Source organism: Trachypithecus francoisi, unplaced genomic scaffold (assembly GCF_009764315.1).
Source record: "Trachypithecus francoisi isolate TF-2019V2 unplaced genomic scaffold, Tfra_2.0 Lachesis_group0, whole genome shotgun sequence".
NCBI classification, from domain to species: domain Eukaryota; kingdom Metazoa; phylum Chordata; class Mammalia; order Primates; family Cercopithecidae; genus Trachypithecus; species Trachypithecus francoisi.
In genome coordinates this window covers 117,017,000-117,161,178 of record NW_022681453.1, presented here as the reverse complement: position 1 = coordinate 117,161,178, position 144,179 = coordinate 117,017,000, and the positions used below count along the sequence as shown (strand labels likewise).

The 144,179-nt window shown below is 42.6% G+C and overlaps 3 protein-coding genes and 1 pseudogene across 4 annotated transcripts; 2 read left to right on the top strand and 2 right to left on the bottom strand.

The window, feature by feature from the left end:
• The first annotated feature begins 1,694 nt into the window (after positions 1–1,694).
• Positions 1,695–2,558, top strand: LOC117083721 (40S ribosomal protein S3a-like). Its single transcript, XM_033211695.1, has one exon. It carries the CDS (start codon positions 1,716–1,718, stop codon positions 2,508–2,510), a length of 795 nt encoding a protein of 264 aa, XP_033067586.1. The 5' UTR covers positions 1,695–1,715; the 3' UTR covers positions 2,511–2,558.
• A 31,667-nt stretch (positions 2,559–34,225) lies between these two features.
• Positions 34,226–94,245, top strand: SLC7A14 (solute carrier family 7 member 14). Its single transcript, XM_033211694.1, has 7 exons — positions 34,226–34,681; positions 59,162–59,398; positions 61,369–61,586; positions 74,888–75,034; positions 77,770–77,978; positions 80,172–81,049; positions 93,692–94,245. The coding sequence occupies exons 1-7, from the start codon at positions 34,378–34,380 to the stop codon at positions 94,012–94,014; spliced, it is 2,316 nt and encodes a 771-aa protein (XP_033067585.1). The 5' UTR covers positions 34,226–34,377; the 3' UTR covers positions 94,015–94,245.
• Positions 63,164–64,849, bottom strand: LOC117083720 (annotated as a pseudogene).
• A 32,385-nt stretch (positions 94,246–126,630) lies between the features above and the next one.
• On the bottom strand, positions 126,631–141,996 carry CLDN11 (claudin 11). 2 transcript variants are annotated; one of them, XM_033211698.1, is made up of 3 exons: positions 141,545–141,996; positions 137,334–137,498; positions 126,631–128,188 (listed from the first exon to the last, which is right to left on the bottom strand). In XM_033211698.1, the coding sequence occupies exons 1-3, from the start codon at positions 141,768–141,770 to the stop codon at positions 127,956–127,958; spliced, it is 624 nt and encodes a 207-aa protein (XP_033067589.1). In that variant the 5' UTR covers positions 141,771–141,996; the 3' UTR covers positions 126,631–127,955. The 2 variants fall into 2 exon arrangements, with proteins under 2 accessions (XP_033067589.1, XP_033067590.1); XM_033211699.1 differs by lacking the exon at positions 141,545–141,996 and adding an exon at positions 139,506–139,617.
• Positions 141,997–144,179: the final 2,183 nt, after the last annotated feature.

The window sequence follows — 144,179 nt, the reverse complement described above, 5'->3', positions numbered from 1 at the left end:
AACATATTAAGTAATAATTTTGTGGGGAAAAAGTTTGGAAAGCCCTGTCTGGTATTGTAGGTTTTGTGAAGCAGATTTTCATGCAGTTGGATTCCTACATAAACCTCCCAACACAGCACTTGGCCAGGTGGTTACCCACATGAAAATCAACAGCTCACATTTCTTCAGTTAAGCAGGCCCACACACAAGGAAAACGATTGATATCAGGACTCAGCATTATTATAACAGGAAGGAATGACCACCTCTTCTGCTTAGGTGTAAGCAGAAGCTTAAACAAGCCATTTTTATACTATAATCTTACATTTGTAGCGAGCAAAAGAGCCCAGTCATGAAATCCAGCTTTGTAATTCTCCATTCAGAATAACATTGTAGGAAAAACATCTTGTTTCACTCTGTCATTTGACATTTTTCATATGAAGTAGGTGTGTTTTGTATTTGAATTTCAGCTGCACAGTCTTACTGCTGAGCTACTCACATCTATCATGGTAATCTGAAAATAAAACTGACTATTTTCCCAGATACCTTGGTGTACAAAGCACAGCAAGCCAGAAGTAGAATGGGGATTTTGAACTTGAGAAGTGTACACCTGAAAGGGAGTTTAAGTAGTTAACCCCTTCTACTCTGCCCTTTTATTTTCTAAACTGAAAATACCAAGGTTCAGAGCAGTCCTGCCTGAAACGGGCTGTTGCGGTGATCCATTGACTTTATTTGTTTGTTTATTTTATTTTTTGAAAGGAAGTCTCAGTCTGTCACCCAGGCTGCAGTGCAGTGGCATAATCTCAGCTCACTGCAACCTCCTCCTCCCATGTTCAAGCGATTCTCCTGTCTCAGCCTCCCGAATAGCTGGGATTACAGGTGTGCACCACCACACCTGGCTAATTTTTGCATTTTTAGTAGAGATGGGGTTTTGCCATGTTGGCCAGGCTGGTCTTGAACTCCTGACCTGAAGTGATCCACCCACCTCGGCCTCCCAAAGTGCTGGGATTACAAGAATGAGCCACCGTGCCCAGCCTCCATTGACTTTAACCAAAAGACATGGAAGTACTGGGATGTCCTAGGGAAATCTCAGTATCTCAGACAGACGTTTTGCCCCCAGTGTGTAGTGTAACCCAATTTCCCCTTTGATAATCAGGACCAATTGGCCTAAATACAGTAACTCCCTTTCTGCCTCTTTCCTTGCCTTTTAATTCGGAGGCATAAGTCTTGCTCAAGATCACTAAACTATTCAGTGGGAAACAGAACTAGAATTCAGGGTCCTTGCCTCTGAATAATAATAAACACTATTTACAAATGCTTACTATATACCCCACATCTTCCAAGCACATTCCAAAAAGCATCTCCTTTAATCCTTACAATAATACTTTTGGGGAAGATACTATTATTATCCCCATTTTACAAAAGGAAAAAAATGAAACCGAGATGTGGAGAGCTCAAGTAACAAGATCACACAGCTGGTCAGTGAAAGAGCTGGGATTTGAACCAAGGTTTGGATGCCAGGTCTCCACTCTTACACACTAGGTCATACTGCTTCCTTCCGGTCAGTCCACATCTTCCAATTCAATGATATTTTCATTTCATAAGCTAAAAGTAACTGAATATGAGATCCCTGAGGGCAGGAACATCTTCCCTTCTATCTCCTGCTCTGGCACAGCACCTGACACAGAATCAGTATTTATTAAGAGTTTTATGGCCATTTTGGCTCTCTGATCAGCACCATGGTGGTTGGCAAGAACAAGCGCCTTATGAAAGGCGGCAAAAAGGGAGCCAAGAAGAAAGTGGTTGATCCATTTTCTAAGAAAGATTGGTATGATGTGAAAGCACCTGCTATGTTCAATATAAGAAATATTGGAAAGACGCTCGTCACCAGGACCCAAGGAGCCAAAATTGCATCTGATGGTCTCAAGCGTCGTGTGTTTGAAGTGAGTCTTGCTGATTTGCAGAATGATGAAGTTGCATTTAGAAAATTCAAGCTGATTACTGAAGATGTTCAGGGCACAAACTGCCTGACTAACTTCCATGGCATGGATCTTACCCGTGACAACATGTGTTCCATGGTCAAAAAGTGGCAGACAATGATTGAAGCTCATGTTGATGTCAAGACTACCGATGGTTACTTGCTTCGTCTGTTCTGTGTTGGTTTTACTAAAAAACGCAACAAACAGATACGGAAGACCTCTTATGCTCAGCACCAACAGGTCCGCCAAATCCGGAAGAAGATGATGGAAATCATGACCCGAGAGGTGCAGACAAATGACTTAAAAGAAGTGGTCAATAAGTTGATTCCAGACAGCATTGGAAAAGACATAGAAAAGGCTTGCCAATCTATTTATCCTCTCCATGATGTCTTCATTAGAAAAGTAAAAATGCTGAAGAAGCCCAAGTTTGAATTGGGAAAGCTCATGGAGCTTCATGGTGAAGGCAGGAGTTCTGGAAAAGCCACTGGGGACGAGACGGGTACTAAAGTTGAACGAGCTGATGGATATGAACCACCAGTCCAAGAATCTGTTTAAAGTTCAGACTTCAATTGGTGTCAAATAAAAAGTGCTATTTGTGAAAAAAAAAAAAAAGAGTTTTATGAATGGAATTGAACGTCTCTAGGTAACAAAATTGGACAACTCCAACTTCCCACCTTGCTTTCTGGAGACCAGGCTCAGCTGGGCAACAGAACTGCCCATTGCTGTGAGGTTTCTGAAAAAAAAATGGGCTCCACATTCCAAAGGATGGCCTTACCAGTGGATCCCCGTAACAAATCCTGTTAGAAAGCCCTGGATGGCCTATACCCAATAAGAAGACCAACCAATTTATCCAAAAATAAATAAATCAACAAGGCAGGAAGCTACCACAGAATACACTCAGTAGGAGAACTGTGCTTCATAACCCACCTGGAAGCCATGGGAAAGAACTGACTCTGAGAACTCTGATCTGCCCTCTGACTGATTAGGACTGAGAAATGGGTGCAAGAGAAAGGAATTCTTTGAGGGGCCAAAAAAGCCTCATGAGCACCACATTTTTAAAGAGACTTCCATTCATTCATTTATTATTACTTTTGTTACAAACGTGATAAGAGTGGGGCAGAGCCTGGTGGGCCATGTATTAGTAAGAATAATGTAGATCTTGAAGTAATTCACATGAAAAAAAAAATGAAGTGGCTTCCTTCAGTGTGTCTATGTCTGTCTATGGTAGGCAAAAATCAATACCTAGTTCCTCTAGATTTTCTGAGGAATGCCTAAATAGGGCCTGTGTTGAGATTCTGCTAATAAAATACACACACAGAAAACAGGCTTTTACAGCAACTCAATGTTCTCTGTGCTGATGTTGAAAAAAAGTATTAGTGCCCTCCTCAAAGAATAACCCCGCATATCCAACATTTTTGTTGTCATCCAGGCCACATAAGGCCTAAGTGATTTACTGAGATATACCTTACAATAATAGCTGTGACTATTAAAACCCTACTATTACAAGGAGCCCTACATATATCATCCCATTTAGTCCTCCCACCAAATCTGCAAAGCAGACATGATTAATGGTATTTACAGAAGATCTGAAATTTAGAAAGGCTAAGGTACTTACCCAAGTTTGCACAGAGGAAATTAAAGCCAAAGCTAAAGCCAAAGACTTCCCACTTTGCCATATTGCCTCTGGACAGCGAGACCCCAGTCCTTATCCAGGCTGTAGGCCATTCTAAGCCCCACAGAAAATGAGTTCACAATATAAGAAATGGGCTGTGATCACAACTATTTACGAGTATCATATCTCAGATACATGTTAGCTAAGGTCTGAAAGTACAAAAAACATAGCATCTCTTTGCAAAAAGGTGATATAATTCAACATCTTCATTTTACTAAAGAAGAAACTAAAGCCCAGGGAGGTAAACCATACTTTAGCACAACCAACATTGTGATACACCCACTATGGGCAGAATTTTGTGCCAGTTTGCACATTTAGTAGGGGAGATAAAGAAACTATGCCAATTATTAAAGCAATGAGCAGAAGAGTTGTAAGGCACCATCTCCTTCTAGGAATCTCTTCTAAGCAAACATCAAAGATGTTGTCAGATTTATATGCAAACAAGTTCATTGTAGTATTATTTATAATAGCAAAAATTTGATAGAAAACTAAATGTCTAACAATACCAACATAGATAATTATATCAATTATGTCACTAAAGTCATGTGCTGTGTAATGACGTTTGAGTCAACAAACTGCATATACAACACCGTGGTCCCGTGAGATTATAATGCTATATTTTTACTATAACTTTTCTACATTTAGATACACAAATACCACTCCGTTCTCATTGCCTCCAGTATTCAGTACAGGCACATGCTGTACAGGTCTGTAGCCTAGGAGCAACAGGCAGTACCATGTAGCCTAGGTGTACAGTAGGCTGTGCCACCTGGGTTTGTGTGAGTACATTCTATGATGCTTGCACAATGATGAAATTGCCTAAGGAAGTCTTTCTCAAGCATAGCTCCATCATTAAATAATGCATGACTGGATATAGTGAAACACTGAACAACCATTCAGATCACATTTTATAAGAATATTTTAATCATCTGAACAAATGCTCTTAATATAATAAGTGAAAACAGCAGGATACAATATTGTATATACAGTTTGAACATAATTTCAGACCATTTTCAACCAAAATGTTAACAGTGGCCAATTCTAGGCAGTGGAATATGGTGATTATTATTTTCTTCTTCACGCTCCTTGTATTTTCCAAATTGCCCACAATGAGCTGTATAACTTTCATAATGAGCCAAACAAGCAATTTTTTTTTTTTTGAGACAAAGTCTCGCTCTGTCGCCCAGGCTGAAGTGCAGTGGTGTGATCTTGGCTCGCCGCAACCTCCGCTTCCCAGGTTCAAACAATTCTTCTGCCTCAGCCTCTCGAATAACTGGGATTACAGATGCGCACCACCATGACCGGCTAATTTTTTGTATTTTTAGTAGAGACAGGGTTTCACCATGCTGGCCAGGCTTGTCTCGAACTCCTGACCTCGTGATCCGTTCACCTCAGCTTCCCAAAGTGCTGGGATTACAAGTGTGAGCCACTACGCCCGTCCCACAAGCAATATTTTTTTTAAAGTGCTTGGCAACCTCTTCATAGATTACTTTCCACTGGCGCCATCTTCAAGTAAGGGACTGTAAGTAAGGAAAAATAGATGAGGGCAAATAACCTAAGGACATAAACTTCATTCTTTTTGCGTCAGGGCGTTCTTGAAGGCTCCCGAGCAAAGGGATAATAGCCACAGTTGGACTTTCGGAGGAACCTCTGCCGTGGGGCAGAGAATGGGGAGGAAGGGACTGAAAGCAGACGCCAATCAGGCTGTGACTGCAGTGGTCAGAGCAGCTGATGGCTCATGAAGGCTGCAGCAGGTGAATGCTGTGGAGAGAGAGAAAGGGACTGTGTCAGAGACATCACAAAGGCCTAATGCTGGCTGTTTGTGGAGATGAAGAAGAAGCCACCCAGCTGGGAAAAGGAAATGCTGAACGTCAGTTACAGTGCAATTTCGACATGGCCCCTGGGACTTTGTACTGAATAAATGAAACATAGGCATGGAAGACAAAATGTGAATTAATAAACCTCCTACAAGAACTATTTCTCCTTAGCTTAACAAGCCAGGAGCTGCCATCTGACTCATGGTTAATTTCATTCTGGTCATTCTGAATTGCATTACTGACATCATGGCTGTGCAGTGGAAGATGTAATAGAATCAATACCCTAATCACTCCTAGCCATGCCCAGCATGGTTCCCAGACAGAAAAGAAGAGCTGGCAAATGTCTCAACATTTATTGTTTTCCTCCTCTTCTTGCTCTTGCCCATTTTTTTTTCTTTTTTAGCTCTGCAATTTGCAGTTTTCCCTAACAGCTGACTATCAGAGTCACACCAAGGAGGTCTTAAAAATATGGAGAGAAACAAAGCTACTGGAAATATACACACTGATATATTCATAGTGCCATCTGTAGGCAGTGGAATTCATGGTGATGGGTATTGCTTCTTTCTATTTAGCCATGTTTCTCAAGACTTTTCCAATTAATGTGTATTAATTTTGGAAAGAGGAAAAAAGGTAATGTTAAAATGTCAAATCATGCAAACAAAAAAAAGAGTTTTTTTAACAGTGGCTGGGGCACCAGAGCTGCAATGGGAGCATTGGTGTTTATGGTTGACTCCAGTGCCAATGTTGGCAAGCAAGTTGTTTAAACATAGCAGCTGCAATTCAGACAAACCTATTCTCCCACCTGTTCTCATTTCAGAGGCCCCTGCACTATGACTCCTTTTAGGTCCTAGGGCTTCTTCATCTGTTCATAGCCTCAGCTCATCCTCTACCAGACATTTCCACCATCCTTGAACATCTCACATGGGATATTTGAGTTTTAAATTGCCTCTTTCCTTATGGACAAAAAAGTTTTGCCCCATTAAAGAATTCTTGCTATTTGGCAGGCTTTCTATTGTTGCAATGATGACGATGACGATGATGATGATGATGATGACGATGACGATGATGATGATGATGATGACAATGTTACTGTTTTGATCTGGGATTTTCCTTTACTCCCTAAAATTACACATACAGATTGCCTACCATCTCAGATAAGGGCATATGTAGCATATAAACAAATGGCAATACATCTCTATAAGCTGCAAGACTAATCAATGTCTCAGGAGAGCTAGAACAGTTAGTTTCCTAAGGTGTAAGAACATATGGCAATACTGAAGATTCGCTCTTTCAACCAAAATTTACTGACCTGAATGATACGCTAGGCACTGTGCTTGGGACTGAGGTAGAGCCAGGGATGCCAAGGTGAACAAGACAGGGCACTTACAGTCAGTGGCAGAAAGAGAATCCAGCTCTTGCATTTCAGAATGATAAATGCCAGAATGAAACTCCCCAAAAGGCACTTTGAGGAGCTCAAGGCAGGGCACAACTAGGTGAAGAGAAGAAGAGCAAGGCTTTCATAGGAGCTGATGCAGCTAGTTCCAAAAGATGAATGTGATTTTCAAAGAGCTGTAGGTATACCTGGTAGAGGGGCAGTGCATGTGGAGATCAATAATCTCACAGCCATAGGCTAGGTGGCATGCAGGAAAAGGATTTGGAAGGTGATCAAACTGATAAGTCATGTTGAGAAGTTTGAACTTCATATTACAGACCATAAAGAGTCATCGAAAGCTTTAAGCAAGGAATAACCTGGACAGATTCCTATTTTAACCATGTGGGACATGGGCTAGAAAAGGCAGAGAAGAAAATAGGCAAAAGGATGCAGAAGGTAACTTTAGAAAAGAAGCTCTCAATGGGATTGATATTGCCTCCTAAGCAATGTTCTAGAAATGTATGAGATGTCTTCACTATCAAAACAGTTGGGGGACACAGTGTCATTTAGTTGTCAGAGGCTAATAATGTTAGATGTACTGCAATGGGCAGCACAGTCACATATGAGGAAGAATTCACTTTCAAATATACTACCAGACAATCATACAGGTCAAAAACCTGTTAATAATGATCTCAGCAGCCCAGAACATAATTCCATTTTGCATATAAACATAAAGTACTATGTATAAATTTTATATGTGCTATAAAGATTGATATATAGATCAATGGAATAAAATTAAGAGTCCAGAAATACATCCTTACATTGTTGAGCAACTGATCTCAATGCCCAACAATGTGAGGGTGTATTTCTGGACTCTTAATTTTATTTTATTTTCAATTTTATTAAATTTATGAATGTAAGAGTGTATTTCTAGACTCTTATTTTTCCTGTTGAATTGTCTTGACACTAAGACACCAAATTGTTCTTGACACCAAGACAATTCAATAGGGAAAAGATCAGTATTTTCAACAAATGGTGCTGAGTCTACTAGGTACACACATGCAAAAGACTGAAGGTGGCCCGGGCGCGGTGGCTCATGCCTGTAATCCCAGCACTTTGGGAGGCAGAGGCAGGCGGATCATGAGGTCAGGAGATGGAGACCACGGTGAAATCCCGTCTCTACTGAAAACCCCGTCTCTACTAAAAATACAAAAAATTAGCCGGGCGCGGTGGCAGGTGCCTGTAGTCCCAGCTACTCGGGAGGCTGAGGCAAGAGAATGGCGTGAACCCGGGAGGCAAAGCTTGCAGTTAGCCGAGATTGCGCCACTGCCCTCCAGCCTAGGCGACAGAGCGAGACACTGTCTCAAAAAAAAAAAAAAAAAGAATGAAGGTGGACCCTTACCTCTTTCCTCAGTCGTTATTCAAAAATTAACTTAGAATGGATTAAAGACCAAAATGTAAGAGCTGAAACAATAAAATTCTTGGAAGAAAATATAGTCACAAATCTTTATAATTTTGGATTAGGCAATACATTTTTTAGATATGATATCAAAAGCATAAACAATAAAAGGGAAAATAGATAAATTAGACTACTTCAAAACCAAAAAACTTTTGCATTTCAAATGAAACCTTTAAGAAAGTGAAAAGGAAAAGCATAGAATGGTTTATATTGCAAAACATATATCTGAGAAGGATTTAGAATCCAGAATATATAAAGAATCTTATGACTCAACAATGAAAAGAGAAATAACCCATTTTTAATGGGCAAATTATTTGAATAGATATTTCTTCAAAGGTAGGTACAAATGGCTGATAAAGATGCTCAAGATCTTTAGTCATTAGGGAAATAAAAATAAAACCACAGTGAGATACAACTTCACACCCTTTAGGATAGTTGTAATTTTAAAAAGATGAACAATAACATGTATTGAGAAAGATGTAGAGAAATTGAAATCTTGATCCATTGCTGGTGGGAATGCAAAGTGGTGCTGCTGTCTAGGAACATAGGCCAGCAGTTCCTGAAAATGTTAAACACTGAGATGCCATATGATCCAGCAATTCAACTCCCAGTATGTATCCAAGAGACCTGAAAATGAATGTCCACACAAAAATCTGTACACAAATGCTGACAGCAACATTATTCATAATATCCAAAAAGTGGGAACAATCCAAATGGTATCAACTGAATACTATGAATGAGTGAACACAATATGGTGTAGCCATATAATGGCCTTTTATTCAGCCATAAAACAGAAATGGAGTTCTGATATGTGATACAACACGGATGAACTTTGACAACATTATGATAAGTGAAAGAAGCCAGATACAAAAGGCCACATATTGTGTTACTGAATTTATGTGAAATGTCCAAAATAAGAAAATCCATAAAGAAAGAAAGTAGATTAGTGATTGCCAGGAGTTGGCGAGGAGCAATGCTCATGGGTATGGGATTTTTGAGAGGGTAACTAAAATGTTCTAAAATTAAATCAGTGTGATAGTTTCACAATTCTGTGAATATACTGTATTTAAAAACACTTAAATATACACTTTAAAAGGATGAATTTTATAATATGTGGATTATACTTCACTTTTAAAAATTATATGTGCTGAATTTTTCAGAAAGGCAACCAATATACAAATCAAGGAAAGATGGTCGGCTGCAGTGGCTCACACCTGTAAATCCCAGCACTTTGTGAGGCCTAGGCAGGCAGATCTCCTGAGGTCAGGAGTTCGAGACCAGCCTGGCCAACATGATGAAACCCTGTCTCTACTAAAAATATAAAAATTATTCAGGCGTGGTGGCAGGCACCTGTAATCCCAGCTACTCAGGAGACCGAGGCAGGAGAATCGCTTGAACCTGGGAGGCGGCGGTTGCAGTGAGCCAAGATCCCACCATTGCACACAAGCCTGGGCAACAAAAGCGAAACTGTCTCAAAAAAAAAAAAAAAAAAAAAATCAAGCAAAGATGGCATTGGTTTAGTTTGGGAGTTTACAAGAGACATTTACCATTTCACAAAACCACTTCACTACAAACCCTGTCCAGTAGTATGTGAATCACCAACACCCACACTTCATGGTTTATGGCTATTGCAATTGCAGTGACTCTATGCATAGATGCAAGTTTGAGTATTTCATTATATCATTCTTGTGCATTTACAGTTTAAAGAGCATTTTTTACTATAAATTAATTGCCTTCTAGTTCTTCTTCATATTATAGGGTGTACTATATTGATTTTTCTTGAATAATGTTTGTGGGTTGGTTATACTATCTATGAACTTCATTTCAGCATAGAAATGGGCAGAATGCCCCCTCATATTTGTAATGAAATGTGTGCTATTAAAAAGGTGGCATTAAGGCTAATAGAACTGAGGAGGACTGCCCTATTTTCAGGTCAACCCTTCGTTACAAACACATGTCCAGTCACAACCATCATTTAATTATAGCTCAGGGTCTTCCTCTTTTCCCCCCTGCACATAAAATTACAAACAGGTAAAACCACAGCAGCCACAGTTTTTGGCATTTCCCTAGACTAAAGCCTTCACCCATCAGACCTCTGCCCCTGGAATTATAAAGATTTCCTTGGAAAGAGTTTAAATTGCTTTCCATCCTCGCTGTCATTCAGTTTCCCCATGCCTCCGTGGTTTGAGAGGTGATATTTAGCTGATTGATCTAGATACGTTTTCTCCCCTGCTTATATTAAAAAAGTAAAATGTGGAGGTGACCTGGGGAACCATTGTTTATTCTCAAAGGAGGCAATCTTCGTGTCACTGTTCAAGCAAAGTGCCTCTCCCCAGGGCATCGGGTAGCTCTAACTGTTAGCATTTTTAATTTCTGAGGTCATAAGTGTCACAGTGGGGACATTTAAACAAACTTCCTCAGCTTGGGCTGATATAAGAGCTATAGAGGAGCAGCCTGCATTGCAGAGAGGGAACTGGCCCACCATTCAAAAGGCTGGGCACGGTGGCTCACGCCTGTAATCCCAGCACTTTGGGAGGCAAAGGTGGGCGGATCACGAGGTCGGGAGATTGAGACCATCCTGGCCAACATCATGAAACCCTGTCTCTACACAAATACAAAATATTAGCCAGGTGTGGTGGCACACGCCTGTAGTCCCAGCTACTTGGGAGGCTGAGGAAAGGGAATTGCTTGAATCCGGGAAGCGGAGGTTGCAGTGAGCCAAGATCATGTCACTGCACTCCAGTCTGGTAACAGAGCAAGACTCTATCTCAAAAAAACAAAAAGGAGGCCAGTGTCCCAGTCTTGATTCAGTCTGTATTATTATTGAACTAGTCACTTTCTGTCTCTCCAAATCTCTCTTTTTGTGTCTGTAAGATGAGGATATTAATGCCTATATTTCCTGCCTTACAGATTCATGATAATCAAATGTGAAAATATTTATAGTGTTTTATGTCTATTCATTTCTATGTCCCGAGTGCCACCTACTTACCAGCAGATCCTGACTTGGTATCAGGGACACTACAGTGCCTACAACAGACACAGCTCTGCCTTCCTGGAACTCAGAGACTAAAAGAGACACAGACTCCAATGAATAATGACACAATTAATTAATTTATTACATAACATGCTCCAAAGGAAAAGTGCAGTGCTATAATAAAAGTTTATAGGGGTGACATAGGGTCTAAACTCATTCATAGATGAGAAGTGATGCTCAGAGTGAGACCTGAAGGTTTAGTCAGAGCAGCCTAACCAGGAATTGCAAAAATATGGTCTAATGGTTTTCTTTAAAATACCGATTCTTGAATCCCACTCCCAAAGATGTGGATTCAGAAGCTCCATTAAAGAGCCTGAGGAGGAGCTGCGTCTGTGCTTTTAGTTTGTTAAGTTTCCCAGGTGATTCTCATGTGCAGCCAGGCATGGGAACAACTGAGCTAGGCAAAGAGTGAGGAAGAACAAAACAGAAGCAGCTACTGTGAAGACCCAGAGGTGGGGTAGAGCCTTACTGCTAGATGCAAACCAACTGCAGCACAGGTAGAGGCATCTTCTGGAAGCTTCTTAGTAGACTCTTAGGCCCCATTCTAGACCTAAGGAGGCAGAAATTCACAAGATTCTCAGGTGGGTTTTCATTTATTTATTCAAGCCGTATGTTCCACTTCCAGTGATTTTTTTTTTTTTTTAAATGTCTGTTAAAATACCTAGAAGCACTGGGTAGGAGAATTGAAAGAACCTTGAAGGAAGAGTCCTGGCTTATCTGTTCTGGTATCCTTAGCTCCTAGCACATATAAGGCACTTGGTAAATACAGCTTAAATCAAAGTGCACAAACATACATTTTTATTTTGTGGGAGCTGCCAAATTCAGAGATTACTAAGATTGATGAAAAATTAATCCTTCTTCATATGGAAATGGGCAAAGACATATTCTACCGAAGAGTGGTGAAACTGGCACAATCTTTTGAGAGGGCAGTCTGGCAAAAGGCACTAGAACATAAAACATGCATGCCCATTAACTTGGTCACTCCCCTCTCCAAGGAGCTTAGCCTAAGGAATTATACAGACATGTCTGCAAAATATATGTCCACTGTAGCATTGCTTTTGAGAGAAAAATAATGAGAACAGCTTCAATTTCCATTAAAAGGCAATTAAACCATTGTTGTACATAAAATGAACAATCCTGCAGCTCTTTAAGATGACACAGATGACATTTACTCTCTTGGATATGTGACATCGCTGATACATTAAGTTTTAAAAAGGTCATAAAATAATATCTCAGTTTTGTAATATGTATTTCTTCCACCTCCTTCACCTCTTCCACCTTTGCTACCCCTGAGAGAGTAAGACCAAACTCTCTTCTTCCTCCTCCTCCTCAGACTACTCAACATGAAGACCATGAAGATGAAAATATTTATGATGATCCACTTCCACTGAATAGAAAATATATTTTCTATTTCTTATTATTTTCTTAAAAATTGCATTTTCTTTTCTCTAGCTTATTTTATTGTAAGAATACAGTGTACAATACATATGACATACAAAATATGTGTTGACCATTTATGGTATTGGTAAGACTTCTGGTCAACAGTAGGCTATTAGTAGTTACGTTTTTGGAGAGTCAAAAGTTACATGCAGATTTTAGGCTGCACAGGGGTCGGCACCCCTAACCCCAGTGTTGTTTAAGGGTCAATTGTGTTTACAATTGGCATATATTTTTTATTTATAGGAGATAAAAAATATTTTTATGTTCATAAAGGAAAACAAAACCCTCCACTTCAGGCAGTGGAAACTACTCTATTTGGCTTACAGAATCTGCAGGACACAGTGAAGAGAGTGATAAGGAAGAGGGAGGAAAAGGAGAAGAAGGAAGAGAAAGAGGGGAAGGGGGATGGTGTCTTGACAGTCTCACATCTCCATCCAGGTAGACCCAGCCCTGGCTGCACAATCACCTGGGAAGGCTTCTGATATCTCTGATGCCAGGTTCCCACTCAGACCAATTCAACATGAATCTCTTGGAAATGTGGCTGGACATTATTATTTTTAAAAGCTCCCTGGGTGATTCTAATGTGTATCAGGGCTGTGAGTCCTTGGAAACTGGCCTGACAGAACAAGGAGACCTGTCCATCATCTACCTGCATGTGATGTTGTTCATGATGCCACAGCTCTCACCAACAATACCAATTCAAGTGCACCCTGTAGGGAGAAAAAAAATAACTGGAGTTGTGAAAGACTGATCAAATCACCTTCTAAGGCAAGCCATCCATCAGTATGAAGGGCCTCCCCTCGATTGCTCTGAAAGTCGGAGCACAGGGAACCAGCATGGGTTGACACTGGGATGACTCCAGGAGGCAGCTTGGAGATCTGATTGTTTGGGAGCAGGAAGAACTTCCGTTTAAAAGTACAGTGCTAGGTTTCATATCTTGAAAAATTATAAAATTCCCTCATCTCTTTCTCCTTCTCTGTTCATACCACCATATAAACTTTTTCCTACTAAACAAGTCAGTGGAAATGGAAACACTACATCAAGGTTCTGGATTGTTTTAGTACCAACAGGTTGGCTGTACTAGTATAGGCCAATCACCATTGAGACCTACAAAGTCCAGGGTGTGTCACAGGGAAATTGGAAGCATCGAGGAGACCCCAACACAAATGCCCTTTCTCTGCATATTTTTCACTGTCCTAAAAAAGTCCCCCTCAGTCATTTCTCAACCTGCTTTCCAACAGACTCCTACTTTCCAGGTCACTGGAAATCCTGGTGTGCTCCTCTCCACCAGGTAACATTAGATTCTGTCTGCTTGTGTCTGAGAGCTGGGTGAGTCTTCATCTCCAAATGAGATGTGATCACCGTTTGTGATTAGATAGGCAGCCTGCTGGCTGACAAAGTAACAGAATTTCTTCTCTTCTAATGCCAAAAAGGATTGCCTGGTAGGCCAATATTTCAATTTGGTTTTTCTTGGTTAGATACAGTTCTGTTTTCTCTGTTCATGTTCAGTGGTTAAAGTAGGGTTTCCTGCTCAGGTAAGTCCTAGGTCATTAAAGGGCAGCAGAGGAAGGCAACTCCATAAAATGTTAACAGTTGTTGGGAGGCTGCTGGCCACAAGGCACTGTGCTCAGCTTGTTATGAGTTAACATAAAGTTGATGTATTCAAAAAACTGTGCTTAGGAAAAAGTGACAGTCTCCCAAACCATAAATAATTATATATCTTTTCTTTAATAAGAATATCAGCTAATGTGAACCTAATTGAAAAGTTTTCTTGGCAGGAGAAGACTTAAAATTAAATAGCAAAGATGGAGGTGGCTATAACTTTAAGACTTTCAGCCAAAGGCACTTTTGTTTACATGGCATGCGTTTTGTTACCAGTGATGGGAGAACTGGGGTAGGGTGGAGGGAAAGATAATCAGGAAGAAAGAGACAGCAAAGAGTAGTTTGGGATAAGCTCTTAAGGATGTTAAGAATGAGTACACACTTGATGCCAAGTTAAGCTGTTCCAATTTGGCCAATTAAACTCTACAGGGACAGCCCACATCACCCACACATGTAGCATGATGTTCGTCACCAAGCACTGTTCTCCTGTTACTACATTAATAATAGAGGAAGGGAAAAAGACTCTGGATAAGGGTGAAGGAGGAAAGATAGGCTTTCGGATCCTATTTGGAAAGAGATGAAGAGCCAAGAGCAGATTGCAGAGGGGTTGGGGGAGGCGTTCACTGCTGGTGACCAGAGCACATGGCCATGGAAGCTGGCATCCTGGCTCTTCCCATGCTAGCTTCAGAGACTTGGATAAATTCCCCAGCTAGCCTGACACCCAATGTCCTCTTCTGTAAATGATAACACACCTTTCTGGTGTTGTTTCTAAAATTTATTAAGCGCAGACTCTGCAGCTATGCTGTACAGTATAATAACCACTGACCACATGTTAACTATTTAAATTCCAATTAATTAAAATTAATTTTAAATTTAAAATTCAGCTCTTCAGTTGCACTAGCCACATTTCAAGTGTTCAATAGCCACATGTAGCTAGTGGCCACTGTATTAGACAGCACAGAAAATATTTTCATCATCACAGAAAGTCTACTGGACAGTGCTGCCCTACAGTCCAGTCTCTAAAGCTGTTCTGAATGGAGTCACATGCCAGCTCTAACAGCAGCTGTGTCACTTTTAACAAATGTCTTAACTGCTCTGTGTCTCAGTTTCCTCATCTTTACTTTGGGAGTGGTTAAAAATAGTGTTTCTCTCACAGGGTTGTTGTTAGACTATACAGACAGCTCTAACTTAAGATGGTTCTACTTAATGACGTTTCCACTTTTATGGTGCAGATGTGATACATGTTCAATAGAAACCATACTTCTCCCACAATGCTGGGAAGTGACTGTGAGCCACAGCTCCCAGTCAGTCACGTATTTTCAACTTGGGATATTTTAAACTTATGATGGGTTTATCAGGTACCTTATCATAAGTCAAGAACTGCATGTAAATCAGTTAAAACCATGGCTAGTACATAGAAAGCATCATATAAGTGACACTGTTATTTAGGTGAGGATTATCTAGACTTGTTTAAGCACTATAATTTGCATCTCAGATATATAGCCATTTAATCTCCATTTTTAGCCTCCCAAAAAGAGGCTCTTCTCTTCTGTGTGTGTGTCTGTGTGTGTGTGTGTATTTTACCTTTACCTTTTTTCTGCTTGTAACAGAATGACACCCAGGGTTCAGAATAATGAGGCTGTTTCAGTCCTGTAATGTGTCTCGAGAGAAATTCACCCCTTTTTATTTGGAGATTTCTCACTAAGTGAATAGAATGGGGACCCTGGCCAGACCCAAACCACGGGCAGGGAGGATTTACCAACTCTCGCCTATGACAGGCAATACAAATTAAGCACGCTCAATACTAGACTCTGAATGTGGAGGCTTATTTATTAAAATACTCTTCAGATGTCAAAATAGAAAATGCAGGGCCAGGCGTGGTGGCTCACGCCTGTAATCCCAACACTTTGTGGGGCCGAGGTGGGTGGATCGCAAGGTCAGGAGTTCGAGACCAGCCTGGCCAACGTAGTGAAATCCCGTCTCTACTAAAAATACAAAAATTACCCTGGCATGGTGGCACATGCCTGTAGTCCCAGCTACTTGGGAGGCTGAGGCAAGAGAATCGCTTGAACCCAGGAGACAGAGGCTGTGGTAAGCCGAGATCACGCCACTGCACTCCAGCCTGGGCAACAGAGTGAGACTCCATCTCAAAAAGAAAAGAAAGAAAATGCAGTTTGGCCCATCCCGTTTCCCAACCCTCTTGGTCCTGGAGAGATTGTGGTTTTTTGTTTTGTTTTGTTTTTTGTTTTTGATTTTGTTTTTTTTCTTTTGAGATGGAGTTTCACTCTTGTTGCCCAGGGTGGAGAGCAATGGTGCGATCTCGGCTCACTGCAACCTCTGGGGTTCAAGCAATTCTCCTGCCTCAGCCTCCCAAGTAGCTGAGATTTCAGGCATGCACCACCATGCCCAGATAATTTTGTGTTTTTAGTAGAGATGGAGTTTCTCCATGTTGGTCAGGCTGGTCTCAAATTCCCAACCTCAGGTGATCTGCACACCTCAGCCTCCCAAAGTGCTGGGATTACAGGTGTGAGCTGCGCCCGGTGGAGACTGTGCTTCTTAAAGACAGAGGGGCCATGACCTCATGGATGTCTTTAATGCAGAGCATAGTAAAATGGGCTCTCCTTGGGCTGATTCGAGACACCAGGCATCTTGGCCCTCTCTTCTGGAGGAGGTGTAAAACAATGGCAGCAGGTCCAGCAGACTGGCTTGGCACAGGGATTTTATGTCATCAACCTGAGCTTCAGATCTCAGAGAGAGAGACTGTCTCAGACAGATCAATCCCACACATGACTCAAAGAGCAAAGATGACCCAACAGTTCAGATAGACCTGAAAGTTTATAAACCATCTAGCCCTCTGCCTTGAGGAATATTTTTATTCTTGTTCAAGTTTGTCGAGCAGAGTTTCCCATTTCTTTTTCAGGTCGAGCCTCTTTTTTTTCCCTTCTAAATCACTTTTTCAGTAAAGACATTCCAGGCATCATGGCAAACTGGTTTCTTGATGATGACTCACACTGTCCTCCGCATACTCACATCCAAATATCACTCTGTGATTTCATCTAGTAGTAGAAACCATGTTAAGGACTGAAAATGTAGCATCATTAAAAATCTTCTAAAGGACATGTCCATCTGAAGATCTTCTAAAATCTTCTTATATTGTACTAAAGAAGAAAAAATCAGAATAGCTTATTCCTAAAAGAATGATATGAAGTCACCGTCAACCTTGCATGTGGACATGCACACACAACCCACGGCTTTCACTGCCGTGAGACAAAATCCAAATCTTTTTGAGGAGGACTTGAACAACACTGCTGAGTGCTTCAGATGGGCCAAGTGAGAGAGATGAAGGCTTGAAATATGTTCATTGGATTTAGCAGAATGGAAGCTGTTGATGACCTCAGCAAAAGGAGTTGTAGTGGCAAGGGACATGCAAGAGGCAGAATGGGGTAGGCCAATGGTTGACAAGCTGAGAGAGAGTGGACACAGTCCGGGAGAAAGTAGCTATAGTGTGGCCTGGTGCTGGTGGGTGCTTTTACTTGCTAGTTTTGGGAGATGGACCTGTTAAGGATAATTAGAATTCTTAGGACAGTCCATGAAATTAACACAATTAGTTGCCTCTGGGAGAGTCGATGAGAGAAGAAAGAAAACCAAGCTATTAGAAACCAACGTCACGAAACTGAGGTCTTTGCTTCAGGGGCAGATTCCATCTTTCCAGTAAGGATGTTGGCTCCAGCCTTGTGTAGCAACTGGGAGAATCCTGTCTTTTGGCTCATGGTGACTGGATTCTGCTGTTTTAAAGCTGATTCTGTAACCAAATAAGAGCTTTCCCTAGGCCTAAAAAATTGTATCTCCAAAATGAAAAGAAAGCCGATGATAATGTAGGCAAATCTAATTCAGTGGTACAGACCCTAAAACAGTTCACCATAATGGAGATGCATAGAAACATAACCACAAAATCCGAGGATATTTCTGCATGGTCAGGAACAGGAGCATGCATGTTATTCCAGGAGCTTCTGTGTTTTGTTTGGGGTTTTAGTTATGTAATTCTTTTCTGATTTTAAAGGAATAGATCCTGACCACAGAAAAGGTAAAAATATTAGGTTGGTGCAAGAGTAATTGTGGTTTTTTGCAATTTTAATTGCAATTAGTCTTGCACCAACCTAATAGATATCATTCCTAATCCCACCACTCATAGATGCCCCATTTTAAACATTTTACCATACTGCCTTTAGAAGAGAATAAAATTAAATCATATTTTTTATTGCTGTAGTTGTTTTACTTTATCCTGAGTAATTTCTCATGTAATTACACATTATTTTTTCAGAGACAGGGTCTTGCTCTTTCACCCAGGCTTGAGTAAAGTGCTGTAAAGCACAGCTCACTGCAGCCTCAAACTCCTGGGCTCAAGCAATCATCCTGTCTCAGCCTTCTAAGTACCTAGGACTACAGTTGTGTCACCATGCCACCTTATTTTTTTATTTTGATAGAGATGGGATCTTGCTATGCTGCCCAGGCTGGTCTTGAACTCCTGGCCTCAAGTGATCCTCCCACCTTGGCTTCCCAAAGTGCTGGGATTACAGGCAGGAACCACTGCACCAGGCCAATAAGTATTCTTTTTAAACAATATTTTAGCAGTTGCTTAACGTTTTATTCTTTGAGTGCCTCATAATCCATTTAACTGTGTCACCGTATTGAGAAATGTAGGTTGTCTCCAACTTTTACCACTGTGAGTAATATTGCAATTAATGCCCTTGAAATAAATCTTTTTCTGCACCTGATTATTTCCACATGATGTAGTTACTTTCCAAAAACATTTATATCAGTTTATATTCCCACTATCACTGTGTGGATGTATCCTTTTCTTTGACATCCCATTAGCAATGAGTATTTTTATTTTTTTAATCTTTGCCATGTCCATAAGTGAAAATACCTCCTTTTCTTGGCATTTCCTTGAATATTAGTGATAATGGATATATTTTTACATATTATTGAATATTTATATTTGCATAAACAATTGTTCCTTACTTTGCTCTAGGAGGAATACATTCAAACTTAAGAGCTTGCAGTCTGGGAAAATTTTAACTAAACAGTTCAGAAGCAAGCACTCATCAGTTGAATAGCTTGTAGGCTGGATATTCATTTAAAAAGTCACCAAACAACATCTGGCATTCTTTTGTGAGCAAGAGCTGTTAGCACTGAAAGATGTTCTCCTAGCTTTCAGATTTCCTGATGGAAAAACATGATGATAGGAAAGGAACCTGCCTCGGAGAAGAATTCTCTGGACCATGGATCCAAAATGTACCCTGAGGGCCTGTGCAGCACCATCCTCAAAGGAGACACCAGAAGCTAGAAATGATCAGTGAACTCCTGGGCAATGCAAATCTCTATTTTTCCAAAAACGTTTTAAATTCCCAGACTGTCAAAAGTCTCAACTAATTTCCTGCCAGATGAAAAAAAAAGAAGCAAACTAAAAATTAAAAATATACCTTTTATGTTGCATCCTCTATGATTTATGAGGTTTTCACTGCTCTGATTGAGTAAAAGACTGAGGTCTTCAAGGAGCTACATGGAACTTCTATATCAATAAGTATAGCTCTAAACCTAACTAAATTTTAATATTTTAATATTATGGTAGTCCTCCCTTATTCTCAATTTTGCTTTCCATGGTTTCAATTACGCATGGTCATCTGAGGTCCAAAAATATAAGATGGAAAATTCCAGAAACAAACAACTCATAAGTTTTAAATTGCATGCTGTTCTGAGTAGCATAATGAAATCTCACACCATCCCACTCTGTCCCACCCAGGACATGAATCATTCCTTTGTCCAAGGTATCCACATTCTGTACCTCCCCCCACCCCACCACTTAGTCACTTGGTGGCCATCTCAGTTATCAGATCGACTGTACATTGTATCACATGGCTTGTGTTCAAGTCATCCTTATTTTACTTAATACTGGCCCCAAAGTACAATAGTAGTGGTGCTAGAATACTGTTATAGTTATCCTATTTTAATATTAGTTATTGTTGTTAATCTCTTACAGTGCCTAATCTATTAATTAAACTTTATCACAGGTATGTACATATAGGAAAAAACCCAGTATATATAAGATTGAGTACTATATGCAGTTTCAAGCATCTACTGGGGAGGTCTTATAATGTAGCCCCTGCAGATAAGGGGAAAATACTATATGATATTGTAGATTTTAAATTTGTGTTTCCCTTAACTTAATGAGTATAAAAGGGTTTTTTAAATAGAGATAATTTATATGTAATTAGATACAAAATTCCTACCTTCAAGGAGTTTGCAGTCTAGAGGGAAGAGACAGACATGAAAATATCAACAAATAAATGCCAAATCAAGATAAATTACTCAAAACTAAATGAATAAGTAAATAAGTGAATAGATGGATATATAGATGATAAACAGATATAGATAGATAGATGACTGATAGATACACAGATAGATACATAGGTAGATAATGAGGAAAAGAGTACAAGAGACCACAGAGAAGCCAGGGCCACTTTTAGCTCAGGTGGTCCGGGAGGACCTCTCTCTGCAGATACGACATGTCAGCTGAGACTGGAAGCATGAAGAGTAAGTCATACAAAGACTTGGGGCAAGAGATTCCAGATAGAGGAAACAAGTACAAAGGCTCTGAGACAACAGAGAGCTTGATGTATTGGAGAGGATGTGGAGAAATAGGAACACTTTTACACTGTTGGTGGGATTGTAAACTAGTTCAACCATTATGGAAAACAGTATGGCGATTCCTCAAGGATCTAGAACTAGATGTACCATATGACCCAGCCATCCCACTACTGGGTATATACCCAAAGGATTATAAATTACTCTACTACAAAGACACATGCACACGTTTGTTTATTGCGGCACTATTCACAATAGCAAAGACTTGGAATCAACCAAATGTCCATCTGTGACAGACTGGATTAAGAAAATGTGGCACATATACACCATGGAATACTATGCAGCCATCAAAAAGGATGAGTTTGCGTCCTTTGTAGGGACATGGATGCAGCTGGAAACCATCATTCTTAGCAAACTATCACAAGAAGAGAAAACCAAACACCGCATGTTCTCACTCATAGGTGGGAACTGAACAATGAGATCACTTGGACTCGGGAAGGGGAACATCACACACTGGGGCCTATCATGGGGAGGGGGGAGGAGGGAGGGATTGCATTGGGGAGTTATACATGATATAAACGTCATGCACATGTACCCTAGAACTTAAAGTATAATAAAAAAAAAAAAAAAAAAAAAAAAAAACGGAAAGGAAGTCAGTGTGGCTGAACCAAGAAAGAGGGTGGTAGGAGATGAACTCAGAGATGAAGTAGACATCAGATTATGTAGGGCCCTGGAGGACATTCTAAAGACCTTAGATTTCATTTCATTTGCGATACAAAACCATTGGAGAGCTTTAAGAAGAGATCCTAGCTCTCAAGTGATTAACAATCTACACAAGGCAATTGACGAATACATGTTGAGTTGAGGGTCCGAATACATGTTGAGTTGAGGGTCCTGTAGGAAATCAGAGAAGAGGAGGCTCAAGTGGTTAACACATATTTAATGAGAGATGGGTTATAAGCTGAGTCCAAAAGGAACATGGAAACGTGAATAGCTTCAGAGAAAAAGGTGAGGAAAACAGAAAGAAGAGCTAAGAAGTGGGAATCATTATAGTCAGTGGGGAGACCTCCCTGTATCACATTGGATGGTCACTCACTTCGTGTCTATCTCACAGGCCAGCCTGAGAGCTCCTGGAGGACAGGGGCTATCTTTTTCTTCTTTTTGCCTCTACATTTTGCACACACAGTGCAGACATTAACTAGGTGCTCCATATTTATAGAAATTTACTGCAGATGGTGTGTATTGAGAGCAGTAAAGCCAAGAGTAGAGTGAGGCTGGGTGTGTTGGAGTCAGGCTTTGTTGAGAATTGAAAATTTGTGGAGCATGTATAATAACCTATATCGACAAAAATAAAGTTATATTTGTCCATTTATTGTTATATCACATGAAATGGCAGTTCTTGACATTTTGAAGGGTCTAGTTGGAATCATCGGACTTAAACTGCAGACTCTTTTAATAATAGAAATTTCCTTTGGGTGCAATGAAATAAATCTCAAAGAAACAGGTGGCCAGCCCCCACAAGAGCAAAATCTAAAGTACAAGAGAAGGCTGGCTGTGGGTTAAGATACAGAGAACAGAGAAAACAAGAGTAATTTCAAATATAAGCTCCAAACCCAGAGGCACAAAGCCAGTCATCCAAATCACAGTTATTGACTTGGGAGGAAGGATCTCAGATGGACAACTCTGTTTAGCATATCCAGAGTGAGTAGCTGCAGGGATGCATCCACTTAAAGACTTTCCTGCACAACCCTGGGGAGGCCAATTTGTTAATATTAATGTGAACAAGTTCATTTAGGAGACTCCTGCTAGAACTGGGCTTCTCCAGATCAGGATGAGGAAATTCCTATTGAAGCCAAATCTCTAGGAAGACTTTCAAGATTAGGTCATCTTTCTTCCCTCAGATCCTGCAAGGAAAAAATATGTTTAGAAGGATCATATAAACAACTAGGCAAATGCCTAATTCTCCTCTGGAGATTATCCCAAGCCTGGGATAACATTATATGGAGAAAATATAGGCTGTTGCATTCACCTTCTTAAATATGGAGCAGTACAGAAAGCACTGGCTTGGAGGTCAGGACACCTGCCATCACTTGGGTGTGGCCTCATATAAGCCATTTCAGTGCTCAGACTCTGAAGCTGCTCCTCTGAAAGCAGCTGAGAGAATGACTCTACCATGAGTATTCTTGACAGAAAATAGGTATATGTAGTTCGGGTTAAGTTTTTATTTAATTAGGGACAGAATTTTTCCAAAAGCATATAAATGCTCAGCTGAGTGTTTTCAGGAAAAGAGAGATGAGAGAGGTGGCAGTTTGCCATAGAGTACAGAAATATGAAGAGAGATATGTCTAAGATAAGAGTGGTTCTTAGAAGATGGAATAATGCTCACCAGAGATGTCCATGTTCTAATCTTCAGAATTCGTGACGATGACAAAGGGAGACTCTGCAGATGTGATTAAGTTAAGAATCTCGAGATGAGGAGATTATCCCGGATTAGAGAGTAGATTTGATATAATTACAAGGATCCTTAGAAGAGGGAAGCAGGGGATCAGAGAGGAGAGAAGATACTATGTTGCTGGTTATGAAGAAGGAAAGAACCATAAGTCAAGGAATGCAGGTGACCTCTACATTCTAGAAGCTGGAAAAGGCAAGGAAATAGATTGTCCTCTGGGACTTCCAGCAGGTACACAGCCCTGCAGACTCAGAGCTGTAAAATATCAAATCTGTTGTTTTCGGTCACTAAATTTGTAGCCATTTGTTACATCAGCCAGAGGAACCTAATATAGGAGGGAATTCTGTGAGAAATGTAATAGCATTTCTCTATTTTGCCAGAAAGGCTTCCATTTCCTTCAGTGTCTTAGGAGTCCAGTTAGTGTTCTGTCTTGGGTGTAAGGACATGCTGAGATGGGCATCCAGCCAGAGTGGGTGCAGATTGTCTTCTGGGGGCTCAGATTACGCATGGCATGAAGGTGCCAGGCTGGATGATCTCAATACAAATATTATACGATCTCATCATTTCAGAATGGCCTCTACAATCACATTAGGGATGAGGAGACCTAATGAGGAGAATTTTTGTGCACATTAGGGATGAGGAGAATTTTTGTGCAAAAAGCCACCTTCTGCATCTCTCATGAGTATACTTTGAGTGTTGCATTAAAAAGTCCTTATTAACATTTTCTAAATGAGAAAATAGAAACCTTAGCAAGTTGTGGCTTACTCAAGTCTCATCCATAGCTTGTCCTACAGGACTGGGACAAAACCTCCAGTCTCCTGATTCATGAGTACAGAGTATTCACACTATACTCATGGAATGATAGAGTGCTCTCGCTTTTCACAGTGTTAATTTTGGAAATCTGCATGTATTTAGAAATGACCTATGGACCCATCATACTTCCCAATAACTTTTGTATGCAGTTAAACCCCAAGCAACTGGAAGGCTTGGGAAATATGTTCTAACTAATTAACTTTTCTGGCTAACCAAATGTGAGCCTCAGAAAAAATATTGTTATATCAGTCTTCCATTCAAAGTTTTTCTAAACTTTAATGATTCCCTCTTCCTCTTTGGTAAGCAAAGCATTGCAAACAGCTTATGATCTACTTCTGCTAATACCAATTCTCTCACGGTGTCTTAGCTACATTTGGGGCAAGGTCACATTTTCAATGCCTACCCTTATAGGTTGCTTTGTGGTTTCCAAACTGCATCCTCAAGCATTATCTCATTAAATCCTCATGACAGGTTTACAAGGTAACTATTATTTCTCCTGTATTTCAGATAATAAAACTGACACTCAGGGATTTTAAGATACAAACCCAAGGTCACACAGCAGAGTTAAAGTCCAGACCTCAGTGTTCTGACTTCAAACCCAGTATCTCTGTAGACACAGCAAGTATGGTTGATTTCCTGAATCATTCTCAGCCCTGGAATATACCCATGTATCAGTCAGGATCCCAGCAGGAAGCACGTGGCACGCTCAAGTCTGGTATTTTTTTTTTTTTTTTTTTTTTTTTTTTTTTTTTTTTTTTTGAGACGGAGTCTCGCTCTGTCGCCCAGTCTGGAGTGCAGTGGCGCAATCTCGGCTCACTGCAAGCTCCGCCTCCCGGGTTTACGCCATTCTCCTGCCTCAGCCTCCCGAGTAGCTGGGACTACAGGCGCCCGCCATCTCGCCCGGCTAGTTTTTTGTATTTTTTTAGTAGAGACGGGGTTTCACCGTGTTAGCCAGGATGGTCTCGATCTCCTGACCTCGTGATCCGCCCGTCTCGGCCTCCCAAAGTGCTGGGATTACAGGCTTGAGCCACCACGCCCGGCCAGGTCTGGTATTTTGAGGAAAGTTAATGAAAAGAACTGTCAATATATATAAAGATGACGGCAGTGGGTAGAGAAATCATGAGGCAAAATGCAGTTCCAAGGGCTAGAAACATGAGTACCACCCTCTACCTGAAATGACAGCGGGGATAAAGAAAGAGTTATCAGAACCAGAGAGAGATAGGGCTATGTGGAGAGGGCCACCTGGCTGGAGCCACAGCTAACCCACAGTGACCTAGCAAGGGAAAGCTAGGGACAAACACCTGGCTTCCCTCTCTTCCATCCTCCTGATCACCTGCTGGTGCCTCCCATTGATCAATCCAACCAGAGGACAAGGGAGTCTGTCAGCTCCCCAGGACACAGCCAGTGGGCTGCTGGGTGGATCTGGAAGGACAAGCAGAGGACACTCGCACTCCCTGAAGCTGCCTTGTGCCTAAATTCCTGATATTCTGTGGATAACAGTAATTTATTTTATGGCCATAACAGTTACCATTGAACTAAACACACACTAGGAACTCATTAAATACTTTCGCAATGATTAATACAAATTCTTAATCTTTTATGGTGGCATAGAAGGATTAACTGGTTTTTGGTGTTATTTGTCCCTTCTAACAGAGAGGTTTCCCAGTAATAGCTGATTAATGAAAAGATTTTCATTTCCTGAACTCTGGTTTTGTTCATATTATCACATATACAATGAATAACACATGACACCAAGCAGAGACCTGAGACCCTGACCTGGGAGACCCTGATCCACGGGAGAAGAGTGGAAGGTGATGTCAGACTGTGGCCACACATGCGAGGATACCTGGCCCCAAGCAGAGACCTGAGGCCCCAGACCTGAGATCCATGGGGAAGGAGAGGAGAAGGTGATGTCAAACTGTGATGCCCTCCCCGATTGGGGCGTTGAAGGAGAAACGTGGTATCTCAACGCTGAGTAACAGATCTCTGAACAAGCCCCTCCTTGCTTCTCCAAGTAGATGCTCTTGAGAGTGTTTTCACCACAATTTCCAACAAATATATACACAGATAGTATTCGCAACCCTGGAGTGTTGACAAACAGGGGAGCAGAATGGGAAACTATTTGTGTAAGTAGAAATATTGTTCCAGACCAGGTAAAGATCAATTATTTTCATAAGGTTTTTTTTAAAGAATTATTTCAAGCAAACAGAATTAAACAGGTTTATCTTTATTTTGTTCTGCTTGGTGTTGGAAGCAGATGAATTTTTTAATTTACCTATTTACAGGCAATCATTATTTATATCTTTAAAGAATTAATTGTGGAAGTGCAGAAATGAACACATCAGAGTCTTTCAGTTTCTACCTCAGATGTACAGATACCTGCCCATTTCAGAGAAAACAGCCTCAGAAGAAAAATATAATTGCTTTGCCTAGTGCATAGTAAGGGGTCAGTGAAATATAATCAAAACTACGTACATCTTCCTTTATAAGAAAAGTGCACAACTTTGCCCTGTGCCATGTGACTCACCTGTCTTCTATGACTCACTCCACTAACTTTGGGCTTTGTCGTATGACTTACTTTAGTTAATGGAAAGTCAATGCCATTCCCAGCAGAAGCAGTAGAGACATTTTACATTTCCACAGTTGTGCCATGAAAGAGCAGCATGCATCAGATAGTGATTGCTCCTTCCGCCTGAATCCTGGAAATAAGAAGGCATGTGGAGTAGACCCCTAGTCCAGACTGGGGAAAAGATCCGAAGTCGAGCCACTGTCTGGAGTAGAGCCACAGCAAGAGACAAACATCACCATTGTGATATTCAAATTTGGGGTTATTACCACAGCAAAAGCTGATTAATATACTCAATAACTTTTTAGAAACAAACGAAAAAAAACAACAAGCTGTGAAAAGGAGGCTTAATTGGTGCAACCTTATTTGCATAGCTAAAATATGCAGTCATTGTGGATTCATACTCCCCTTTAAAGACATTCCAAGTAAAACAAAGTTGGTTGTGTCTGAGACTCCACATATAATATAAACAGGCTAGCACATCGTTAAATAATATGGTAGGTGATCAAAAAATATTTGAAATGGGTTTGATCAAACACTTAGCAAAGATACAACTGAAAAAATTAGCAATCTGAAAATCAGGAACCCTGGTTTTAAAGCCAATCGTACATCTGAGTGAATTTGTCAGGCACCAACATTGCATGATTTAAGAGGCACGTGCTTGTGCACATGTGCACATGCACATACACACACACACACACACACACACACACACACACGCTGGGCCAGATGGATCAAAAACATCTCCCTTACCACTCTGTCATGGTCCAAAACTGTCAACCATGATAAGTTGCAGCCTGTTTAAGAAATACAAATCAGAATGTGGTTGATCTAGAAGCTATAACATGTGAGGCACTGTTTGTCACAGAAGAAATTGAGGATGTTTAGTCTAGGAAAGATAAGACTCTAAGATATATGTTAGTTGCTATCAAAAACTTGAAGACTTATCCCATAAGCAGATTAACTCTCATCTGTATAGATACAGAGAGCAAAACTGCAGACAACAGAAGAGAGTTACTGGGACACACATCTCAGTTCAGTTTACTAGAGTGTTCTGTCAGAGCTGAGCAGACCCTGAGATTAAGACGCATCTGGCCTGTACCTGGCCACGTAGTATAAAGTCAGAGCAGCTGACATGCAAGCACATCCCCAGTTGCGGTATCCGGTGAGCCATATCCGGTGAGCTTGGAAGGAGTAGAAGAGCAAAAGAAGCAAGGGATCTGAGGAGAGAAGGGATCTTCAGGAGAGGATCCACCATCAAAGCTTATGCTAGCTGAGTGAGCCAGAGTAAGCCACAGGCATAAAAGTCAGAAGGGGTCGTGTTTTCAGGGATAGGGTGGTAACTGAAGGTGAACCTACCACGGTCTAGCCATCCCAAAGGTATGTGTGCATCTTGGGGAAAAAAGTCAAAGGTATAGAAGAATGAGAGGAGGCATAACATCCAAAGGCCTAAGCAAATATGCCAGAGGGTCCCTTTAGATAAAGGAAAACAGGAAAGAGGAAAGCCATTGTTCACAAGTTTGAGAAAGGTAAATAAGAATCCCTTGGAGTGGAAGTACCAGGGTGTACAGTCTGCAGCCAGGAGAAATCCAGGGGAGATTCAACATTAAAAAAAGCCCTGATTAAGGACTTGGCATCAGGCCAAAGGCCTTCTGAGCGCTGTCTAAGGAGGTGGAGGTGGTGGGAAGGGTGTCAGCAGTAGGCAACAACAACAACAACAACAACAAAACACCTGGTGTCAGGGGCCACAGCAGGGTGATGCTAGCTAATGCTCCCACAGCATGCACTATATGCCAGACACGGTACTAAAAGCTCCACACATATTAGCTCTTCCACTCCTCACCACAACCCTGTGAGCTAGGTACCACTGTGATCCCATTCTACGGATAGCAAAACTGATGCATAGTGAGGTTTGCCCAAGGTCCCTTAGTTAGTAAAGGCAGACCCAGAATTTGTAGGCAGGGAACCTGGTTCCTGAATTGTTTTCTTAACCCAGAGCCAGGAGCTCAGCCCAGAGGAAGAAAAGCAGGGAGGTGGTGAGAGGGTTAGCCAAGACCTGGATACGGGAGTGGGCAGAGACCTCAGGAGGGTCCGCAGATCTCACAGTCACCAGATGGGGCTCAGAAAACAGGCAACGTTTACTGTAACTGCAGCCTCATTTTTCCTGGGGACATCAATTAAAAGAATTTTGTAGCAATCCTAACTGTCCCACCACGTGAAAGGGTTGCTTCTATCAGCCAATGTTTCCTGCTGCCCAGATGTTCCAGAAAAAGCTGGACAACTACTTGTCGGGTGTGTCATGAGGGGATTTTTGTAGTCCCTTAGCATATTTGCAAAATGAGGCAGGAATGATTTTTGGCTGTTTACTGTTTTGTTAGCCTTCATTTCCTTCCTCTCCTCACCTCCAAAGGCAGTCTCTAACCTAATTCGATAATCCTACTCATTCAGTGAACTACTAAACTGTAATTATTTGCATCCTGAAACAAACCTGCTTTTACCATCATTATCCTTGGAGCCCACTGAACCCTCAGGCACGCCAGCAAGCAGCACAATGATGACTCTCTTGTCCCAGAGGCCCTGTAAGCCTTCCTTAGTTATAGCTGTGAAGTATTTTGAGAAACCTGAATTAAAGTGCTAGAGAAAGCACAACACACATTTATTGCTCATCTTGGAAAGACAACAGCAATGAGCTTCCAAAACTATCTTTGATTAACATAATCTGGGGGTAATGAATATGGATATTGCCAATAGTCACCTAGAAGCATGTTTTCTTCTGTATATTTTGTTCTCTCCAGTACATTTCCTACCACGAAAGGAAACGGTCCCAACTCCCTGTTTGCATCAATAAAGCAGGCACTCAGGGGAATTACGTGAAGAGAATAGGACCGGGGGGCATTCTTGCCACCCTCACCCTTTGCTTTTGGTTGATTCTCCACATTTTCAGTACGGTTTCTAATTACCAGGAATATGAAGTGCAAATAGAAGCCATCACCTTCATAACAAGGCTGGTTTGTTTCTCGGTGTCCTTGTGACAGTTTCTGATGAAGGCTGAACAGGACAAGTAGCCCAGGGGATATCTCCAGACAGTGCAGCATCCATAGTCATTGCCTGCCGAGGAGAGCTGTTAAGAGGCCCACGACCTGCCCAGGGAAGGAAACAGGAAGTACCTGTCAGACTAGTGGCCTCCTGTGGAAAACAGCAATATCTGGTTTTCATGGAGCGCTTGTCATTATGCCTGGCATGAGGCAGAGAACCTCAGGACTGCTGTGCTAGAATAAGCTGGGGCATTTAAAGAACTCCTGTATATAGGCCATACTTCAGACAAATTACATTTGAATTTCTGGGTTGGGGCACGGGCACCAGCGTTGCTGAAAGATACTTGGGCATTTCCAATGTGCACCCAAGTTGGAGAGCCACTGCCAAGGGGTCTCAAGACGGGAAACCCATTCACCACCCCTTGAAAAGCGGGCATGAAGCCCACCTGCATTTATCACAGCCACGACATGCCACGGAGTCCGTCTCCTCGATTCCAGCAGCACATGGCTTGCGAGGCTCTCCTGGGGCCGGCTGACAATTTTTCTCCTTCCTGCATACAGTGTCCTGTGTGCAGGCACTACCCTGGCTGCAGAGTCCCACTGGCTTGTACATCTCTGCTTACTTGTTGGCCTCCCAGCTGCGGCAGGTCCACACCCCTCGCCTTTTTACATCCATCCCGGGCTGCCTTAAAGGGTCCCTGGGCCTAAGATTCTGCCGCAGCTACGATGAGCTTTTAGAAATGTAAGTCCTCTCATATTGCTCACCTGAATAAAAGCCTCCGAGGGCTTCTCACTGCACTGAATATCAAAATCACAGCCCTTTTATCTTGGCTGATCAGCCCCTTGGCAGTCTGACCTCTGCGCATCTCAAACAAGAGAGCCCTGCGGAGCCCAGGGCCAAGCTCTGGCTCTGGTGACTTTGGGTAAGTGACTGCCCCTCTCCTGGCCTAGTTTGCCTCATCTGTAAAGGCAGTTATGTTATGAGGATTAAATTAGTCGATACGACACTCAAATCCTCCTCCTTACCCTATACCAGTCTCACTTAGATCTCAGCAGATGCAACACCTGCTCTACCCTCTTGAACCACAATGTGAGGAGCACTTCCCTGACACCTGGTACAACTGGCTCCTTTGCACCACGCAGGAGCCAATGCCATGTCCACAGAGACCTTCCCACCCCTTAATCACCCCCATTTTATTTCCTCTAAGCCTGTACTAGTTTAGATATATTTTACTTATTATTGAATATTTATATTTGTATAAACAATTATTCCTTACCTTGCTCTATGAGGAATACATTTGCTAGGGCAACCATAACAAAGTATTGTGTTGGTGCAAAAGTAATTGTGGATTTTGTAACTTGTGCTTTACTGCAACTTCTTTTGTGCCAATCTAATACCACAGACCAGGTGGCTTAAGCAATAGAAATGTATTGTCTCACCATTCTGGAGTCTAGAAATCCAAGATCAAGGTGTCAGCAGTACTGGCTTCTTAGGGCTATGAGGAAGAATCGCTTCCCTGCCTCTTTTCTAGCTTCTGGTGGTTTCACGGCAATCTGAAGCATCCCTTTGCTTGTAGAGGCATCACCCCCACGTCTGTTCTCCCTGTGTGTGTGACTTTGTATACAAATTTCCCCTTTTTATAAGGACGTCAGTCATATGGACTAAGGGCCCACTCTACTTTGGTATGACCTCCCCCCAACTAATTACATCTATAATGACATTATTTCCATATAAGGTCACATTCTGAGGTGTGGTGGCTTAACTCCAACATTCTAATTTAGGGGGCCATGATTCAGCCCATAACACAGTCTTTATCCCTCTCTGAAACCGACTGATTTTATTTGTCAACCTGTGTATTGCCTCCTCCCTCCTCACCAAATGCCAGCACCATGACAGCAGGACCTTGAATGTCTCATTTACCACAGCAACTGCTACATAAGGCTGGGCTGACACAGAGAAGATGCTTTGTATAGTTTCTTGAATAGATGAATTAAAACTAAAGCAGCAGGCCAATTTTCTGAATAAAAACACTGAAGCCACAATAGTGAAGCTACTATTCAGTTATTAAAAATGATGTTTCTGTAACTATTGATGTGGGAAAACATCCTAACATATTGTTGAGCAAAACAAGAAAGTTTCAAATCACAATAAATGATATAATAACATTTATAAAACACACACACACACACATATATAGGTCCATTCAAACAGTTGTGTAGTTACATAGAAAAGGTTCTGAAAGAATATAAATCAGGTTGTAGCTAGCTGGGTGGTGTTTTATTCACTCATGTGGTTTTTTGTTGTTTATATTGTCTGACTTTTCTGCAATAGATATGCGATGTTTGTGTAAAAAGAGAAATAATAAAAGCTAAGCTTTTCAGGGAAAAACAGAAACAAACCCTCTCACTTCCAGTGTGATTTGGGCATCCACTCTCCCTCGTCCCAGGCTGCAGGCTCCATGACAGCAAGGACCATGTCTTTGCACCTACAAGCCTCACGCCATGCTTGCCACATAACAGGTGTTCCTTATATGCTGGCTGAGTGGAAATAAATAGATACGTGGATTCATGTCCCCACAAGACCTCAACCAAAGCAGTTGTTCTAGCAGCCTTCCTGGTAAACATATGGTATATTTTCTTACCAATGCAAAAATCTTTAGAAGAAGTAAGAGGAGAGGAGGGAGGGGATGTGGAAGGGAGGAATGCAAACACTCTAGCCTGTTAAATATATCTGGTGTGTTATCCAACTATAGTGATATCTAAGGTGTTGTCAAGAATAAAAACACAGCATGAAGCAGCACTGTCAAAGCTAGGAAAAAATTAAACCAGAAAGGCTGTCACCCAAACCTGTGAACCAAACAGCCACATTTCACTTGATTCTTCTAATTAGTGTTTGAAAAGCCTTTAGAAGCAGACAAGTGCTACATTAAGTGCTTAGTATTCATTAATACTTTGAGTAGATGAGGTAGGCAGGTACTTACTGAGTATGTAAATGTCCTGAGCTTGTCAGTACGGTATTTGGAATCAATGTCTGGCTATATTTCAAAAATTCTATACATTTATGAGTTTTATAAATTTTATACAGTTTTTATAAATTTTCTTCAGCTTCTGGCTTCCAAAGAAAGTAGCTTCATATATTTGCAGTTTATAATTTACTAAACTTTAGAAATTACCTAACACTGTAGTTCTCAATTCTATCAGATCCAACACCCGTTTTTATAATAAATACTTTGTCATATCTCCTTTTAGTATCCTGAAGTGAAATTATTGATAATCTACCTATATACAACATATTTCAGTGTGTAAATACCGAGGCATACCCAAATGACTGTGTCAGATGCTTGCAATATGTGAAAAATCACCGCAAACGTGCCAGTTCCAGATGGCAGGCTGTTCCAGAGTGCGGCATGAGAAATGCAGTACCATGGGTGGCATTCCCACAGGGGCCTTGGTTTTCTGAAAGGGCAAACAACTCCTCTTAAGTTCCAAACTAAATACATTATAATCTTCCTTTGATTTATTCTATAGTTATATTACTGGAAAATTCAATTTACTTGTGTATTAAGGCTATCCAAAATATCCTATGAGTTTATATGTAAAAGAGAGTGAGGTTCCAGGCTCAGATTATCATAACCAGGATTTTAATCTACAGGAATGTCAAGCAAAATATCTGAAAGTTGTGTGGTAATGTCCTACACATTTCACATCTCAGGGTCCCCCCAGATGCCAGGAGTACTCCCCACCATTCCAATGTTTGAGAGTTTAAAAAAAATCCCCAAAACATTTTTTGTTTCATTTGGGAGCCAAGTGCCAAAATAACCCATGTGGTGGCATGGCCCCTCTTGAGACTCATGGATCCATTTTACATCCTTATGTTAAAAAATGTAGATATCGTCCCCCCTCAAAATATGCCCAAGAATCACAGACCAAGTGTTGGCAGAGTCAAGTAAGAGATAGAGGTGAGATGGACGAGCACTTTCCATATGCCAGGCATTTTCTTAAGCTCCTTATGGACGTCGCTCATCTAATCTTCACATCAACACTAAGAGAGAGACTGTATTGCCCCATTGGACAGTTGAGACCGAAACACAGATGTGGCTTACCCAAGACCACAGAGCAGTAAGTGGCAGAGCCCTAACTCAGACCATCCTCATCAGGATGACTGTGCAGCACAGTGCACGTGCCAACAGTCCTTTAGGACTGGAGAGAAGAGCAAGGAGAGTGGAACCATGGAACCCTCTCATGTTATGAGCACACAGGTAGACCAGTTCTACCAGTTCAGGACATTAACCTCCAACCATCCCTCCAAGTCAAGGTTTGTTTCTCACTCGGTCTCATCTTCTGCTCTCTTGTGTTTTTCCTGCAGACATTCATGCCCAGGAGAAGGCTGCACTGGGTCCCTCTGGACCTTTCCTAAAAGGGAGATCCCTGTTCACTAGATGAGTTCCAGAACCATCCACTAAGGCTTTGTAGCCCCCTTCCATCAGCTGACCTTCACTGCATCCCCTATCGCTCAAGATGAGTGGCTTCCTCACCTCACTGGACCCCCGGCGGGTGCAGTGGGGGGCTGCCTGGTATGCAATGCACTCCAGAATCCTACGCACCAAACCAGTGGAGTCCATGCTAGAGGGAACTGGGGCCACCACAGCACATGGAACTAAGCTAGCCCAGGTGCTCACCACAGTGGACCTCATCTCTCTTGGCGTTGGCAGCTGTGTGGGCACTGGCATGTATGTGGTCTCTGGCCTGGTGGCCAAGGAAATGGCAGGACCTGGTGTCATTGTGTCCTTCATCATTGCAGCCGTCGCATCCATATTATCAGGTAAGTGTCTTCATGCAAGGAAGTACTGTGGAAAATGTGCTTACCAGCCTGGTCACTGCTCATACCCCTTCTTCGGAGTATTTAGTGGTGAGATGTATGAAGTGGCAGAAAAGTGGATCATAATCCTGTTTTTTGCCTTGACTTCCAGGGAGGTTAGGGCCAGGTTTTGACTTAATTATAGTTAGTAGCTTCCTTTTTTTTTTTTTTTTTTTTTGAGATGGAGTCTTGCTCTGTTACCCAGGCTGGAGTGCAGTGGCGTGATCTCAGCTCACTGCAACCTCCGCCTCTGCCTCCTGGGTTCAAGCAATTCTCCTGCTTCAGCCTTCTGAGTAGCTGGGATTATAGGCGCCGGCCACCATGCCCGGCTAATTTTTGTATTTTTAGTAGAGACGGGGTTTCACCATTTTGGCCAGACTGGTCTCAAACTCCTAACTTCAACTAATCCACCTGCCTCGGCCTCCCAAAGTGCTGGAATTACAGGCATGAACCACCGTGCCTGGCCTTCTTTTTTGTTGTTGTTTTTTGTTTTTTGTTTTCTGGGTTTAAAAAAAAAAAAAAAAAAAACAGAGTCTTGCTCTGACGTCCAGACTGGAGTGCAATAGCGCGATCTCAGCTCACTACAACCTCCACTTCCCAGGTTCAAGCAATTCTCCTGCTTCAGCCTCCTGAGTAGCTGGGATTAAAGGTGCGTGCCACCACGCCTGGCTAATTTTTGTACTTGTAGTAGAGACAGAGTTTCACCACGTTGGCCAGGCTGGTCTCGTACCCCTGACCCCGCACTTTGGGAGGCTGAGGTGATCCACCCGCCTCAGCCTCCCAAAGTGCTGGGATTACAGGCATGAGCTTCCACTCCCTGCCTATTTTTTCAATACAGAGAATTATTCTGGTTCTCATACATCTCCCAGCTTCTCATTCCCTGTCATGTTCTAATGGCTCTGTTTTTATTTTAACTGTCCTTTACACTGGAAGATAGGTCAATCCTCTTGAGGGAGAGGGGAAGGATACAGCTAAGATATAAGTAATAAAGATAGGCAGAGCAGCAAAATGACAAGTCAATAAATCTGGTATGATTGGGATTTGATAAACCTCAAACTGGCATCGAGCCCCCAAGGAGAAGGAAGCCAGGCCAGGAGATTTAAAGCCCTTGTGAGAATCACAGTGCGCCATCTGCCACAAACACCTCCACAGATTTATATTGCACAGTGACAGGTCCACTAGCAGCTCCTTGTCTCCCCTTGAGAAAGAATCATAAAACTCATTTTTTAAAACAAGGTGCCAGGACTTACACACCTATACTTTGTAGAAATGGCTCTCCTATTGCCTTTTCCTTTTCCTTCCCCTTCTCTTGAGTAGCGATCTACAATATCTTCCCAGAATTGCTGGAGTAGGCCAATGGACAACTTGAGAAAGGAAAACCTCCTGCTTCTTGATGATTGCATTGCAAAAGCATGAGGCTTTTCTGGGTTTTAGGGTGGCAGATCATGTGGGCCAACCCATGTACTGACAGTGAATGTCTTGGTCTCTTCAAATATTTCAGGAGAAGTAGGAATTATAACTTATATTGGGAATTCTGTGTACCAATGTGTGCCATCATAAGAAAAGCACTACATTAATGTCATACATGTAGAATAGACTTCACATAAAATACAGACTACAAACATGAAACCAGAAAGTGTGCTGGTTTGTATTTAATGTCTCTTTAATTTGATAAGGAAAATAAGCTGAGTTTATTAACCTCCTGTCATGTCTTCTCTTTCCTGTTGGTTTTACCATTTATCCCTTTCTCTCCTGAAGTCATCCTCTCACAAGCATGAATATCCTAATAGTTGAGGTTTCTTCAGAATTGAGGGGTTTTCTCTCCTATTGATGAAAGTAAATTATTCACATGGGTGAATTTTGGAAATACTTGCAATTCTATTACTGTGATAACAATTACCTCCAAACTTTTTTGACAAAGAAATTGACTTACCATGAGTTTCTAGATCTAAACGTGTTATCATGTGGAACAGAATGTAGATAGTAGGACAAAAGGCAGCCATATACTCAGAGGTTTCCACGGAAGGCACAGGGCCGATGCATCAGATTAATGAAGACTACACAGTTTTCAATAGATCTCATCCTATTTTGACCCAGTCTCCCAGACCACAGTGATTTTTGTGAATGAATTACCTGTGTCTTATTCTTCACAGGATATATTACATCTGTAAATCAGAGCCTGCCCCTTACCCCATCACAGTGCTCATGGGCAGTATATAATCTGGACTTTTCCACTGCTTACATGGAGAGCCTGAGATTGGCCCAGCCTGTGTTATGCTGGAGCCAGCTCACACCAGCTGCCAAGAGTACTGATTGTGCATACCTCTTTCCAACTTTACATTCAATGATGTCATGTTGTTAACTTGGAATCAGCTATGAAGGGACTATGTGTTTGTTGTTGTTACTGTTGTTCAGAGAGTCAGTTGTTAAACCTTCACCAGCACATCACGAGCCCACCTCCATTAAAGACCCTGGTCCTGCCCAGTAACTGAGGCCTTCACCACAGCACCAAGCACAAGAAGAAAAAACCCTACCTCTCCCTAAAACAGGATTCCCCCTCTCCGCATATTGCCCCATCCATAACACTTCTCTATACTGTGTTACTGACTTATCTAGCCACTGAGGCCATTTGGAATCCTCCCAGAGCCCCTAGCCAGGCCAGGACCAAAATATTATAACTTACGCCAGTGTTAGCATATTTATAGCAGGTTTCTTCAAGCAGGCCTGTCACTCTTGTGATTGTTGGTCACTAAACTAAAGGAAATGCCGCTCCAAGTGTCTTCTTTCCACTTTCACATCATCATCACATATTGCCTCACCTTTGGCAAAACTTCCCACTGCTTCTCCATACCACAATAATCAAACTCCCCTATGTCTTCATCCTTTTAAACACATGGTCCTTTTCTCCTGGTCTTAATTAAAACCTGGCTCACCTGAGGGTGAGTCCAGTCTCCACAATTGTGCATTTATCTCCAGCAATAATCACTGCTTAGTTGCAAGAATGAAGTAAAGAGAAAGTTGGGATTAACTTAGATTTAACTTTTTCCAAGCAGAGGGAGAAAAAAGTAATGGGGTTAAGGGTATTTTTGAAGGAAGAGTAAACTGTGCTGAATCACATAATCTAGGCTGGCTAAGAAGGGAAGTGAAAACACAAGAGTGATGGCGACTCATGAAAAGTGGTATAATCGGTAGAAATTGGAATTGTCAATGAGGTCAAGATATCATTGCCATAAAAATACTGGGAAAATGAGATAGAAAGCTAGGAAGTGATGGAAATGATAAAGAGTGGGATGTTTGAAATAAAGATTTCAGAAGTAGTACAGCAATCAATAACATTCAGTTTAGACTTGAAACCTGGTTCAGCCACTGACTAGCTATGAGACCTTGAGCAAGCTCCATAATTTCTCTGAACTTCAGTTTCTCCACTTTAAAAAGAATAATACCTACTTCATAGGGTTGTTATCAAGACTAAAAGAGATGCATATTAATTGTCTGGTATGTTGCCGAGCACATAGCACTAAATAAGTGGTTATTATTTTGTGCCAAACCCTAAATTAGGTGCTTTCCAGAGAGCATGACCCTTAAAACTCTTTCTCTCTTTAAAGTGGGTTTTATTATCTCCAATTTCACATACGTGGAAAATGTGCAAACTGAAGTTTAAATGACAGAACCCACATTCAAATCTGTTGATAGATAGGTTGAGAGATAATGCCAACAACTCAACCCTGGCTATGGGTTTAAATCACTTGGCAACTTTTTTTTTTCTGTATTAATGAAAAATGGATTTTGGAGTTCAGTTTTATTGAATTATAATTATGTATCATAAAATGCATCCTTTTTTTATATACACTTCTATGAGCTTTGATAAACACATATAATCATGTAAGCTTCACCACAATCAAGATGCAGAAGAGCTCCATCACCCCTAAAATAATTTCTCCATGCTGCCTCTTTGTAGTTAATCCCTCCTCCCACTCCCAGCCCCTGGCAACCACTGATTTGTTTTCAGTCCCTATCGGTTTGCCTTTTCCAGAACATTATGTAAATAGAATCATTCAGTATATAACCTTTTAAGTTTGCTTTCTTTCACTTAGTAAAGATGCATTTGAAATTCATTCATGTTGTTGTGTGTATCAGAATGTTGTTCCATTTTCTTCCCATTGTATGGCTATACCACCATTTGTTTAGCCTTTTACCAGTTGGAGGACAACTGGGTTATTTCCAGTCTATGGCCGATATAAATAAACTCACTGCAAATATTTACGTGTAGGTTTTTATATAAACACAAGTTGTGGTTTTTCAAGTAAATACTTAGGAGTGAAGTTGTTAGTTTGTATGGTAAGTGAATGCTCAACTATAGAATAAACAGCCAAGCTTTTTTCCAAAGTATTGTATTTTTGACTCGCACAGGAACATGTGAAAGTTCCAGTTCCTTGTCAGCACTCAGAATTGTCAAGTGTTGTTTTTTGTCATTGTTTTGTTTGTTTGTTTGCCATTTTAAAAGATATATAGCAATATTTCAATGTGGTTTTAATTTGCATTACTCTAATTACTAATGATGTTGGACATCTTTCTATGGGTTTGTTATCCACGTGCTCTCCTTGGTAAAGTGTCTATTTAAATATTTTGCCCGTTTTTTTTTTTTTTTTTTTTTTTTTTAGATGAAGTCTCGCTCTGTCGTCCAGGCTGGAGTGCAGTGGTGCAATCTCACCTCACTGCAAGCTCTGCCTCCCGAGTTCAAGCGATTCTTCTCCCTCAGCCTTCTGAGTAGCTGAGACTACAGACACACACCACCACACCTGGCTAATTTTTGTATTTTTAGTAGAGATGGCGTTTCACCATATTGGTCAGGCTAGTCTCGAACTCCTGACCTCATGATCTGCCCACCTCAGCCTCCCAAAGTGCTGGGCTTACAGGCATGACCCACCATGCCCCACCCTTTTGTCCTTTTTTAATTGGGTTTTTTATTTTCTTATTATTAACTGTTAAGCATTCTTTATATATTCTGGAGACAAGTCCTATATTAGGTATGTATTTTGTCAAATACTTTCTCCAGTTTGTGACTTGTCTTTTAATTTCTGTTTATTTCTTTTTAAAAATACTGATGCCCAGGCACCACCTCCAGAGTTTCTAATTCAATTGGCCTAGGCATTGGAATTTTTTAAAGTTCCCCAGGGAATTCTAATTCTAATTACTTTTGCACCAACATAATGGAAACTATTTGGACCACACAATCTTAAGAGAGTTTTTGGCCATTCCCCATGCTATGCAAACCAGCTTATAATATGAAACAAATCTGACTCAGAGAGCAATCTATTTTCTTTACGATTTGTCAAGCTGGGAAGTTACAGCAACTTGCCACGCTCCTCCCACTAGTCCCACCCCAACGTTATAATTGCCCACTGCCCTGTCACAAGTGGAAGAAAACTTATCAGAGGAAGCAGCTTGTGCTTTGTCCAAAAGGTCTTATCTACTCTTCAATAGCTCAGTAGACCACAACCAGAGCCCATAGCCATGCCAACCCTAAAAACCCTTTTGTATATTGCAGATTGTATAAACTAGATAGAGGAAACCATTTTTTTTCTTCGTGGTTCCCACCTACAGCCTTTTGGAGAGACTGAAGGGTGGAGGCAGGATGGTTTACAGTGGTTCTCTAATGTAGTTGGCTATAGATGAAACACAGCAAAGCCATCGTGCCAGTGACATCCAGTCATTTCAAGCCGCAAGAGGCTCTTATGAGTAGTGGAAGAGAAGCAGATTTAACTTTTTTTGTAAATTTATGTCCAGTTCTCTTTTAACATTATTAAAATTGTTCCTCAAACAGAATATAGGTCTGAATCACTCCTAAGCTCATACACTTTCTATAGTAACCCTTCAAGCCCATTTTTCAAACGTTATTGGTAAGGATTCAACAACAGTATGCATACACAGCATCAGTCCTTTCCCTGGAACACAATACTTATAATTTTTTCATCTACTTATAAGAAATATTTGGCAAAAATCTAATAAGACAAGGTTCAGTAAAAATGTACTGGGTTCCTACCATGTATCAGTCCTGGGGCAGTACCAAGAATAGGCAAGAAATTGCCTTTTATCTATTTCCAAAGGACCCATTGCTATTGGGTCCCATTGCTTATTGATGGTGATAAATGCCAAACCTGATAAGTGACTATAGCAATAATAGTCATAACAATGTAATAGTCGTAGTGGCAACTACCACTTATTGAGTACCTACTTTGTACCAAAAGAGTTCTAAGTGCTTAACACATTATTTTACTTAATCTTCACAACAACCATATATGACAAACAGTGTTACACTTACTGCATATTGCAGATGAGAAAACAGAGGATTCTGAAAGGTTTGGTAATTTGCTTAAGGCTCCTGCTTAAGAGGTGACAGCATGAGGAATGGAGTGAAAGCAGTCTAACTCCAGAGCTTACTTCTTAATCATTCTGCTGCCCTGCTACTGTATTAACAGATTACATTACATTCAATTGCAGATAACAGAACACCAAAATAAGGGAGAATTTCATTTCTGTCCTGTGTACAAGAAGCCTGGAGAGAGGCAGCTGTTGTGGCCTCTCAGACATGGGGACACAGGCCCCTTTATTTTTCTGCTGTGCCAGTCAGACATTTGGCTTCCATTGCAAGGTAACTCAAGACTCAAGATGACTGACGAAGCTCCAGTCAGTATGTCTGAGTTCCAGAAGGCAGGAAGAAAAATGGAAAGTTGGGGCAGGTGATTCCTTACCTTTCTGTCCCCTTTTTTGTTGTTGTTTGCTTGTTTTGAGACAGAGTCTCACTCCGCTGCCCAGGCTGGAGTGCAGTGGCACAATCTCGGCTCACTGCAACCTCTGCCTCCTGAATTCAAGTGAGCCTCCTGCCTCAGCCTCACAAGTAGCTGGGATTACAGGCACCCACCACCATGCCTGGCTAATTTTTGTATTTTTAGTAGAGACGGAGATTTGCCATGTTGGGCAGGCTTGTCTCAAACTCCTGACTTCAGGTGATCTGCCCTCCTTTGCCTCCCTAAGTGTTGGGATTACAGGCGTGAGCCACCATGCCCGGCCCCTTTCTGTCCTCTTTTTAAGAATCTTTCTTATAAGTCCTTCCGCATTTCTCCCACTGACGTTGGCCTAAACTTAGACATCTGGCCACAGCAGTGAGGCTGAGAAGTATAGTCTTCTAACTGGGTATTTTGCCAACTCCAGAATTACAGAATTCCGTTGATAGGAAGGAAAGGAAAAACTGGCTGCCACTGCCACATCTCTAATGGATGCAAAATCCCGAAGCCTTCCAGTTTGCTGAGGTCAATTTTTTCTGCAATATTTAAATAAAATTTGTTCTGATTCCCAATTTACAATGGGAAAATCTAAGGTCCCCCTCAGTAAATGTAGGGAGTTGTGAAGCTGACCTTCCTCTTCACTCTTCTGGCTCTAAGTCTCTGCTTCTACAGAGTCTCTGTTTCCACTTTGCATTTTACCTTCTACCTGCTGTCCCCTTTCTTTATCATCATTGTCAAACTCATCTGAACAAAGCGTCAGTAATGCAAGATTGTGTGTGCCATAGACTTTATGGAAAGTTTGGACCAGAAATGGGAGATATAGTACAGTCAATCCTAGCAAACAGCAAGCTCTCTCTTGAATATAGTACACTCCAATTCTCTTTGCCTTTAGGGAACATCCACCAACCCTCTCTTCTTCTTGGCACCAGCTGTTAGCCCCATGGATGGGCGGCCTTTCTCCCATAACCTCACCTTCTACTCTGCTCATTTTCAAGCCCTAAAACTCCGTCCATATCCTACCAAGCAGTTATTTCTTCATCACCCTCCAAGTTCATCCTGGTCATTCTCCAAAGAATATCTTTCCCCAACCAAAATAATTTATTGAGGTAATTCACTAAACAAAGAAGGTTCTCAAAGGAGGGATTTGAGGGCCACACCGGGAAGGTTAGGTATCATCCTCTAGGCATTAAGAAGTTCAGTGACATGACCAGATATGCACTTTAGTAATACAGTGGAAAGAGAATGGAGGCAGGGAAGCTGTTATGCACATATTCCATGAAACATACAGGAGATATGAAGCCCTAGTCCCTGAAAGGCCAAAAGGAAGCTTAGGATGAAGAGAATTTGGGCATGAGTAGATGAGGGACAAGGAGGGACAGCAAGAAAGGCTCTTTCTAGGCAAGAAAAGACATATAATAGAGAAACTATTGAAACAATGTCATTAAAAATAATAGATTTTGCAACACAGTTCTGGTGCCAGAAAATGAAAGTAGAAACAGAAAACTCTAGCAAAGAAGACCACCACAGAACACCACGAGGGGTCTAGAACTCATCTTTGCGCCTAGCACACCGCGGAAGGCGCTTTCATGCAGCACTTCCTTCCCATCCTCACCAACCCTGTGGAGGGAGGGATGACTGTTCTGCTCTACAGACAAGGAGCCAGAGTCAGAGGTTAAAGGAGCTTCCTGAAAGTCCCACTGCTATTCAGTGCGGTGCCAGAACTCAAATCTATGACTGTAGCATTCCAAAGCTCATGCTCTGCCATTTCAGCAAGCTATCTCTGAGATCTTTGAAGCCAGGAAATCTTTCTCATTAGATGTGAATTAATTGTGATCAATTCCCATTGATTGTGTCTGAAAGGCAATGAAGGGTCATCACACTGAGCAGCATTTTTCTCGGTACCCTTAGTTTATGATTTGGCATTAGGGTTTATAATCTGTGTCTCCTGACATCCTCATTTGATCTTTGGCACCTCATGATCCATCATCAGGCAAGCTCATGGTAATGGAATCCCTGGGGAGGAGGTAAGAGAGCAGAGCCCTGTTGAGCAGATGTCTCTCCACAGGTTCCCAGCCTCCTCCCGGGCGGGTTCTTGCAAAGCTCAAACGTAGGCTCCCCATTCCAGTATTCATCTTGGGTTTGAGTTTCATGATCAAAGAAAGATTTCTAAAGACTCAGTCTATATAGCTAGTCTGACAAGTTCCCCTGTTTTATCTTTCAGAACAATAAACGATTTTCCCTCCTGAAATTGAAGACAGCCTTGAGAGGTGAAATAGGAGGGTTGGTCCTTTGCAACTCCTCCATGATCTAGGATTAGTCATTCATTCCACAACTTGCATTTGTTTGTTCCCCGAAACACCTCTGGAAACTGCTGTTAACAACACTGTGGAGTGGAAGAGGCAGGATATTGTGAGGACGGGAAGGAAATGCAAAGATGAACAAGTGCACGCCAGTCCTCAAATCTCTGAAAGACTAGCTCTCTCAAATGTCCAAATACAGAGCCATAGGTCAAAATCATAATAATGATGCAGCCACTCCTGATGCTTATAAAGTCTCTAAGATATAATTTAGCAAGCACATGATAAATGTTAGTTCATATTATTATTACTATCAGTTTTACTGTTATTAGGCAAATACTGTGCACCAGGCACTATGCATACATTGTCTCATTTAATTCTCTCAATCTTCCTATCACGTGGATATTAAGGTCCCAATTTTGTGACTCATCATAAAACTAAACCAGAGCAGTTTTGCTGTGCCTCACACTAGCTGAAAAATTTTGCATCATCCCAACAAACCCTACAAAATAAATGCCATTACTATACTCATTTTGCAGATGACAAAACTGAGGCTCAGAGAGGTTAGGTGACTTGTCCAGGGCTACAAGGTGGTCAGTGGCAAAGGCTGAGTCTAAATATGATTCAGCCTGATTCCAGAGACCATGACCCCCAGGCTGCTCCATACAGACACAGACTTCCAAATTTGTTATTTATTTATTTATTTATTTTTGAGATAGGATTTCACTCTGTCCTCCAAGCTGGAGTGCAGTGGCGTGATCATGGCTCACTGCCTCCTCAGACTCCTGGGCTCGAGCAATCCTCCCACCTCAGCCTCCTCAGTAGCTGAGACTATAGGTGTGCATCATCACACCCAACTAATTTTCTTTCTTCTTTTTTTTTTTCTTCTTCTTCTTCTTTTTTTTTTCTTCTTCTTCTTCTCCTTCTTTTTTTTTTTTTTTTTTTTTTTTTTGTAGAGACAGGTGTCGCTATGTTACCCAGGCTGGTCTCAAACTCCTGGCCTCAAGCCATCCTCCTTTCTCAGCCTCCCAAAGTGCTGGGATTATAGGTGTGAGCCACCGTGCCTGGCCCACCCTTAAATTTAAAAACTCACCAAAGAGAACCAAATGAATCAAGGAACCCTCACTTTTATTGGGGCTTCAAAAGACCCTGTACATCACCCTATTGATTAGCAGAGCACTTTTCTAAGAGCACTACAGATCAAAACTTCTCTAAGTCAGGTCATGAAGATAACTTGTAAGCTCAGCATCTTTCTGTCACCTGTCAGCAGTGAGGAGAAAGGTGTTGTAAAGTTCATGTAGCTCTTCTATATAGGGATCAATTGACAGCCCTGTAGGAAGGATGTCAGTTACCAATTCAGAGAAGGTGAGCACATTTTAATAGAAATTTGCAAGTTTCTCACATTGTTGATGGTGATAATGAGTTTCCTCCAGCAAAGCCAGGAAAACCTGGGCTTCTGCAGCACCTAGTAGTGTGGACAGTGCACTCCATGAGCACCTAGCATGGCTGTGGGAGGTACTGACCACCTTCTCTGGGCCCAGCATAGCAGGAGATGCTGCAGAACATGGGAAAGAACTTTGAGACAAAGGGCTTGATATCAATATGAAGAAACAAGACACACACACGTGAAATAATTGTGAGTGCTGCAAGAGACAATCAGGCCTGGTCAGAAGTCGGGACACCTGGGGTCTAATTCCAACTCTCACCCTCAGCAGTTCAGGGCCCTCAGGTAAGTCATTCACATGACCTGATCTCAGTTTCCGCCGCTGATAAATGAAGAGTTTGAATTAGATTGCCTGTCTCATTAGTTTGCATGAAAAGCGACCCAGGGAGGGGAAAGATTTGTAAAGAAGGGCCTATTGTCTCAGCTCTCCTGCAACCCAACACACGTCCTAACCCCAGCTAGCATCTAGGAGCCAGATGCAATTAGTCCCTGTAGCTGAACTGCCTCTGTTCAAGCCCTGCTTTGCCATTTTCTCCTTGTATGACTTGGGAAATACACTTAACCCTAGAGCTTTCCAAACAGGTTGCTGAAACTTTAGGTGTGCTAAAATATGAATCCTTCAGCTTTAGGACACCTGGAAAGTGCTACAGGCCCCAGGCTAGTGAGCAGCCTCACCCTTTTATACATTACCTCCTTTCCACATCCATGCAAGTATGTATATGTAGATTGAGACAGAGTCTCACTCTGTCACCCAGGATGGAATGCAATGGCATGATCTCAGCTCACAGCAGCCTCTGCCTCCGGGGTTCCAGCGATTCTCCTGCCTCAGCCTCCTGGGTAGCTGGGATTAGAGGCATACACCACCATGCAGGAATAATTTTTGTATTTTTAGTAGAGATGGGGTTTCGCTGTGTTGGCCAGGCTGGTCTAGAACTCCTACCTCAGGTGATCCGCCCATCTCGGCCTCCCAAAGTGCTGGGATTACAGGCATGAGCCACTGTGCCTAGCCCAAATATTATCTTCAAGGTGGGTTATGTGATGTGGAAAAGGTTGAGAAGTCCTAATAACCTGTTGAGATCTTGGATTCATCATCTGCAAATGGAAATTTTATTAGTTTCTGCATCATAACCATCTTGTGAAGATTAAGATTTTGTATGTAAAGTGCTTAATATGCCCATGCACATAGTAAATGCTCAGTAATGTTTGTGTTATTATTATCACCACTACCAAGACTACTGGCCAGTTTCCAACCTGACAAGGCTAGGTTCTTAACGCAAATGAGTAGTCCTGGTGCCAATGCTGAAGCTCCTCAGTCCGCCCCTAGCAAAAAGACTGGTAGACTTGCCTCCTACTCACTTTCCTCCAGATGAACCCTGTGCAAAGACTATGCTTTTGACTCTGAAAGTATATGCCCAAGAAGAATTCTCTTCTTTACAGGAACAGCCTCCTTTAATAAGGCTATGCCTTAAAACACATTAATAGGCCGTGCCTCAAAACAAGTAAATAAATATGTATAATAATTACAAACAGTGACAAGTGCTATAAAGGAAAATAAACAAGGTATCATGACAAAGTACTTTTTCTGAAGAAGTAATACTTAAGCAGCTTCAACTTGGTGCACTGAAATAGACGCTAGAGATGCAGAGATAAGTAAGGCATGGTACCTGCCGACGGCCGTGGAAAACACCTGAGACAGGAATGTTGATGAAAACTCATGAAGAGGAGTTATGCCAAACACCAGCCCTCGCCGTCAGAGGTCTGCACAGGCAGACTTTCTGAGTGGAGTCTAACTGGCTGATCACAGCAGCTCAGGAGCTTTGCATGTGCCGGGCCATCTACTTTGAACACTCTGGCCCACTCCTCATGTTGCTAGTTCACAGAGGCTGCAGACAAGGAGCCACAGCCACCCCAAGGAATCAAAGAGCTCCTGACACTTGCCCTGGCAAGGAGGTGAGATCACCAAAGCAAAGGGTGCAAGGAGAGGAAAGAACTGAAGGGAGAACTTTGTTAAATGACTACACACAGATGGAGATGAATAAATAAGAAGCAATGATGAAGAAAGAAAAGAAGTGGGCAGAAGAAAGTGAGTGAAACCAAAGGAAGAACAGATTCTTACACAAGGGAACAGAGAGGGAATAAGTGTTTGCATCACAAGCTGCAGGGACACTGATAAAAGGCCATTCTGTTGACAGCTTGTGGGTTAGAGATGGCAATTTCTGGGGTGTAATGAAGGCAAACACCACAGTGCAAAGGGAAGCATTAGCATGGAGAAGAGCAAACAGCAAGCAAGAGAATGGATCCTTTATTTAACAACCCAAGGAATCCATTTGTCCTAGACACAACCTGTGCCTGTGCCTTTTTAAGAGTCAAGAGTATGTATGTGAAAAACAATTATTTGCTAATATGCATCACAAACATTTTATATACTATTCCTCACCACTGGTCACTCTCATAGATCTGGCCATAAGTCCCTCACAAAGTAATTGAAAACATATATATAATGTATACATTTACATATATATGCATATACACATATTTGCACAAATATATCTGTAGATCTTATTAACTCTTCAGACATTTCCTACTTGGAATAAATTCAACAATAGCCCTTGGCTATATTAATTTCTCTTGAAAGTTTGTTTATAAATGCCCTAGCTTATCATTTCTTAGACTTTTAAAAAAAATAAGCAGTATAATGAGTTTCTCTTACATGTGAAGCATAGATACAAACACCTGCTCCTTTGAAAACATTTCTAAGATTATTTTAATTAGGAGAGTGCTTATGTGGCAAAATACATAAGCTCAGCCAAGGGCACTTGCTATTTTCCTTGGTGGGAAAGCTTCTTTCAAGAAGCCCCCCAGTGTATCCAAGGGAGTCACTATTCCATTCATTGGAGTTCTCTTGTTCAAAATTTAGCTCAAAACTCTCCATTGCTGTTGCATTCAGTAGGAGCTACTTAGCTATAAACAATCCATCAGGACCATGTAGGTGAGGCTCTTTGGAAGAACAGTAACTGCCATCTTTATCAGTTGTGCACAGAAGACACTGCAGCCGCAGTTTACCCAGCACATGCCAGCCTTCCATCCTCATGGATCAGCAGCAGGGGGCAACACTCACGCCATAAAATGCAAATTGTACACATGTGCCCTATAGAAGGCTGAATCTGCCTAGAGTTCTGAGGGGTGGGGGAGTAGAAAAGGGGAGAGGAGAAGGAAGGAGGTGAAAGTGATAGAAGTTTGTTTCACAGGATGGGGGATAACCAGAAGTAGGCACTGTAACCGAATCCACCTCACCAAAAGATTGCCTCCCACAAGCCTCCTGAATCCGCAGTCTCTGGCCCCGTACTTCCCCTCCCTGTGCGTTGGCATCCCTGTCATGAAGGGTCTCTCATGTCTTTGGGAAGGCCCCCCTCAGAGAGCGGGTGCAGGCCCATGAAAGATTTGCTGTGGCTCCCCTTCCCTGGTCATCTTCTGAGAATGTGTCCCCTCCCCGTGGAACCCCCATTCACTTGCTCTTCATCTGGGCTAGAGAAGCCATGCGAGGGCGCAGGTGGGTCCTCTCGGCACTCACCTTGAACCCAGCTCATTGTATTCTCAGGGCAGGGGGTATGGCTGACCCCCCACAGAATTTCTGAGATCTGTCATCTCTGTTAGTGCCACTTTCACCTGCTTTAGAAATGGGACACTGCCTACTCCCTGAGAGTGATGAGTTGAGAAATACTCAGGTGGGAGAGAATTGCTGGTTGTCACTTCAACTCCAAGTCTCCTTTCCTTTTCTGCACAAAGCCTTTTTAGTCCACTTATAAGAGTCCCCTGGATGAGAGGCAGTAGGTCTCACAAAGAGAGGTTGAGTGAGAAAATGGGAAACTTCTCTTCACCCTCACAATTTCTAATTGCAGTTGTGGAACAGAACAAGAAGTTTCTAGATTAAAGATTTCAAACCTAGGAAGAAATTTCTCCAAGTTCTGTTTTACAAGTGCATTGAGCACACCTAGGGCTTGGTCTAGAATCTAGATGATTTCTAATCTTCCTACCAACTCTGAGACTCTAAAACCATCAGCCAACAATACTTGCTTCCAACCTGTTTTATCCCACTCTGAGGCAAAGGCTCCTGTATAAATACTCCACAGGCTACTGCTAAGTAAATCTTTCTGGGATTCCTCTTCCTCGTCAATGGATAATAGCCCTAAGCTCTCACTGAAGGAGTACCTACCATATGTCAGGAACTGTAACACGTGTCCTTTGATGACCCACAGCAACCTGCATAGTAGGTATCACCATCACCATTTTCCAGGTAGGGAAACAGGGTCAATGAATTGGCTGACCAGCTCCAGACCACAGATAGCAATAATTTTATTTGTCTTTTTTTTTTTTTTTGAGATGGAGTTTTGCTCTTGTTGCCCAGGCTGGAGTGCAATGGCATGATCTTGGCTCACCGCAACTTCCACCTCCCAGGTTCAAGCGATTCTCCTGCCTCAGCCTCCCAAGTAGCTGGGATTACAGGCATGTACCACCACACCTGGCTAATTTTGTATTTTTGTTAGAGATGGGGTTTCTCCATGTTGGTCTCGAACTCCCAACCTCAGGTGATCCGCTTGCCTCTGCCTCCCAAAGTCCTGGGATTACAAACGTTGAGCCACTGCACTCGGCCTATTTGTCCTTACTTAGTATGCCCAGGCACTGGGCAAAGTGATCTGTGTGCAACGTCTTACTTCATTGTCATAACCACTCTCTGGGTCTCTCTCTGGAGGCTGTGTGAATTCTATGGCACCTCACTCCCCCTCCTAAAGCAAGGAGGGGCTGCTGATGCTGGCCTTAGCATTCTCTCCCAGGTTGTCTGAGCATCAAATGTGAAACCAAGTACAATGAGTCTAGCATAGGTAGATGCCAAGAAAACACGTGCGTTCGCCTTTCCCTTTTGTAGTGACTTTTTCCTTCCAAGGTGGCCTTCGATGATAACCTGAAGCCACCCACATAAAAATGTTAGGAGTAGAGAAAAGGACAGTTCCAGCCCACTTGCCACTTCGACAATGAAGAAGGACCAATCTGGGCCAGAAGAAAGGCTCGGGGCACAGATAACCCTGTGGATTGTTTAGTTGAAAGTAACCACATGAGCATCATCATCACCATCATCATCAATTGCCATCATCATTATCATTTGATAAAGCAGTCAAATAAACCAATGTACACTGATGATGATTATTAACAACAGCATGACCAGATAACACTTGAATTCCTCATATTATAGAGACTGTACCTTCAATAGCCTCCAAAATATTTTCATGGAGGGAGATCTAGAGAAGAGAGTAAACAGATAGGTTGGTTACATCCTTTTTTTTTTTTTTTTTTTTTTGAGACAGAATCCTGCTCTGTCGCTGAGGCTGGAGTGCAGTGGCATGATCTTGGCTCACTGCAACCTCCTCCTCCTGGGTTCAAGCGATTCTTCTGTCTCAGCCTCCAGAGTAGCTGGGATTACAGGTGCCTGCCAAATGCCCAGCTAGTTTTTGTATTTTTAGTAGAGACAGGATTTTGCCATGTTGGGCAGGCTGCTCTCAAACTCCTGACCTCAGGTGATCCGCCTACCTTGGCATCCCAAAGTGCTGGGATTACAGGCATGCACCACCACACTGGGCTTATTTTTGTATTTTTAGTAGAGATAGGGTTTTGCCATGTTGGTCAGGCTGGTCTCAAACTCCCGACCTCAGCCCGCCTCGGCCTCCCAAAGTGCTTGGATTACAGGTGTGACCCACTGCGCCCAGCCAGTTGGTTACATTTAATCAACAAATTATTAAACTTCCTTGACCTGTTTGGGGGACTGACTTCTCTGACTCTAAGGAGAACTTATTTCCTACCTGTTTATATGTTGATATATTGGTGCTGTGGTTTGGAGGACTTGGGAGTTCTCTATTCCCTACCCAACTTTAATTGGAGCCCTGTCAGGTTCAATAACTGATGGTGTCATACACCCCTGATTAATGATGCTGCCTGTCCCCTAAACACAGGTGGTTACTGTCCACATGGGGCCTGCTTGGGCAGAGAAATCATAAGTCTCTTCTTAGATACAAAGAAACATAGGCATTCCCAGACAAATTACTTTTCCTCCAGACACATTCATAAAAATTGCCTGGGCTTCCCTGACAGGTGATGGAGTGACCGAGGTTGCTCAAGTAGAAGAGACAGTAGCAGTGAGGCTGAAGGGACAGAGCACCTGACCAGTCACTCCCTGAAAAAGAAACCCACAGTTTTCTTGGCTAACCAAGGACATCAGTGCAGGTTCACTGGGTCCAGCCGCACCATGACAGGGCCTGGATAGATGTTTCTCCTAACCCAGCAACCTGCTTCTCAAGACAGCAATAATGGGGACACTGTATTACCCACCATATGGAACTCGGTGTCACGGAGAAAATAAACGTCTCTGAGAGAATTCACACTTCATTTCTCTCTGAGGTCCTGTGATTTCTCTTCGTACCCTATTCCCCATCTACATTTAGGCAGGACTAGCAACCATAGCTACATATATGGCATGGCTTAGCCCTGCTGTGGCTTTATAAAAGGAACGGGGATGTTTTAAGAAAAGTGAGAAAATGAGAAGAAAATAAGTAACAACTCAGCAAAATGCTATATTTGTTGAGGACTTTCTTAAAGACATGTTTGGACCTAAGTAGTGAATTTCACAAGTATGGCCCAACGGCTGATTCCATCCTGTGTCTGGCAGATGGCAGATAGTTGGCTCTTGGGAAGAACTGACTTCATGGATGAGAAATCACTGACCTCGTCCATTTCCTAGATCAGCCCACCCCAACCTTCCTGCCTACACAGTATGAAGTATAAGACACAGTATGTGCAAAACCTAACAGGGCCTGGTATCAGTGACCTATGGCTCACTCAAGGCAGCCTGACCAAATCTCTGAGCAACACTCCAGTTGTTGCTGATCCCAGAGGCCTGAATGAAACTGTAAAGTTGGCAAATTGTTTTCTTGGACACCTGCCTCCACTCCCTCTCATAATTCCTGATAACCTCTTTCCCTTTGGACAGTCCTTCTGGCTGGTTGGTTTTCTGGTCTGTTTCCTCCATGATACTATAAGGCCCACAAAAAAGAGACTGTATTCTTCCTGTTCACCTTTGAATCCTTAAAAGCTGATATAGATGCATAGAGATGATACCTTACCAGTGCATGGGATAAATGAATAAGTGAATTAGAAAGCTCCTAAGGCTGGGTATCAGGAGACCTCAGTTCTAGCCCAAACTCTGCCATTAATTGAATACACAGCTTCAGATCTGGGGCTCAGATGCATCATCTATAATATAAAAAAACAACTCTGATGAGCAACTGACACCCCTTCCCATTCCCATGCTCAGTACAGCCCTGGGAGTCCACAGAGGAGGGTCAGGGGCTTTGGGCAGGTATGGGATGAAGGAGATCTTGAGCAGACCAGCCTCCATGCTCCCACCCCTTCAAAAGGAGCCACCTGCTTTCACCTATTTATGTATTGGGCTCTCAAATAAGACTGTGTGTGAAAAAAAGAGTTCTACAACTAAGAAAGAGCTTTAAACTATACAAGAAGATGAACAAGTACAGTCCTTTTCAGCTAGTCCTTCCATCTATCAAAAAGGTCCCACCACCTCAATCACTCGATCTCAGTCCATCTCTGAAGGTTCATCTTCCACAATCTCCAAAGTAGCCTGCATGTGTCAGCCCAGCTACACCTTTGGTCTGCTTGAAACCACCCTTTCCTCTATTTTTTTCGACTGGCAAAGCCCAGCTCACCCTCCAAGAAGTAGCTTAAAAGGCTCCCTCCCCCAGTCTCCCTGCTTCCATAGCAACCAAAGAACCCTGCTCCCTAAGAAGCAGGCTCACTGCACTGGGCTCCAAGAACACCTCATAAATGCTCGATAGTATGAAATGCTGGCTGCGTGGAACCAGCTGTTTATTAAACTCTTTCCTGACTGAAATATAGATGCCTCAAGATCAGGAAATCTGTCTTACCGTTTGTGTCTCTGTCATTCATTACAGTGCCTCATTTTGTAGACACTTAATATGTGTGGAATAAAGGAAGGAAATTAGAAAGTCAAAAGTTATTTGGGAAACTGTTAAATTAACTGATAAGTATGTTAGGGAATAGTCAAAGTAAGATAAGCTATGTATTAATGGGAAAATCTGTCTATCTGAGTAGAGTAATTGGCATTCAAGTGTGAATAACCCCTAGATTTAATCCTTCCAGGTGAAAGTACACTTATTTAAAAGTACTTATTTATCTAATGGCTTTCTTTGCTGGAATGGGGGGGGAAATTCATGTCTTAAGTGGAGAAGCCTTTCTCCACTTATGATCAGGCAAGATAATCATTGAATTCATCATATTACAGAAACTGTACCTCCAGTAACTTCCCTCTTAAGTGGAAAAACTTCTCCACTTAAAAATAGATTTCCCTCCTTTTGCCTACTCCCAGCTGGGTCTTTCTCCTTTACCCTCTTAAGAAGGAGAAGCTTTGCCTCCTGGTTCTAAAAGGGTTATAGGGAATCCAGGTAGGCTGCAAGTGACTCAACAGAATTAGAGAGGGAGAAGCATGTCATGATTCTCTTTGCTGTTCGGTTGTGCTATGGTAAGCATAGTTTGGAAAGGTCAACATTGTATGTAGGTTGTCTGAAAGAACTAAACCTAAGGTTGGCTCTTCATTTATATATATGATAGAACCATAGACTCTAACTTGAAAGCAAAATCACATTGAAAAGGACTATGTTTTTCTGAAACCCCAAAGCACACATCATCTGGGATACACATAAGAGGATTAAATGGAATACTGCAAATCGAGAATCTCCTGGTACCTTATCCCAACCCACTTTTCAATGTGGAAGTTCTCTCCAAGTCTAACTGATTTTTAGCCTGGCAAATTATGAATTTAACCACAAATAATTCTGGGTACAGAAATATAAAACACTAGAAATGGGACAAAATATAAATAGGAATAATTTTACAATAGATTTATATGGTGGGTAATTGAAAAGGTGTCAGACTTGCAGGCTTCTTACCTCTCGTCCTGCTGAAATAAATCCTTTACATTTCTCAAAGACCTAGACTTCCTTCCCATCTCTGACCAACACTAAGGGAAAATCTCCATCATGTGGTCTGCAGCATTCTGCCACTCACTGATGGCTGCCTGCACCTAAACATTGGATTTCATATTGATTCTCTCTAGCTATATGAATAAGTACTTTTGAAATCAATATGCCTCTCCCTCTAATCACTTGGTGGATGACCACAAAATGTAAAATCACTCTGATAACAGCATAAGGCAAATATGATTAGAAAGGTAACTCAGGGGCAAAATTTTTTAATGGATTCACCAAATTAAGTAAATATTATTTATACATTAATCTCTTTTTCTTTTTTTTTTTTTTGACACAGAGTCTTGCTCTGTTGTCCCCGCTGGAGTGCAATGGCACAATCTCAGTTCACTGCAACCTCCGGCTCCCGGGTTCCAGCGATTCTCCTGCCTCAGCCTCCAGAGTAGCTGGGACTACAGGCGTCCGCCACCACATCTGGCTCATTTTTTTTGTAATTTTAGTAGAAATAGAGTTTCACCATGTTGACCAGGCTGGTCTCAAACTCTTGACCTCAGGTGATCCACCCGCCTTGCCCTTCCAAAGTGCTGGGATTACAGGCATGAGCTACCGCGCCTGGCCATTGATCTCTCATTTAAAACAGTGGTTCTCTACCCTAGTACACCCAGATTCATTTTTGGTAATAAATGCTTTGTAATGCTTCCTCTACTATTCTGGATGAAAGCTAGAGATGGTTACCTTCCTACGCACTTAATTTTTTAAAAAATAAATATGTCCTGAGTATGAAAGATAAATCAAATGAAAGTAATTTTGAATAAAATCAATATTTATTTCAACATGTGAATGCTGGGGCATGGGTACATTAGGAGATGCGACGAAGTCGTCAGATGTTTGCAGTCATTTGTAGAACCACTGTGAGTACAATAGCCACAAATGCAGACTCATCTAGGTCTGTCATTTGATGCTCAAAGACCATGAATACATTGTTGTTGATGATGGTCTTCCAAAATGATGATCAGCTCAGTAAATTCTAAACCAAACAAATGACAACTGTCTCTCAATTTACCCAGCTGTTGCAGTCCTGGAAAATTCAATGTCTAAAAAGCCATGCAAAAAAAATGCTTTGTGTGTATATGTAAAACGGAGACAAATTCAAGTTCAAAAATTATAAACAGGTTTGTACTTAAATGAATGTCCACTGGGGCCATCAGCAGTCATATATGATACAAGACAGAGCTTCATTCTGTGAGTCAGTCACATTGCAGAATGACGAAGAGCCCAGGCCCCTGTCCACTTAATGCCACAAGTGCCCACACTCATCATGAGAACCATAGACACTCCCACATATTTCCAAAATTCCCCTAGGAGTCAACATCACCTTTACTGAGAACCATTGGTTCATACAGTATTTTCTACAGGGCTTCCCTCACTAAATAGATGATTAAGAGTTTACTTTAGCTGTAAAACCCAAGAGTGATGCACCAGAAGGGATCCTAAACCATATCTAATTGGCCGCCTCATTTCATCCATAGGAGGGTAACTTGCCCCTCAATACTCAGTAACCTAGGACCCTAGATAATCTAGGATAAAAACCAAGGTTTCCCCGGGCATGGTGGCTCATGCTGTAATCCCAGTACTTTGGAAGGCTGAGGCAGACAGATAACTTGAGGTCAGGAGTTCAAGACCAGCCTGGCCAACACGGAGAAACCCCATCTCTACTAAAAATACAAAAATTAGCCAGACATAGTGGTGCATGCCTGTAGTCCCAGCTACTTGGGAGGCTGAGGCAGGAGAATGGCCTGAACCCAACAGGTGGAGGTTGCAGTGATCCAAGATCACACCACTGCACTCCAGCCTGGGCAACAGAGTGAAACTCCATCTCAAAAATAAATAAATAAATAAAATGTTTCTGTTTCCATGCTTTTAATTTCTTAGTGAAATTAGAAAGATACTATTGAATGTGTTTCTCCTACATACCAGATATTTTAAAATAGTTGAATGAATGAGAACATTTTTCTCAGGATATATGAGGCTGTAAACATTCAGTTCTCACCAGTGAACTTCAAAGCCAGGCTAGACGCTCTCTAGTGCCCACTCTAAGTCTGAATTTCTCCATACAAACAAATCAAAAAGATTTTAAAATACTATAAGATCTTTTACAATGTGTCCAAAACAATGATTTCTTGGAGCAGAAATTGTCTTATATGGTTAGTGCCTGGTTGATTTTCCCACTGTTCTCCCCAAACTATAGTCATCAGGACCCCACCAGGACCTTGGGTAATGACTAAGTTTCCAAATGCTCCTTATACCATGCACAGCCAGGGCCTCTTTCTCTGATTCAGACAGCAATGGACTGGTCCGTTCACAAAACCTAATGAAGACTTGGCTATTTGCTAATTACCCTTGGCAAGTGTATTCTGGTGGCAAAATGGTTATTTTTAAATTTAATTTGTTGATCTAATATTATGGAGAGAATGTTTGATTGCACAAACTCCACAATATTGGCTCTCCAAATTAAATTTGCAATCAAATCAATGCCTACTTCAAAAGCATCATCTGGAAAAGATTTTACTTATAAATCTTGTACAATATCAGGTGGTAAAGTTGGGTGATGAGAATAAGCTCGTAGAATGCAGGAATTATTGGATAATGCTGTGGCTCCAATACCAAAGCAAAGAAGTGAGTTGCCTCCTCGCTTCCTTCCTCACATAGCACTAAAAGAGCAACCTAATCCGTACGTGCAAACTCAACTCCCAAGAATCCTGAAAACACACGGCATTCAAGAAAATATCATCAGGTTCTTATATTTAATGAGTGCACACTCTATACTTTCCCCACGGAAGAGTTCTTCAGGCCTTTCTTCAAAGACCATTTCCTCTTAATTTTAGACTCACTCTAACAATTTAAATATCAGGCGTTGGAAGTAGCAATTTAGAAAAGAGGTGGTCTGACTGCTCCAGGTAAGCACTGGGACAGCAACAAGAAGTAACAACTGACAGTCTGATATCAAGGAAGGAGATGGAAAGCTATATTTACAAAGCAAGGGGAGGAGGGCTGACATAGGAACTCAAAATAAATAACAGCCTGGACTGTTTATATGTAGAGACAAACAGCTTCACTATCCCTGAGAGCATCTCCATAACACCGAACAATACTGTAGCTGATGTAAGAGAAAAGCTAAGTTGTGCTCAATAGATTTTGCAGCAAAATATTACAAAATTCAATATAGCAGGTGGAATCCTAGAGTGTCAGAATTAGGAGATCCTTAAGAGAGTCTTTGGTGTAGTACTTTTATTTTAGAAACAAGGATGCTGAATCTATAGGGGTGGAGTAGAAACAGGAGCCCAGCATAACTGGTCCAGTGCTTCTTCCATGTAGACACCCTGACAACTGAAGCAATGGAGGGGAAGGAAGAGATAGTACGTCGCATGGAATCATTTATTATGCCATTGCTTTTGACATCTCTGTTTTTGCTTCTTTGCATTGATTTCATCCCCTTCCAAAGGAGAAGAAACCTGCTCTCTTTATTCACAAAAGTGTGAACTATTGTTCCCTGGTTTGTGATGAGAGAACCTCAGGGTTGGCCCTTAACAAAATTGGGACTGAAGGTAAAGTTGACTTTGAGTTCCCTCCTACATCCTCCTACATCCCACCCCTGGTATGTTTCCTCCAAGCTGTCCTATGTCTGTCCTCCAACTCGTTGCCCTACCCACTGGCCCACACCCAGAATTCCTAGCACAAAATAGGAAACTCCCAACTCCCAGAAGTTTGATATGTTCTTAACCTCTTTCTAATTTATTCTCTAATTACGTCAAAGAATGAAGCAATGTTCCAGTGCATTTCAGATACAAGTGGGCACATGCATTACCTGGGGAGCTGGTTAAAATGCAGCATCCTGATTCCTGTCTCCTGAAATTAGGATTCAATAGATGATTCTGGTGGAAGTGGGCCCTGAACCCACTTTGTAAAACAGATGGCTCTGCTCACCTGGCCAGCCTCGTCTCCTCCTAATACCTCGGTGCACACTCCCCTCCACTCAAATACTTCATACTGTCTCTCTCTGCCCTGTCTTTGCCTTATGTTCCACCTTCTTCATCCACTTAATCCCTACATATGCCTCAAAACCCTCTAAGTACATGTCTCACATCTCTCCTGTTATTGTTATACATTTTTAGATTGTCAAGCTTACACAGCCTACAATGGGCACTGATGGCCCTTAAGGGCAGGGGCATATGCCACTTGTCTTTTTTATACCCAGTGCTTCACACCCTGCCATGCACATGGTAGGACTCTAGAAGTGTTTGTTAAATTACCTTTTGTGCATGTGCTAAATTTCCTTGTTAATAATTAGCAATTTATTTATATTTGCATCTTTTATCTACCCCCTAGATATAGTACATTGTTTTCACAGCTTGCTCAAAGTATCACTGTCAAATGAGGAGCACTTTCTATAATATGTAAAAACCAAAAGAGAAGAAGTTTGTGCATAATATCACCCTGGTGCCATCAAGGGTGGGGGTCGTAATGAGTTGGGCCCATGTTCACACCGGATATCTGACACCTAAGGAACATGACAGAGACACACACAAGTGGAATATTTTCTAAATAAAGATCGGTTTACAATAGTTCGGTAGAATTAGTTCTTATTGCCTTGCTAGTCATTCAAGTTCGCATTTTTCAGAAGTGAGGTTGGAAGAGGTAAGAGTTGGCTTTGAATCGATTCATATACATAAAACTTTGTGTGTTTGTTCTGAGATCCTAGAAAGTCTCAGTATGTTCTCTACCCAAGATTGTTAGCCACAGGATGTCAGCTTATCTCCTGAAGTCCACCATCTGTGTATGTCTGTCCCTTGCAGGCGTCTGCTATGCAGAGTTTGGAGTTCGAGTCCCCAAGACCACAGGATCTGCCTACACCTACAGCTATGTCACTGTCGGGGAATTTGTGGCATTTTTCATTGGCTGGAACCTGATCCTGGAGTACCTGATTGGTACTGCGGCTGGAGCCAGTGCTCTGAGCAGCATGTTTGACTCACTGGCCAATCACACCATCAGTCACTGGATGGCGGACAGCGTGGGAACCCTCAATGGCCTGGGTGAGACTGCCACATCCTCCTACCCTCAACATGCAAATTTACCAAGCCCTATAAATGAGTTCTCCTTTCAGAAAGCAATTTGGCAAAATGTATCAAAAGCCTTAAGTATATCTCTTTTTTTTTTTTTTTTTTGCAAAGTAATCCTTTCTCTATGAATCTATCTATCCTTAAAAAATAATTTTAATGTCCATGGAAGCATTATACAAAAAGATGCTCATCACATCCTTATTTACAATAACAAAAAGTTAGAGACAGCCTAAATATTCTACAGCGGGCAAATGACTAAGTAAATTGCAGACAAATACTATGTAGCTAGCAATTAAAAGGACGATTAGGGAAACTTGTAATAACATGGATTATGTTTTAATGTAATGACATATGTCAAAGGATACAAACCATACATGTGCATGTCAATAGCTATATAAAAATAAAACCAATGCAGAAAAAAAAGAACTGTCAGCAATTTCTCCAGTGGTTTCATCAGATTTTTTTTCCAAATTTCAATGAAAAAAAATTAATGAATAAAAAGGGTTCCAGCCTAGAAGAGGTCAGGAAGGGGTAATATAATAGTGAATGCTAAACCATCAGAAGCTCGTGTAACAAATACCATGAGACCTCAGGCTCCATCCATCATTTGCCATCCACTCTCTTTTTTATTATTATTATTATTATTATTATTATTATTATTATTGCGACAGAGTCTTGCTCTGTTGCCCAAGCTAGAGTGCAATGGCATGATCTCAGCTCACTGCAGCCTCCATCTCCCTGGTTCAAGCAATTCTCCTGCCTCAGCCTCCTAAGTAGCTGAGATTACTACTCAGCCACCACGCTCAGCTAATTTTTGTATTTTTAGGAGAGATGGGGTTTCACCATGTTGGCCAGGCTGGTCTCGAACTCCTGATCTTGTGATCCACCCACCTTGGCCTCCCAAAGTGCTAGAATTACAGGCCTGAGCCACTGCACCCAGCCACTCTCCATCTTGATGCCTGATAAATTCAAATTCGAGGAAAGCTGAACAATAGTTGAGAAAGCTCTGGAATCTTGCCTCAGAACTTCCAAGGAATGATCCTGTGGCTGTGTCAAGTCATCTGACTTCGATGTTCCTATCTCAAAAGAACTGACAAAAATGCTGAGCACCCAAGTACCATGACAAGATAAAAATATAAAGAACAAACCTGTTCAGTGTACTGATTGTATAGAATTTTAGGTCTAAAAGAGTCCTCCAAAATCAGGTCATTCATGTCCATCACTTTACAAATGAGGTCCAGAAAGATAAGTCAGCTTGCCCAAGGCCACACATCTGGCTATGGGCAAAAGTACAGCTGAAATTCAAGACCCCTGACAGCTGAGTCAGTGCCTTTTCCACTCTATAGAGGGCAGGAGTCCACTGGCCATTGGGCAAAACCAAGCAGGCAGGGCGTGTTCACTGGTTATTTTTTTCTCTGCAACCACATATACACAAAAGGACAGAAAACCCCTGTTCCCATCATTTTCAAAGACACACATTCTTAAATTTGTTGATAAAGAAAAGGTTTGGGAATGGGATGGAAATTTTACTGATTGTAAAGTTAACAATAATGAAGATAAAAACAATTTTCAAATAACATGTTAGACCTAAATATGCATCCCAAATATCCCAGGTCGGTTCCCACTTCAAATGTTCTGTGCCATGCTTCCATAGGCGCTATTGCAATGTCACACCACATAGCCCAATTTTTGGTCCAGGATATCAGATCATCTTACCTATCTACCAAATTCTGCTCATTTGCAAATACACACTTGTATCTGCTTGTGGACTACAGCATAGGCATGTGTAGGTGCACACACATACACACACACACACACACAGTTCTTTTTACAGACTTACTGCCCTTCTTAAAGCTGAGTGCGGATGCACTGGGGTAGGACCAGGAGTTTGCATGGCCCTTTCTTCCTTCCAGACAATGTCAAATCATGTCTTTCCTCTCTAGGGAAAGGTGAAGAATCATACCCAGACCTTCTGGCTCTGTTGATCGCAGTCATCGTGACCATTATTGTTGCCCTGGGGGTGAAAAATTCCGTAGGCTTCAACAATGTTCTCAATGTGCTGAACCTGGCAGTGTGGGTGTTCATCATGATCGCAGGCCTCTTCTTCATCAATGGGAAATACTGGGCGGAGGGCCAGTTCTTGCCCCACGGCTGGTCAGGGGTAAGTTTATTCCAAACACCTGGAATGCCTGTCACACACTCTGCCTTCTACCCTGTGACCAGCCTAAGACATATTTTCAAGAAAATGCTATTCTGTTCCATAATTACCACAGCACCCTCTTTATCACCTTTTGATCTGAATTTAGTTGGAATATCCTGAAGAAGTGGTTCTTGTGTGTGTTTTTTTGTTTGTTTTGTTTTGTTTCACAAGCATTTGTTAAGATCCTATTTTATACAAATAACAATAATAGATTCAATGTTCCGGCAACCTGCAATTGCCTAAAATTGTGCTAAATGGCGTTGCATGTACTAACTCATTTAATCATCCTGATAATCTTGTGAGGAAGATATTTACATTCTGCTCTTAAAGATGAAAAAAAAAAATCCCATTCAGAGAGTTCAAATGGCTTGCTGTTAAACACACAATGTAAGTGGCAGAACCCAGTCAAGCCAGGACTGCCTGACTCCAAAGTCTGTGCAAGAACAACTCAGTTCTATAGAATTATCTCTACAGTCTACTAAGGGAGATAACAAGAACATAAATATACAAGGCAATAAAGGAGGCCAGGGAAAGGGGAGAGTAGGGAAGGGATGAGTTTTGCCTGGGTATGAAACTAGGAAAATAACAGTTTTTAATTGCAATGTCAGCATTTGACTCTAGGAGGAGAGTCCCACTGGGATCAGAGGACAGCTGAGCTGGCCTAATGGAGGGCTGTGCTATAAATCCCATTCCAAAGGCATAGTTCATGACAGACAGGTTTACCTGGTGTGGTCTAGGGGTTAGCAAGAGGGTGGACCGGACCAAAAGGACATTTTCAGATCTCATTCCATGATCTGGCTAGTGTAGTTTATGCTAGAGAAAAATAGGAAGGTCAGAGTGGCAAATTCTTTATACTAACAAGTGGCTGTGAGTTGCACCTGGTTTCTTTCTCTAGGATGACTAAAAATACTTACGTTGTGGATTTATCGGTGAAATTCACTAGCCCACCTTTTTTTCATGGTAGAACATAAATCAGAGAATTTTGAGCTGTCAGGGACCTGAGAGGTTACCTGGTCATATCCGTTCATTTAACAGATGAACAATCTAAGGTCGAGAGAGGCAAATCTGCCTAGAACTGATGACAGAAAGTAAGTCCAGGATTCCACCCACTTTGCTTTTGTAGATTTTGCTTAGACTGGTTTTTCTCCAACATGTCCAGGGATCAGAAATGTTTCTTGGAGAGCACTCAAAATCACTTCTGTTTATTCTGAACCATGCTATGCCGTTCAATGCAGAGAAATAAGCAAGGAAGCAATTTAAGCCAAGATTCCTAGTCTTCTCCTTATCTACAAGAATTCCACAGAACTGCAAAGTTCATCCCTCCTCTTTGAAATGAAGAAATACTGAAACTGCTTAAATCCAAAAGAAGAGACAAAGAAACACTGTTGGCCCCATTCTGGATCCCCAGATCTATAGTATCTTACGATACAAACTGTTCCTTTCCTATCATATAACAGAAACAATAAATTACAAGAGTGAAAAGAAGGAATGTTTTCCTGGAACTCAGTTGCATTTTCTTTTTTTTTTTCTTTTTTTGGCAGAGTTAGCTGAGATTTTATTTTGGGCATTATAAATAAAGCAATTGAATTGTTTTGTAGCTGGAGGCATGGGCAAGAGGGGTCCCCAAGCGGTAAACTCCTCCGCGGGTGGGCTGAGAGCTGGGGCTGAGCCTCCGGTGGGTCCCCTGTTCCCTGTGCTCCTCTGCACAGCAGCCTCCCTCCCAGGCTCTGGGGCAGCCACAATAGGGGCAGGCTGGGAGGGGCTGTGGCAGCTCTTCACTTGGGCAGGACGTCAGAGGACTCGGACACCAGCTTCCCATCGCGGGTCTCGATCTCCTTCACAACCATGGCCCTGGTGGAGCTGGTGGAGCTGGTGCAGCTGAAGGAGCTGGAGCCCGCGACAGAGCCAGAGCTGGAGCCTAGGCCATAGCTGAGGCCAGGACTTGTGAGGCCCCCATAGGCCAAGCTCAGACCACTTGCATAGCCGCTGGTGGTCTTCATATGGATACTCATGTTCTGCATCCCAGACTCCAGCCGGCTCTCCTCACCCTCCAGCAGCTTCCTGTAGGTGGCGATCTCGATGTCCAGGGCCAGCTTGACGTTCATCAGCTCCTGGTACTCACGCAGCTGCCATGCCATGTCCTGCTTGGCCCACTGCAGGGCGGCCTCCAGCTCGGACAGCTTGGCGTTGCCATCCTTAACGGCCAGCTCCCCACGCTGCTCGGCATCTGCGAAGGCGACCTCCAGGGAAGCCCTCTGGCCTTTGAGGCCCTCAATCTCAGCCTGGAGCCGGCTGATGTTCCAGTTCATCTCAGAGATGTCAGTCTTTGTACACCGCTGGTCATCTCCGTGCTTCCCAGCCAGCCTCTGCAGCTCCGCATACTTGATCTGGTACATGCTCTCAGCCTCAGCCTGGCTGTGGTGGGCAATCTCCTCGTACTGCGCCTTGACCTCAGCGATGATGCTGTCCATGTCCAGGGAGTGGCTATTGTCCATGGACAGCACCACAGATGTGTCCAAGATCTGGGACTGCAGCTCCTGGATCTCCTCTTCAAACAGCTGCCCTTCCAGGCGAGACTCCAACTCTACCTTGTTCATGTAAGCTTCATTCACATCCTTCTTGATGAGGACAAATTCATTGTCCATCTCTGTACGCTTATTGATCTCATCCTCATATTTGTTCTTGAAGTCCTCCACCAGCCCCTGCATATTGCCAAGCTCCGCCTCCAGCTTCAGCTTCTCCTGACTCGGAGTCTCCAGGTGCCACCTAAGGTTGTTGATGTAGCTCTCAAACATGTTGTCCATGTTGATCCCAGCTGTCTTCTGCTGCTGCAGGAAGCTCCACTTGGTCCCCAGCATCTTGTTCTGCTGTTCCGGGAACTGTATCTTGTCGATGAAGGAGGCAAACTTGTTGTTGAGGGTCTTGATCTGCTCCTTCTCCTAGGTGTGCATGGCCTGGATATTGAGGTCCACCTCCAGGTTAACAGGGCTCAGCAGGCTCTGGTTGAACGTGACAGCGGTGATGCCTCCTATGCCGCTGGCCCCACCATAGCCTCCGCCCAGGCCACCCCAGAAGCTGCTGCTGCCCATTTGGGAGAGGCTTGAGGAGCTGATGCAGGCACCAGGCCCACTCGTTTAGAAGCAGTTGCTGAAGGCCTGGGGGCCAGAGGTGGACACCTGGTAGGACTTCTGGGTCACCCTGATGGACATGGTGGAGGCAGGAGTGGAGGCAGGTGGGCTGGACCAGGCAGAGATGCCAGAAGGAGCTGAGAAGCTGCTTCTTGGTCCTCAACTGCATTTTCATTGTAGCAGGAAAATGTCCTCAGCATTTTCTTGACAATACAAGAAATTATTGGGTCATGGACTTACTGTAAGACTTTGGCCATCAATTAACTTCTGTGCTTTCAGTTTTTCTCATCTATTATGTGGCAAAACTAATTGCACCACATGTTTGCAAAAAACAGCAAAATCTTAGATGTTTTTATATGCAGCTTGTTATGGTTGGCAATAGTTAAAACTACACGAGGAAGGAACTAGTATTTATTGACTACCTGTTAAGTTCCTGGCATCGGATTTCATGAATAGTATCTCACTCTTAAAACAAAACTTTTAAGCGGTGCTGTTATCCCTAACTTAAAAGTGGAGAATCTTCGTAGAGGCTGGGAAACTGACCTGACCTCACTTAGCTAGTCAGTTCCAGGGCTGGGGTTTCTGCACAGATCTGTGTGACTCCAAAGCCCTTTCTACCAACGGAGTACCTTGTGTATCATTATCATTCTCTCTGAACTTTCTTTAGTGAGTAGTAAGGTAATAAATCTGACATGTTGTATTTCCTTTAAACTCTCATGAAGTCATAGAATCTTGGAGGAACATTGAGAGATAGTCTAGTTTCTTTTCTTATCTTCAGATGGAATATAGTTCAACTGACCCAGGCTGCATATGCATTGTTTATGAAGACATCCTGTCAATGCAATTCTAAAACTCTTCTTAATTACTTGATTGATATTTAATTTTCAAAATCCTCCTATTAGCTCACCCAAATGGCACACCCTCTAGTTTAGGCCCCACTTAAAGACTGGAAAGAGTTAATATCCTCTGTGTAAATGTTCTTTACCCATCCTGAAGAAGATGGAGGCACATTTTAGCATTGCCTTTAGCCTTGTGTTTTGTTCTGGGGTGTTTATTCTCTTTGGGGGTCTCCCTTTCCTTCTCAGGGGCTCCACATCCTTCCTCAATTAGGAGCCCGCCTCATCAAGGAAGGAGCTCATCATGCCAGCCTTGGGGTTCCCCACTTATACATCCTGGGTTCTGACTAACTTTCCTAACAGACGATCAGAAGTCAGGCATAAGAAGGAAATGAAGGATGCTTTTCCTAACATTGAACATTTTCTTTATGACAAACTCTTTCATGCACACTTTAAATTTAATCTTCACAACAGCCCTGCAAAATAAGTACAGAGATCTCCACTTTTACATACAAATAACTGAAGCTTAGAAAAGTTAAAGTCACAGATCTAGACAGTAAGTAATAGAGCTGAAATTAGATCCCAGTCCTGGATGGGCCAAAGTACTTATTTACCCCACTGCCACCTGGGTTTGGGGCCATGGAACTGGTTATCTTCTTTTGCACTTCTGTTCACTGTCCTCATTCCAATCCAAGCTTACTGCCTTGAGTAGTTTTGTCATTGGTCAAGAAAAAAGTTTGGCTGGGATTGTGAATGTTTTGCTGCAATTCCATTATCCATAAAGGAAACTTGGGGATGATGTATGTCCTAGTGAATGTGCCTAAAAGTATCATCTGAGAACAAAGGACAGCCCAGTATGAAGATGTTGCTGATTCATCCTCTCCGCACTCTGCCTGGCCTTGGATTTCTACGTAGTACATTTCCTTCCTAGTGAATGGGCCTGTACCTGTTATTTCTCACCTTTGGTTTCAGGTCATTTTTCCAAAGTCCAGCAAAGTCATTTTGAATTTAGACCCTATTTTTTAAGGTCTGACACTGTCTCATGAGCATGTCATACACCAAGGTAATACACACACTCCTTACTCTGTTACCTAACAATTGTCTACAAAAGTGTGTTTCCTCGTCAACAGATACATGAACTTCTTCACTCCTTAGCAAAACCCTTACCTCTACCCCTGACTAGGGGACTAGTGCAGAGGTCCAACCCACTTTATTCTTCAATTGCTTTAGGTAGGATGGAATGGAGGAAACCATTGTGTAGGAGATGATGTATAAGAATAGCATGACATGACTTTCCACACAATTCTCAAAGACTTTGAAAGAGTTAATGAACAATCAATCTATCCTCTAACCATGGACCCCTTATAAACCTACTCTTTCCCCTGCTCCAAACACTTCCTTCCAAAGAAAATAGTTTAAGGAGTGGTTTACTCACTTACAGGTTCTGGGTCAAATGCTTCTTTGGTCTTGAAGAGTTTAAGAACAACAAACATTTTTCCCTGTATCAAGTAACTCTGGCCTTCAGCTGAACCCCTGCTTCCATCTGCAGTTCGTCAGCCCTTGAACATGTTGGATGTGTGTTCCCTTCATGTTATTTGTTCTTGATAGTATCTTATGGTTTTTCTTTAAGCAAATAAGACACTCTAACAGCACAAATAGCTCCCACGAAAATGGTCCATAGCAATCATTTGTGGGGAATCCTGACAGCCTCTAAACAAAGGAAAAGTTGTCTTTCATGTTCTCCACATCTGAATCCATCTGTGGGAACCTATTAGTACATTCCACTGTCACTGGGGACAGGCTGCTAATAGAGCTGGGGCATGAGGGTGGTAGAAAATGCTATGAAAAGTTGGAATTTCATCTTGTTGCCTACAGAGTGAATAATATAAAGGCGCCTAATTATCTCCCAGGCATCTGGAGACTGGCCGAGGCAGAACGTGTGAAGGCTGCCTCACCTGAATGCCTCTCAAATATCAGCAACACGCAGGGGGCCAGTTTTTACGGACCTCACACACTGAGTAGCAGGCCACTAATGACATTACTTTTGACAACTAACTAAGCAGAAGCCCTCCAGCAACTGAGGCACGTGCTGCTTTCCCACAACCCCATTCTAGAGGGATGAACTCTGTTCTGGATCAGCTGGCTGAGTTTTTATATCAGGTTGACTTCGAACAACAATCTCAGCTATATCATCAAATAAAAAGGTCAATACTTTTTTTTTTAGACAAAGTCTCACTCTGTCACCCAGGCTGGAGTGCAGTGGCGCCATGACAGCTCACTGCAGCCTCAACCTCCCCGGCTTCCCACCTCAGCCTCACTAATCTTCCCACCTCAGCCTCCCAACTGGAACTACAGGTGCACACAACCACACCCAGCTAATTTTTTTCAATACTATTTTTTAATTTTGCAAAACATTAAAGCAAAGAGTTAGGATAACATACCAATAAACCCAGAAATACACATACACTTGCACACAAACACACATACACACATTCGCCCACCAATTTTATTCACAGATGCTCACCCCCAGGTACCACACACGGGCTTTTATGCATGGAAGTCTATCCTAATTATAAACACCAGTGGTCAGATCTGAGATCTGGACAGACTGACATGGAAAACAGTTTCAGTGGCACCCACATACAATTTCATTTCATGAGTCTTTGCATTTACCAATCAGGGACCGTTTGCTTGCAAGGAAGAAAAGTTGATTCAAACTAACTCAAGTAAAAAGATGACCCTTTTTGCTGATTTTATTATCTTCTCTTTAATAATTGTTTATTTCATCTATGTCTTGTTAGGCCAAGTTCGGTTTGACCTTGGTAGGTGTGCTGGTCTTTCTTCTCCATTTGCCTCCACTCCCCAGACCTATTCTCCACCCTTCATGACCTGTTCTCTGCTGCAGGTTGCTTCCTGTTGAATTTAGCCAATGGGAAATATTATCAGGTCAGAAGGTGAGAAGAAAGCAAGGCCAGAGTATTTCTTCCTTGCTGCCTCCTAGCCTTGGCACCACACTGGCTGTGCCTCCACAAGGCAGCTCCTTCTAGGAATCTCTGACCCATAGCTCCGGCTCCTGCCGGACTCCAGGACACCATTCCACTCCCTACACTTAGGCCTCGGGATGACAACTTCTCCGTGTTGCTAAGTCTCTGATACTTCAACATCCCTAGTCAGCTCCCTTAACCCCACCTAAATACTCCCCAGACCTGCCTATAGTCCCTCACTGAAATTTTGTTTGAATCATCTGAGTTATTAATAAATTCTCTTGACTGCCTAATGTGGTAGAACCTCCACATGTTCTGCCTTTGATCTGTCCAGTCTTTCTTCAATGATACTTGCTTTCTAGTTCTACATATGCAAATGCAGGCTAAGAGACATCCTCTTTGCAAGTTTACTTCCTCTTTTCCCTACTTGGTCATAGTTAACTTTTTGATAGCTAATCATTTTCAGTAATTGCCATCCCTTCTCTCGTTCATTTAGAGGAAAGTAGCATTTGTATTTTATGAATAATATAGATGCTTATTAATCTTGTTCAGTTTGTTACCATAATCAAGATTGCATTTGGATCTTGCAGTATCCTCTAGACTCAATCTCCAAAAAATCAAGCTGGGTACTGTTTGCTCATGACTATATCCCATCACTAAGCACAGTGCCTGGCACATGGTAGCACTTAGTATACACAAGTCAAGTTCTAAAAGGAGGAAGGTGGGGGAGTAGAAGGAGGAGAGAAGGAGAAGGAGGAGGAGTTTGTGCCCTTGGGTGTCAATTGCTCTAGAAAAACTTAGAATTGTCATAATAATACTGGTGGTAAGAGCTAATATTTATTGAGCACCTACTCTATTATGGACTGCAGTTTACTCTATTATCTCATTTTATCCTTGTAACAACACTATGAGCCAAGTGCTGCTATTATCTCCATTTAAGTAACAATGAAACTTAGGCTCCAAGAAGTTAAGAACTTATTCTAGGTCACCAAACTAATATGTGGCAGAATCAACCTGGGCCTGACAATCTACAAAGTCTATGCTCCTAACCAAAGCCAATCATGCCTATGTGCGTGGCTCTAGGATTTCTTCTGAAGCTTACAGTGGACATCACATTGACTCCAACTGCCAGTACTGCACATATTTAACAGCGCCCTCTGCATCTTCCACTAAGTCTTCTGCTCTTCAAATTAAACATCCCCAGGTCCCCTGTTCTTCCTTACATGGCATGGTTCACAAACCTCTCACCTTTTTCTAAGATTGCTTTGCCCAAATTTATATGGTTGTTGTGCCAGGTCACTAAATGATTTACAAGAGGAGTGTATGTAATGCATGTATATGTATGTAGATGTGTTTGCATGTGTATGTGTGTTTATATGTATCTGTGTATGTGTGTGCACGTTTGTGTATGTACATATATGTGTCTGTGTGTGTAGAAGGGAAGAATGGATGTTAAAGGAAGAGAAAGCAGGACCTGTTTTTCTGGGTTTTCTTGTGGGTACTTAGTAGGTGTATTTATGGGGTACATGAGAAGTTTTGATGCAGGCATGCAATGTGAAATAAGCACATCATGGAGAATGAGGTGTCCATCTCCTCAAGCATTTATTCTTCGAGTTACAAACAATCCAATTACACTCTTTATTTTAAAATGTACAATTATTATTGACTATAGTCACCCCGTTGTGTTATCTAACAGTAGGTCTTACTCATTCTTTCTACTTTTTTTGTACCCATTAACCATCCCCACCTCCCCACTCTAGCCCCCAACTATCCTTCCCAGCCTCTGGTAATCATCCCTCTACTCTCTATGTCTGAGTTCAATTGTTTTTATTTTTAGATCCAACAAATAAGTGAGAACATGCAATGTTTGTCTTTCCATGCCTGGCTTATTTTGCTTAACATAATGATCTTCAGTTCCATCTATGTTGCTGGAAATGACTGGATCTCATTCTTTTTTATGGCTGCATATACTTAATTGTGTATATGTCCCACATTTTCTTTATCCATTCATCTGTTGATGGACACTTAGGTTGCTTCCAAATCTTAGCTATTGTAAACAGTGTTGCAATAAACATAGGAATGCAGCTATCTCTTCAATATGCTGATTTACTTTCTTTTGGGTATATACCCAGCAGTGGGATTGCTGGATCATATGGCAGCCCAATTTTTAGTTTTTTGAGGAACCTCTAAACTCTTCTCCATAGTGTCTGTACTAATTTACATTCCCAAAAACAGTGTACAAATGTTCCCCTTTCTCCACATCCTTGCCAGCATTTATTATTGCCTGTCTTTTGGATAGAAACCATTTTAAGTGAGGTGAGATAATATCTGATTGTAGTTGTGATTTTCATTTATCTGATTGTCAATGCCTGTTTGCCATCTGTATGTCTTCTTTTGAGAAATGTCTATTCAAATCTTTTGCCCATTTTTTTTATCAGATTACTAGATTTTTTGCTATAGAGTTGTTTGAGCTCCTTATATATTCTGGTTATTAATTCCTTGTCAGATGGGTAGTTTACAGATATTTTCTCCTATTCTGTGGGTTGTCTCTTCACTTTGTTGATTGTATCCTTGGCTGTGCAGAAGCTTTTTAACTTGATGTGATCCCATTTGTCCATTTTTGCTTTGGTTGCCTGTGCTTGTGGGGAATTGCTCAAGAAATTTTTGCCCAGACTAATGTCCTGGAGATTCTCCAAACATCTTTCCAAACATCCCCTAGGGGTAGTCTTATAGCCTATGAAAGAGATTTTCCAAACATCTTTCCAAACATCCCCTAGGGGTAGTCTTACAGTTGAAAATGCTGGATGAAAACAAAGTACAAAAAGGTAAATGAGTTCCCTAAGACATAGAGATAGCCAATATATTGATTTATTTATAACCCCGCTTATTTCCACAGAGGACTTGAACGTGTAGAATAACTCTGTTTTTATTGGGTTGCCTGTGCTTGTGGGGTATTGCTCAAGAAATTTTTGCCCAGACCAATGTCCTGAAGATTTTCCCCCATGTTTTCTTGTGGTAGTTTCATAGTTTGAGGTCTTAGATTTAAGTCTTCCATCCATTTTGATTTGATATTTGTAGATGATGAGAGATAAAGGTCTAGTTTCATTCTTCTGTATATGGATATCCAGTTTTCTCAGCACTATCTACTGGAAAGACTGTCTTTCCCCCAGTGTATGTTCTTGGCACCTTTGTCAAAAATGAAGGACCTATCTTAAAGTGAGGCTTTTCTTGATCAGGACTACTTAGTGAGCCTGCAGTCTAGCATCCATTCATCCTTGAAGACCAGTAATATTTTCTAGATAAGTGAAAACAAGCACATTTCCAAGCCTGTGAACCTCCATGTATGATGAGGTGAGATCTATTTTCTCTCCTTATCTGGAGGCCAAAGACATTTTCCACACCCTTGTATGAAAAAATTTGCTGTAGGGAAAGCAGGAGGTCTCTTCTCTTCTGGAAAGTAGCCATCTAGAGATGGAACCAGTTATGTCTGAGAAGTTCTTTCTACCTGGTTTATTAGAACAGACCAGGAGTTCTTAAATTTTCTTGTGCCATGGACCACCTGGATGTCTGATGAAGCCTGTAGATCCCTTATGAGAATTGTGTTTTTAAAGGAATAGCCTAATTACATAGGAATTCAAAGGAAATCAATTATGTTGAAATGTAGTAGTAAGTATTTTTAATTTTATTTTGCTTTTAAATTATAATCTAGTAACAATGTGCTTCTCTATTGGGATTTATATGTTAATATCTATGTCTAATAGCTATCATAATTTGAAGGTAGTAATAAGCATAAGTGATATTTCAAGATCTCTACAACAATTCTCGTATGAAATGAAAATATCTGATTGCTATTGGTGACACAGGCACAGGTATTGCTAGTTTGACACCTACATTCATAAGAGAAAGAAATGCTAATTCAACTAGAAGGTAGTGAAAAAACATATGTAATTCTTTCCCAGCAAAATTTATAGATGCCCTGAATTCCATGGCCTCCAGGATAAGAACCTGGGAGTAGAGGGTTGAAACATTAGAATCCTAGCTGAGAGAAACTGTAGGAAACACCAGCTCATTTTATAGATAAACAAAGTTTGCTTCTGAAGGTTTGAGAAGATCTTTGATTCTGTGGTGTACCTTACAGGTTCTGGTATTTCGTATTTTGTCTTATTGAGAAGTCAATGAGGAAGTTAAGAGTGAAAATTTTGGACAAGTGTCAGCTTGGCACACATTTTGATTTTCATCATTTATAAACTGAATGCGGAGAAAAGAAAAATAAAATGGTCCAGTCTACAATGGGTCTCACCTCCTGGACCACTGACTAGGGCTTGCATTTTTTTCCCTCATCGCATACACACAAGTCCAAAAACATCTCTCACCTTCTAAAAGGACATCCCCAAGCATTCAAAGAGGTCCTTTTTTTTTTTTTAATTGTTTTTCTTTTTTTTTTTTATTATACTTTAAGTTCTAGGGTACATGTGCATACCGTGCAGGTTTCTTACATATGTATACTTGTGCCATGTTGGTGTGCTGCACCCATCAACTCGTCAGCACCCATCAATTCGTCATTTATATCAGGTATAACTCCCAATGCAATCCCTCCCCCCTCCCCCCTCCCCATGATAGGCCCCGATGTGTGATGTTCCCCTTCCCGAGTCCAAGTGATCTCATTGTTCAGTTCCCACCTATGAGTGAGAACATGCGGTGTTTGGTTTTCTGTTCTTGTGATAGTTTGCTAAGAATGATGGTTTCCAGCTGCATCCATGTCCCTACAAAGGACACAAACTCATCCTTTTTTATGGCTGCATAATACTCCATGGTGTATATGTGCCACATTTTCTTAATCCAGTCTGTCACAGATGGACATTTGGTTGATTCCAAGTCTTTGCTATTGTGAATAGTGCCGCAATAAACATACGTGTGCATGTGTCTTTGTAGTAGAGTAATTTATAATCCTTTGGGTATATACCCAGTAGTGGGATGGCTGGGTCATATGGTACATCTAGTTCTAGGTCCTTGAGGAATTGCCATACTGTTTTCCATAATGGTTGAACTAGTTTACAATCCCACCAACAGTGTAAAAGTGTTCCTATTTCTCCACATCCTCTCCAACACCTGTTGTTTCCTGACTTCTTAATGATTGCCATTCTAACTGGTGTGAGATGGTATCTCATTGTGGTTTTGATTTGCATTTCTCTGATGGCGAGTGATGATGAGCATTTTTTCATGTGTCTGTTGGCTGTATGAATGTCTTCTTTTGAGAAATGTCTGTTCATATCCTTTGCCCACTTTTTGATGGGGTTGTTTGTTTTTTTCTTGTATGTTTGTAAAGAGGTCCTTTTTTTACTTAAAGCTAACAATGAAAATACCAAGGTGGGTAACCCTCATTTAAACTTCAATAGGTTCTTTCAAAGAAAGTAGCCACTCTTCAATGGAAGGTTTTCACTGACATTTTGACATATATAATACATTCCCAAACACCCCTGGAGCCATGTGGACTCCTGGCAGACAGACTGCCAGCAGACGTGACTGGATACTATCCCCTAGCTTTACTCTGACCTCCTGCCTCATGCCCAACTAGGTCATTCAAGTCCCAAAAGGCGCAACAAATAAACTCTCTTTACCCTGTCTTCCCAGTGAAGACAATAGAATATCTGAAGATCTGAAAATCTTTTATATCATTTCAGATCTGGAAGTTACCATAGAGCTGATCTGTCAGGGGTACTAACGTAATTTAGGTAAGATAACTCTTTCTTATGCAGAAGTGTCTGAATCCCCTACACTAAAAGGCAGAAGCCTTTTTTTTTTTTTTTTTTTTGAGATGGAGTCTCCCTCTGTCACCAAGGCTGGAGTGCAATGGTGCGATCTCGGCTCACTACAACCTCCGCCTCCCGGGTTCAAGCAACTCTCCTGCCTCAGCCTCCTGAATAGCTTAGATTACAGGTGTGTGTCACCATGCCCAGCTAATTTTTGTATTTTTAGTAGAGACGGGGTTTCACCATGTTGGTAAGGTGGTCTCGAACTCCCGACCTCATGATCCACCCACCTCGGCCTCTCAAAGTGCTGGGATTACAGGTGTGAGCCACCACACCTGCCAATTCTTCTTGTCTCTATTTACACAGCATAAGATAATCGACCAAAGCCACACAGCTAGAAAGTAGAGGAGATCAGAACTTGCATGTTTAGCACGAGTTCCACCATGTTACTCCCTCAGCCACTCAGTCATGTCTGCAGGGCATAGAGCATAGGGTAGTTTCCACATTTAAGGCCCTGGTGTCACCCTGACCTTCTGAGTCTGACAAATGCCATCTTCCACACAGGTGCTGCAAGGAGCAGCAACATGCTTCTACGCTTTCATTGGCTTTGACATCATCGCCACCACTGGAGAGGAAGCCAAGAATCCCAACACGTCCATCCCTTATGCTATCACCGCCTCCCTGGTCATCTGCCTGACAGCATATGTGTCTGTAAGTACCAGATGCTTGCGGGACCCTCCTCATGATGTGGCTCTGGCACTGAACTCCCTTCTCTGTCAGGAAGGAGTCCTTTCCTATGTCTTCTTGGTGTCTGTGTGCCTGTCTTTTATCCCCTGTAGTCCCATTCCCCACTCCCTATGACAAGAAAAAAATTAGGATTCCAAACTGAAGAAGAGGAGAAGCCCCAGGCCTTCACTTCAGCCTTGGCCTTCATTCCCACCCCTCCATCCTCACAAGCTCTCGGTGTCTGCTGCTGCCCCAGGGGCTGGTGTCCAGGGAATAGGCTGCCATCCAAGGAGCTCAGGTCATAGGCTGGCAGTAACGGGTGGGTGTGCGAGCAAAGGCATTGTGGGCCTCTGTGCACTTTCCTCAATGCTCTTCTGTCTTCTGGGAGCTTCCCAGCAGCAAAGAGGCGAGGCTCCCTGCACAGCAGGGAGAGAGAATACATTGTCCTCTACAAACTCTCTTCCCTTTAAATCTGGGGAGGAAAGTGTCATTTCTTTCGGCCGTTGCTCTCTCTTGTTACACCAGCTCAAACTCACCTTCAGGTTTCCCTAACTAGGGGGGCCCTAGAATAAAGGCTTCAGCCTTGTCTTTTTCAGGATCACGCCCCTGCGACACTCCTCACGCTTTGATGCTTGCTCTCTCAGCTCCCATCCCAGAATTTCTATCACAGAAATGGCCCAGCTGCATCCAACATCCCCCTCTGCCCCTGGCAATGGAGAGAAGTGGCTCACAGGCCAATCAGTGTGTGGTTCCACAAACATTCTCAGGTCCTGAGGGGTGGACTCACTTGGGTCACCACAATTAGGAAAGAGCCAGCGGGGGGTTGGGGGGAGTAGGGGGGTTGCTGCCACTGATCAGCCTTGCTGTTTCTCTTTCCCAAAAAGGCATCTTTAGCAACTAGCTAAGGAAGCCAGACTGATTGATCATTAAGGCAAGTTGCAAAACAGGATTGTTCTAGAAGCCAGAGAAAAACACAGAGCAAACTTGGGGGTCGTTTACAGACATTCAGCTGCCTACCCAGAGGTTTTATGGTTGCCTCAATTATCGCCTCCCGCTATGCACACACACGCAAGGGGCTTCATCGTATCCATACCATGATTATCCCTGTGGGCAGAATGTTGAGGGAGGGGTTGCGGGGCAGAAGGAACAGCAAGGACACTCTGTGTTTCTCCTTCTACTCCTTCTTCATTCCTGCCCTTCCTCCAGGAGGGGGCCTTTACAACACATACAATAAAGTCAATCATTGCAGTGCCTGCCTTAGAATAGCACTTTATAGACCACAGAATACTTCTATGCATCCGCCAACTTTTTACCCATCCTGATCTAACTCAGGAGACTCCCTGAGGCTGGAGGAGGCTCAGTCCCACTCTCCTCCAGCCTACCCTGCCACATCCCCAAAGGGGATATTGCAAGTGGTTATATTACTGAGAAACATTCTCTTTCATACTGCACGGGCCTTAAACATGCCCTAGGAGTTGTTTGGTCTTGTACTGGTCAGCAGGCAAGCCCCTTTACCACCATGAGAAGAACGAGGTTGCTGGGCTCTGCTAGGACATCCTGTCCTCCCTGGTGGCCCTTGGCTCTGCTGGAGGATCTTGGCTCCAAAGGAATAGGCAAAGAAATGGTCTACATATGACCACCCTCTTTCTTCAGGCTTTGAATTCCTTTCTTGATGTCAATTTGGCCTTCATAGCCTGGGTGGAGAGGGGGAGGGGACAGGGGACATATCTGGTCATATGACTGGTGGCTCCGTTGCCTATGGCCAATTCTGAAGGCAGGGTTGTTGGGCAGATCAATAATATGTGAGGGGAGTAGGTCCTGGGAGCCCCCAGTTAAGTGCTTATTGCCTCCCTGATGCACATGCATACCAGTGGCTTTGTCCTGTCCATACCCCGATTTCTCCCCATAGGTAGAGTGTTGAGGGAGGGGTGGTAGGGTAGAGGGAACAGCAAAGACATTCTGCTCTCTACTTCCTCTTCTGCTCCTCCCTCACATCTCCCTCTTCTCCGGGGGTGGACCCTTATAGCACACACAGTAAATGATTCCTGATTAAGCAAAGCCATAGTTGCCTGACAGCCATATAATCAGTAGGATTGATTCTGTCCTGATGCCATCATTTGTTTGTTGGCCTGCCTGGCTCCTAGGACTAAGCTAGAGAGAAGAAATAGAAATATGAGTCCTTATCTGGGTCCCAATAGTTAACAGGCTATAGGCCTCTTCATCACTTATCTTTGGAGATTTTATCTCTGGTGTTTCACAGTGAGAGGGAGCATGGATAAGACCCTGAGGACCAGAAACCATAAAAGAAATGAGAGCCTTATCCATGTGGGCAGGGTGCCCATGGTCCCTGCCAGGCCTGGTTGCAGGGCATTGGCTGCAGCTCCTTCCTTCTGGAAATATCTGCTCTCCACGGAACTGTCAGCATAGCTCTGCTCCATGGGGCTGAAATACCTGCCGTCTTACTCCTCAGATATCAAAGGACCAGAGAGATAGAGAGTTTCTGGCCCAGTCCACTAAATTCACATGTGGAGAGAAAATATTGAGAAAGGCCTAGAGGCCAGATGACTGGTCTACAGTAAAGGCACATGCCAGCAAGTGGTGGATCCAAACTGCCATGCAAGCCTCTGCCTCCAGGGACAGGGCTCTTTCCTCTCCCGTGGGGCCTCCAGCCATGCGTTCTTCCCCTGTACCTCCAGCCCTGTCTTCTCTTGTTTTAACAGGTGAGCATGATCTTGACTCTGATGGTGCCATATTACGCCATTGACACGGAATCCCCACTCATGGAGATGTTTGTGGCTCATGGATTCTATGCTGCAAAATTCGTAGTGGCCATTGGGTCAGTTGCAGGACTGACAGTCAGTTTGCTGGGGTCCCTCTTCCCGATGCCAAGGGTCATTTATGCCATGGCTGGTGATGGGCTCCTTTTCAGGTAAGGGCTACCCTCCGTGAAATTTATCCTGCTCTGCCATGTCTATCCAGGGAGAAGGTCTACCCACTGTCAGCCTGACTGTGATTTTTATGTCAGTGCCTTTCACATGGACTGTGATACCTTGTCATGTATCCTGGAGAAAAAGGGAGTGAACAGAGCTCAGGCCCTGAAGCAGCCCCTCAGTTTAACTCTGTGGTCCCTCAATCCAGCACAAGCTGATGTGTGCCCCCCTCACTGTCCTTCTCCTTCCAGTTGACATTGCTTGCTCCTTTGTGAAGATGATGGGTGCCAAATTGCTGTACTGGGTGGCTTCCAGAAGGAAGAACCATACCAGGGACATCTTAGGCTTGCCCTCACATTGAGGCCTGGTAACTGCCCCTCTTTCCACAGCCCCTCTGAAATCAAAAAAAAAAAAAAATCAACGAAGAGTAGATAAGACCATCTGAACAGAACCTAGCAATAGCAGCAATACCAGCAGCCATTTATTGAACATTTGTGTATCCTGGGTGCTGTGTATATAGTATCCCATTTAGTCCTCACAATAACTCTATTTTGCATATGAAGAAGTCTACTAGGACTCAGAGAGGTGAAACAAAATTGCCACAAATCCCTCAGCTACTGAGTGGCAGGTCAGGATTTGATCCCAGAACATCCAACTCCAAAAACCAGACTTTTTTTCTTTTTTATATACTTTAAGTTCTAGGGTACATGTGCACAAGCCAGACTTTTCACCACACCAGTATATTGGCAGTTCTTGCCCCCTACATTGGCCATGAAGTGGCTCATCTGCCCATGGTACAAAGGGGATGTGGCCTCAGCCCTTTGTTTCCAGCATGAGGGGCCTGCTTGAGAAGGCATTCTTCAAGTGCACAAAGCAAGGAGTAAACCATGGAGGCCAAGGAGCTCTCAGGTGTGCAGAGGGGGCTGGTTCAGGGACTTTGTCTCTGCAGCCATCATCTTCTGACTCATTTCCCCTGCATCCCCTCTGAAGCCATCACCAGGTCAGAGCTGCTATGTTTAGGTTGCTGAACAGATCAAGAGGGCCCTAGGGTGATGGAGGTGTGGCAGCTTCACACATCCAAAAGGTTTTTCTGCTGTCAAAGAAACTAAGAGGAAAGATACCGGGGCTTCAAGCACATTTACAGTCTTGTGTGAATCATAAAAATAAGGGACCACGAGGAGAGAGGAGGGGAGAGGGAGCCTACCACATGTGCCATTCAGTTGCTCTTCTTGGTCTCTTCTTCAGTCAGTAACTAGCTGGACATAAACCTGTATCTGTGAGCACAGTTTCTCAATTACTGTGCTATTTTGCCAACTAAATCCATGAACTTTTGTCATAGGTGGTGTCTAGAGCTTTGGCATAAATCAGAATCCTCTGGAAGTCTTTTAAAGCAGTTTGCCAGGCCTCACCCCACTATGATTCTAGTATAGCAGGTCTTGGGTGAAATCTGAGAATACACATTTCTAACAAGCTCCAAGAGGATGCTAAGATGCTAGTTCACAGGTCAGGAGGACCCCCAAGCAGGTCCATGACTTCCTCCAACCATCACTTTTTCACACAGAGCCTGGGCTTCAATCTAGATTTCTGAAAGACAGACCTCCTAGGTTCAATCAACCCCGCCATTACATAATAATTAGGAACTTTACTAACGAAGTTTGCCTTAAAAATCAAAGAATTAGGCCAGGTGCGGTGGCTCACGCCTGTAATCCCAACACTTGGGAGGCCAAATTGGGTGAATCATGAGGTCAGGAGTTCGAGACCAGCCTGGCAAATAGTGAAACTCCATCTCTACTAAAAATACAAAAATTAGCCAGGTGTAGTGGTGCACACCTGTAATCCCAGCTACTCAGGAGGCTGAGGCAGGAGAATCGCTTGAACCCCGGAGGCAGAGGTTGCAGTGAGCTGAGATCATGCCACTGCACTCCAGCCTGGGGGACAGAGTGAGACTCCATCTCACCAAAAAAATAATAATAATAATAAAATAAAGTGAATTCTTTTTTAATTATACACTAAATCCTGGGGTAGGAATAGCAGCTGGGTTTAAAGTAGTGAATGCAGAAGTAAATTGGTGGAGCAGGACCAGGAGGAGTTAATCACACCAGCCTATTGATAGTTCTAGCTCCCTGTGTTGGCTGCACTGGAATCGGTCACTGTAGTCCACCATTAACCCTCTGTTTGCACGGCCCCTCCAGGTTCCTGGCTCATGTCAGCTCCTACACAGAGACGCCAGTTGTGGCCTGCATCGTGTCGGGGTTCCTGGCGGCGCTCCTCGCACTGTTGGTCAGCTTGAGAGACCTGATAGAGATGATGTCTATCGGCACGCTCCTGGCCTACACTTTGGTCTCTGTTTGTGTCTTGCTCCTTCGATACCAACCCGAGAGTGACATTGATGGTTTTGTCAAGTTCTTGTCTGAGGAGCACACCAAGAAGAAGGAGGGCATTCTGGCTGACTGTGAGAAGGAAGCTTGTTCTCCTGTGAGTGAAGGGGATGAGTTTTCTGGCCCAGCCACCAACACATGTGGGGCCAAGAACTTACCATCCTTGGGAGACAATGAGATGCTCATAGGGAAATCAGACAAGTCAACCTACAACGTCAACCACCCCAATTACGGCACCGTGGACATGACCACAGGCATAGAAGCTGATGAATCCGAAAATATTTATCTTATCAAGTTAAAGAAGCTGATCGGGCCTCATTATTATACCTTGAGAATCCGGCTGGGCCTTCCAGGCAAAATGGACCGGCCCACAGCAGCAACGGGGCACACAGTGACCATCTGCGTGCTCCTGCTCTTCATCCTCATGTTCATCTTCTGCTCCTTCATCATCTTTGGTTCTGACTACATCTCAGAGCAAAGCTGGTGGGCCATCCTTCTGGTTGTTCTGATGGTGCTGCTGATCAGCACCCTGGTGTTTGTGATCCTGCAGCAGCCAGAGAACCCCAAGAAGCTGCCCTACATGGCCCCTTGCCTCCCCTTTGTGCCTGCCTTTGCCATGCTGGTGAACATCTATCTCATGCTAAAGCTCTCCACCATCACATGGATCCGGTTTGCGGTCTGGTGCTTTGTGGGTAAGCAACTTCCTTTGCAGCCTCGAGAGCTCCCTTTTAAGGTCTTAAGCATGCTTATCCCAAAATTACCTCCTAGCTGGACTAGGCAACTCCATTCCTAGAGAAATCTGGCTGGTTCTATGGACCTCTGTGGTCTGCCTGAGAGTCAATAAAGCCAGTTGTCCCCTTTCTGCCTGTAATGGTCTTGGTCATCGGTTCTGGAAAAATGATGCTGATTCATTCATCGCCTTACTGAATTACTGAAAGTTCTTCCTATATTAGGATAATTAATACCAGAAAAAGTCCACTTAAAGTGAATTCACATTTTTAAGGGGACAAAAATAGCACAGTATAACTGGGGTCAGGGCATTTGACTGGAATTTTATCATAGAAACTAAGAATTGTAAAATGAAAAATACAAAAAGTATTTATCTTAGATTTCACAAAATTAAATTAAAATAGCAACTACACTCTCGTTTTTAAATGAACAAAGTGTGAATTAAGTGTGGATTTTTTGGCATCATTTTTCTGACAAAATTGAATCATGGCATCATTTAACATCTCTCACTTCATACTGACTTTCGTAAAATATTCAAAAGTTTTTCCTATTTCCCAAGGTCCTTTCTTCATCCCTTGACATTCAGATCATTCACTTGGGAAGTACCCATCATGCCACCATCCTTACTGATTTTCTCTCTCCTGGTGTTAATAACAAATATGACTCTCTTAGGTCCTCAATTGTCCACAATTTTGGGTGTGAATTCAAATTTTTCTATAAACTCACTTTCATGGACTTCAAGAAGTCCTGTACCTTTTCTAAGATTTCTGATTTTACTTTGTGATCCATTTCTATTGTATTTGCAGTACATGTTTATCATCTAGGACAATCTCTGATGTTCATGAGGTGGCTGGGGATTGATGCTAGTAATAACTTGAGAAGTGTAAGGGGAGACTCATTTTAAAGTTCCTTAGTCACTATTTGTATGTCCCCTGTACAACTTGGTAACCCTGGAGGTTTTGGATAACAAATTCTTAGCTAAAGAGGATCTTTAGAAGCTCTGGGGAATAGAAGAATAAACCCTGCCTAAAGGAGAAGCAAGACAAACACACATGAGTCACTTAGCCCGAACAAGGCCACAGAGACTCTTTTTTTGTTGTTGTTGTTGAGATGGAGTCTTGCTGTGTCACCCAGGCTGGAGTACAGTGGTTTGATCATGGCCCACTGCAACCTCTGCCTCCCGGGTTCAAGGAATTCTCCTGCCTCAGCCTCCCAAGTAGCTGGGATTACAGGCGAACACCACCATGCCTGGCTAATTTTTGTATTTTTAGTAGAGATGGGGTTTCACCATGTTTGCCAGGCTAGTTTCGAACTCTCAACCTCGTGATCCACACGCCTCGGCCTCCCAAAGCGCTGGGATAACAGGCATGAGCCACTGCGCCCAGCCCACAGAGACTCTTAGTGATGAGCGGTGGTGTATCCGCTCCTAGAGGTCAGGAATACAGTTGTTCAACGTGTGTCCTCTGTGCCTGGAGCAGGGTGCCCACAGTATGTGCTCAAAAATACTTCTTAAATGATTACAAAGTACTCTTCAAAGGGGAAAAAGGAAAACTTCCAGTCAGAACTTTCAGTCAAGGAAAAAAACTTGGAGGGGTTAGAATTCAAAGTAGCCCTATAAGTTAAGATATAGATAGAAAGAAGTGGGGAAAAACATAGCAACCAATGGAAAGGGCATGTATCTTCCCCAGAGGCCTGACTCCTCGCTTCTGAAGGCTGATCTTTGGCTTCCTGTAAGCATTTTGTCCCAATTTTTCACTATTCTAAGTCACCCTGGTTAGACTTTAGGAGGATTTCTTGAGAGGACCCCACTGACTCATCAAGATTTTAACCATTTTTTATAACCTATTTACAATCTCTTGGCCAGGCATGGTGGCTCACGCCTGTAATCCCAGAATTTTGGGAGGCCGAGGAGGGCAGATCACCTGAGTTTAGGAGTTCAAGGTTAGCCTGGCCAACATGGTGAAACCCCATCTCTACTAAAAATACAAAAATTAGCTGGGCATGGCGGCGAGCGCCTGTAATCCCAGCTACTCAGGAGACTGAGACAGGAAAATCACTGGAACCCAGGAGGTGGAGGTTGTAGTGAGATGAGATCGTGCCACTGCACTCCAGCCTGGGAGACAGAGCGAGACTCTATTTCAAAAAAATAAAAAATAAATTTTTAATTTTTAAAAAAATTTAAAAAAATACAATCTCTTATCTCTAAACATTTCCCACTGGACCTAGCCAATGCAGATTCTACTCTAGATAGAAGTGATGGAAGTGGGTAGAAATATTTTAGTCGTGTATTTGTCAAATTATTCAAGACACAGACACAAATACACACAGACTTATTTATTCATAGACTATTAAAGCTGAAAAGGGCCTTCAGTGTCTAGTACAATGCTACCCACAGTGTGGTGCCAATTCCACTGGTAATATTTTCAGCTGATATTAAAAAGCATTTGAATGAGTTCTTAAAAATATTGTATAGTTATTATACATTTTCACCTGGGTTAGAAAAACCACACATACAGATTAATCTGGTGATTTCACAAATACTTGGAAAGAGATGATAGATGACTTTTTAAATTTAAAATGTGAGTCATATTAAAGAAAAAACATTAGTACTACTAGTATAAGTACCATATGACTCATAGGAATAGTAGTAATTAGTGCTTGCATCGCACTCATCACATATCAGCCATTTAGGGCTTTATTTACTTATTTTACTTATTTAATCCTCACAACAATCTCTATTTGACAGATGAGGAAACTGAGGCACTTGCCTGAGGTTACATAGCTAGAATATAGCAGAGCCAAGATTAGAACTCAGGAAGTGTGGGGCCAGAGGCCATGGTTATAGCCTAAATGGTTATATACTAAAAATATGGTATATAAATAACTGGAGTTGGAGAAATATGGATGTAGTCCACCACCTTCCCACTTCTCCCCCTCTCCATTTTATGGATGACTACAGTGAACCTCCAAGAAGTTAAATAACATGCTCAAAGTCAACAGGAAGTTATTCAAAGAGCTATTACTAAAACTCAGCATACCCATGCTCAAATCTGGGGCTCCGACTACCCCACCAGGGTGCCTCTGAGCAGACTCATTTCCTTAGAACATTCAATAGAGCCTAACACATAGCATCAGAACTGGCCTCATGGACACACAGCTGTGCACAGGATCCCATGCTTGGTTTAATGCTCTGCTGCTGCCATCTTGAATTCTTAAAAATTTCTGAACAAGAGGACCCAGGTTTTCATTTTGCATTGAAAACTCTATAGCCAGTTCTGCAGAATATTTATGGCTCCTGAAGCACCAGAGGCATTTTGCAAAAACAGTCAGGTGGCAGAGGCCCTCACCTTTGGAGTCAAAGGACACCAATTTCAAATCACAGCTCCGCCCCTCCTTTGTCTTGTAACTTTGAGAAATTTACTTAACTTCTTTGGGCCTCAGTTTACTTATCTGTAAAAAAGCAGATAATTTTGTCAGCCTTGACCTGTTTTATTCTTTGGGGCTTAAATGAGAAAATGTTGAGAAAAGCAATAAGAAACATGTATTTCCTGCCTTTCTTTTAAAAATCTAAAGTGATTCATTGTCCACAAGTATGGACAGACTGGCTATCATATGCCAAAGCACGATGTGAACCTGCAGCGACTCAGGCTGCCCTTCCAGCTATCAGGCAGAGGAAAACTCCCTGAGCGCCTTTTGTAATCTTGCTGATAGCACAAACTCCAAACTCCCTCCAGAAACTGCTACTCACCGACTCAGAAGAATGCCACCCTGCAGAGTGGCGCTGGCTAGCCAGAGGGCAGAGAAGTCTGCAGTTCAACAAGCACCCGGTGATTGCGATGCACAGCCCGCAAACCACATTTGGGAAGGACTGCTAGTATTTCTGGGCACCTGCTGCTAACTGCTTTAGTATCATGATTTGTGAAGGCTGTCATATGACTAAGTTTCACCCAGAACAAAGATTCTCAACTCTAGCTACACATCAGTATCACCCTGGGTTGCTTCTGAAACATTCTAAGCCCAGGCTCCCACAACAGAGATTTTCTGATTCAATTGGTCTGGTGGCCAAGTGTTGAGGAATTTTTTTTTAAGTTCCCCAGGTAATTTTAATAGGCAGCCAAGTTGACAATGATCTAGATCAATGGTCCTCAAAGTGTGACCCCAGACCAGCAGCACCAATGTCATCGGGGAACTAGTTAGAAATATGATTTTGAGGCTGGGCGCGGTGGCTCATGCCTGTAATCCCAGCACTTTGGGAGGCCAAGGCAGGCAGATCACCTGAGGTCAGGAGTTCGAGACCAGCCTGGCCAACATGGTGAAACTCCGTCTCTGCCAAAAATACAAAAATTAGCTGGGTGTGGTGGCTGGCACCTGTAGTTCCAGCTACTCAGGAGGCTGAGGCAGGAGAATCTCTTGAACCCAGGAGGCGGAGGTTACAGTGAGCCAAGATCATGCCACTGCACTCCAGCCTGGGCAATAGAGCAAGACTCTGTCTCAAAAAAAAAAAAAAAAAAAATGTGATTTTGAACTCTATCCCAGGTCTACTGAATCAGAATCTCTGAGAGCAATTTAGGGTTTAGCAAGCCCTCCAGCTGACTTGAATGCATGCCACTACTCTAAGGGGAGAATAGTTTTATCAAGCAGGGCAGATAATTTAATTAAATTACAAAGACTTGTTTTCCAAAAACCATTTTTTGCATATATAAAATATATCCAACTCACAATCTCAAATTGGCTATAAAATCCTTAATGGTCTTATAAGATAAATATGTCACCTCTGAACTTTGGAGCCTCCAAGATATCAGATTTTTCTTAATCTCTCTATGCATAGTGTAACTTTCTGGGGGAGAACAGTAGAGATATTTTTAAATGGAGTCTCTTATGAAACTGAAGATTTACATGATTAGGCTGAGTCATAACTTGATAATCTTCTTAGACACATTTTTTTATCCAAGCTTTTCTAAACGAATCTTAATTACGGCATTTTTGTAACAATGTTTTGCTAAGCTTTTGAACTTCAGAAGAGCACACCTCAGAGAGTAAAATGAGGCACAAGCCCCAACAAGATTATCCAGCACATGTTTCTTTTCCTTCAGACAAGAAAAGGAATACAAACAGCAAATGTGTATTAATCCCAGCAAAGTGAGCACAAAGCAGCCTTCATCTTCCTTTTAGCTGGTGCAGTTTTGTGAAAGAACCTCTCAAGGGGTCGGGCAGAGTCTCAGGGAACACGGAACGAGCAGTGGCTCAGTGAGAATGCGGCACCACAGTGTCTTCCAGGGCATCTTCGGGCCTGCTGTTCCCTGTGGGTTTTTATTATAAAGTAATCGCCTGTTAGAATAGCTTGCCCTTACCGTGGGAGTTGCCATGTTGTCATGTAGGAATTTTTTCAATCTCTCTGAGGAAAACAAATTCTTGTCTACAGATTTAGAGGACAGGACTTGTGATACGGACAATGGACCTCATGAATCCTATCTCAGAATAGAAATATCCCAAAGAGAAGACACACCTTATGGTCTATACCTGAGCTATTATCTGAAATCCAACTGGAAATTGACCCAAAGCAGCCATGTGAGAAAGAGAAGAGGAAGGAAGGAAAGAGCGATGAATTGGGACCTGATAGCTAAATTCTTGATGACATGTCCCATAAATAAGCTTGAAATTCTCCTTGGAGGCAGAGGAAAAAACGACTGGCTCTTTCAATGTCAAAATTTTCCTCAGACGAGCAAGAATAATCCTGAAGGCCAGGAAGAGGATGGCACCAGGGCTGGTGGGATTCCAAGGAGGGAGGGTGAAGGTAGAGTGTGGAGGTGGGTCATGCTGTCTGCTGGCAGAGGTGCGCTGCCGGACACAGAGGGGGCAGAGCACTCACACGGCTCTGCAACCAGTGGCAGCTGAGACACTGGCTCTCCTGTGAGCCCAAAGAATGAAGAGGTGGAGGGCACGGAGCTGGCATGCGCAGCTTACCTGGAACAGAATTCAAGCCACAACAGAGGGGATGTTTGCCTTCTGTCCCTCAACATTATGTTTGTGAGATTCACACCCATTGCTGCTTGTAGATTCAGTTTGTTCGTTCTTGTGGCTGTCTAGTCTCTCACTGTGTTAATATACCACAATATATTATTCATTCTAGTGTCCAGGGACATTTGGGTTGTTTGTAGTTTAGGGCTATTACAAACAGAGCTGCTGTGAACATTCTTGTACATGTTTTTGGTGGACACGTGGACACGTATCTCTTGGGTTTCTGTTGAGTTAGAACTACTGGCTCAGACTACTAGGTTTTTTTCATATTCTTTAACAAGATTGCATTACTTCTCATGGCCCTTACATACCTCAAATAAAACAAGTATCCCCAACCCCATTTTGCAGATGGGAAACTGAGACATAAAGTAGCATGACTTCCCATTAGATCAGCGGCAGGGTCATGGAGAGAATCTCCACCCAGCGTCATCCTAAGCCTGCTCTTCCTGGCCACACCATATTAAACAAGCCCTGTTGTTATTATAGTCAACAGGCTCGTGGTGGTATTTTAAAAAATAATCAGCAATAGTGGGAGTTGGTGGGGATTGAGGTGGGTGGGAAGGATGCCTTCTCATTACCATCCAGTCTCCCTTTCTGCTTTGGCAAATGTCTTTTTTGGAAGGTTGATCCCAGAGCAGTCAAAATAAAAGCCCTCTGGGTATAACAAAGTGCCTCAGCTATCTGCAGTGGGCAGAGCTTCCTGCTGGAAAGTGCACCCCAGGAAGAGGCAGCTCCACCCAGCCTGAGGTCAGGTGGCCCACCTCTCTTGGTCCTGAGTATGGAGCTTCATGGAGAGGACAGAGAATTCCCAGGGACTCTGGAGATAGGGGACCTGGTCTGCAACCAAAGTGTGTGCCCTCAGAGTTGGAAATATGCTGTTATTGTTTGCATTATCCAGTCTCTTCAGAGTTGAGTTTTTGTTCTAGGATTTCTCCTATGTGATCAAGACCCCCCCGCTTCCCACCTCTCTTACTGGTAGGTTTGGGGTCATTTGCTTAATTTGCACAGGATAGATAAGCACAGGTAGGTGAGCAGTGATGTCATCTGCTGATGCCAAGGTATGCTAGTATATGAAGGCAAGCTTAGCTTTTGTAAACCTTCCCTGGAGGCCTCTGGGTGGGACAGGAACAGCCCTCAGGTTAGTTAAGAGATATGAGTCCCAGTGCTGTTTCAATTACTGATTTATCACGCAGTTCTTAACTTCCCTGGAATGATGGATGAGAAAGTGCTTTTTCTTTTTGGAAAGTGCATTACAACCACAAAGTGTTTAATATCATAAAGAAAGCCCATTCGATTGCTAAAGGCATGATTCTTGATCTTGTCTAGCCTGAACTTCTCATAGGCACATATTCCACCGGGGAACTTCTGTCTAGAAAAGAAGCCAAAGCCTCCCTTTGAACATTTCCCATCACTGCAAACAGACTTTCACAAGAGTAACCACCATTACCTTTGACGAGGGCAAGCATGCAGCCCATATGCCCCAGTTCGACCATGTCTCTTGTTAAAATATTGAAACACTTGTTGTTGTTGTTGTTGTTGTTGTTATTGTTGTTGTTTTTGGAAATGGAGTCTCGCTGTGTCACCCCGGCCGGAGTGCAATAGCACAATCTCAGCTCACTGCAACCTCCACCTCCTGGGTTCAAGCAATTCTCCTGCCTCAGCCTCCCGCATAGCTGGGATTACTGGTGCCTGCTGCCATGCCAGGCTAATTTTTGTGTGGTTTTTTTTGTTTTTTTTTTTTTAGTAGAGACAGGGTTTCACCATGTTGGCCAGGCTGGACTCTAACTCCTGATCTCAGGTGATCCACCTGTCTCAGCCTCCCAAAGTGCTAGGATTACAGGAGTGAGCCACCATGCCCAGCCAGAATATTGAAACATTTCTGTGTTTACTGCTAACTAGTCACCTTCCTGAACACACCAGGCACCCCCACCATGACCCATCAACTTGAAAAAATAAAAAATAAAAAATTCCAGCCCCACAGAGGAGCCTACAGAGGCTGAGGCCCTCTGATTTTTAACATCACACTTGCCTTTAGTTTCCTACTGACATAAGATATGTAACCACACAGCAATGGATCTAAGTTATCTGCTTTTAAGGTACAGCAAAATTAAATATCCAAATAGAATGAATAGTATTATTTATGAATTAGCCATCTTATTCTTGAGGCTTGGTGTCAGATGACTTCTGGCTTATGGCAAAATCAAATCTACCCTCAAAAGATATAAGATTGCCCTCTGTAAGAGTTTACAAAAGAATATGATGCCATTCCCAGTGACCATCTTGATTAGCAGTGGCCAAAAACTACTTCAAGCAATGATGGCATCATGGGAATACATGTGTAGCCTCAGAAGGTGAAGAGTTTTCCACACACAGGTAATAATTTACATAAATTTTAATACTGCTGGATATCAGATAATATTAAGAAATTATTATTAATTTTTAGATGTGATAATACTGTGTTTTAGAGATGCATACTCAAATATTTACAAATTAAACCTATGATAGAAGGGATTTATTTCAAAACAATCTATAGAGAAGGGGCCAGGGGAGGGAGTGTGAGGGGAGCTGGTGATTCACGATCCTATTCACTCCACTTTTGTATACGTTCTTCAAAATAAAACGTTAAGCCAAATTGTTTTCCATCCCTGGTAGACGGGAGATGTAAGAGAGAGAGAGGCGCCCTGGATTAGGGCGTGGCGAGACCTGGAAGGATTCACTGTCCACCTGCTCACTATGTGGCTGTGGACCTTCCCTTGTTTTCTGTGCCCACTGTCCTGTTGTCCTGTCTGTGAAGTGTGCTATGCACATAATCACACACACACACACACATGCACACACCTTCCTAGACAGGATAAACAAGATACTATTTGTGTAACATTTTGAGCTCCTTGTGAGAAAGGTGCAACATCAATGATCCATCATTATCCTAACCCAGCACACAGAGGTGTTTTGTGAAGTTTAGTTTAGATGATTCAGGATTCCCGGAACCCCCACAGATTTTTCAGAAACTACCTCATGCTTCATTCTCTAAGCCAACTAAAAAAAAGGAGCAGAAACAAAACACCCTGCTTCCACACAGGAGGCGTGGAGCAGCTCTGTTTACTTCTCCGACACAAAGCCCTTGTTTATGTGGGACAGATGGTAATACGTTTCTCTTCTCTTCTCTCTCTCTCCCTCCCTCCCTTCATCTGTTCCCCTCTGTTTCTTTGTCCCCCTCCATTTTTCTTTTCTCCAATCCTTCTCAGCTTCACATCACTTTTCCTGAATTGACTCAAAGGCCAGCAAGAAAGATAGACACACAGAATGCCAAGCCCAGGGGAATGGCTTTGCAGCTACTATTTACTCTACCAGGCTGCATGCACATGGTTGCTCCTTGTTTCACAGTACTCACATTTGAAATGCATTTTTGAAGAGAGTGACACACCTTTGAAACTCCAGGGGGTTCAGGGCAAACATGAAAAGACCCATAAATATTTATGTGGCAAGTTTCCATGGATTGTCTTCACAAAGTAAAAAGTAACCACAGTCAATATGTGAGAGTGCACAGACACACACACACACACACACACACACACACCTGTTCCTTCCAGGCCTGGCCACTTCCAAAGAACAAATATCAACCTAACCTCTTACCACATATTTCCTGCAGTAAGCACAGTCTGTAAACTAGCCTGGCGGGGGGAAAGGAGGTGTGAAGGACTAGACATGCCAGAGACTTCGCTCCCTCCATCTATAAAGCTGGTTCCTCTCCTTCTTGGACCCAGGCAAGTCACTCATTCTTTCCCAGCCTCTGTTTCTTCTAATGTAAAATGAAGGTTTTAGAATGCATAGGTGATCTATAGCGTCTTTTCCAGCTCTAAATATCTATGATTCAAGGTTTTTAGAGAATTCCCATAATATGAGTCTATCTGACACCCAAATACCTCGTGGGGGCAGGGTATGTTGGAATCAACAAACCAGTGATGAGTGACATCAAACCAGTGACTGAGCAATGACCTGTGTGGTGGCAGAGGAGAGACGTTTGGGGCAAAGGGAAAAGAAAAAGATTGTATTAAGTTCAGTAGGGAAATGACTCATCTATAAGTAAAGGCAGAGAAAGGCATCAGAAAGGAAATAACTGGCAAAATAGGTACCAAGCAGGAGTAGGAGGCAATATTTGGCATCTGCCTGGATGTCTAGAAGAAAATATGGCAAAAAAAAGCAAAGCTGTGCAAAAGAAGGTGTGCACAGGTCCTGCTTGGTCGCCTGAAATCCATTCTCAGATCCCAAACATGCTTCAGACAGAGGCATTCTCCAAGAACCAGCACACTGGCACTCTCAGAAGAGGCCTTAATGTGATACCCTGTTCTACACAAGGATAATAACTATCCCCCATGGCCACCCCCACCTACAGACAAGAAAGAGTAAATACCCTGCTTTTAAAAGATGAAATCACTATTTGAGCACTAATAGCTACAGCTGCAAATAATTAACTCCAGGATTTATTACCAATTAGGACTATAAATCTCTGCTTACTTTGGCACCTGGAAAGTTGATTTCACTGGGGAGTGTGGCAGGGAGTGGGGACAAAGTCATTTGAGACAAGGAGGAAGAAATCCAAGCTTAAAAAGGCACACCTCAAATTCAAAAGAGAGCAAGATTTCTCAAGCACCACAGCAGCAAAGCAGGCTTGACTTGCGGTTCTAAACAAACCAGCCCAGCAGATGCCTGCAGGGTTAGCAAAGTCAAAGAGACTGGTGCTACTCAGAGGAGGACGTTAGGGCCTGGGAAGGAGGTTGCATACTGTGTGGAACCCAGTGGCTGGGCCATAATGTGGGCTGAGTGGGCAGTGGAACACATGCATCAGGCACAGTTCATTATCTCAGGGACACGCTGACCATTGGAATCACCTGTGGAGTTTTAAAAACATACCTATGCTTGGGTTACACTGCAGACTAATTAAATCGGAATCTCCAGGATGGGGCTAGGGTATCAGAGTGGTTCAAAAAACGCCCCTGGGTGGCTTTCAAGTGCAGTCAGCAAGGGTTGAGAACCACCTGAGAAGTACCTCATTTCTTCCTCAGGCACTCCTATGTTAAGAAGGTTGCTATAGCTCTCAAAGTTTTACAGAGAATGCTGAGGAACAGAGAGGCTAATGGGACCAGGGTTACACAGCTAATAGTGATGGAAGGCAGGATTTGAACACAGAACCCACACTCTTACTTATCATGTTCTTTGGACTCCAAGGTTATGATTCTCAGACTTCCAGGCCCTGAACCTTCAGAGTCTATTCAAGATAGAAAATGGGGACTCAAGCCAGGCCTGATGGCTCATGCCTGTAATCCCAGCACATTGGGAAGTGGAAGCGGGCGGATCACTTGAGTCCAAAAGTTTGAGACCAGCCTGGGCAACATGGTGAAACCCCATCTCTACAAAAATACAAAAATTAGCTGGGCGTGGTGCCCTATGCCTGTGGTCCCAACTACTCAAGAGGCCAAGGCAGGAGAATGGCTTGAGCCCAGGAGGCAGAGATTGTAGTGAGCTGAGATCATGCCACTGCACTCCAGCCTGGACAACAGTGAGACCCTGTCTCAAAAAAAAAAAGAAAATGGGGACTCATAAACGACTTTTATGTATGTTTTTTAATCATAGAAATGAAACATTAGCATGTATGAATGATACATATTAACAAGGGGCAAAGTTTCTTTCCCTTGATTGGGATGACATCAACACAGGTTGCACTGGACATTTCATGCTTATCAGGAGTTCTCACACATTCATTCAACAAACGTTAAGTGCTAATTTTCTGCAGAGTCTATAAAATAGAAATGACCCTATGCAGATAATCACACAACAGATGTTCTAAGGGACATAATAGTAGCATGCACCAGACACTCTAAGATCACACAGAAGAAAGCAGGGAGCTTGAAGTGGCCATGATATATTACGCCTTTAGTGAGTGTAAAACGGCAAGGTAAATCACAGGATAATATATGCATGCTGCTAAGAGGTGAAACAAGAGATGGAGTCCCTAAGTAGAGGCAGAGAATAACAAAATCTTTTTATTTATTTATTATTATTATTATACTTTAAGTTCTAGGGTACATGTGCATAACGTGCAGGTTTGTTACATATGTATACTTGTGCAACAAAATCTTATAAGAAGGCTGGGAATAAACTGTTGCTGATCCATAAATATTGCACCCGGGGTAGAAAATGCAAATTCCTAGCTGGCAGCTATATGAGTGTAATGAGCTGGATGTCAGCAGGGGAGGTGGGGACTGAGGTAACCTAGAGACCCCATGTCCTGTCTAAAGAGGCAGCTAGTTCTCACCACCAGCCAAAAATCACCACGTAGAAATGTGGATGCAGTGTTGTCAAACCTTTTGACTTTTTTAGGAAAAACTGTTAATATGGGTTGCTTAATGCAAGATCTCCCAATTTTTAAAAGGTATCTAATTCAAGTATTTTCAAAACATCACGTAAACCAAAGAAAATATATCCCCCCTACCCCCAGTTTGATTTCATCCTTGAAGGTGATCTCTCTGCTAGTCCCAGGATCCCAAAGCAATTGCTTATTCACCTGTACCTTTCCCCTCGCCCAACAGGTCTGCTCATTTATTTTGGATATGGCATCTGGAACAGCACCCTGGAAATCAGCGCTCGAGAAGAGGCCCTGCACCAAAGCACGTACCAACGCTACGACGTGGATGACCCCTTCTCAGTGGAGGAGGGTTTCTCCTACGCCACAGAGGGTGAGAGCCAAGAGGACTGGGGCGGGCCCACCGAAGACAAAGGCTTCTATTACCAACAGATGTCAGATGTGAAGGCAAACGGCCGGACAAGTAGCAAAGCGAAGAGCAAAAGCAAACACAAACAGAACTCAGAGGCCCTGATTGCAAATGATGAGTTAGATTACTCTCCAGAGTAGGAGAAACACACAAGTGGGTAGAAATGGTGATGATTGATTTTCAGTAACTTAACCTGTGGGCTAGAAGGTGAAAACTTTTTTGGCTCTCATTTCACAAATCCAGCCTTCCCCAGATTCAATCCCTAGTCATAGCCTATCATTTGCTACTTTTGCTCTTCAGGATAGTTCTGTTGAAGGGCTTAACCTGGGTCCCCTAGCTGGTCACCTTGTTAAAATAAATAAATAAATAAACAAGAGGCTATCTGAAATTCCATCTTAGGTACAACCATCAGGGCTGATGGTAGCAAATGTTTCCTAGGCCTTTGCTTTGCTGGTTGAAGCCCAAGCAGGGGCTCTGGGCAGAAGGCAGAATTTCAGTCACCTGAGACACGGGAACAAAGCTCTGTTCTTGGCATGTCAGGCTGAGCGCTGCTCCCCAAGGTCAGGGTGGGTAGGTGGGCACTGGCACTGCCTGAGCAAGCATCATTTTATCCTGCAATCTCACCCAAAATTAATTCATGGAAAAGACACATGCTTCTTTTTATTCACCAACATTCTCACAGCTTCCAAATTAGAATTTTAGGATCCAGCAAAGGTCAGGGACTCTGAGACCATTTTCCCAATGGTTTCAGATTCACCGTAAAGCGGTCATGCAGACCCAGTAATATGGTAAGAAGCACCATCAAAGTTCTACGTAAATGCCCAGAAGAAAATTAAATAACCATCTCTTGCAGTGAAGGCCAGAGAGCATTGGCAGAAATTAACTCTCTGTCATGGCCTCTCTTATACCAGACTCCTGGTGACATGATGAAAGAGGGCAAAGGTAGAGCATGATTTCATGGCACTGATACGCCTTGAAGAAGTAGGTTGTTTGTTTTATAATCAGATAAAAATCTTTACAAGGAGAAGTGACCCAGCCACTGAGATCACATTGCAAATTCTCTTTCGTATTTCTAAAATTATAAATTCTGTAGTTTTTTGAGATATGAAACCACTTGATTGGTGTGTGCTACTCTGAAAACAAAATAGGTTGAAGTACAGCTACTTAGGTAGTTGCATTCCATGAGATCACATTTCACTTCTGAACCTTATTCCTTGGGGGTAGCTCACTTTCAGAGGTATATTTTTTTTCCTGTTATTTCCCAGATGAGTTTCACTAAAGCCCAAAGAAATATCTACCTGGTAAGATGTAAATTTGGGCCATAGAAGGGGCTACTAAAAGAATTTTCTCAGAAACAGAATAGATGAGAGAATTTGCAAAGGAAGAAAATACACATGGGCTACAATATAAATTCTACTCTCGGGTTACAACGATTCCTGTGGCTGCACTGAGATGTATACAAATGTATGTGAAGGCACAATTTGAATCGAGTTATCATAAAATTAACCAAGCTATTAAAAGTAATCAAGGTATTAATAAAATCTCTGTGAGGATTTCCTGAAAGAGGGACAAAAGAAGAAATTCTTTGTCCTTTCTCTCCTGGATGTATCAGTATGACAAACGTTTTCCAGAACATATTCGCTAACACTCAAGTCTGTTCTTTCTGAAAGGCTGAGGCTCATGCCCTCTTGGCATGCTTTAGGATTATGGCAAGGAGGTAAAAGTCCATTTTTTCATTCAACTAACATTGGTTGAGAATAGACCAAATGCTAAGTGACAGGAATGAATAGAAGCATGGCATCTGCCTTTGGGGGCTACAGTCCATGGATGAGCAGCACCGGAGCCTGGTAAATGCAGATAAAACAACAAACTTGACAAGTCTCCAGGCTGATGCACTCAGTTTTAACATACATATAAAGATCAATTGAAACTAGTTTTTTAAAAATATGCTTTACATAAATTACATATCGTAATCATAGCTAGTGTACACCATTAAATTAAATAACTGAAATTTTCTAGATATTTTTTATTCTTCTGTAGTCATTGTTTAGAACTCTGGTTTCCTGAGGTCATTTTATCATTTTAATGTCATGCTTGACAATGCTGTGTTTTCTCTTCCCTAGAGTTAACCATAAAGATACAGTGCCTACTCTGTGAACTACATCATTGGGAATTAATTGTAAACTAATTATCAGTCATCTTTTGAAAACAAAGTTTTGAATTGGCTATAGGACTCAACAAATCTGCCTGGTTTAAATACAGTCTGTTAAGCTTGATACACATCTAGAGAGATGAGATCGGGTTGTATTCATTAAATATGAGAATAGTGAATTAGGAGTGCAAAATAGCAAACTCTTAATGCAGGTGAAAGAGCTTCCTTTTATTAGTGAGGTTTAAGTCTTAAAGTAACAATAGCCTGGTGGCAGATGAATTCAATTTCTATAGGATGGGAATGGAAAATGTATGCTTTGGTTAACACCATTGCTATTGATTTTGCGCAGATTCTATGAACCACTCTCATTTCAGGAGCCATTTTTTCTGAATAGTATATTTGTATACTTTAAGCTTAACTCTCTTTATTTTTCTGAAGTTGATAGATCACCTCCCTAGAAACCTTAGTTTAAAAAAAGAAAATCACTAAGATAGAAAAAGTTTTTTCAGGTACATAGACATGTTTGTCCTCGGGTTTACCAACTTCTGTAAAACAGTGCCAGATTTCACAATGTAACTTTCAAATATCATCAATCACTAGAATGACAATATTATTATTTTCCTAACAGGTTTCTAAACGATGTATTTGTGGGACCACATTAAAAGTAAGATCACCTTATAACTATCTTAGAAACTTCGCCCCTTGAAGGGAGTCCAAGGAAGACCTACACTTTAATGAATTCTGAATAGCAAAAGCTCTCTGAGTGAGATTTCATTGTGTGGATTTGTGGTTTGGAGCCAATTACTTTATTTTTTCAGATTTTATTCTACTTATTTATTGGTACTCTGCTTCATTTCAAAAGGATTTGAGGCAGTTACTAAAATATATATAATACAAAACAAAAATTAAGTGAGAAACTCAGGGCAAATAAAAATAGAAAGGCCGGGCGCGGTGGCTCAAGCCTGTAATCCCAGCACTTTGGGAGGCCGAGACGGGCGGATCACGAGGTCAGGAGATCGAGACCATCCTGGCTAACACGGTGAAACCCCGTCTCTACTAAAAAAATACAAAAAATTAGCCGGGCGAGATGGCGGGCGCCTATAGTCCCAGCTACTCGGGAGGCTGAGGCGAGAGAATGGCGTAAACCCGGGAGGCGGAGCTTGCAGTGAGCTGAGATCCGGCCACTGCACTCCCACCTGGGCGACAGAGCGAGACTCCGTCTCAAAAAAAAAAAAAAAAAAAATAGAAACAGAAAGGATTAGACAAAACTAGATGTATATTTAGTGCATAAATGCAGAACCCTGATATGCTTTACTAAATTTGCCGATGAGGGGCACCACGAAAAATAATGGAATCGCTGGCAATGACAAGAACAAGCACTTCTGCATGATAAGAACAAATTTTTCCTCATGCGGGCAAAGGTTTGAAATAGCATTGGTCATTAAAATCCACAGATAAGTTTCAAACCTAGATTTTGCTAGCTACATGTGCCTAGCATGTAGTGTGTATTCAAGAAATACCTGATGATTGACAGAATGAATGAATTGGAGGAAAATGAAATATTTATTCAGCAATTATCTGTAGAGTGCCTATTATGTACTGTGGCAGATACTGATACCATAAGTCAGATAAAAATCCAGCTCTTAAGAAATAGAGGAAATAGAGCCTGGTGTGCTGGCATGTGCCTATGATCCCAGATAGTTGAGAGACTGAGGGAGGAGGATCATTTGAGCCCAGGGGTTCAAGGCTGCAGTGAGCTATGATCACACCACTGTACTCCAGCCTGGGTAACAGAAGAATACCCTGTCTCTTAAAAAGAAAAATGAAATAGGGGAAATGGGATATATAAATAAAGAATAATAGTGAAAGTGTCAGGTGAGATGAGGGAGTTGTAATGTGCTGTGGCAGTTCAAATATGAAGAAAGCCTTCTTCCTCTGGAAAGGTCATAAAGAATGTAACACGTGTGTCAGAACTTGTGAAATGGGTACAGTTTTATCAAGTAGAAATGAGAGAGAGGCATGCCAGGCAAAGGATCAGTATGAGTAAGGTCTACTAGCTGGCTGTCCTCTGACTAAGAATTTGTGCTGTGCCTCCATCAAGTGAAAGCAAGGAGCTAGTTTGCCTGGAGCACATGATTTATGCATGACTTATACATGCAACAATAAGAAATAATGCTAGGAAGGCAGGTGAGGGCTCACTCACAGAGAGACTTGAATGTCACACTGAGCTGGCTGGCTTTCCTCGGGTGAGAGAGTGGGAAATAATTGGGGAACTGACAAAAGTGTGAATCCAGGAAGGCTGAACTTTAAGAAAGCTGAGACAGTGGCTTCGTTGCCTATGCAAGGAACTAACAAGCCACATATACACTCCAAGTTGATTTAACAAATCAAAAGGGAAAATAGCTGTACTTTGAGTCCTGTGTCTGCGTTCATCATTAACCTAAGAGAAATATAGTCATTTAATACGTGGACAGGCAACACAATTTAACAGCCACTTTAAAGTTTTCAACAATAGGTTTCAACAACCAAACCTAACAACTTGTTATATGCATCTAATCTAAACAGTAAAACCTCAGCTCCAGGTTTTACTGAGCTTGAGTGCTACTTTTTTTTTTTTTTTTTTTTTTGAGACAGAGTCTCACTCTGTCGCCCAGGCTAGAGTGCAGTGGCATGATCTTGGCTCACTGCAACCTCCACCTCCTGGGTTCAAGCGATTCTCCTGCCTCAGTCTCCCGAATAGCTGGGATTATAGGCATGTGCCAGTTCTACTTCTTAGTAACAAACTAGTTGCTAATCAAATGCCTACATAAATGTCATGATAAATCTGTTTAAATAAATGGCAGGCGGAAGGGAGTTGTTGAATTTAACAATCCATCCTTCTTCAGAATCTATGGGTCAGCCAGAATATGAATCTAGTAATTATTAGAAAACAAAACACAAACTCCTTCAAAGAAATCTCTCTCCTCTATTCTGCTAAAAAGGGTTGGTAAACCTGACATCCTTTCTTTTATTGGAAGACAAATCCAACATTTGTTAGACATCCAACATTTGTTGGAAGTCTATCTTACAAGGAACCACCTCTTACCTGCAACATAAACAGAAGCTACATCAGGTCGAAAATCCACATAGAGGACTGGAGAAAACTGCTGTCCGCTTTCGCACTAGGTTTTACCAGGGGCCCAAGATGTCAGAGGAAAGTCCACGGAGGGCCAGTCACAGGTTTACCTAATTATGAATCTCAGATTAGAATGTCTTATTGTGTGGAAAAGTCAGAAATCAGAAAATGTGTCTGAAGCCAGAGCGGAGGTCTGCTTAAGGAGTCTATGCAGCAGGTAGGGGTCCACTCTTGGGGTTTAAGCCTCAGGTCAGTGAGCAGTGCAGAGGTGCCCCGAACTTCCTATGGGGAGAAAGAGAGGAGAGCAAAGGAAACACACTCCAGAGGTTGCCACAAGGGCTCTGTGCCAGCGCTCCATTTTCATGCTGTTTGGAACAAGTCATGTCAAGGAAGATGTTTCTATCCAAAGTTTTCACAGAGCCTCTGCTTCCCCTGTACCTGTGTAGCTCCCTGAAACTGAGGACCCACGTGTCTGCAAAGACCTCTGGAGATCCTAAGACAGAGAGGTACCAGCAGGTAACCAGTGGTGGCCTGGCCATGAAAGAGTATTTGAAATTAAACAGAGGGCAAGTGCAGAAACAGCATCCCAAACCGCAGACCCCACCACAAGCAGGAACCAGAAAGCTGAAGTTTCACCAAGGAGTTTAACTTGTATTTCTCACTGGGAATGGGGATGGGGAGCAAAAAGCCCCTTTCGTGTGCATAATTGTTGGTCCTATGTCCTACTTTTATTTTCTCTAAGACTTTTAGAAGAAAGGCTGTTTTAATTTTTTTTCTCTCCTCAAGAGCAACTTCCTTTTTAAAATGCTTTCCTCTTCTTGCTCTGCTTGAGTAATGCATGCATCATTCTGAAATACCTAGGCAGTCACCTTTTGCCAAAATTACTTCTCTAAGAAAATAGAGTGTTCTTTTTTTAGGACTTAGAGCCCACAAGGGGTGAGTGGAAGTTTTGTAGCCCATCAAAGGAGAATATGTGCTCTGCATTATCAACTAAAACAGTGTACAAAATCATTAAACTGGGCTGGGCATGGTGGTTCACTCCTATAATCCCAGCACTTTGGGAGGCCGAGGCGGGTGGATCACCTGAGGTTGGGAGTTCAAGACCAGTCTGACCAACATGGAGAAACTCCATCTCTACTAAAAATACAAAATTAGCTGGGTGTGGTGTTGCATGCCTGTAATCCCAGCTATTTGGGAGGCTGAGGCAGGAGAATCGCTTGAACCCGGGAGGCGGAGGTTGCGGTGAGTCGAGATCGCACCATTGCACTCCAGCCTGGGCAACAAGAGCGAAATTCTGTCTCAAAAAAAGAAAAAATCGTTTAACTGTGTTCTGCACACACACACAGAATTACAAAATCCCTATAGGACTTTCCCAGATAGCTTTGGGCTTAAGGTCTTCGGACAGTAGGTAGTTCTAATTTCTTACTCTCTGGGACATTTAGTACATGTTGGTACACATAAGGAAAGAAAATGGCTTATATTAGAACTAGGAAACAGAGGCAGCCTGGATTTTTATGGTAGGGACTCACTCTGTGCTTTTCTTTTCTTTCTATTAAGTTTTCTTGACACTGACATTGGTAACATTGGCTAAAGGGAATTGTGACTCATGTGAATTTCGCCTGCAGTGCAGACTTTAAATGACTGTGTTCATTCTGATTTGGAGATGAAGAGAATGTTCCATGCACATCTGTTGATTGGTCTTGGCAGTTGCTGATATACTTGTATCATTTACACTCCCAAAGGCGAGGATTTACACTGGAAATTATAAACCCCCACTTTCCAAAGCAAAGATACTGCTAATTTTATGATGGTGCATAAATACCTCAACTGTCTGGGCTGAGAGAGGGGGCTGCAGGTTTTTAAGAGAGCAGCTATAGTCCTCATTCCATGTAGTCACACCATCTGATGACAGGACTCCACATTCTAGCTTTTCTCACTGTGGAAAAGAAACGTTACTGTTTAATTCATATCCAAAGTTATAAATACAGCTTGTAAATTTTACTAACTTGTTTATTTTTTATTTGGTCCTTGAGAAGTACAACTTGCATTTGCAGATGGTAATTCCTAGTGTTGTTCTCTGCTATTTTTTTTTTGGTATGAAATTGCTGTATTTGTTAAAGTTTGTTCGTTTTGTGGTTTTTAATTCCCATCAGTGCACTGTACAATGTAGTGTATCATGAAGAAAGAAATAATATGCAGATGTATTATGAAATGTGTTTTATTTTCAAATGTGTGGTGTTGACAATAATATTGATTTATCAAGATACTAAGGGAAAATTTGAAATTTAACAAAATGTGTATATTTTAATAAACGCATAAAGCTTTATTGTGTGCCTTTAAATTTAAAAATGGGTTTATAAAAAAGTCAGAAACAAAAGTGTCTTACTATAACATATCCATAGTGATGTAAAGCTTTTACACAAGAGACTACCAAAAAAAAAGAAAGAAAAGAAAAAGGAGCCTTCCCATATTTTGTTAACCTTCACCAAAACCTGAAGTCTGTTACTTTTTTTCCATTCTTAAATGGAGATGAATAAGTGAATTTCGCCTTAAGTGTTTCAATTATCCTTTGTAGAAAAGCCAGATAAATGAGCTCATTTTGAATTGCATTATTGTGGAAAATTCATTTTCAGAATAAAACATTTTAAAAATTTAAATCGACTAATAAAATTTAAATTTGAAGAAAGTCAGTGCCATCCTACCTCTTTAAATTTACTTTACTTCCATGAGGAGAATATGAAAGTTACACTTTAGTGGGCTCTCAGGAGAACCTGATGTGGCGCTGTCTCCCTCTCATGTTCTTCTAACAAGGGTACCCTCTGTCAGGGACCGTGCTTACTACACTGCCTCATTAATTACCCCACTCCCGGTACAGTCCTACTCAAGCCACAGCCCCCCACACCTTCTGCACCATCTTACATCTAATACAGAACATTCAGTTCATTGCCCCCATTTATTTTAAAGAACATTTAGAAGAACAGTACTTGCCTACAGTCCCAAACCAAATTACCATAGCATTGATGGTGGCTTAATTGATCTTACTTGATGGTGCAGGTGGTGATACCTGGAGAAAAAGGTAGAGGGTGTAGCAGGACCACATATTTTCCATATCACATGGGATGCAAAGACAATGTCATCTCTTTATTTCCTGCAACTCAGTGATCTCCCTTGCAACAGTCCACCTGCCTGGATAGCAGGGGAAGAAAAACAACCCATAAATGTATTAATGTTTTATACATAAATGTATTGTGTAATCATGTCTTAAATGTATTAAGGTATGATGGAATCCCAGTTGATTTCCATTTAGTGTTTTTAGATGACTGAGTCCCTTTGGGATAAATGCTCAGTCTTTTGGATTTCCTCCCCTCCTCCTTGCTTCTCTCCAAATGACTTCTGGAAACAGAGCTTCTGTGATCTCATAAGGAGAGGGGTGCAGATGAGAACTAGGGTGCTCTGGACCCTTAGCCAATGCTCCTGCAGAATAGCTACCTGGACTGCCCCTGGACAGTCCACTGAGGAGAACCTGGCCCATCCAGCCATGTGAGCTTCGTGATGACATTCACTTTCAAAGTCTGCAGGGCTGGCACTGAACCCAGTTATGAAGTTCCTGCACAATGATGCCTCTTCCCTCAGACTCCAGGCTTGGGCTGACCCACCGAGCCCTCAGCACTTTAGAATCCACTGCATGTCACCCTGAGTCTTGGGGAACCAGGATCACCACCTTAGGCTCGAGTATCCAGCCACTTCCTTCACTAATAATACACATTCATTCCTGAGCTCTGCTCATTGAGACTTGGAGCCAATGATGCGCTGCAGCTTGCTCATGAAAATGATTGTCAACTTACGACTTTTGTGAGTCAGTTGCTAAATGCAATATTATTAAAACTTAAGTTCTATAAACTTACAAATAAATTAATTACAATAAAAACAAAGCCAATAAATACTCAAAACTATTTTACCATGTTTTACTGTTATCTATGCTCTCGAGGTTACTTACAATTATTGTATCTGTATCTACATAATGACTAGCTATTGCACATCTCTTCCCAACTCTGTGTTTAGTGAATTCACATCGGTAGCTTGAACTCAGCCGTAGTGGAAGAATTTACACCATGGGAATTGGAAAATGCTACAAAATCGGATCTGTTTTTCTCTCTCAGAGAGCTGGCTGTAAACATTTACCAGCATATCACTGCTTATATCCTTTCCAACTACATATACCATTACCCCCAATATACAATGTTTTCAGGATTTCTCACTCCTACCATACCTCCACCCACAGAGGAGGGGAAGCCTGGACAAGGATTTTTCCCCCTCTGTTCTACCTCTATTTCTCTTCCCCTGCCCACTATTCATCAGGACCAGCAGGGCCTGGGTTTCCACTCTTCATTCCTTCTGACAAGGACTCCTTCTACATATTATCTTGCATATGTCCTTCTGGGGACAATAGCCTCATAACTGGTGAAAGAATTGCCCTTTTTTTTTTTTTTTTCCATGGAAGAGACTAGAAATAGTATCCAAGAGGAGTCATAGGACAATTTAGAAGTAGGGATTACCACGATCAAAAATAATTGGATTAATATTCCAAAATACAACCTTATTACATGGGTCTTAAAATTAAAAGGTTATTTAATAACAAGTATTGGGGAGGATGTGAAAAAATTAGAACCGTTGTGTACTGATGGGAATGTAAAAGGGTATAAACTCTATGAAAAACAGTATGGCGGGCTGGGCGCGGTGGCTCAAGCCTGTAATCCCAGCACTTTGGGAGGCTGAGATGGGCGGATCATGAGGTCAGGAGATCGAGACCATCCTGGCTAACACGGTGAAACTCCGTCTCTACTAAAAAATACAAAAAACTAGCCGGGCGACGTGGCAGGCACCTGTAGTCCCAGCTACTCGGGAGGCTGAGGCAGGAGAATGGCGTAAGCCCGGGAGGCAGAGCTTGCAGTGAGCCGAGATCCGGCCACTGCACTCCAGCCTGGGCGACAGAGCCAGGCTCCGTCTCAAAAAAAAAAAAAAAAAAAAAAAAAAAAAACAGTATGGCAGTTCCATGGCCGGGCACGGGGGCTCACACCAGTATTCCCAGCACTTTGGGAGGCTGGGGCCGGCAGATCACTTGAGGTCAGGAGTTTGAGACCAGCCTTCCCAACATGGTCAAACCCCATCTCTACTAAAAATACAAAAATTAGCCAGACGTGGTGTTACACACTTGTAATCCCAGCTACTTGGGAGGCTGAGGTGTGAGGATTGCTTGAACTTGGGAGTTTGAGGCTGCAGGGAGCTGAGATTGTGCCACTGCACTCCAGCCTGGGCAACAGAGTGAGACTCTGTCTCAAAACAAAACAAAAACAAACAAAAAAGAAACAGTGTGGCAGTTCCTCAAAAAATTCAACGTATAATTACCATATAATCCAGCAATTCCATGTCTGTGTATATATCTAAAAGAATTGAAAGCAACATTTCTAAGAATATTTGTACACCCATGTTCATAACATTATTCACAATAGCTAAAACATGAAAACAACTCAATTGTCCACCAATGAGTGAATGGATAAGCAAAATGTGACCTATACATACAATGGAATATTCAGCTTAAAAAGGAAGGACATTCTGACATATGCTATAACATGGATGAACTTTGAAAACATTATGCTGAGTGAAATAAGCCAATCAGTCAAGCTCGGTGACTCACACCTATAATCCTAGCACTTTGGAAGGCTGAGGCAGGTAGATTGCTTGAACCCAGGAGTTCGAGATCAGCCTGAGAAATATGAGGAAACCCAGTCTCTACAAAAAAATACAAAATTTAGCTAGGCATGGTGGTAATCCCAGCCTGTAATCCCAGTTACTCAGGAGGCTGAGGTGGGTGGAACCCTTGACCAGCCTAGGCAACATGATAACCCCATCCATACAAAAAAATATGAAAATTAGCCAGGTGTGGTGGCAGATGCCTGTAGTCCCAGCTATTCAGGAGGCTGAGGTGGGAGGATCGTCCGAGCTTTGGTGCTCAAGGCTGCAGTAAGCCATGATTTTGCCACTGCACTCCAGCCTGGGCAACAGAGCAAGACACTGTCTCAAAAAAAAAAAAAATTAAATACTTTCACAAACTATGCATCCAGCAAAAGCCTAACATCCAGGTTCTGGAGATTTCTCAAAGAACTTAAAACAGGCCAGGCACAGTGGCTTACTCCTGTAATCCCAGCTCTTTGGGAGGCTGAGGCAGGTGGATCACTTGAGGTCAGGAGTTCGAGAACAGCCTGGACACAATGGTGAAACCCCATCTCTAAAAATACAAAAATTAGCCAGATGTGGTTGCACACATCTGTAATCCCAGCTACTTGAGAGGCTGAGGCAGGAGAGTCACTTGAGCCTAGGAAATGGAGGTTGCAGCGAGCCAAGATCACACCACTACACTCCAGCCTGAGCAACAGAGCGAGACTCTATCTCAAAAAAAAAAAAAAAAAACAGAGCTACTATTCGACCCAGCAATCCCATTACTGGGTACATACCAAAAAGAAAATAATGGTTCTACTTTCTGCCAAAAAGACACATGAACTTATGCGTTCATCACTGCACCATTCACAATAGCACAGACATGGAATCAACCCAGGTGCCCATCAATGGTAGATTGTATAAAGAAAATGTGGTACAGATATACCATGGAATACTATGCAGCCATAAAAAAGAATGAAATCATGTCCTTTGCAGCAACATGGATGCAGCTGGAGGCCATAATCTTAAACAAATTAACATAGGAACAGAAAACCAAATACCACATGTTCTCACTTATGAGTGGGAGCTAAACACTGAGCACTCGTGGATATAAATATGGGAACAACAGTCACTGTGGACTACTTGGGGGTGGAAAAGAACTACCTATAGGGTGCTATGCTCACTACCTGGGTGATGGAACCCATACTCCAAACCACAGCATCACGCAATATCCCCAGGTAACAAAGCTGCACATGGACCCCTGTATCTAAAATAAAAGTTGAAATTTTAAAAAATAAGAAATACTCCATTAAAAATTCAGGACATCTTCATAAGCCAAACAGTTCTTCCACATTTTATTTCCAGCTATCAACAGTTTGCTGACTGGCAAAGAGAGCCCTTTCTGTGCCAAATTCTCTTCCATTTCTTTCCCCACCTGAGTTGAGGATAGGTCCTTCTATTCTCTCATCAACCTCAATCAAATCCAGGGCAGAAAAAACACCCAGCTCTGAGGCTCAGAGAGAAAACCACGTGCTCCCATTTCTACAACCTAAAAATTCAGACTTTCCGAGCTTTTATTATATATATGTGTTAGCCTGATGCTTACCCATCAGAGCCATGCAGAGTGGTTTTAGGAAGGAATGAGCCCTTTGTAGGTCAATTAACTCGATGAGATAAGCACTGCAGCAGGCTTTCCTTCAGAGAAGGGAAATACGAATGATTTGTGACTCTAATTAACTTCAAACAGAGCAAGAGGAATGCAATTTGGAACATAATCCAAAGAGGAAATAGTCCATCCCAATTCAATTCTGGTGGCTGGAAGACTGATTTAATTTCCTTCCTAGTGGAGACACCCCTCACAGGGTGGGATGGGGAGGAGTGAGGGGTTTCCTGGTCACAGGATTTCCCTGTTTCATGAAGTTCTATTTCCAAAGCAGCCCCTTTCATGTACTGGGATTAAGTTTAAGATGTAGATGCAATGTCCTTGGCTTCCTCACTCACCATGTCAATCTTGTAAGAGAAGGTGGAGATTGGATTAACCAACGTTGGTGGAAAGGGCAGGGAAGGAGATGTCTTCCAAGGATGCTTCCACAGCAAGCTGTGAGCCTTGAGGAGAAGCAGAAGAAAACACCTCTGCTCTATCTGCTCTCTGATGCCAGAAATTCCTCCATTGGAAACAAAGTCTGGCGTTCCTCAATAAGGAGATTGTTAAGTGCCTTCACAGTTAACTCCCCCTGGAAGAAGGAACACAGCGTCTTAATTCACCCACGTTGAGATATGAACGACTGACATCATCAGTTCCTTCTGAGAAAGCAGGTTTTCACAAGCCATGAGAAAAAAAATATTCTGAGGTCCCTGGGTGCCTGAGAGGGAGTTAAGGGGACTCCGGTACAGAAGGGAGAGGCCAGGGTCCCAAAGACACACTTCACAACTTTTCCCCAAGATAGCTCTAAATACAACAAGGGCTGGAAGACACCATAAACGTGCCCTGAAGTGAAGCCCCCAAGGACCACTCTGAGGGGAGAGATGGCGGCCGGGAGCAAAGAGGCTCGGACTTAGAAAGAGAGACCCAGATCGCCATTGCTATCTATGTAAATGCAGGCAAGACAGAAGGATAGTGAACGTGCTCTCCTGCTTCCTGTTGCAAGCTGGCACCTAGTGCGGAGCCTGGGACACAAGAGGCACTGAATAAATATTTCCTGAAGGAATGAATACATGGAAGTTAAGTTTTCCTGCTGGGTGCAGTGGCTCACGCCTGTAATCCCAGCACTTTGGGAGGCTGAGGCAGGCGGATCACCTGAGTGAGTTCGAGACCAGCCTGGCCAAAATAGTGAAACCTCGTCTCTACTAAAAATACAGAAACTAGCCAGGCGTGGTGGCGGACGCCTACAATGCCAGCTACTCAGGAGGCTAAGCCAAAAAAATCGCTTTAACCAGGGAGGCGGATGTTGCAGTCAGCTGGGATAGCACCATTGCTCTCCAGCCTGGGGTAACAAGAGCAAAATTCTGTCTAAAAAAAAAAAGTTAAGTTTTCCCTCAGCATCCAGATACCCTCAGTATGCTCCCGCCAAAGCAGAGAACAATTTCAATCACTCTGTTTAAATATTCAACAGTTCTATCTGAAAGATTTCAGATCTTTCGACTCACTTTTAGAAAATGATCCTAAGAAAATAAATCACCAGATTTATTTATCTATAACTACAGGGGAAAAATACCAAAAAAAAGTTGAAATCGACTTAATGCCCCAAACTAGAAATTGTTTAAATTAATTATGGTGTATCTATAAAACTCAATACTGTATAGCCATCTAAAAACAAATTTTCAAAGAATGTTTAATGACATGAGGAATGGTAATTATGTTAAATTTTAAAAGTAGGATGCAAAGTGTATATTTAGTATATACTTAGTTTTGAATAAGTATGTGTATTTTATATAGCATAGAAAAATATTTGGAAAAAGATTATATAAAGTGTTAATGATTGTTACCTCTAAAAATTCTGATTTGGGGTGGTTATGCATTTTCTTTTTTATACTTTTCTATTTTCTCTAGGTGTTCTTCAAAGCATATTTTACTTTTCTAATCAGAAATAAAAATAATCTTTATTTCTTATGACAGAAGGGCCTTTTCAAATATTTGTCATGTTCTCACTGACAAACCAAGAAGGCCTCCTGGCACCTCTTTCCAAACAATGACACAGATAATAGAAACTATCCTCTCAAGGCCACGCCATACACAGGCCACTCTCTCTACGTGGCATATATAGGTTTAGGATGCTTATATTCTGTCAGCAGAAGGAATTCACACTCTGAGTTCATTGGCTTGGATGTTTGGCCTACATACATATTGGTTTGGTTTTGTTTTTTTTTCAGGATGTAAGTATGATTTAATCATTTCACACATATAAATTCTCAGGGAGAAAAGTGTATTGGGGGTTCTGGAAAGGTGGTCACCTTAATGATAGCATAGAATACCATATCTATAGGGCAGCCTTGAGCTTAGATGTCCTTGATCTCTGAAGAATGTCATAACACTGCCTTATTCGTAACATAGTGCTACAACATAAACCCCAAACATATTGTTAAGGACTAAATACTAGTGTGAACTTGTCCCAGATGTCAAAGTTTTCCAGAAAATTATAATTTTAAAGGACAAATGCATATATTCGTGTATTTCATTGTAAATATTCAGCTTAATTGTTCCACCAAGTTTGGGGATACCGCTTGCCATAATGGCCGATCATTACTTGTTAAATTAGATTGAAAAGAATTTTATCCACATCTACCAAAAATGTAATTATTTATAAAATGTGTATATGGTTCATTTGTAAATGAAATATATCCTTCGCTAAGGTCATTTCTCCACTTAAAATCTTCAGTAGCTCCCTGCTGCCAACAGAGCAAATCTCCTCACAGCCTGCATGGCACCCAGCTCTCCAGGCTTGTGTCTGCCCCTCCCCCAGACATCCTATATCCTGACCTCAACCAACAAATCAGTGTTTCCTGAGCACACTCTCTTTTCTTGTGTCTTCTTGAATGTCCTTGGCCCACTTGTTGGTTCAGCATACTCCTATTTATCCTTCAAGTTCTTCTCAAAAGTATCTCCTCTCTTTGACTTTCTGGAATTTGCCCTCTGTCTCCCTTCTTCCCCCACAAGTTCCCATAGCATTCATTTTTTCATGTACGTAGCATTTACATGTTGAATACAGTTATTGGTTTATACGTCTCTCCGTCTCTTCCCCTGTGGATCAGAAGCTTCCAAAAAGATACAAAAAAGAAAATATTAATTCTTTTAATTTCCTAAAATGTTTTTAATCTCAGGATTAAGAAAAATTAAGCTTCATATTTAATATGTAAGGCCTAATTTGTATCGTATTGTATTGTATCATGGAGTTTACTTTGGATTTAGATGGAGTCACATATTCATCAGAGCATCCTTCTGTGGTCTGATGACCATGTGGGTCGTCAGGTGCTCCCAAGGATAGAGGATCCTATCAATGAGGAGGGATGGGCAGTGCCACCCTCACTCTTCATTTGAGGTATGATAGTTGGTAGATTATAAATGCCCATTTAAGTAGCTATTTACATTGCATTATCTGTTTCTTCTAAACTAACCCCATAAAAATGAACTAGTCATTTTAAAAGATTCCTGCAAAGATACCATAAAATAGCCATTGCAGTGAAAACAGTGAAGCCAAAAGTACGAAAGTTTGCCATGTAACAAGAATTTAAAAACAAAATAAGGCCAGGCATAGTGACTCACACCTGTAATCCCAGCACATTGGGAGGACAAGGCAGGTGGATCACCTGAGGTCAAGAGTTCAACACCAGCCTGGCCAACATGGTTTTACTAAACATAAAAAATTATCCAGGTGTGGTGCCGGGTGCCTGTAATCTTAGCTACTTGGGAGGCTAAGGCAGGAGAATCGCTTGAACCCAGGAGGCAGAGCTTGCAGTGCCACTGCACTTCAGCCTGGGCGACACAGTGAGACTCCGTCTCCAAATAAATAAATAAATAAATAAATAAAAGCACTGTTAACTGTGATTTTATGAGAAATAATCTGTGAACTCATGAGAAAGCAATTGCTTTTCAAAGGAAATGAGTTCTATGGAGAGATAATTTTGAGCAAAGATATTTGGACAGGTATATTATCTTATTAATGAAAATATTATGTGTCATCCATAAAAATAGTCCTATCATATATACAGAAAACTTGGAATTTTTAAACCTGGTTAAGTAATCTTACAAATCAAGAGTCTCCATGGGCTTTCAAGCCATTTAGAAATGCAAAAATGCAGCCGGGCACAGTGGCTCACACCTGTAATCCTAGCACTTTGGGAGGTCGAGGCAGGGAGATCACTTAAGGCCAGGAGTTTGAGACCAGCCTGGCCAACATGGTGAAACCCCGTCTCTACTAAAAATACAAAAAGTAGCTGGGTGTGGTTGTGCGTGCCTGTAATCCCAGCTACCTGGGAAGCTGAGGCAGGAGAATTGCTGGAACCTGGGAGGTGGAGGCTGCAGTGAGCCAAGATCGCGCTGTTGCACTCCAGCCTGGGTGACAGAGCGAGACTCCATCTCAAAAAAAAAAAAAAAGAAAAAGAAAAAAAAAGAAATACAAAAATGCAACATATTCTGATTAGCTTGCAAGGACAACTGAAAGGCATCAAGGAAAATGGAGAAACTACTGCCAAACTTTAATGTAAATCTGCAAAATTTTTTATATAAATCTTTGCATTATACCCTTTGACACAGGGTATAATCATATGATTATGTATTTCTGCTATATGGTTCTATGTATCCATACGAGATTTTTTTTTTTCAGCTAAAGCAGCCACTGAAACCAAGTAATAAAATTAACTGAACTAAGAATCAGACTTTTGAATGTTTTTATCTCAAATATTAAATAATGAAGTAGGTTCAAATATTGATTTCACTAAAATGTTATGACTAACAAAAAAGGAAAAAAGTTTGCATCATTAATAAATAATATGAAATAAAATTAAAATGTTATTTCATTTTTCCTATTCTTTAACTTTTTGTGTACATTTCATACTCCTATTTATTACATTACTACAGTTGCACATCTGTATAAACAATTAAATAAACATACGTATGTACATTTATTGTCAGAGGAGATAGTTAATAAAAGTTTGCAGAATGAGAATCTTCTTATAAGATCTGATAGTATAGATATAAAAAATGGCATGAGTCCTATACAGAGAATGTGAAGAAAGATATAAAAAGGGGGGAGAGGGGAGAGAAAAAGAAGCTGTTGGGAGGCCATGGTCTATTTATTTTATAATAATCAAAGGGAGAGAAATCCTCTCTAAAAATTTTGGTGGCCTAATATTTAAGCTACACCACTGGTTAAAAGACAAAAATGTGGAATTATCTATCCATATAAGAAAGTATATTAGAGAAGAATTTTATCTTGAAGTTTAGTAGCATTTTCTAGCAAACTCTCAAGATCTGATCACTAAAAACTAAATTCATTTGACAGAACAAAGGCACATTCTAGTATCTTCCCTAAGAACACACTAATTTGAATTCATGTATATGATGAATTCTATTAAGTTTCTAAAAAATGCCCAGCTGGTTTTTGAAAAAAAAAAAAAAAAAACATAGATGGAAATTAGAGGCATTGTTATCACTTATATAGCAATTTAGTGCTTTGAAAATGAGATGGAAACATGTTTTGTTTTCTTCTCACACATCCTGTGGAACTTTTGTTTCCACTTAACAGGTTAGAAGGCGGATGCATGTGAAGTTAATCCGCTTACTGTTGTACCCATATCTTCAGTTGCCCACAAAATATTTTACCTCAATTCTTCAGCAAAACTTGAATCTTAAAAACTGCTCTTTTTAGGTGCTGGAATTCATTTAATGACCTAATGAGATGAGGAGAGCAAACCTGGTGGCAACCAAATGAACTACGGATGGGGCAAAGGGACAGGAGACAATTTGAGAACAAATAAAAAGAAAAACAACTTTCACCATGGAGGGTAAACATATGGAACTTGTTAACTTCAAGTGACAGTGCTAGCTGAAACATTCTGGGGTTCAAGGAGGGTTCAGAGGCATTCATGGAGAACAACGCTCTAACAGGCTACGAAATGAAAGTTGGATTTGTTCCGGAGACAATGCCTGGCTTTGGAGGTGGCCCTCCAGGAGGACACTTACCCAATCCTTCTCCCCATCAGGAGCACAGCAGTTACCCCGGCCTGACACAGTGCGAGATTCTTTTGTCCTTATCATGACATCAGAAATAAATTCCAAATCCTAATACACAGAAGGAGTCTTTGATGGCCTCCCAGCCACAGCTTGGCCCAGCACCCTTCCTTGGAGGGAAAGTGCAGGACTGAGAAATCAGAATCCTGGCTCTCTTTCTTTCCCATCCTGAAGCCAATTTTTTTTTTTTTTAAAACAAAACCAAGGCTCTGTTTTCCCTCTAGGGGTCTTCCAGGATCAAAAGTGGCTTAAAAAGACCTCTTGATCTAGTGTGTGCTCTTGTTTTATTTTCAAGTTTTAAGCCAAAACTGGTTAACTTCAAAAGGGCCATGTGCAAAAATCCTAATATCGTTTTCCTAAAGAGGTCTTGTTGAATGATTGATATTTTGAGGGTTTTCCAGCCCAATGATTTCTTTGCTGAAAACAGAGCATACCCACTCATTTTGGCATTTTGTTTGCCAACCAAATCGACAGCCTGAACACTGTCCATTCCCTCACCTTCACAACACTGGGACTTGCTAATAAGTGCTGCCCCCAGTGAACCAAATCTACCAAAAAGCATTTGTGTGTGCCTTTACTTTCTGCATACATCCCTGTCATTAATTAGGACCTCAAGGCCTACAAGAGAGTTTATTTCCTTCCCTAGCGAATTCCCCTTATGTCCTGAAAATTTGTTTGTGAAGTGGTAGAGAATATGAGTCTGTATTTCCTCTTTCCAGAGATACAAATATCCAAGAGCCCTTATATCATAGAGAAGCTTGAGTTCCCTTTATTTTCCAATTGACTACAGACAAAGGATTATTTTCTAAGAAAATCTGTTTTGAAAAACCATCAGGTCCAGAATTTAACCCTACCCCTAAACTAACATTTTTTAACTGGGAAAGTATTTGTGTTAAAATTTTTTTTTTTTTGAGATGGAGTTTCACTCTGTCACCCAGACTGAAGTGCAGTGGCACAATCTTGGCTCAGTGCAACCTCTGCCTCCCAGGTTCAAGCTATCCTCTTGCCTCTGCCTCCCGAGTAGCTGGGATCACAGGCATGCACCACCACATCCAGCTACTTTTTGTATTTTTAGTAGAGGCAGGGTTTCGCCACGTTGGCCAGGCTGGTCTCCACTCCTGACCTCAGGTGATCCACCCACCTTGGCCTCCCAAAGTGCTGGGATTATAGGTGTGAGCCACTGCGCCTGGCCCTCTTTCTTTTCCTTCTTTCTTTCCTTCCTTCCTTCCTTCCTTCCTTCCTTCCTTCCTCCCTCCCTCCCTCCCTCCCTCCCTCCCTCTCTCTCTCTCTCTCTCTCTCTCTCTTTTTGAGACAGCTTGGCTCTGTCGCCCAGGCTGGAGTGCAGTGGCACCATCTTGGCTCAGTGCAACCTCTGCCTCCCAGGTTCAAGTGATTCTCCTGCCTCAGCCTCCCAAGTAGCTGGGATTGTAGGCACCCACCACCACGCTCGGCTGATTTTTTTGTGTTTTTAGTAGAGACAGGGTTTCACCATGTTGGTCAAGCTAGTCTCAAACTTCTAACCTCAAGTGATCCACCTGCCTCAGCCTCCCAAAGTGCTGGGATTACAGGCGTGAGCCACTGCACCTGGACTAAAAATCTTCTAATAAGTCTGAAACTGTCCTTTTATTAAAATGACTTTCCATTCTCTTTCTTTTTTTTTTTTTTAACAGAGTCTTATTCTGTCACCCTGGGTGGAGTGCAGTGGTGCCATCAAGGCTCACTGCTGCAGCCTCGACCTCCCAGGTTCAAGCAATCCTCCCATCTCAGACTCCCGGGTAGCTGAGACTATAGGTGTGCGCCAACACGCCAGGCTAATCTTTATATTTTTTGTAGAGACAGAGTTTCTCCATGTTGCCCAGGCTAGTCTTGAACTCCTGGGCTCAAGAAATCCTCCTGCCTCGGCCTCCCAAAATGCTGGGATTACAGGCATAAGCCACTGCATCTGGCCTTCATTCCACTTTCTTAGGGAGTTAAGTTCCACTTGAAGGCTAGAGTAGCAGTTAATACCTCAGGCTTTACATCCAGACTGCAAAGTTTGTAATTCTGGCTGTGGAACCTTAGGCAATTTACTTAACCTCTCCATGCCTCTGTTTTCTCATCTATAAAATGGGTATGTTAACAGCCTCTAACTCATGGGACTGCTGTAAGAATTAAGTGAATAAATACATGTGTGTTGTATTGTTACTGTTTTAAGTAAAATTGTGTTTCTGTAATATCCTATGAGAAAGATGTGTGTTTTTTACATTCTCATCTTACTGTAGTTTATGAAACATAATTTAGTTTCATTTCATAAACTCTAAGCATACCATAGCAGTAAGAGAACTGGCCTTAACTTTAGAAGACTTGGGTTCAAATATTGACCTTGATACTTGCCAGCTCTGTAATCTTGGCTTGTTACCTCATCTCCCTGAAGCCCAATCTCTTAACATGGAAAAAGGAGATGACACCTTCCTTATAGAATTGTTAGAAAGTGTGACTTAGGCTACAAGTTTCCCCCAAAATCTATTGTCTTATTCTTACAGACTTAATCAAAATTTTATCTAGGCTCCCAGCCTGCTAGAATAAAGGCCAGGACCAGCTTCATGGACATGCAACCTGTGTGATCTCACAGGCCCCGCAAGCAGAAGGACCCAGCACTTGGTTTAATGCTCGGCTGTCAACATCTTGAAATTCTTAATAATTTGGTCATTGAACTGGTGTTTTGTTTTTTTTGGTAGAGGGGACAAAGTCCTCCTCTGTCTCCCAGGCTGGAGTGCAGTGGTGAGAACTCGGTTCACTGCAACCTCAGCCTCCCGGGTTCAAGTAATTCTCCTGCCTCAGTCTCCCAAGAAGCTGGATTACAGGTACGCACCACTATACCTGGCTAATTTGTGTATTTTTAGTAGAGATGGGGTTTCACCATGTTGGCCCAGGCTGACCTCGAACTCCTGACCTCAGGTGATCCGCCCACCTCGGTCTCCCAAAGTGCTGGGATTACAGGAGTGAGCCACCGTGCCTGGCCTGAACTGGTATTTTTAAGTGAAGTCTGATGGGACAATGTAGCATGCAAAGAAGCAGAGAAAATATGTGTAACATATGCATGAGAATCATTGCTTCAATTCTCCACTCTGCTCTGCTAAACTGTATCTGGCCATGCATTTTATGTACATGCCAGTGCCACTGAGTCAGCTATGTTTTTGCTGCACTTGACACAATAGAAGCTGAGTTCTGACACCTGGAGAGTTTTTTAATTATTCTGACAAGCAAAAGAGTGATGCCTTCAACTAAGTTCCAGCTCTAAGAAGAAACAGCGTGCTCCTCCGCAGGTCTCAGCAGGACATCCCACAGAAGCCTGAAGACGGCACTTCTCTGCCAGTATCTCACTGTTTTTGCTCATATTAAGTCAATAAACTTTAGGAAGTTTAGGAATTGACTGACTTTCCACACCCACAAAAAAGGTACAACCTTGGGGGAAGACGTAGTTGAAGTTAGTATGCATTTATACATCAAATATTCCTTTTTTTTTTTTTTTTTTTTGAGATGTAGTCTCACTCTGTTGCCAGGTTGGAGTGCTATGGCAACATCTCACCTCACTGCAACTTATGACTGCCTAGTTCAAGCGATTCTTCTGCCTCAGCCTCCCGAGTAGCTGGGATTACAGGCACACACCACCTCACCCAGCTAATTTTTGTATTTTTAGGAGAGACAGGGTTTCACCATGTTGGCCAGGATGGTCTCAATCTCCTGATATCGTGATCCAGCCGCCCCAGCCTCCCAAAGTGCTGGGATTACAGGCACATGCCACCATACCCGACCACATCAAATATTCTTTAACCTCTTACCTTTAATGTGCAATGATGTGCGTCTGCTGGTATCTTATTTTACTCTCTTACCCAGGGCCAGGCATAGTGGCTCATGCCTGTAATCCCAGCACTTGGAGAGGGGGAGATGAGTGGATCACTTGAGGCCAGGAGTTTGAGACCAGCCTGGCCAACATGGCAAAACCTCATCTCTACTAAAACCACAAAAATTAGCCTGGTATGGTGGCTCACACCTGTAATCCCAGCTACTCAGGAGGTTGAGGCATGAGAATCACTTGAGCCCAGGAGGTGGAGGTTTCCATGAGCCAAGATCACGCCACTGCATTGCAGCCTGAGCAACAGAGTGAGATCCTGTCTTAAAAAAAAAAAAAAAGAATTCAATCATTTGAAGTATAACTTTTCAAAGTAGATTAAAGATGACAATGATAATAAACTAATATCATTATTATTCATGACATGCCTGACTTTGCCACTAGACTCTGAGTTATTCGAGCCTGGTACTGTCTCTGTGCTTCCTTTTTATATCTGGTGGCTAATGCATGGCTGGCACATAACAAGTGCTCATTAAATGTTTGCTTGATTAGTTAACTAATTAACAAACGAATGAATGAATGAATAACATGATTTAGGCAGACACTCACAAAACTCATTTTAAGATGATCAAAGTTTTAAGAATTTGTGAATTTTTAAATAACACGAAATTTTTTAAGTCTTAATCAAATTTCAGTAAGCTCTAAGGAAGCCCAGATGTGAAACACAGCGCAGCCATGAATTATGTATCTAACCTCATACCCTGAAAGCCTGCTTATTCAGAATTCTGTTCCATTCTGAACAGAAGGCAGAATGAGGGGAGATTTTTCATTAATAAAAGCTTTTTAGATTTACTGACAATATAAATAGTTTTAGGGAAAGAGTTTAAAATTTACAATAATTAATTCTCCAGGATATTGTTCTTATAAAGAGTCGCTTGTTTAGTGATAAGTGATTCTCTCCCAAAGACCATCTTGATGAGATTATTGGGCAATGGGCAGGGAGGAGACAATGAGAATGATTGAATCATACTTTGGGATATTGGCGAATGTAATAGACATGTGTTACTTTGGATTCTTTCAGCATTCACGTCCCTTAAGCACCTTAATTTCTTTGGGGAGACCCTCCTCTTTTTCACCCCCACCAACCCACAGGGAAAAAAAATAGAGAGAGAGCATAAGACCTAGGCCTGGCCCAATTTCCCTAGCTACATACAGTGATGGGCTCAGGGGCAGGCACATGACTTTTCTAAGCCAATCAGATGCTACCTTTTGGTATTTTAATCTTAAACCAAGTGACGAAAAGACTGAACACAGCTGGAGTTCCTTCATCCTAGCAACAGAACCCTTGCAAAACTGTCTAGTTTTTGCTTGCCCTTCTCTGAGTTTGGTTTTTCTGAAAAACTCTATTTTCTTCCTCCAAAACCCTGTTTTCCAAACTCCCCCTCTCCCCCCGAAAAAAAATCCCTCCTTTGTTTCGTCTATCCAGAGTCTGTTTCTCTTGCTCATAATCAAAGATCCTTATGTGAATATTTTTAATAAAGGCCAGGTAGGTTTCTGAAGGGCCTTGCATGCCAAGCTGTTGCATTTTATGCAGTGGGCAAAGGGGGAACTCAAAGGATGACAAGCCAGGGAAGCACCTGTTGAGATCTTGGTATTGACAAAGGGGAAGCTAGACACGAAGGAGGAAAGGCAAGAGGCATCCAGGAAGGAGATGGTACGGTCTTGAGGAGATACAGAGACAGCAAGAATGGAGAGGGGAGAAGCTCCAGAGTGGACAATCACAGTAGCATTAATGGGAAAGGAGGTAGTTCAGAACCAGGATCTGGCTTGGATTCCAGAGAGCAAGCAGAGGAAGAGAAGCAGAGGCATCCCTGAACCTGAGCAGTAGTATTGTAGGACCTTTTGTGTGCTACCCAAAGCATGACCAGTTCCAACAGGGAAGGTAGATTTGGGAATCAGTTTGAATCAATGTCCTAAGCAAGCCCAGTACTAATTTGTGAAGTATTTACTGGCAGACACTCAGAGAATAGCCCCTACTCTGCCCCATGAGGTCTGAGCAGCTTCCAGATTTTGAGGCTCCCTATTCCTTGATCTGTTCCTGCCGTATTCAGGCTTAACTGTGCATGTGCTCTGAGAGCCATTGTCTGGCCTGCCCTCTGTCTACATTTCCAAGGCTCCCTGGACTTCTGACTGGGTAGGTCAACCAAAGAGAGGCACTGGCAGATGACTGGAGGGCAGGAGAAGGGGAGAAACCATGGTATTTTTCCCTCTTTTGCTCTGCTTTCTGCTTTGGGTAGTGTATTTAGCAGGGGCTGAGTCACCTCCCTGGTCCCAGATCCTACAAGACCTCTTCCCTCTGTGGTCTTAGCCCTCAAGAGGCAGTCACACCATGGTCTCAGATCCCCCCAGGTGGCCCTAGCCTCTGGGTTCTATTCACAGCCTCCTCCTATTGCCTCTTCATCCCCTGTTAGTGGCTTCCAGCTATTGCCAAACTCTGAGTTACCTCACCATCTTGCTTGACTTCTCGACTGTTCCATTATCTGCAACCAATTCCCTGTATTAAATTCCCTCTGTTTGAAATCCTAAGGTGGTTGATTTTTTCCTGAAGTCTGATTTAGCCAGCTAGTATAGGGAATAGAGGTATGGGGGGAGTAGAGGTGTGGTGGAGGTGGGTGAGGAAGGTGTCTATGAGTTTAAGTTAGGATAAACGTTAGTGATAAAACCTCACCCTTTTTCCTTGCATAAATTTATAAGCAGCAGCCCACATATGAGACCTCCTCAGGATTAAGGTCTAAACCAATTGTTTCAGGAAGCCCTCTATCCTCGTGGACTTTTTTGATTGAAAGTGATAGTGACTCATGTCATACTTGCTTTGACCAAAAATTACGTTGCTGGCTCCTCCAGGGTCACCTAGAATGAGACACCTCAACGTTGTCGGGCTCCCTGCTCTCTATCTCTCATTTCTGCTTCCTCTCCCTTCCTACAGATAAGCTTCTTCACAAGACTTATGGACACCATGGATACTAGAAGCTCTTCTAAATGGAGAAAAATTGTGTCCTCTCACAACTGCAGTTTGAAAAGTTCCAGGAGAGAACTTGATTGGCCTGACTTGGGTCACAAATCCGTCTTCTGGACCTAACGTTCTGGCAAAGGAAGAAGTCCATGGTCCCATTCAGAACACATGACTGGTGAAAGAAAATGTGAAATCCTCCAAAGGAAGAGGGAAAAACAGACTTGAACTTTGTAGGAATGTGTCTATAACCAGAGTCTCTGCCAAGTCAGAATTCTTTTGGTTGCAATTGACAAAACTCACATAGGAAAAGTAAAGGAATTGGTGGAGGTATTGGTTTATGTAACCAAAGGGCTTTTATGAAGCTGGCCTCAGAAACTATGGAATCAAGCTCCCCATTTATCATGAAACTCTCTGTTCTATGGCCTCCACTTCTCTCTGCATTTTGGCCTCATTTTCCCAGACTCATTCTTTCCACACAGCTTGAATGACAGCTTGCTAAGAGCTTCTAGACTCACACCTTTCCGGTTTTGCTATCAGAGAAATGTGCTCTATCCCATGGCTCCAATAAAGAATGGGCTCTGGCTGGTCCAGTTTAGATGAAAAGCTGCCCTCCTGGGCTGATCCCAGTTATCTCAGGGCAGTGAGGTACTGTGATTGACCCAGCCTGAATTAGGCACTCACCCCAAGACCAGAAGGATGGGCCAAATAAGATAAAGACAGCTCTTATTCTGATGGAATGACTAGTTCAGAGAAGGAGCGGCTCCCCAAAACTACAACCCCTTCATTTTAGAGCCCTAGGTAATAGGAAATGACACCTTAGCAATACACCCTTGGAGAAATCTCTTTACCTTTCTGGCTCCCAGCTCCTTCATATGACTCGTCTTTCTGCAATGGTCTGTTCCGATGCCCATATTCATTGAACTTTTTTCAATGGTTTTCAAACTTTAGAGAGCACCTCAGTCACCTGGAGAGTCATGTAAAATGCAGATTCCCAGGATCCATCCCTACTCCATTAGTCTGGAGTAGGACCCATGAATCTCCATTTTACTGAATTAGTCATATGCTGATGATCCCCATACCATACTTTAGAAATAATGAATGAAATGACTCAAGATCTTGCTTAGATACTCCATGACTGAGGCAAATCTGAGCTCTGTTCTGGTTTGAGAAAGGCCATGGTGAGGGAGGAGGGGTCTGTCATAACCCCGAATTGAAGGGAAGAGTTGCACCCCCAGGTCCACCCTGTGGACTAGGATGAATGAGTGGTGGTTCTTAACTGTGTGAGGGGAAGGCTCTGCTTGCTCATGGAGGCTACTTCAAAACCAAGAGAACAGCCCAAGGTCCTTGGCTGCTCTGCAGTGCTGAGGCTGTCATCCCCAACAGTCCTGGGCCCATCACACTTCTAGAAGCTCTCCTTGATGTGCATTTTCCCTGACCTTTTGCTGAAACAGCAATAAGCAAAATCAGACAGCAAATGAAGCCAGGTAAATTTTCTTTCCATCATAAGCATAAGATTAATGTCTAAAAGATTTGGGAAAAGAGAAAGTGATTCATTTTTACCTTGCCTTGTTTTGGTCTCAGTAGATTATGTTTGGGATAGTATGCTGGGAACAAATAAAAATAATGGTTCAGCCTCCAATTCTCCCGGAGCTTCCCACCCTAACCAGGGGCTATTGGAATCAGAGTGTCCCACACACAAAGTCTCCTGAAGACAAACATTCCATTCCCTGTGGACACTGGTCAGCTAAAGCAGGACTATAATATAGAGCAGGTAGAACTTCAGTCCCCCACATCCCATTTGCACACATTTTCTTCCATCATGAATACTTTTGAAATGTTTGAATTCACCATTTATTAAAAGTATTTGCTTATATAACTCCACATCAATAAACTGAAAAAAATAAATATTTCAAATACTTTTAAAAGAACAGCATATTAAATTGATATGCTGCATTCTATTATTAGTGCTGGAGAAACTAGGCACCCTCCTACCAAAAAGAAAAAAAGAAACCTGTTTTTTAAAACACCACTTGGAATATACGATCCAGCAACTCCTTTCTAGGAATTTATCTTTAAGAAGATCATCATGTATATGTGCAAAAATTTGCCTGTAAGCATGTTCATGGCAAAATTACTTAGAAGAAATTGAAAAGAAACCAAAACAACTAAGATATTCTTAGGAATTCATTGAGTAGATTATGGTACTTCCAAACAATGGAATATTATGCAGATATTAAAGAACTTTTCATAGAAAAGCCGCTTAATGATATAAGAAAATGTATGTACTTTTTTAAAGCAGGAACAAATTTATACGTAGAATATGTTAGAGCTTTTGTTTTAAAATAAAATGATGGCTAAACATATATAGAAAAGAAATTAATGATGAAATGATGAGTGATTTTTTATTTAATTTTGTATTTTTCCACAGTGTTCAAATTTTCTATAATAAATATACATTACTCGATAGTTGTGTGATTTAAGCCAGTTTGAAAACACCTCTTTATCTTAATTTCCTTATCTGTAAAATGAAAATATCAATAGCCCCTAATTCATAAGGGTTGTTGTGAGATTAAATTTGTCAGTATACATAAAATACTAGGACTGTGTCTGGCAAAGAATAAGCTTTCAATAAACATGAGTCATTATATTATTATTACTATCACAATCAGAAAAAAATGTGACCTTTCAAAACTAAATCTGCCAGGAAACTTCTAGAAGCCAGATTAGTGACGCCCCAAGTATATGAGTTCAAAAGAGGATAGGATGGCCTTATGCACCAACCTGGTAGCCATGGTATTTGATATACAAGCCGGTTTTACCGACCACTCTCCAAGCCTAGGAACCAGATTAAAAGGTGAGGAAGCAGCCCTTTCTCTACCAGGCCACCAAGACCCTCAGACTCAGGACAAACAAGGAGACCAGTGCACACACAGCCCCAAGAGACCGCAGCTGGTACATCTCTTTTCCTGCAGTCACCCCATGTACTCCCAGCTCTACCCACCTTCCCTCATTGAAACTTCTTCTCAGGGAGGGGAGGGATAGAGCCTTTCCCAATTACAGTGACAAGGTCTGATACAGCTTAATGTGTGGTTCTCCAAGAGCTAAGCAGTGGTGGCTTGGCAAATTTTCAGCAACTGACCGGAAGCTGGAGCTGGGGCAGAAATGCATGATTTGCAGTGTTTGGTGATTTCTGTGGAATGACTCTCCCACCATGGCTGCTATCAAGCTCCTAACATGACATCAACTGGCTTGTAAACTTCCTGAAAATGTGACAATCAGCTTTCATGAGTCAGTACTTAGCTCAAGCGTATCACGTTTATATTTAAATAAGGAACAAAACCTTGAAGCCAAAAGAATTATTCTACCCTTCAAAAGGGCAAAGAACCACTCCCAGGGTCTTCCACAAAAACAGGCACCACTCACGATGTCTATGCACAAAACTGATCTGTGCTTCTGCAGGAGGTAGACTCCAGAATCTGTTTACCCAGGGTGTGAGTCTGGGACCATCGGCGTCAGCATCCCCTGAGAGCTGGTCAGAAATGCCAAACCTCAGGCCCTATCACACACTTGCTGAATTAGAATCTGCATTTTAACAAGATCCCCAAGTGATCTGTATCAACACTACAGTTTGAAAAGCATAGCTATAGAAGTCAACGTAAGAGATATAAAGATAAAACCATTTTTATTCAAGAAAGCCTCCAACTGTGAGGATCAGGTGATCTTTTGTATTTGGAAGCAATTCTTACCTTCCACAATCCTCTAGAAACGGCTTAACATTTCCACATTTTCCATTTCAACAATGGGGCATGGAGCAGTGACAAGTTCCTCCATCTCCACTCCCTCCCCCAGCCACAGGGCCACAAAGCCAGAGCTCTAAGATTCTGCATGAGGTAGAGAAATATAGATTCCTCAAGAGCTGCTATTCAAGCCATAAGCAGCATGTGCCAATGTTCCACCCACAATCCTGGTTCAGTCTCCATTAAGCTGCACATCTGGCTGTCACACACTCTTTTGTGGGGACATCTCAATGGTAGCACTGATGCTGCCTCTCTTCGAGGCCAGCCCCACAGTGGCCTCCCTGTCCTCTCAGCATGTGATGTCATGAGCATGAATGTCCTGCCAAACATTTAAGATGTTGCAGTTCACATTGTGTACATTGTATAGAGAAACACTGACATGCAGATTTCTTTTTAATTAAAAAAAAAAAAAAAAGCAGGGCAAGATACAACCAAACCTTGTTCTATTGTTAACCCAAACCAATTCAGCACAAATATGTAACTTGTATTCTTGAAGCACACGATCTTCTCTTTTTTATTACTGTCATTGTAACTAACATCCCTAGATTCAGAGATGGCCTTGAAACATTCTTTTCTCTCTAATTTGGTTTCTATTAAATTCTTGGAAAGCATGAGCCAGACTGTTTCATTTTCAAACCAAAAATCCCCTGCATGTGGTCTCTTCAGAACAGGCTAAAAAGAGAGAGTAAAGCATGGTGTGGTTCTCAAAATCATCTCATCTCCAATGACCATCAAACAGGAGACCAGGGAGGACATGGAGTTGCACTTACAGAAAGGCTTGAGAAAGAAGTCCTTTTGTTTGCTGTTTCTCAAAGTGTAGTGTGGGGCCCACCTTATAAGAATCACTGAGGGTACACAACAACAATGCAGATTCTTGGCTCCCCACCCTAATGAAGAGAGTGAATCTCTAGCTGTGATTCCTTTTTTTTTTTTTTTTTTGGAGAAACGGAGTCTCACTCTGTCGCCCAAGCTGGAGTACAGTGGCGTGATCTCGCCTCCCAGGTTCAAGCGATTCTTCTGCCTTAGCCTCCCGAGTAGCCGGGACTACAGATGCAAGTTGCCACACCCAGCTAATTTCTTTTGTACTTTAGTATAGACAGGGTTTCACCATATTGCCCAGGCTGGTCTTGAACCTCTGAGCTCAGGCAATCTGCCCCCCTCAGCCTCCCAAAGTGCTAGGATTCCAGGCATGGGCCACTGCGCCCGGCCCTAGCCGTGATTCTTAAATTGGACAATTCAGGCTTTAGAGTTACATAGTCTTAAATCCCTTTTCATTTATATAGTGGCTATATGATCTTGACAACCTAAACTCTCCACATGCTATTTTTCTCATCTATAAAATGGGGACCATGGGGAGGATGAAATGTATGAAGTTTGTAACACATACAGGTCTCAATAGTGTGAATTTCCTTTGCCCTGTTACTTAGAGTACTTTAAGCCTGCCATTTTACACGTGATTGGGGGCCATTGCCTTCACCTAGGTGAAGATTTATTATAATTCTTCAATAAATTATAATTGCCAAGTTCTCAGGGGACTCTAATGAGAGCAGATAAGATAATGAAGACTGATCCTCTTGATGGTTACTGAGACAGAACCTGTTGTTCCACAGTTGTGCTATCCAATCCAAAAGCCTCCAGCCACAAGTGGCTACTGAACACTTGAAATGTGGCTGGTGTAAATGGAGACGTGCTGCAAGTGTAAAATACACGCTGGAATCCAAAGACAATACAAAAACAAGGGTGTGAAATATCTCATCAATTGATTACATATTGAAATGATAATATTTTGGATGTACTGGATCAAATAAAATACATTAATTTCCCTTGTCTATTTTTAGCTTTTGAAATGTGGCTACTAGAAAATTTTAAATTACATACATGGCTCACATTGTATTCCTAGTGGACAGTACTGTTCTAGAGGCACATCAACCTCTCCTCCATCATACTGATACTAAACCTAACACTAGAGTTACGACCTCCAAACTGGGATTCCCTCATTAGTCAGGGAATGGTCAGCTAGGAGAGATTTGGGAGTCTCTCTTCTTACACTGAAGGGAAAAGCAGCCCCCTTATGAGAGAAAGCAAGCAGCAGCTCAGGGAAGAAGCGGGCGAGTCAATACATCCATAAGAGAGGAGTCCCACTTAATGACACTTCTGACACAAGCTGGCGGTTGTGAGGAAAGGGATCATGGGGTCTGAAGTGTCCTCGTCCACGCCCTCAAATGCTTTTTGTTCCCTTCTGGTTCATAATTGTTATACCCTGACAAGTTTTAATGAGGTAGGGAGGGTCCTCCAATGTAGTCACATGACTTTTATCCTTACAAAAGCTATATTATAGCTAAGCAAATATTTTAGTTAACATAAAAATTGTCTTCTATGGCCAGGCGCGGTAGCTCACACCTGTAATTCCAGCACTTTGGGAGGTTGATGCAGGAGGATCACTTGAGGCCAGGAGTTCCAGACCAGCCCAGCCAACATGGCAAAACCCTGTCTCCACTAAAAATACAAAAATTAGCCAGGTGTGATGGCACATACCTGCAGTCCCAGCTACTTGGGAGGCTGAGGCACAAGAATCGCTTGAACCCAGGGGGCAAGGGGCGGAGGTTGCAGCGAGGTGAGATCGCACCACTGCTCTCCAGCCTGAGCAACAGAGCGAGACTTCTTCTCAAAAAAACAAACAAAAAAAGATTATCTTTTATGTATAAGTAATTTAGAAATACTTTCCAACAGGTTATAATCAAAACTACACAAATTTCTGCAAAATGGCTAGCCCAAGTTGGTATTTCCAAAGAGGAAATGTTTGCCAATTATTATACTATCAGCTAATGAAATGAGTATTTTATTTGGAAGAAGTCTGCCAAAATGGATTGTAATGTGTTGTCTTAAACCAGGCCCGTAACTTGACAGAGTTTCTGGAACAGAAAACAAATAAAAATCAACTCAATGTGTCTTTGTCCAAAATGTCCAAACAGCTACATATGTATGTTTGAACGAAATGTATTTAGATATTATTACTTAAAGATCCAATAAAATAGGTTTCTTTAATTCTCCTTTGATACCTAGCCAATCAATTCCTTTACTAAGTGTTCAAAGTAGATGAAGGACATTAACTGCATAATGCTGAGAACTTTGTTTCTGATTGCTGCCCACTGATCGATGATTAAAGATGCCATAAAGTCATCCCACTTCAGAAACCTAGAGAGCACGGAGGTTATGCTTTCATGACCACAAATTACCACCACGATACAGTGAATAAAATATAACTTTTCAATTATTCAAGGCAATGCAGAATTACTTGTTTTTGAAATCACTGAATACCTATAAATTACCAGTAGAGATTAATGAGATTTTTTTTTTTAAATCAATAATGATACCTCTGGATACAACAGAAGATCGAAGGCCAGTTTTGCAGTCTGTTATTTTATTGCACAGATTTCACTTAAAGAATAAAATGCACCATCAGTATTTGGAGAGTTTGGGGTCTCAGATACTGATATATACCATCAGTGTTTACACCCGTAAAGCCAAATTCAACAGTACAATTTATGTTAAACAACATCACTTCAAAATGGCTAACAATGCAAATAGAGAGAAAAGTGGGGGAAAGCTTTAAAAATGTGTTAGTTTGAAGCATATGAAAATGTAGGATTAAAAACTACATCATACAAACCTGAAATCAAAAATGTTTTGTGGAACATCAGTTAAAGTTATACTCACTTGCACTGTTATTTATTGCATAAAGTCTATGTGGTTCATTTCCTTCATATTGATGAATTGAGAATTTCAGGAAATCATGGTTATAAAAACGATCAATCTTGAAAAAGTATGTACAGATAAATGTAAAATCACAAACTAAAAAATATCCCTACCCTTGGCCCTCAGCTTACAAAAGGGAAAGTTTCCCATGGAAAGAAAGTTCCACTATTCCCCTCCCTCCCGCATCCCATGTCCCCATTGCTATCTTTTTCTGTCTCATACAAGTAAATGACCTTGAAGGAAAGAAACAAAAGCCATCTTTATGAGGCTCCCATTGTCAGCTGTATCAGTTTGAAAAGTGTCTTGGCCGGTGTGGTGACTCACTCCTATAATCCCAACACTTTGGGAGGCCGAGGCGGGAAGATACTTTGAGTCCAGGAGTTCTAGATCAACCTGGGCAACACAGTGAGCCCTCATCTCTACAAAAAACTTAAAAATTAGCTGAGTGTAGTGGTGGACACCTGTAGTCCCAGCTACTTGGGAGGCTGAGGCAGGAGGATCACTTGAGCCTGGGAGGTTGAGGCTACAGTGAGCCGAGATCACACCACGGCACTCCAGCCTGAGTAATAGAGTGAGGCCCTATTTAAAAAAAAAAAAAAAAGTCTTGTATTTCTCTTCCCCACCCCCACCTAACTCAGTGATGTTTGCAAAACATTTGAAATTTAAAGAAACAAAATATATATAATATATTTTTTAATAAACAGCAAAGGAATGCCCAAGAAAAGAGCTAATATTTGGCAATGCCATGAGAAAAAATGTATGGGCATTATCTGAGCTAGAGATTTCTTTAAAGGCAACCAAAAGATGGGGGAAAGGGAGAGAAGTTAAGACTACAAAATGCCAGACAGGATGCTTTTCTAGACCTTTGGCTTTAAAGCCTGGCAAAGGAGTGGGCTTCCCCCACACTGTGACTAGCAAACCTAGGGCCCTGAGCCCAGCATCTACAGCACCTCTGTGGGCAGCCGGGCAGCCCTCTTATACATGGGCACTCTTGGCATGCGTCGGGGAGCTAGAGCCCGAAGTGTAGTAGAAACGGTTTTCACCAAAGGCCTGGGCATCTCCAGCGCAGCAGAGGATGACACAGCCACCCACGAGGCACAGCACAGCACCAATCCAGCCTGCATACAGGGAGTAGCCAAAGCTCACGATGGTGGTCTCACGGTGGGCGCACACAGGGAACCAGATGGTGGCAACAATGGCGCAGAGAGCTGGAGAGACATGGAGAGGCCGTGACTGGGCGCACCCATCACACACCAAGCACGTGGGCAGGCCCACTCACTCCACATACACACACTTGTGGCTTCCAACCAGCTCCAAAAAGCTCCATACACATGGCTCTGCTCCCTCAACACTGAACCAATATGTAGCAGTTGGCATCTGTAGAAGAAGCTGACTGTTGGGTCCTTATTTTTTTCAGCAGGTGGCAGAAACAAAATAATTCCAATGTAAAGACCTAGAAATAAACCATTTAAGTCCAAAAAATATTTATTTGTATTTACTTGTATATCAACACTTCATATCTAGTTATAATTCTAAAATTAATATACTTACCTAATTATATTATAATTATCACTTTACATATCTCTGTGTCATTGTAAGCTCTCTGAGTTCCTTGAAGGTAGGGTCCATGTCTTACTTATGTCTACCTTGGTACGAGGCAAATAGTATGTGCTCAATGTAGACCAGTTGAATGGCTGAATTATCTGAGCTATTCAAAAATGAGAAACGAGATGGCAGCCACCTCAATTTTCCACTCTATTTTCTCAGTTTGGTCAATTCACATTACAAAGATCTGGAGAAGGTATGAAATTTCTCTGTTGTGATGAATGTTGCTAGATGAAAATGGAGTACCAGATAAAGGTTCAAGTTTGTGTTACGCTGTTCACAATCACAAAATCCCAACACATAAATGAACAGTCCTTGGAGGAGAAAAACTCACCCATTCAGGGGTCAAAATGGTAGAACTTTACTTTTGGTTTTGCACCAATCAATCTAATCTTCATTTTGGTTTTGATTTTATAGAGTAAAATAAGAAACAGCTTATACATCATGTAGTTTTTCACCTCTTTATAAGCAAAGTAACAAAACATGGGCAGGCACGAGGCTATAAAGACTTTTTTATATTTTTTTCAAATCTCTAGACCAGCACTGTCAAATGGAGTAGCCACAAGTTATGTGGGACCATTGATCATTTGTCATGAGACTACTGAGATGAAGAACTGAATTTTGAATTTTCACTAATTTTAATGTAAATGGCCACATGTAGCTAGTGGCTACTGTACTGAACAACACAGCTCTAGACAAAGTAACTCCAAACCTCTTTAAGTTGAGATGGCACATTAAAGTTGGCAGACAGAAAAATAATAACAATAATAGTAATAACAATGAGGTTTCCATCAACAAATTAAGAAAGAATACTGCACTGCCAGTGTGACGTTTGCCACCAAGGATACCCTTATCACATTAAACTCAGCAAGTTTTTTCTGATTTCTACTCACGGTGAGTGATTTTCTAACTTACTCTCTATGCCCGCAGAGAAGAAATATAATTTAACATAAGCAATCAAATCTAACAGCCTTGTATATTAGTTCTAAATGGAAAAAAGGATTGGTCTTACCCATTTTGAAACACCTTTTAAACAGTCTCATCGCATTTGTGTTGCTTGTAACGTAGATTCTTATTGGCAATAGATTAAACCACTACTACAAGCTGGGTATAGATACACATAAAAATATATGATCTCTATCCTTAAAAAGAATAGATCTCAAGAGGAAATCAGAAGGAAGAGAGTTAATTTGAAAAGCTATGAATTGCCCAGATTGGCTTTCTAACAGCCCAAATTCACTCCATTAATTATTTATAGATTATCTAAGAAGCTAAAATTGGCCAGGCATGGTGGCTCACACCGGTAATCCCAGCACTTTGGGAGGCCAAGGTGGGCGGATCACCTGAGGTCAGGAGTTCAAGACCAGCCTGGCCAACGTGGCAAAACCCCGTCTCTACTAAAAAATACAAAAATTAGCCAGGCATGGATGGTGGGCAACTGTAATCCCAGCTACTTAGGAGGCTGAGGCAGGGAGAATTGCTTGAACCCGGAAGGCAGAGGTTGCATGCAGTGAGTGGAGATCTCAGCACTGCACTCTAGCCTGGGCAACAGAACAAGATTCTATGTTAAAAAAAAAAAAAAAAAAAGCAGCTACAATCTATCCATATGCTAATGTTTCCTTTTTCTTAAAAAGTAATAAGCACAGTCATGCCAGCTTCTGTAATATTTTCATATGAGATACCACGAGAAGATGTATTCTCCTTCTGTGACTAGAATGTTCAAGAAGAGCAATGTGTACCTGAAACCTCCCTTTCTAGCTCAGGACTTTGCAAACCTCAGATGCAGGGGAAAGTCTTTTTCTTTCTCTTCTCTGACATGGATTCCAAATCAGGCACTCTTGGAGAATTGCTTGGCTATTATCAGAGTCTCTACTTTCAGCAAGACACAGAGAAAAACCTTTTTCTCTGTCAGAACAGGGGACTAAAATCCTCTTTTGGAGGGTTTCAACCAGAGAGAACTACCGTAGATTTTCCATAGCAAACACAATCTACTTACACAGCCCCAAACCTCAAAAGTGGGCATTCATTTTGCTGCGGGCAAAAACAGCAACCTAGCAAGGGCTTCCAAACACCCAGGCTTGTTTAGAAGAAAAAGAAGGGGAGTGAAAAGCTGAATTCTGTAGGGAAAAAAGTTCTAATTCCCAAACAACTGATATGATTCAAGCTAACTGATCTTTCCTATAAACAATTAACTGGTCTCAAAACAACTCAGGGTTCAAATCAAGTTTTATATTTTTCAACTATACTGTATTTACACATACAGCACATGTGCACACACGTGCAGGAAAGCATTCCCCACATCCAATGTAAACCTAACGTTCAGGTTTAGTTTAGATTTTATAGAATAAGACAAGAAACTGCCTCTAAATTCATTTAATTGTTCCCTTAAGCAAATAATAAAACAAGATTATCTTCACACAGGGAAATAATTAGGCTCAATATTCCAAAAGTAACCATCAGTCTTGGTTTTGAGTATTTTAGGGATTTTGTTAGGTTTTATTCCAATATAAATCATTAGAAAAAGGGAAAAATCAGAAAAAGGTCTAAACATTTCATACAATGAACCTCCATAGGGATGGATGAGTGAACGGGGGAACGAATGGATGGATGGATGAGAAGTAGTCTCATTTCAATTCCACCTTTCACTTCATACACACCAAAACTGAGGCCCAAAGACATAAAATCTCATTGTGAGTTTAACACACCTAAAGTCGCAAGCTCATCATTGACCTCTAATTAAAGATTTCCTTCTCTTATAATTCACACAAAACAAGGCAAATGAGTGCCAGCAGGCTCTTTACTTCCTAGGAGACAAATGAACCCTGGGTGGAATTCCTGTGGCTCTCAAAGATGAATCACATCAAAACCACTAAAAAATGACAGACTACCACACAACATGAAAGGAAATGAGAGGCTCACTGAAAACAGTGACCTTCAATTGAACTCAAAATGAAAAATGTTTAAAAACTAAAAAAGGAGAATTTACTCAATTTCAGCAATGGTTTCAAGGAAGAAAGGGATACGTTTTGTCCAGTAAAGTTAAAAACGCGAGTCAAATCATTACTTAACTTAAAAACATGTGAAATAGTAATAGAACTGGCCAAAAAAATTGCCTTTCTTAAAGACATAGAAGGTCTGATAGATTTATTTTTATTTGCAAACCCAAAAAGATGAGTTTGGAATGGTTCTCTCTGTCATTTGGGAAAAATAAAGAAAATGTTTTTCTAAAAAGTCAGTTACCTGTAAGGTCAAGAAAATTGAAGAAAGACAAAGGAAATTTTTGTTCTTTTTCTTTTTACATCATCAGAATGTATTTTTAAATTAAGTCTCTAAAAACAAGACAGTAATTTTAGCACTCAGATTTTTCAGTCTTTCTCCTCTTCTGCCTTCAGAAGATGCAATAGTTAACTACACAAGGTGGGGGGATACCATTTGTTGTTGGAGAACAGAAAGTAAAACTGAGGCATATTCTTAGCTAAAAATGAGAAGGAGGAGAAGGAGGAAGAGAAGGAGAGAGAAAGGGAAGGGAGAAGAAAGCTTCACTATGTAAAGACAGATATATCTAAACCTGGTCCTCTCCTAAGTAGGATTCCTTGCTCTTCAAAGAATAAAATTGTTTGCCTCTTTTGAGAACAAGTTTCAAATAATGCAATACAATACATTATTTAATTGATAAGATATGCCTTGTTAAAAACTAAGAATGATGGTGACACGACCAAACGGATAATATTTGAGAAGTCCATTTTTAAAGCAAGGAAATGTAAGTGTGGCTTTTAATCTCTTTAGAGATGAGATGACACATGGTAATACATGGAGTTAAACAAACACAAAGTTAAAAAAAATCAATACAGGTGTGTTTGACTTTGGAGGTAACAACTGAGAGACAGACAGACAGACAGACAAAGAGACAGAGAAAGACAAGATCAGTGGGCACTGACATTTCTTCCTCCTTCCAATAAACCTACTTTTTTTTTCTTTTTTTTTTTTTAGATAGGGTCTCTGTCACCCAGGCTGGAGGGCAGTGGTGCAATCTCAACTCACTGCAGCCTCGTTCTCCTGAGCATCGATCCTCAGCCTCCTGAGTAGCTGGATCACAGGTGCATGCCACCAGGCTGGCCTAACTTTTGTATTTTTAGTAGAGATGGGGTTTTGCCATGTTGGCCAGGCTGGTCTCGAACTCCTGGGCTCAAGCAATCTGCCCATGTTGCCCTTCCAAAGTGCTAGATTATAGGCGTGAAATACCACGCCTAGCCCCAATGAACCTTTTCTCAAGCTTTGTCACTTTCCACTGAAAGGCCTTTTTTTTTTTTTTTTTTTTGAGACAGTCTCACTCTGTTGCCCAGGCTGGAGTGCAGTGGCATGATCTCAGCTCACTGCAAACTCCACCACGTGGGTTCAAGCAATTCTTGTGCCTCAGCCTCCCAAGTAGCTGGGATTACAGGCACCTGCCATACCTGGCTAATTTTTGTATTTTGTGTTTTTTGGTTGGTTTTTTTGTTTTCTGTTTTTTGAGACGGAGTTTCACTCTTGTTGCCCAGGCTGGAGTGCAATGACGCGATCTCAGCTCACCGCAACCTCTGCCTCCTGGGTTCAGGTAATTCTCCTGCCTCAGCCTCCCGACTGGCTGGGAATGCAGGCGTGTGCCACCATGCCCAGCTAATTTTATGTTTTAAGTAGAGACAGGGTTTCTCCATGTTGTCAGGCTGGTTTTGAACTCCTGACCTCAGGTGATCCACCCACCTCAGCCTCCCAAAATGCTGGGATTACAGGCGTGAGTCACCACACCCAACCCTGAAAGAACTTTCAAAAGAACAATTTCTAGCACAAAGCAAAATTTTCATTAAAGTCATTTAAATTATTTTGACTTCTTACATTAGTAATAGCAAAAAAACAAAAAAAAAAACTTCCTTGATATGCTAAGATTTCCTTTAAAAAATCTAAAGACTGGAAGAAATGGAGAAGTGGAAAGATGAAGCATGTATTACAGTCATAAGTTGATCACTGTTGAGGAGGTTGGGTTCACAGGGGTTTATTATACTATTCCTCTAATTTTACATAGGTCTGATATTTTCGACAATAAAAATGTTCTTAAAGACCTTCTTGGCCGGGTGCGGTGGCTTACAGCTCAGGAGTTTGAGAGCAGCCTGCCCAATATGGTGAAACTCCATCTCTACAAAAAATACAAAAATTAGCCAGGCATGGTGGCACATGCCAGTAATCCCAGCTAGTCAGGAGCCTGAGGCAGGAGAATCGCTTGAACCCACGTGGCAGAAGTTGCAGTGAGCCAAGATTGTGCCACTGTACTCTAGCCTGAGCAACAAAGCAAAGCTCCATCTCAAAAAACAAAAAAAAAAATTAAGGAAATTAGACATGATTGGAAGAATACCCAGCTGCTCTCTGGGTATTTTTTTAACCAGCTAACCAACAATAACAAAAATAATAGCAACCATTTATTGAGCACTTACTATGTGCCAGATCCTATGCTAAATAATTTTCACACATCACTTCACTGTTTTTACTAACTTGAGAAGCAGGTGTTATTGTTCCCATTTTATGGAAGGGACCAGAGACATTAAGGAACTGCCCTAGTTCACACAGCCAGAAAGTAGTAGAGTCCAGATTCAGCACAGTTGGATCTGATTCCAACTGATAAGATCAAACAATTCAGGGCATAGGCACCTCCTGCCTTGGCAGGAACTCTTGAAAAGCCACAAACAGATTAGCCTCAAATCCACCACAGATCTGAGAGCCTGCTGCTCCTGCGCTACTCATCTGGCTTTAGAAACAACTGGCTCCTATTTCTTCCTCCACAGCAGGAACCAAATCCTCACACCATTAAATGTAACTGCTGAGAAGATAACGCTGTACAACACACATAATTTTTTTAAGGTTTCACAAAAATAATTACAGATTTTCAGGGTCAGAAAAAACAGATTTTAATTAGCAGTGTTCACAGTTCCCATACCAGGACTAGCTGTGATACTGTGTCCAGTTCCCAGGCCCCTGAACTCCAGGGGATGCCTCATCTTCTTTAGTCGAATGAGGTTTTCGCTCAGCCCCATTCAGTGACCCTGAGGACCCTGCCCAGGCCTAGTGCTGGCTTCTCTGAGGGAGTGACAGAAAACAGTCCAGAGGAACACAAAGGGAGCCTTCACTCCCCGTGCTCCTCCCACCACTGCCAACAGGAGAAACAAGGCACTTGGGGCTCCGTGGTGAGAAGACCTAGAGGAGATCAGCAGGTGCCACGCCTGAGACAATGAGCTTTACATTTCCAGAGCTAGCTCGTTCCAGTGAAAACAACATCCAACCCAAAGGCAGTGGTGACCCACTGAGAAATAAATCCTGATAGGAGCAAAGCAGGCAGACAATATCGGAAATGCAAGGCCATAAAAGTGCAATGAGGGGACTCCAGTGAGTGTCCGGAAACGGGCAGCCTCCTTGGGTGGGGTCAGATCCCTCAATGTCCTGCCTCCCCCATAGTTTCACTCCAGACAGGCAAACAGGGACTGAGGCACTCACCCACTCCCCAGTCTCACCTCATTTCTTCCTCTGTGATTCTGACTATCTATATTAACCCACTTTTAGGAGACAAAGAAAAACAAATTCAGCTAGGAAGTTTCAAACCACCGGCTGCTTTTAGGGTAGTTTTTTTTAAAACTATCTATGTATACTTTGCTTTTATCCCTCTATTTTTCCAGGGTTTGTGTGTTTGTTTTAGTGTGTTCTCTTACTTGTGGATACCTGTGACACTCATACGGAAGGCCAGAATTTCTAAACATGAGCACCCAATACAACGGACCCATCTTTTGGCTCTGCCATCCTCAGAGCCCAGGAGAACCTTCTGGGGCTTCTGTGAGAATGTGAGGAAAGTAACAAACAGCAAGTGTCTAGGAGAAGGGTTTCACCTGGATTCTGCAAACCCAGTTTACTTGTGGAGCTTTGACTTTCCTGTTGGAAAGGGAGTTGGACACACAGATCTGACCTCCATAGAGCAGGGCAAGAGGGGGCCCCTGTAAATCATATAAAGCACCGGATGCTGATATGTGTTCCGTGTGATACTGGCACACAAATTCTTTGTGGCTGGAACCAAAATTTCCACATTCAGATTTTTCTCTGGAAATTACAGTGGTCTTTTCACTCCTGTTAACACATAAACACACACACACACACACACATACACCTGTGGCTTCACAAGAACCTGCAAACCTCCATCCCTTTGCAGTCCTGGAAAATGGTGCCACCCCCTCATGTCCCCTCACCTTACTGGTGTCATTGTGAGTGTGAGGCCTCCAGATGGGAGGTACCCACCACTAAGTGGCGTCAACCCACACAGAATCCTGATGCCTATTCTTACCCCTCAAATTCATCATCTGCTATGCCAATCTGGGGGTATGAACTCCTTGTTTCAGAAAAACATGATTTTATATCTAACCCATACCCAGTCTAATTTCTTCTCACTGATACGTGCACTTTGCAACAAGAGTTGTTGTTCTTAAAATTCATATCGTCTATTAGGATTTAGAATGTGCTGATAAAACTAGCATCTGAGGGGATAAAAATGGAGAGAAATGAAATCACTGACGAGAATAGAGCTAGAAGGACCCTCCACAGGTTGTTAAATGAAGCCCTCTATGTGCAGGTATAATCAGCAAAACCAAATGAGCACAGGCCATTTCCTGTCCCTGGACTGTCCCTCCCCTCAATTCATGACCAGCCTACCTTCTCTTCAAGTCTCAGGGCTTATTGCTGGGTTCTTCTGCTCTGGAAACTCATCCAGTCCGGGTTAGGTGTCTTCCTATGTGTATGCACAGCCTGTATACCTTTTCTACGTGAATACATACCATATTCTATTGAGGTGTCCAAGTACACTCAAAGCAAAGATGGCCTATTTTCCCCAGTGACCCCAGTAACTACCATGGTGCCTGGCCCATATGCTCAAGGAAGGCTTGCTGAGTTAAAGGATGGAGCCATCACCTGGTGGTCTAACCACCCTCAACTCCTGACTTTTCTCTTGCCTTCCTCTTTACTTTTTTCTTTCTTTTTTTTTTTTTGGAGTTGCACTCTGTCACCCAGGCTGGAATGCAGTAGCGCGATCTAAGCTCACTGCAACCTCTGCCTCCTGGGTTCAAATGATTCTTCTGCTTCAGCCCCCCATCGAGTAGCTGGGATTACAGGCGTGCACCACTATACCTGGCTAATTTTTGTATTTTTAGTAGAGATGGGGGTCTCACCATGTTGGCCAGGCTGGTCTCGAACTTCCAACCTCAGGTGATCCGCCCACCTCGGCCTCCTTCTTTATTAACTGAGTTTCTCAGTCTTGCCTGCACATAAGCATCACCTGGGAAGCTTTCAAAAAATATCTTTGCCTGGCCTGATGCCCAGAAAATTCTGATTCAATTGATCTGCTGTGGGACCTGGGCATAGGTGTTCAAAAAGGATTCCACTGTGAAGACTGGAAGGCTTCCGTCTTTCAGGTCTTTCCCTTAGGTATTTCCTACCTTCAAAATCCTCTTTCTCTTTCTCTTTTTAAACTTATCTTCATGTTCAGTGACTCCCAGAGACATTACTTAGCCCTCTATGTAAACTGCCCATAAAATACAAAGGGATACAGATTGTGGGGGTCCATCCCCCACTGGGTTCACTTGGCTTCCCTTCACATTTCTCTTGAACTTGAGAAGCAGCAACCACAAGATCTGAGATTCATCAGGCTCCCTCATAGGTGGGGTACCATTGAGAAAGCTGTCTTACCCAGCAGAATGAGCAAAACACCAGCCAGCTGGGCCCGCCTGTACTTAGCCACACCGGGCTCATGGCCCATCCGGATGCAGGGAAGAACAGTCAGCAGCAGTAAAATGGCTGGCAGACCCAGGACTGAGGCAGCAATCATCAGGGCACGGCAGGCCTGCACGTAGCCTGGGAACAAGAGAGCAGATGGGAAAGGTTAGACCACGGGGTTCTCTTGCTTCCTGAGTCCTGCCTTAGGGGAATTCAGCACCATCTCCCTTCCTCCCTCTTGGCCCATTCCAGGACTTAGAAGGTGCTAGTATTGTCCAAGGTCACTAAGCACTTTTCAACTTTTAAAACAACTCAGCAAGAAAAAAGGGGGCTGGAGAGACTAAATGGGGATCCCTGGTTTAGGCCACTTGGCCACGCTTCCAGGATGGAGGGGCCAAGAGTCCATTTACATTATTACACCCCCATGAGAAAGTTCAGATGAAAACTCAAATCTCCCAAGAATCATTCTGTGAGGGCCTCTATTGGTTCCAGTCTGCTATTGATAGCTCTACCTGTCTGACCTTGGGCAAGTTACTTAACCATGATGTCTTATTTTCCACATCTATAAAGTAACAATAGGCCAGGCACGGTGGCTCATACCTACAATCCCAGCACTTTGGGAGGCCAAGGCAGGTGAATCCTCTGAGGTCAGGAGTTCAAGACCAGCCTGGCCAACATGGCAAAACTCCATCTCTACTAAAAATACAAAAATTAGCCTGGTGTGGTGGTGTGCGCATGTAGTCCCAGTTACTCGGGGAGGCTGAGGCAGGAGAATCACTTGAACCTGGGAGGTGGAGGTTGCAGTGAGCTGAGATAGAGCCACTGCACTCCAGCCTGGGTGACAGAGCGAGACTCTTTCTCAAAATAAATAAATAAATAAATAAATAAAGTATTGATAATAATGTAATAGTACCTGCATCTCTCTAACAGAATTCTACTGAAGACTACATTAGTTAATTTATGCAGTGCTTAAAACAGTGCCTATACCAAATCCTCAAAAAAGGTTAATTGTTATCATTGGTGCTCTTTGTCCATCTCAGTGCAGTGCTTTCATCTCCAGGTGTCCTAGGTGATTTTCTCCTAACCATGTGCTTTCATTCACATTGACTGTGGCCCTAACCCAGATTAAGCTAAAATTCAGGCTTCCTCTCTTTGCTGTCTCCCCAGAGGCTGCTGTCCTCATGGATCCTGCCCCTAAATGGTTGGGTGCCATCTGCCTCCCCCACAGTACCCTGGGCATCCTTCCCCAGCTGTCCATCATTGCTTAAAAGGCATCTCTCCAGCCCTCAGGGTTCCTGGATGGCAGACACCTGCCTTGGTATTCATGGAGTTAACACAGTGCCCACAATAGATCATGGAAACAATTGCCAATCAAGGAACCCCGTCTCTACTAAAAAATACAAAAAACTAGCCGGGCAAGGTGGTGGGCGCCTGTAGTCCCAGCTACTCAGAGGCTGAGGCAGGAGAATGGCGGTAAACCCGGGAGGCGGAGCTTGCAGTGAGCTGAGATCCGGCCACTGCACTCCAGCCCGGGCGACAGAGAGAGACTCCGTCTCAAAAAAAAAAGAGAACTGAAAAACAGAAGTGTAGAGAAAAACTACATGAACTTTATCCTGTCAAGTAAAATGCCAAGTAAAAACTTTATTAAGAAACAGATTAGAATATGTGTCATATTTATTTAGAATAACTCTGACAAGACACTGGGAGAATTTCATAGACAAATTTGTTTCACTTTTAAATGTAATGTTTCTCATTAAAACTCTCCCTCCTCTTAAAAAAGGGGGGGGGGCGCATTTATTACTCTCCCTTTTTTGCTCAGAAGGAACTAGTACTAGTGGCCTGGGTGAGGCAGAGTTCATAGCAAAGCCAGGAAACTAAACTAGCCCGGCATCTGCCTCACACACCAGGACCCTCACGTGCAAAGTCCTAATTTCAACGCTGTCTCTTAGCAAGGTACATTTTACCAGAATTCGGACTTCACAAGGGCCCTCTTCCAGCACTGCCCATCTCAGCTCCTTCAGAATTAAAGATAATCAGTCAAGTATCTACTGACTTGAAGATCTCCAGAAAGGAGCTCCAGAAGTCTGAGGCCCATCCCCTGACCCAGCCATCTGCCCCTGCGGCTTGTAGAGAGCCGGCACCCACACAAAGGAGGCAGTCAACTGACAATGCAGGTTCTGAAATCCATGGCACTGGCTGTCCACATGCTACAGTGCCAAGGCCATGTCCGGACACCAAAAGATAGGGACTGAGGACTGTTACTGCCTCCACCCAAAGTGTGACGTAGGGGGAAGGCAGGAAGGACTAGCACCGCCCCCTACTCCCCCAATATGCACTCCCCTCTGGAGGACAGCCTTTGTTCTCTGAAAACAAACCACTTGGCACTGAATGCTCAGTAAAGTTAATTTCAGGAGAAGGAAGCAAAGGTAATTTTATGCTTCAAAGATCCCTACAAATACCATGCCCAGCTTTTAGTAAAATACTATAGCTACCATTCATGAAGCATCTGCTATCTCAAAGGAGATTAAATTTCTTATCTCATTTAATCCTCAAATAATCGTGAAAGATGGGTGGTTGATCTGATTTTAACTTTTTCAAAAGAAGACAACCGTGGTTCACTGATGCTAGCAATTTGTCCCCCATCACCCAGATTGTGAGTCCTGGATCCCGGAGGCTGGCCTGGGCCTGCCAACACCAGCATTAGCCAAAGCTGAGTCTAGATCTGGGTTCGTTGACCTCTGGCCTTCTGAAAGTTCAAAATGAAGTAAAGTGTAAGGCAAGCCAGGCAAGCACTGCCCACAGCTATTGTGTGCCAGAGGCCATGCCAGGTCCAGAAGAGGAAGCAAAGAGAATTAACAGGACGCCATCTCTATCTTCAAGGAATTTAAAACGTAGTGGGAGAACTTCACTCACGAACAATCAACAAAAAACAAGATAAAATGTGCCTTTGTGGGGATAAGAGCCAAGGACTAGGCAGCGAGGAGGAAGGAGGGATTCAGATTCCGACTGCGAGGACTGGAAATAGGGGGTGCTTGGAGGAGGCTTAAGGGGCGAGCAGAGTCTTTTATCTGATTGGCGGCTTCAGGGACAAGTTTCTCCCTATCTTGAGGAAACCGGGAAAATCCTTTAAGTGAGCACAATCCACGAAGGCTGGGGGGCAGAAGCCCACCTTGTAGAGACCGGGACAAGGACATGCCTTTGGGGCAGGACAGAGATTCCAGCAGAAAACCAAGGGGGTGCCCCCGACCTCGCCATTGCGCAGCTGGCTCGTGGTTTGAATCTGAATTGAGACTGTCGCCCAGAACGTTTCCACAGGACACATGTGAAGATGTGGCCCCTGGCCCGCTTTAGGCTGTCAATTTTTAGCTCCCCTTTCCACTCTGAGGCACGCTGGCGGGGTGGCGGCGAGCGACCCTCGGCGGCGCGCTCCGTGTCTCCCCAGTGGAGTCCGCCCTCCGAGGAGCCCCTGCTCGTCCCTATCCAACCCAGCGGCGCGGTGCGGGAGCCGGCGTCACCGCAGCCCCGCGGTCGGACGCGCCCACAGCAGGGGCGGGGGCAGCGGAGATGGCCCTGGGCACGTGCGGGAATCAACCTGTCATTTCCCAAACCAAGCAGCCCAGAGCGCCTTGGACGTGAATCGCTCAGCGGCTGGGCGGACAGAGCAAGGAGGGCTCTAACCTGAATGGGGCGCTTCGCCCATCCTATGAGGACCGGGAAACTCAGCCTAAGCCGGTTCGATTCTCCTGTCCGCTTGTGTTACACGCTCCTTCTCACCTCTGCGGGCGGAATCTAACGCGAAGGCTCGGCGCCCCGGGGAAGGCCGGGCGGGAGCGGGAAGCACTTTGGGAAGCGGACGGTGGAAGAATGCGGGCTGGGGCCGCAGTAATTAATACGGACTCAGTTCCTATTATATATTCCGGTTTGTTCATTCTCAAGGGGACTCGGCCAGTGTTACCACCGGCCACATTGCCACTTTACCCCAAATTCCAAATAAGAATACTGAGGCCTAGAGAAGTTAAGTTCGGGGCTGCCTAATTCTTCTACAACAAGGTGGGACTAGGGATGTCAAAAACGAACCCAAAGGTCTTTAAGCCCCCAAAATGTCTCTGTGACCGCCGTCTAATATCCCGCTCTTTACCCAGAGGATAAGGATTGGGGAGCCGCCGCCAAGCTCGTGTCCTTACCCGGCAGGATGAGGATGTCCACCAGGGGCTTGCAGTGGTATAGCCCCGTGGCCATGACGCAGTCGGCCCACAGCCCCTTGGAGCCCAGCTCGTCCAGCTTGCGACAGGTGGGGATGGTGTAGCCGCAGGTCACCACCCAGTCATTGGTGGAGGTGGTCACGATGACGCCGATCCAGCCTACGAAGCTCGTGACGAAGCCCACCACCTGCAGGCACGTGGCTACCATGGTGGGCGCCAGTTCGTCCCCGTGCCTCGCCCCTCACGGCTGTGCCTGGGCCCGGGCTGGACAGTGCCTGCCCAGGTACGTCTCCCACGCTCGCGAGTCGCTGGAGGGCGACGGCCCGAGGCGGGACACTGGAGGCGGAGGTTGGCGCGGGAGGCTGCGAGCTCAGCGGCGAAGGGCTCACGGCGGGGATAGCAGAGCTGCTGGGCAGCGCGCCCCCGCCCCCTCTTTAAGCCCCGCGGCTCCGGCCGGCGAACACCAATCGGCGGCAGCCCCGGGGCGCGCCGGCCAATCGCGGGGCGGGGCCGGGAGGGGAGTGTGAAGGGGAGCAGAGCAACCCCAGGGGGGCCATTGGGCCGCCCCGCCCCGTCCGCAGCGCAGTCCCGCGATGCAAAGTAAGACAATTCCATCCAGGTCCAAAGAAACGTAAAGCGCAAAGAGGGCGTGCGTTTGTCGAGAGTTCTGTTTTGCTGCGACTGGTTTCTCTTCTTATAAGCCCCTCTCTCCTCTCAGTCTCTGGGTCTCCCTTCCGCTCCGACCCTCCTCAGTTCCTCCCTGCTCGCTCCTTCTTCCCTGCTGCGAGCACTGCAAGGGCGCTCGGTACAGTCCTCCGACGACCCAGGATTGTGACAGCCTGAAAAGTGCCGTAGGGACAGATGCGAAGCATTCAGTACACACAGTTACTAGAAGAAAGAAAACGATGCTTTTCAGTGGTTGAACATCATCAATGGCAAACGTGGCCATGGTAATGGTGGCAACAATAGCAACTCACATTTATCGAGCTGTGTTATATATTATGCAGATGCATTTTACATGCATTAATTCATTTAATTCTCATAACAGCCTTTAAGGTAGGAACAATTGTCAATTACACATACTAGGCCGGGCGTGGTGGCTCACACCTGTAATCCCAGCACTTTGGGAGACCGAGGTGGGCGGATCACCTAAGGTCAGGAGTTGGAGACCAGCCTGACCAACATGGTGAAACCCCATCTCTACAAAAAATACAAAAAGTAGCCGGACATGGTGGTGCATGCCTGCAATCCCAGCTACTTGGGAGGCTGAGGCAGGAGAATAACTTGAAGGAGATTGCAGTGAGCCAAGATTGAGCCACTGCACTCCAGCCTGGGTGACTGAGACACCATCTCAAAAGTAAACAACAACAACAACAAAATTACACTCACTAGCCATAGAGAAACAGCACGAGAAGGTTAAGTTGCCCAAGTTCACACAGCTAGGAAGGGGTAGACACCATGGGCCCATCTCATCCCTTTCATGAACCATTTCTGGGAAACTGTCCTGATTATCAGTCTAAAAATTCCTAAAGGGTTCATGTGTCCCATTTCAGATGCATTAAAAGCTACAGCAGACTTCTCTGGCTCACTGTAAATAAATTAATATCTGTACCCCACTGAGAAAACTGCCTAGCCCAGAATGAGCACTCTGATAGTAGAAAGCTATCATCATCACCATCAACATCATTAAGCCACCATGCATACAAATAGGCTCCATTATCTGCACCTTTTTATTCAGATAGGGAAGTCCTCCTTGAGCTGTATTTACATTCAACAGTTTTCACTCCCTTTGAAACATTTGGCTTATCTTATTATCTCCTTCGATCCATTCCCTTGGACCACTGCCTCCTCACCAATCATGAGACTTAAACGTGTGAGGATTTCAGCAAGCACAAAAACTTCCTGCTCAGCATTCTAAAATCTAAGATAGAACCATAAATCACAGGTACTGAGCTTTCCCAAAGCCAGCCCTAACGCTGGTTATCAGTGCAATCACCATGTCTTCTAGGAAAGCCTGGACTTGAGGAGACAATTACATTTCCCTGGAGACCCCAAGGAAATCAAGTGCGCACACAGAAATGGCTCTTGTAATTGATAGCAGAGTGTCAAGTACAAGGGTCACAGTAATCACCCAGGAAGCACGGTGACTAAGAACACAGGTCAACTGCCCAAGTTCAAATCTTGGCTCCATTACTTTCTGGCTGTGGGACAAAGTGACTTTATCATTCTTGGCCTCCTTTTCTCATTTGTAAAATGAGGATGAAAACTGTACTTACCTCATAGGCTTTTTTATTATTCTGTGAGTTATTAGGTTGGTGCAAAAGTATTAAACATAATGGCAAAAACCATGATTGCTTTTGTACCTAACCTAATCATACAGATGCAGAACTTAAAGTAACATTTGGTACAAAATAAGTGTTCAGAAATCCCTGGCTAATGTGATGCTTCAGAACATTGTCGTTGTTGTTGTTGTTTTGAGACAAGATCTCACTGTGTCACCCCGGGTACAGTTCAGTGACGTGATCACGGCTCACCGTAGCCTTGAACCCCAGGACTCAAATGATCCTCCCACCTCAGCTTCCTGAGTAGCAAAGACTACAGGCATGAGTCACCACGC

Coding starts and splice junctions, on each gene's coding strand:
- LOC117083721 (XM_033211695.1), top strand. CDS start 1,716: ATGGTGGTTGGCAAGAACAAGCGCCTTATGAAAGGCGGCAAAAAGGGA.
- SLC7A14 (XM_033211694.1), top strand. CDS start 34,378: ATGAGTGGCTTCCTCACCTCACTGGACCCCCGGCGGGTGCAGTGGGGG. Junction 34,682..59,161: donor CGTCGCATCCATATTATCAG/GTAAGTGTCTTC, acceptor TGTCCCTTGCAG/GCGTCTGCTATGCAGAGTTT. Junction 59,399..61,368: donor GGGAACCCTCAATGGCCTGG/GTGAGACTGCCA, acceptor TTTCCTCTCTAG/GGAAAGGTGAAGAATCATAC.
- CLDN11 (XM_033211698.1), bottom strand. CDS start 141,770: ATGGTAGCCACGTGCCTGCAGGTGGTGGGCTTCGTCACGAGCTTCGTA. Junction 137,499..141,544: donor GGACATCCTCATCCTGCCGG/GTAAGGACACGA, acceptor TCTTGTTCCCAG/GCTACGTGCAGGCCTGCCGT. Junction 128,189..137,333: donor TGTTTTGCTCATTCTGCTGG/GTAAGACAGCTT, acceptor ATGTCTCTCCAG/CTCTCTGCGCCATTGTTGCC.